Raw genomic sequence first — 144,179 nt, forward strand, 5'->3', positions numbered from 1 at the left:
TCTGAGGAGTCTTTCCCTTGGAATCCTGATCTTCACAAATCTTTGTTTGAGGGGAGCAAGGATTTTTCTTCATCGCCACCACCAGCCTCGTTTGTCTGCTGCGGTGGTCTCACTAGTCCTCTGCTATGACACATTGTTTGAGAACGTGCTTCACTTGGTCTTAAATTCCTCCCCCTCCTCCTTAAATTCCTCCCGGTTCCTCCTCCTCCTCCTTCCCTCACCCCCAACGATCTGGCCTCCTACTTCATTAACAAAATTAAATCCATCAGGTCCGACCTCCCCAAAGTCACTCCCCCCCTTTCTCCAACCCCCCGGCTCTCAACACTCTCTGCTACTCTCCCATCCTTCCCAGCAGTATCCTCAGAGGAGCTCTCCTCCCTCCTCTCAAGTGCTACTCTGGGCACCTGTGCTTCTGACTCCATTCCCTCTCATCTCATGAAATCTCTTGCTCCATCCCTTCTCCCCTCCTTAACTTCCATCGTCAACCGCTCACTCTCCACTGGTTCCTTCCCCTCTGCCTTCAAACATGCCCATGTCTCTCCCATCCTAAAAAAACCCTCTCTTGACCCCACCTCACCTTCTAGTTATCACCCCATATCCCTCCTACCATTCCTTTCCAAACTCCTTGAACGAGTTGTCTACTGCCTCGAATTCCTCAACACCAACTCTCTCCTCGACCCCCTCCAGTCTGGCTTCTGTCCCCTACATTCCACGGAAACTGCCCTCTCAAAGGTCACCAGTGACCTCCTGCTTGCCAAATCCAACGGCTTATACTCTATCCTAATCCTCTTCAACCTCTCAGCTGCCTTCGACACTGTGGACCACCCCCTTCTTCTCAACACGCTATCCGACCATGGCTTCACAGTCCCCGTCTTCTCCTGGTTCTCCTCTTATCTCTCCGGTCGTTCATTCTCAGTCTCTTTTGTAGGCTCCTCCTCCCCCTCCCATCCCCTTACTGTGGGGGTTCCCCAAGGTTCAGTGCTTGGTCCCCTTCTGTTATCGATCTACACTCACTCCCTTGGTGACCTCATTCGCTCCCACAGCTTCAACTATCATCTCTATGCTAATGACACCCAGATCTACATCTCTGCCCCTGCTCTCTCCCCCTCTCTCCAGGCTCGCATCTCCTCCTGCCTTCAGGACATCTCCATCTGGATGTCTGCCCGCCACCTAAAACTCAACATGTCCAAGACTGAACTCCTTGTCTTCCCTCCCAAACCCTGCCCTCTCCCTGACTTTCCCATCTCTGTTGACGGCACTACCATCCTTCCCGTCTCACAAGCCTGCAACCTTGGTGTCATCCTCGACTCCACTCTCTCATTCACTCCTCACATCCAAGCCGTCACCAAAACCTGCTGGTCTCAGCTCTGCAACATTGCCAAGATCCGCCCTTTCCTCTCCATCCAAACTGCTACCCTGCTCGTTCAAGCTCTCATCCTATCCTGTCTGGACTACTGTATCAGCCTTCTCTCTGATCTCCCATCCTCCTGTCTCTCCGCACTTCAATCCATACTTCATGCTGCTGCCCGGATTGTCTTTGTCCAGAAACACTCTGGGCATGTTACTCCCCTCCTCAAAAATCTCCAGTGGCTACTAATCAATCTGCGCATCAGGCAGAAACTCCTCACCCTCGGCTTCAAGGCTCTCCATCACCTCGCCCTCTCCTACCTCACCTCCCTTCTCTCCTTCTACAGCCCACCCCGCACCCTCCACTCCTCTGCCGCTAACCTCCTCACCGTGCCTCGTTCTCACCTGTCCCACCATTGACCCCCAGCCCACGTCATCCCCCGGGCCTGGAATGCCCTCCCTCTGCCCATCCGTCAAGCTAGCTCTCTTCCTCCCTTCAAGGCCCTACTGAGAGCTCACCTACTCCAGGAGGCCTTCCCAAACTGAGCCCCTTCCTTCCTCTCCCCCTCGTCCACCTCTCCATCCCCCCATCTTACCTCCTTCCCTTCCCCACAGCACCTGTATATATGTATATATGTTTGTACATATTTATTACTCTATTTATTTTACTTGTACATATCTATTCTATTTATTTTATTTTGTTAGTATGTTTGGTTTTGTTCTCTGTCTCCCCCTTTTAGACTGTGAGCCCACTGTTGGGTAGGGACTGTCTCTATATGTTGCCAACTTGTACTTCCCAAGTGCTTAGTACAGTGCTCTGCACACAGTAAGCGCTCAATAAATACGATTGATTGATTGATTGATTAAATTGCTTATTCTGCCCTCCCAGCTTGCTAGTGTTCTCTTTCAGGGCTAGGGTAACTCAGAATCTCTAGCGGCTGTGGCCCTGAGCTAAGGAGCCTCCCCCACCAGCTGCCACCCAGAGATGCATGATTTAAGCAGTTACCACTCCAGAAAACAATCGTGCTCCTTATGACCCCACCAACTAGGCCACCACTTAGGACATTACTAAGATGGCACCCGACCCAGACGTTCCCCTAGATGGTCACTGGGACTGCATAATATCAGTAGGGCAGTGGGGAGGGGCTGGAGCTGACCTGTGGTCTCCCTTGCCCAGCCTCCTCCATCCCTCTGTGCTGTGTGATCTTAGGCAATTCACTTACCTTCTCTGTTCCTCAGGTTCCTCATTTGTACCTGTTCTCCCCCCCCCCCGCACCCCCCACCCCCTTAGACTATGAGTCCCGTGTCGGGAAGGGTCTATATCCAACCTGATACTCTAGATATATTATTGTTAAACACCAGAAGGACAAGTGCTTGATTTGTTTTTGCAGTAGTAGTGATAGGTTGCATTGAGCCATCCACACTCTTTCTCCCACTCCCTTCCCCATATTTCTAATTGCAGACATTACACGTGACAGGTGGGGGTAGTGGGTACAAAGTAGGGTCAGAGAATGGAATATCTTTGTGAGTACTCTTTAGCAGCAAGCACTGTTGCCCCTTCACCTTTTTTGGTTTGTGACACTCACATTGGATGGGTGTCCTTTGCTTTTGTACTAGAACCGATGAAAAAGTATTTTTTTTTTTTGGGGGGGGGGGGTTTAAATGGGATTTTCCATGCCTTCTCCCTAGACAACTTTCCCGGGCCCTCAGCCAGAAAATGAAATAATATTTTTAAAGAAGGCCTTAGTTCCTCTCGACTCCATTCCTTGGCCAGGACATAGAACAGTCACTTTCCCATTCCCCTATGCTGGTTCTCTGCAGTCACATATCTACCGGGCTTCTAGTCAGGCAAACTGGATTTGACCTTAGCACTACCACTGATCTGTCATGTCAGTGCTTAGAACAGTGCTTGGCACATAATAAGTGCTTAACAAATACCATTACTATTATTATTATTATTATTATTATTATTATTATTATTATTATTATTATGTGATCTGGAACAAGTCACCCTCTCTGGGCCTCCATTTCCTCATTTGTCAAAGGGGAAGAGTAATGTGAACCCCTTAAATACCTACCAGGAACACGTGAGGGGGAGTGAGGCAATATTTCGGAAAAAGCATGGAGTCCCAAAGAGTTGAGGCAATGTCCATTTAGTTCAAATTGTACAGTGAATAGGGAAGCCACCCCTGCAATTAGGCACTGTTGATAGTGGACTTTTGATGGTGACTGAACCATACTACCATAAGAGGAAAACACAATGATGAGGCAGTCAAAGGAGATGAAGTGAAAGGGAAATGGGAAGCCTGCTATACGTTAGGAACTGTAGGACTGTAGTTAAAAACCAATGGACGGAGAGGGTATTATAAACTTTAGGCAAAAAAAAGAGAAAAGGGAGAGGGATTTTAAAATCTGAAGATGATTGCTGAGGGAATTTTCTGAATAATTCAAACAAAAAACCTGCTCCTGAGGGGAAAAAATGAGTAGTATTTGAGACCTAAATTGACTGTCAACAATCAATCATATTTGAGTGCTTACTGCATACAGAGCACTGTACTAAGCACTTGGAAGATTACAATGTAAGAGTTGGTAGACACATTCTCTGCCCACAGTTAGCTTACAGTCTAGGGGGAGAGACAGATATTAATATGAATAAATAATTTATAGATATGTACATAAGTGCTGTGGGGCCGAGGGTGGGGCGAATATCAAATGCCCAAAGGTCAGAGATCCAAGTGCACAGATGATGCAGAAGGGAGAGGGAGCCGGGGAAAAGAAGTCCTAATCGGGGAAGGCCTCTTGGAGGAGGTGTGACCTCAGTAAGGCTTTGAAGGGGGTCAAAGTGGTAGTCTGTGGAGGGGGAGAGAGATCCAGGCCAGAGAGAGGACATGGGAAAGGTTTTGGCAGTGAGACAGATGAGATCAGGGCATATTGAGCAAGCTGGCACTAGAGGAGTGAAGTGTACAGGCTGGCTGGGTGAGCTATAGTGAACTCTGGCCATTCAAGTACCTCTGATAACGTTTAATGATTTGCCTTTTGCTATTTATCTTTTGCTACTAAAGTGAAATGCTGACTAGAGTGCTTTGCACACCACTGATTGATTAATAAATAATTTCCTTTTTGCTACTAAAATACAAGTGCTCCTTCTTTAAATGAGACAGGAGCTCAGAGCTAGAACTGTGGTGGAACTATGGGGTCCATGCTGTGAGTTTTCTCACCTGCTTTTCAGTTCTACAAGGATTTTCCCTAGCTTTCTTTCCCAGGATGAAATTTTGTCCAGCTCTTTCCACCCTACCATTTTGCTTTTGTAAAGTCACAAAGAGGAAGGAGAAAAAATGGTAGGCCTGCAAAATCGAAAGATCGAAAGGGCCTGGGTTCTAATTCTGGCTCTGCCACTCATCTGTTGTGTGACCTTGAGAAAGTCACTTAACTTCTCTGTGCTTCAGTTATCTCATCTGTAAAATGGGGATTAAGACTGTGAGCTCCATGTGGGACATGGACTGCGTCCAACCTGATTATCTCATATCTACCCCAGCACTTAATATGGTGCCTGGCACACAGTGCCCGGATCATCTTTGTGCAGAAATGCTCTGGGCATGTTACTCCCTTCCTCAAAAATCTCCAGTGGCTACCAGTCAACCTATGCATCAAGCAAAAACTCCTCACTCTCGGCTTGAAGGCTCTCCATCACCTCGCCCCCTCCTACCTCACCTCCCTTTTCTCCTTCTACAGCCCAGCCCGCACCCTCCGCTCCTCTGCCGCTAACCTCCTCACTGTACCTTGTTCTCGCCTGTCCCGCCGTCGACTCCCGGCCCACATCCTCTCCCTGGCCTGGAATGCCCTCCCTCCGCTCATCCGCCAAGCTAGCTCTCTTCCTCCCTTCAAAGCCCTACTGAGAGCTAACCTCCTCCAGGAGGCCTTCCCTGACTGGGCCCCTTTTTTCCTCTCCTCCTCCCCATCCCCCCTGCCCTACCTCTGTCCCCTCCCCACAGCACCTGTATATATGTTTGTACAGATTTATTACTCTATTTATTTTACTTGTACATATTTACTATTCTATTTATTTTGTTAATGATGTGCGTCTAGCTTTATTTCTATTTATTCTGATGACTTGACACCTGTCCACATGTTTTATTTGGTTGTCTGTCTCCCCCTTCTAGACTGGGAGCCCGTTGTTGGGTAGGGACCGTCTCTATATGTTGCCAACTTGTACTTCCCAAGTGCTTAGTAGAGTGCTCTGCATACAGTAAGCACTCAATAAATATGATTGAATGAATGAGTGAATAGTGAGCGCTTAACAAATACCATTTAAAAAAGAGAGAGAATAGGTTGGAAAAAAACATGCTATTGTACTCAGAAGAATAATTGTGGTATTTGTTAAGAAGTGTAAACTAATTGTGTTTTTATGTTCCTACTACAGTCACCAGGTAAAAACACGTTGCCCTGCTTTTTCACACCCTATTTTTCAGCACAAGAAGCAAAGTGCAAAGCAAAAAACAGTAATGTACTTTGGATCGTTTCCTGCCCGCTCTCCTCCCTATAACTATATATGCTTTACTCTCCATTATTCCTAAATCTAAACTGTCCTTCTTTGCTATGGGCTTTGCATGATCACGTAGTGCTGCTCTAACTTTTTAACTAATAGTTGCTACTTTCTGACTTAGCTTTGACCACACAGACTGCTCTCTCACACTAGGTGGAACAATTGCCCTGTAAAGAAAGGAAACACTTACTTGGGAAATAATGCCATGAAAAGAAAGATCAATTTTCCTAACCCTAATTGTCCTAATCATCGTGACTCAGATGAGGTGTGTCTTCAGCTAAATCATGATGAGTTTGCTTGTAATGCATATACACACAGGACTGAGAACAGCAAAAGAGAGGATCATGGAAGTGATTGTCCATTACGAGGTTCTAATACAGAGGTCGGCAACCTCTGGCTTCTCTGGAAATGTGGCTCTCCACCCAGGTCTTGGGCTAGGGTGCTGTGTTGTACTTTCCAAGCACTTAGTACAGTGCTCTACACACAGTAAGTGCTCAATAAATATGATTGAATGAATTAATGAATAAGAGAAGACCCTGCCAAACATTCCACAAGCTAAAAATCACCACAGAAGTTGTGGAGCCACTGGTGATAGGAAAGGGAGGGAGCGTCAGGGAATTCATTAATTTGTTCATTCATTCATTTAATTGCATTTATTGAGCACGTATCATATGTAAAGCACTGTACTAAGCACCTGGGTGACTACAGTACAACAATAGAGAAGCAGTGTGGCTTAGTGGCAAAAGCACGGGCCTGGGAGTCAGAGGTCATGGGTTCTAATCCCAGCTCCACCACTTGTTGCTGTGTGACCTTGGTCAGGCCAGTAACTTCTCTGTGCCCCAGTGACCTCATCTGTAAAATGGGGATTAAGACTGTGAGCCCCACGTGGGACAACCCTGATTACCTTGTATCTACCCCAGTGCTTAGAACAGTGCCTGGAACATAATAAGTGCTTAACAAATACCATTATTATTATTAAACAGACACATTCCCTGTCCACAACAAGCTTACAGTCTAGAGATGTCAGCAACGAGCCACCCCCCATCAGTGCTCTCAATCAGGGGGAGCAGGTGGGTGCTGACCCCCTGAAGGCCATGGGCTCTGTCTCTTGCCACAGGGGACTCTGGAGCCCAGTGGATGGCTCCGGGTGGAGTGCTCTGGCTACCCACCCTGTGGCCATTGGGGCCATTGGGGCCATTGGCCCTGTTCTAGCAAGGGAGGGAGTTCTCACCCCATTAAGGAGGGAGATCTCCACCCCTCACATTAGTCATAAGGAGGAGGATCTTTGCCCATCCTGGATACTCCCGTGGGCTGGGCAGCTCTTTAGAAGGAGGAGAGTCCTGGCCACTGATCCAGACCTGACGAAAGCTAGGGGCTACAACCAGGGGCTGGAGTAATCTCGTTGTGGGCAGGGAATGTGTCTGTTATACTGTTATATTGTATTCTCCCAAGTGCTTAGTACAGTGTTCTACACACAGTAAGTGTTCAATAAATACAACTGATTGACTGATTGAGCAGAAGCCCTGGGAACCCACATGTCAAGAGCAGCACTGTAGAAACCTGTCACTGGCCTCAGGGCAGGGAGGGATGCTGTCCTGCTTGGAGCTGGGTAGAGGAGCCACAGGAGCCTGTCCACAGAAACCTGTCTGCAGCCCCTGTGGGGGGAGGAGAGGGGCTCCAATCCACTCCTGATAGGTCTGAGCAGTGGAGGCGGGTTGGCGGGCTGCACAGTCACTGCCCACTTAAACCCCAGGGGTGAGGGAAGGTGAGGAAAATACCTTCCCCATCTCCCCTTCTCCCAATCAATCAATGATATTTCAATCAATGGTATTTACTGAGCACTTACTGTGTGCAGAGCACTGTACTAAGCACTTGGGAGAGTACAGTATGATAGAGTTGGTAGACACAATCCCCGCCCACAAGGAGTTTACAATCTAGAGCGGGAGACAAACCTAAAAATAAATTACAGATAGGGAAAATGGCAGAGTGCAAAAGATATTCTCAAATCTACATCTCGGGCCCTGATCCCTTTCCTTCTCTGCAGTCTTGTATTTCCTCCTGCCTTCAGGACATCTCTACTTGGATGTCCCGGTGACTCGTCAAACTTAACATATTCAAAACAGAATTCTTCTTAGTTCCACCCAAACCCTTGTCCTCCCCCGGACTTTCCCTCACTGTAGACAGCACCACCATCCTCCCTGTCTCACAAGCCTGTAACCTTGCTGTTATCTTGGACTCATCTTTCTCACTCAATCCACACATTCTATCTGTTACCAAATCCTGTCATTCTACCTTTACAACATCACTAAAATCCACCCAAGCACTTATCCTAACCCACCTTGATTTCCGCATCAGTCTTCTTGCTGACCTTCCTGCCTCCTGTCTCTCCCCACTGCAGTCCGTGGCTTTTCCAGGATCTACTTCCTCGCTGTCCTCCCCTAGCCCCTACAGAATATTTATTGAAACTAGCCATCAGGGCTGGGCAGGTTCAGCAGTCATGGGCAAACTTTGGTTGTTTTCGCAAATTCTCCTATTTTTGTGTTTTCATTATTTCCAAAAGAGTCATCCAATAGGTCAGCAGATGGATTTTCTGGAACTTCTTCTGGATCTTGGGAAATCAATCAGTGGTATGTATTGAGTGCCCCGCACACAGTAAGCACGGTACTAAATGATTGAGAGACATAAATTTGGTAGACACAATCCCTAGCCTCTTAGATTATGATCCCCCACGAGGGTCAGGGACTGCGTCTAATTCCCACCTGCGTATTCTCTCCCTCAGTGGAAAGAGCACAGGCTTTGGAGTTAGAGGTCATGGGTTCGAATCCCAGCTCTGGCAACTGTCAACTGTGTGACTTTGGGCAAGTCACTTGACTTCTTTGTGCTTCAGTTCCCTCATCTGTACAATGGGGATGAAGACTCTGAGCCCTCTGTGAGACAACCTGATCGCCTTGTAACCTCCCCAGCACTTAGAACAGTGCTTTGCACATAGTAAGTGCTTAATAAATGCCATTAAAAACACTTAGTACAGTGCTCTACACATAGTAAGCGCTTAATAAATATTACTGCTACTACTACTGCTGCTATTCAAAGGAGCTCCCATTCACACAGAATGCTCAAACAGGCCTACTCTGAGATAGTCCACTTCTATCCTTGTCTAATCTTGTTTTGGTCTATTGGCACCAGCTGGATCCTCCCTCAACTGGAATTTAGCCTCTCATGGAGCCATGAACTTAGCTCCTATCAATACTCTGAGAGATTGTTTAAAACAAGAGCCCAATAAATTGCTTAAAGAGAATGTAATTAATCTGGCAGCAAGCTACATTACCACTTTTCTCTCTTCTCCTTGCTGCTACAGTTCTAGTGTGTGTGTGTGACAGGGGGTGTGGTGGGGGTCTCCAGCCCTTTGATTTAATAATCTGCAGTTTTTCCTTTCCCCCTGAGTTTGCCGATGTCTGAAATGGAATGGAGTAGATGGAATGTCCATCACTTACAGGGAGGAGTGACAATAAGTGAGAGGCCAAGACAAAGTGAGGAGTCATAGCAGTCACACTTCTCAATCAGGTGACTTAGATTTTTTGGCAACTTTGGATTTTCTAACAACTTTCCCATGTTTTCTTTCATCTTCTTTTGCCTCAGTTCTCAGTGGATCTTTCCTACTGACTCATCCTCCCTACCACTTCTCCAGTTCTCCTGTCATCATTGTAAACACCATAATCAATGGTAGTATTGAGTAGTTACTGTGTGCAAAGCGCTGTGTTCTCTGCCTCTTTCCCTTATATTCCCAAGCAGGTTAGCACTGCAAGACATGTCTCCAGCTATTCAATCATACTAGGGAACCCAAAAAGTAATTTTCAGCTCCCACAGCTGATGTGTATATATAGTTGTCCTTCATATTTGAAGAAGACACCACTGATGGTGAAATTCACCTATGAGTGTGCATGTGGCTGAAAAGGCCAATGGGGGATCCCCAGTCCTGGTCATATTTTGCACACAAAAGATTTTCCCTTGTTGTGTCCTCATGCTTCATTTTGCAGCTCCTGTTGCTGTTTTCTCTTCTGCCTCCCTGTCTCTCATTCTTTACAGAACTTGCTCCAAAAGAGCCACTGATGACAATAGCAATAAAGATTTGAATAATCTCTGTCTCCCAGGAATTCTAAGGGCTTTCATATAAATAATCCCATTCATTCCATAAAGTCCCTAAAGGGAGTATAGTAGTAGTAATAATTAAGGGCTTACTGTGTGCAGAGCACTGTATTGAGCATTGCAAGAAACTACACAGATGGGAATTAAACATGGTCCCTGTCCCTCATGAGGCTCAAAATCGAAAAAGTATAAACAAGGAGATATGTGAGGACAAGTATTACCTTGCAGAATTCAATCCAAGTGATGAATGCAGGGAGGTGAATGAGGGGGGACAACTTTGCTCCCAGAAGGGTAGTGATCATGCTGTTCTTTCCTCCAAACAGCAATAGTTAGTGCTAGTGATGGAGTATTCTAGTGCCTCAGTCAGTCAATGGTATTTATTGAGAGTTTACGGTGTGCAGAGCACTGTACAAAGCACTTGGGAGGGTACAATACAACAGAGTTGGTAGAGACATTCCCTGCTCACAAGGAGTTCACAGTCTAGAGATAGAACAGTCCTTTCTCCCCAGCTGTTACTGCACCAACATATCAAGGCCCAAGAATCCAGGGTCAGCCAGATTCTAAGGTTACACTGTCAGGTGCTCTCAGGGCTAATTTGGCTTTGGATCTGGAATTCCCACTCCAGAGGCAGTATTGGCTGGGGCCTGATAATAATAATGATGGTATTTGTTAAATGCTTACTGTGTGTCAAACACTGTTCTAAGCTCTGGGGTAGATACAAACTAATCAGGTTGGACACAGTCACTGTCCCACATGGGGCTCTTAGTCTTAATCCCCATTTTACAGATGAGGTAATGGAGGCACAGAGCAGTGAAGTGAATTGCCCAAGGTCACACAGCAGACAAGTGACAGAGTCAGGATTAGAACCCAGATCCTTCTGACTCCCAGGCCCATGCTCTATCCATTAGACCATGCTGCTTCTCACAGAGGATTGGGTAGCCACAGCAGAAACTCTGGCCCAGGCCATGGTGGTCTGTAGGGTGATACAGGCCCATTTCTAGCCCTACTGCTAAAATTGAGAGAGAGGGGCCTGGAAAGAGACCACTTCAGCCCACGCCAATGTCCTGCCAGAAAGCAGCAGTGCCTTAGGTTTATGGGGGTCCTGGGCTACTCCCATAGGCCACCCCAGCCCAGGCAAAGCTTTCTGCCTCAGCTGCCCAGTTCTGCAGGCCAAACCTGCCTCCAAGAAGGAACCCATCCTAGGCCACAGAGATCTCCAGGGTTAATGGTAGAGCAGAGAAGGTGGCAGCTCTGCTCTGGGGCCAGGGAAGGATCTGTGCTGTCACAGTCTTTTGGGGGGCTCACTTGGCGTGAGATCCAGTCTGCCTTCCTCCTCCCTGGCTCCAGCCTTGTTTGTTCCTCTTTGTTTTATCAGAGGAGTGGCCAATCTAAACACATTAATGTTTCCCTCCTAGTCTTAATCAGACAGTCCAGGTAAAGCTCTTTGGAGGAAGAGACTCAGAAACTCAAATGGATTAGTGAGGGGACAGCCTTTCAGACTCAGCACTTTCAAGGAGAGTGAAAAATGCGAGATTAACTCCCCTAGTCCCAGGAGAGCTCTCCACTGCTACCCCTAGGCACCCCTTGTGCAGCAGAGTAGGAGAGCAGGGGACCAGTGAATCAATCAATGGTATATATTAAGTGCTTACTGTGGACAGAGCATTCATTCATTCAATCGTATTTATTGAGTGCTTACTGTGTGCAGAGCACTGTACTAAGCACTTGGGAGCATGATACTAAGTGCTTAAGAGAGTACAACAGAATAGAGTTGGTAGACATGATCCCTGCCCTTAAAGAGCTTACCGTCTAGTAGGTGCAGTCAGTCAGTTGGTCCATCAGGCAATCGTATTTATTGAGCACTTACTGGGTGCAGAGCACTGTACTAAGCGTTTGGGAGAGTACAGTGTAACAATAGACACATTCCCTGCCCACAATGAGCTTACAGGGTAAAGGGGTCTATGCTCTTTCTTCTGCTCAATCAATGGTATTTATTGAGTGTTTACCGTGTGCAGAGCACTAAGACCTTGAGAGAGTTCCATACAACAGAGTTGGTGGACACGTTCCCTGCCTTGCAACCTTGCTATAGGCAAGGAACGTGTCTGCTAATTCTGTTATATCATAGTCGTCCAAGTGCTTAGTACCGTGCTCGGCACACAGTAAGCACTCAATAAATACCACTGGTTGATAAATGGTAGAAGCAGCGTGGCTCAGTGGAAAGAGCCCGGGTTTGGGAGTCAGAGGTCATGGGTTCTAATACAGGCTCCGTCACTTGTCAGCTGTGTGACTTTGGGCAAGTCACTTAACTTCTCTGTGCCTCAGTTACCTCATCTGTAAAATGGGGATTAAGACTGTGATCCCCATATGGGACAACCTGATTACCTTGTATCCCCCCAGCGCTTAGAACAGTGCTTTGTACATAGTGAGCGCTTAACAAGTGCCATTATTATTATTATTATAAATACCATTGATTGGGAGAAAAAAAAGATGGGTGTGATTTAGACCTCGGACACTAGATGGCAGTCATAGTCCTCAAATGGGACTAAAGCTTCCACCAACGTGCAGTATACACCGTTTTAGTCCTGGACCAGTGGGGCCTGTGAATTTTCATCTGTTGCCTGATTTTACGTCTGTCGTCCTTGTCAGGTGATGTCCTCCTTCAAGAAATCTGATTAACCACAGAGGAGTCACTGAGCGAACAGACTACTGCATAGATGAGGTGGGGAGAGGAGGAGAGAAGGCAAAAAAGATACAGTCTCAATCCCAGCCACCTGGAGAGAGGAAAGGATTAGTGTCTTCTCTTCAGGTTCATTTGTCTGGTTTGTTTCATTCCTTCAGTGTCATTTTATTTGATTTTCTTTCTGCTTCATGAATAAAGGTACAGATGGTATTTTGTAAATTTTAGGTAATTAATAATGAATGAACTTTATTCATGCTTGTGGTTGGCACACAGTAAGTGCTCAATAAACACCATTGATTGGCTGATGTTTTCTATTTTGGGTTTAGGGTAGGGAAGCAGGAGGCCATTTGTTCTGGAATTGTGGGGTAGGGGAATGCGGGACCTGGCCCATCCACCATCCTTTCTCTCTCTCTCCCCCACACCAGTGCTTTTCCATTCATTCATTCATTCAGTTGTATTTATTGAGCACTTACTGTGCACAGAGCACTCCACTAAGCGCTTGGGAAAGTAAAACAATAAACAGACACATTTTCTGCCCACTATCCTTGTCCTCCTTACTCCATTTGTGGAAAGAGCATGGGCTTGGGAATCAGAGGACGTGGGTTCTAATACCAGCTCTGCCACTTGTCTGCTGTGTGACCTTGGGCAAGCCACTTAACTTCTCTGTGCCTCAGTTACCTCATCTGTAAAATGGGGATTAAGACTGTGAGCCCCACGTGGGAAAACCTGATTACCATGTATCTACCCCAGCGCCTAGAACAGTGCCTGACACATAGCAGGCGCTTAACAGATACCATTATTATTATAACAGATACCATTATTATTATTATTATCATGCATCAGGCCCCAGGGTACTCACTCACCTGTTCAGTGGGCAGCAAAGAAGGAAATGGGGAGCCAGGCTTGATTCCCCAACAGCATCCTCCCTGTCCATGACAGCTGCTTTAACACACTCAATCAGGTATATCCCCTCTTCCTCCCCTCATTCCTATTCCACTATACCCTAGCTTGCCTGTTTCACTCCTCTCAAGCTAACCTACTCATTATGCTCTCTCGCTGCTGACCTCTTCCTTGCACTCTCCCTTCTTCCTGTAACTCCCTCCCCCTTCACATCTGGCAGACTACTGCTCACTACATCTTCAAAGCCCTTCTAAAATCACATCTGTAGGAGGCCTTCCAACTAATCAATCAATGGGTCAATGTTTTTTATTGAGCACTTACAGTGTGCAGAGAACTGTACTAAGCACTTGGGAAAGAAGGAATAGTGGAAAGTGGCCTAGTGGAAAGAGTGTGGCCCTGGGAGTCAGAGGACCTGAGTTCTAATTCCGGCTCTGCCACGTCTGCTGCGTGACCTTTGGCAAGTCATTTGACTTCCCTGTGCCTCAGTTACCTCATCTGTAAAATGGGAATTAAGACTGCTTGCCATGTGAGACATGGACTGTGACCAACCCGATTAGCTTTTATATACCCCAGCCCTTAATACAGTGTCTGGCATATAGTAATAATAATAATAATAATAATAATAATAATAATAATTGTGGTATTTGTTAAGTACTTACTATGTACCAGGCACTGTACTAAGCTCCCAAGTAGATAAAAGGTGATTGGGTTGGACACAGTCCCTTGTGTCCAACAATACACTCTATTGCTTCCTCCTACCTGTAATTTATTTCAGTGAGTGTCTCCCTGGCTAGGTTGTAAACCCCTCTAGGGCAGGGATCATGTCTAGAAAGTCTGTTGAAGTATTCCAAGTGTTGAGTACAGTACTCTGTACTAATATACTGTTGAATGATTGATTGATTGTACCCTATTCGGGCTGTAGGCCCAGACTGGGATTAAGCTCCACTCCCCACCTGCTGATATCCCATCCTGGACATCTCCCCAAGCCTGAAATGTTAACACCTTGAGCATGAATTAAGTTCATTCAGGATTAATTACCTGAAATTCACAAAATACAGACTGTACATATATTCATGAAGCAGGATGAAAAGAAAATCAACTAACATTGAATAAATGAAATAAATCAGACAAACCTGATAAGAGTACACCAAATCACTTCTTCTTTTCAAGATGCTGGCACTGATTCTTTGCTTTCCCTTTTTGCCTCCTCGCCCTGCACCCTTTTCCAGGTGGGAACAAAGGGATAGATTCAAAGCGGGTAGTGACTTAAAATTGTCTCTTTCTAGCAAGTTCTTGGGTAGAAAAGTAGGTGATTGCTAAGTATGGCCTTGACAGTTGACATTTGGCAGACTGCCCTTTGTTTGGAGTTGAAGCAACACCAAGTGGAATTTGCTGGGTAGTCCCAGACCTGCTGAAAATATTCCATCTAATTGACATATAGTGTACCCTGCAGAGAGAAAAGTTCACACTCATTTCCATAACAATCACAAACTCTGGTGGTTCTTAGAGGTGTAATGAATGGTTCCATCTTTCTTTCACAAGAGCCCCAAAAGAAGAGGCAAATATTTCATTTTGGCTTTGTGAGCCGCTGAGGGCCTCCTGATTGGTCCAGGAGTTACCTCAATTGACAGCTGCTGCCTGAAAATTCTGGAGGCTCTGGGTTGCTGCTCTCACCCTGCTGTCAGGCTACTTGGCTTCTGGGGATCACAAGGCTCTCCAAGTTGGCAACAAGGTAAGGGTTCTGGCATGGGGCTGAAAGAGCCCAAAAGGCTTTTTTCTATCAGGTGGATGTGCCAAAATCAGAGTATCTGAGGTGTATCTGTTTCAGAGGACTAGTGTTGGATCCTTGGTTCCTTGCTACAGAGTGCTTTCCTGAGAAAAGTTAGTTTGTCACCGAGGGTTGGATTTTTTCTCTGTGCAGAACCTAATCAAAACTGAAAATCTGTTGAAAATTTTAAAATATCTTCCCCAAATTTACTTTGCACCACTCAAACCCAGCCACTATTTATTCTGAAGTGTAAGCATTGTTTTCCTAAGCAGTAAACTTTGGGGAGATTCTTTCATGGCAAGATTTTGTTTGAAGAGAAATTGTGGCGGCTGAAAAAGTTTACTAACTCCTATAACCTAATTTCTATTATGAAACCTAGCAATCTCCTGTGGAACCCGGGTTGGAAATTATTGGCCATGTTTTCATGTGACTGCCTATCTGCAGGGGAAGTCTGACAGAGGAAATTAGGCCAGCCAAAGGAGACTTTGAAGAACATTGTGAAAGGGGCACCAAAGCTAGTAATACAAGATTCTTCAACTATATCAAAAGAAAGAAACCAGTTAGGGAATCAGTGGGGCCACTTAATGATCAAGGTGGAAAAAATGCATTGATGAATGGACAGGAAATCACCAAGAGAATAAATGAATTATTTAATTCAGTCTTCACTGACTTTTGCCTACCTTGAAACTGGTTCAAACTATATGCATGTGTAACAGTATGACAGGTTTCCTCTTCCTCATTGAAACTTTTCTTCTGCCTCTAAGACCTTCACTTATCTTTTCCCCCAATCCTTTTCCTCTGTTGCCATGTTGTTGATTAGCCTGCTAGGACCAGTCATTGGTGTGGCCTAGTGGATAAAGCATGGGCCTGGAAGCCGGAAGGACCTGGATTCTAATCTCAGTTCTGCCATTTGTCTGCTGTGTGACCTTGGGCAAGTCATTGAACTTTTCTGTGCCTCACTTACCTTATCTGTAAAATGGGGATTAAGAGTGTGAGCCCCATGTGGGACAGGGACTGTGTCTAGCCTGATTAACTTGTATCTACCCCAGTGCTTAGTACAGTGCCTGGCACATAGTAAGCACTTAACAAATACCTTAAAAAAATGAACAAAAATGGCTTACAAGCTTGTTGTGATAATCACTTCTTTTGCTACCACTGAATTTCAGTGTCACCAAATCCACTGAGCCAGTATCTTTAGGAACATTTATGAGTCTCTCCGTTTCTTCTTCGGTTCTGTTGACAAAGTGCCTTTTTCTGCTCTTGAGCGGTAGAGGAGCTTATACGTTTTCTAAAAGCTGCCTTAATTGACTCACAAAATATAGCCTTTATCCTCAACCCACCTTCCCCGGTAGGGGTTTTTCTATTGGCATTATTTTGCAGGTGAGTCTTCCCTAATTAAAGTTACCACTGTAGCTTTGCAGCCTAAATTCCATTTTCTATTACACAGTACTTCGAGTTTGTCCTGTTTAGTTTTTCACCACTAGGTGGCAGCCTTTGACTAACAAAGATTAAATTTCTGAAAAATCCTAACATTCATTCAATCGTATTTATTGAGCGCTTACTGTGTGTAGAGCACTGTACTAAGCGCTTGGAAAGTACAATTCAGCAACAGATAGAGACAATCCCTACCCAACAACGGGCTCACAGTCTAAATGAGAAAAGCACACTCTATAGCAAAAGTAAAGTAGCATACAAATACTATCGTTTTATTTATGTCTTTGGACTAACAAATATCTGAAACTGAAATAATAGCGCTTGAGTTTTTACGTGCCTTCTCCAAATCCCTGAATAAGACCAGTAAGAGAAAGCAACATGAAATTACCAAAAAAAAGCTAAAGCTTTTTTCCCATTCATTGTAAATACACAAATTCACCAAAATTAACTGGGCAAAAATCACTATCATCATTATAGCCAGTACCCTTGTACTTAGACTGAGAGCCCCCTCAGGGACAGGGACTGTGTCCAACTTGACTAATTTGTATCTACCCCAGCACTTAGAACAGCACTTGACACATAGTAAGTGCTTAACAAATACCATAAAAGATACTCTAAGTAACTAACTTCCCAAATCAATCACATGCTTGAAAATACTTTTACTTTTTAAATAATGACTGAGCATTTTGATGTCAAATGCCATGAAAGGTTAATCAGGTTGTAGCCAGCATTCTTTATTTGCATAGAGATGAGTGGTAAGCTCCTCTAGACCATAAACTCCTCGTGAGCAGAGACTGTGTCAACCAACTTTATTGTAGTGTACCCTCCAAGGTGCTTAGTACAGTACTCTGCACACAGTAAGCATTCAAAAATATCATTGATTGATTGGTTTTCAAACCCAGCTCTAGTGGAGATGAGCAGCTAGTCCCAGCTACAGAAAGTGGTGTGACTGAGCCCAGGGAATGAGGGAAAGGGTTCCCTCTCTCCGAGTCTTTCTCCGGGCCTAGCTTGAGGCATTCTGTCTCAGCCAGCCCCTAGCAGCTGATTTACAGTGGGATGAACCAGGGAACCAGAGGATTCCAACTGTATTAATTAAAAGGAGACAATTTCTGCTACTTCAACTTCTGAAAGCTTTTTTTCAGCTAGACTCTTCAACCCAATACCTTGATTGATATTAAGGAACAAGCACATCAGCAACAAATTGAAATAACTTCTGGAAAGTAAGGTTGGATCATTGCATGTTTATGATTAGTACAAAGCATTGGGTAGAGTTAAATTTCCACGATCATTTTCTTTCTCTTGGACACCTCTCCGACTGTTAGAATTTAACCATCTAGCTCTTCTCACTTGATAGTCTATCAATAATATTCATAGCATTTTGTTTTTATCAAGAATTTTCCACCTATATTTATCCTCCTGTTTCTATAGTGCTGTTGCTTTCTCTCACAGTTTATCTACCCCGGCTCTTTTCACTAGTGGATCTGTTTCTCATCAGAGAACCAAGCTATGGGACTCCGAAGAGGTGAAGAAACGCAGACCTTCTCTGTGTTGCTTCCCTCATTCAACAACTAAGGCAGTGGGACTAGTGGAAACAGCACGTGGGTTCTAATCTCAGCACTGCCACTTGCCTGTCGTGGGACCTTGGACAAGTCACTTAACTTCTCAGGGCCTCAGTTTCCTCACCTGTAAAATGGGGATTAAATACCTGCTCTCCCTCCCTCTTAGATTGTGAACCCCATATGGGACACTGATTGGGTTGGACCTGATTATCTTGTATCTACTCCAGTGCTTAGTACAGTGCTTGGTATGTAGTAAGCACTTAACAAATAGCACAATCATTATTACTATCATCAAGGTATTTACCTGGTTGGCTCACTCACTGAATCACAGGATGGACAAGGGTGTTCTGTTGGGTTTTTTTAAGGTATTTTTTAGGCACTTACTATGTGCTAGGAACTGTTCTCAGTGCTGGGGTAGACACAAGCTAATCAGGTTGAACACAGTCCCTGTCCCACATGGGGCTCACAGTCTTAACCCCCATTTTACAGATGAGGTAACTGAGGCACAGAGAATTTAAGTGGCTTACTCAAGGTCACACAGCAGACAAGTGGTAGATCTGGGATTCGAAGCTGGGTTCTTCTGATTGCCAATCAGCATAGGCAATGACTCAGCTGCAAAGCCACAGAACCCAGAACACTCCTTTACCTGGAATGACCGAAGTCCAAGATGGCTCAGGGGACTTTGGTCTGCTTAAGATGGCTGTGGGAACACCTGCCCTAGGTGGCAGATGCTCCTGAGGGTATCTGCTCTGTTGTATCTCTTACCTTGTTTCAGGGTGCCTTTTTTAATATTTAATAAGTGCTTACCATGTGTCAAGCACTGTTCTAAATGTTGGGGTAGATACAAGTAAATCCGGTCAGATACAGTCCCTGTCCCACATGAGGCTCACAGTCTAAGGTTGGGGGGTGGAGAAGAGTAGGTATTAGATCCCCATTTTACAGATAAGGCAATTGAGGCACAGAGAAGTGAAATGACTTGCCCAAGGTCACACAGCAGGTAAGCGGCAAAGCTGGGATGAGAACCCAGATCCTCCGACTCCTAGGCCCATGCTCTTTCCTCTAGGTCTCGTTGCATGTGGGAGATTGCTGGGGTGGTCCAAGCACCATGCTATAATTTCCCCTGGAGACTGAGGCAGCTCCAGAACTGGGCCCTCCTCCCTAATCGCCTCCAGTGACATATGCTCAATAAACTTGCCTGAAACCTAAGCAAACTCCAGGGACCAAGGACTTTTCAAGCCATCCCCAGATCTCAGGAAATCAAGACCTTGCTCTTTGGGGAGTTTGAAGTCACAGTCTGGCTGAGGCTGTTTGAATTACTGCCAGTCTCTCCACTCCTTGTTACTGCTGCTTCCCTCAGTACAAGTATTTCAAGAACTTAGGCAGGAAAATAAAGAGGTATTTAGGATTGGTAGAGGAGCTGAAATAAATGTGAGGTCTGTCAATTTTCTTGGCAATCCCAGTGGTTCTTCAAGTAGAAAACACAAAAAAGTGGGGATTTATTGGACACTGGCCTCAATATAGCTGTCATAGTGGAAAAAGCCAGGCCTTGGAAGTCAAAGGACCTGGATTCTAATCCTGGCTCTGCCACTTGCTTGCAGTGCGACCTTGGGCAAGTCACTTGTTTTTTTCTCAACTGTAAAATGGGGATTCCATTCCTATTCTCCCTTCTAATTAGTCTGTGAGCCCCATGTGGGTCAGGGACCGTGTCTGAGCTGATTAACTTGTCTCTACTCCAGCATTTAGAACAGTGCTTGACACACAATAATCACTCAAAAAATCCCATTAAGAAAATGGTCCAAAAAAGGTAGCGTTCCTAAGAAAAATGGAGGTCAAGAATATTGGCCCCAAAGCGCACAGGTTTGAAAAGAGATATATAAGGATTATTCCCAACACCCAAAATTGTATAAACTCATCTGAACTTAATAATAATATTTAATAATAATTATGGCCTTTGTTAAGCACTTACTATGTGCCAAGCACTGAACTAAGCACTGGGGTGGATACAAGTGTATCAGGTTAGACACAGTCCCTGTCCCAAATGGGGCTCACAGTCTCAATCGCCATTTTACAGATGGGGGAACTGGGGCTCAATCAATCAATCGTATTTATTGAGTGCTTACTGTGTGCAGAGCACTGTACTAAGCACTTGGGAAGTACAAGTTGGCAACATATAGAGATGGTCCCTACCCAACAGTGGGCTCACAGTCTAGAAGGGGGAGACAGAGAACAAAATAAAACATATTAGCAAAATAAAATAAATAGAATAGATATGTGCAAGTAAAATAAATAGAGTAATAAATACGTACAAACATATATACAGGTGCTGTGAGGAAGGGAAGGAGGTAGGGTGGGGGGGATGGAGGGGGGAGGAGAGGGAGAGGAAGGAAGGGGCTCAGTCTGGTAAGGCCACCTGGAGGAGGTGAGCTCTCAGTAGGGCCTTGAAGGGAGGAAGAGAGCTAGCTTGGCGGATGTGCGGAGGGAGGGCATTCCAGGCCAGGGGGATGACGTGGGCCGGGGGTCGATGGCGGGACAGGCGAGAACGAAGCACGGTGAGGAGATTAGCGGCAGAGGAGCGGAGGGTGCGGGCTGGGCACTGCCTCCTTCCACACAGTAAACTTGAGTCTCTGCCCTCAACTCTCTCCAATGCCACTGCTGCCCAGCACAAGGGAGTTTTGACTTGTAGCAGATTGCCTTCCACTCATTAGCCACTGACCAAGCTAGGAATGGAATGGCTATGCCTCTGCCAGAGAAGTAAAGTGACTTGCCCAAGGTCACACAGCAGACAAGTGGTGGAGCTGGGATTAGAACTCATGACCTTCTGACTCCCAGACCCGTACTCTATCCACTATGCCTCGCTCTTCCCATGAACTTATTTATGCCCATTCTTGGCACTTTTATATTTATGTTTATTCACCTTTACATTCAATGGAGATGCATTGCAGAGAGAGAGAGAGAGAGAGAGAGAGAGAAATTTATCTTGACTTCTCTATTTGTAAATATTGTGTCTGTCTCTACTGTTCGAATGTAAATTCTTTGTGGGCAGAGCACATAAAACACCTTTATTTTGTACTTCCCAAGCACATAGTCCAGAGTACTGTACTAAGTGGGTGCCCAATTCATGCTACTATTACCAATACTACTATCAATCAATCAATGGTATTTATTGAGCACTTACTTTGTGCAGAGCTCTGTACTAAGTGCTTGGGAGAGTACAATACAATAGAATTAGCAGAAATGTTCCCTGCTCAGTAGTAGTCTAGAGGACTACTACTACTACGGTAACTTTATATAAGTACCTTCAGATAGGAATACTCTATGGATAGGTGTCCATGAGGTGAACTTGATGGTAGTATGAAAAAATGAAAAACAAAGCAAATAGATGCCACCTATTGCTTAGGGGCACCAATGCCATGAAATGAAATCTCACTTTTAACCTAATGAAAGGGGCTTGACAACTGCTATTTTTGTAACAATTCAGCATGGTTCACTTTGTAAATGTTTTGATAGGCTCATAGAGAGGACATTGGAGAGTGCTTGTTGGTGGTCCTATCCTATCCCCCCTCACCTGATTTTTATTTATTTATTTGTTTATTTATTTAATTAATTTTAATATTTCCCCTGCCCCCCGACTGAAAGCTCGCTGTGGAGAAGGAATGAGTCTACCAGCTCAGTTGTATTGTACTCTCCCAAGTACGTAAGTACAGTGCTCGGTACACAATAAACATTCAGTAAATACTGATCGATTGATTGAAACAAGAAAACATCCTGCTGCCTAGAAATTGAGTTGGAGACTCTTGACTAGTTAAAGAGGGAAAATTTAATCCAAGAGTTTTGTTCCTTCTCTGCTCCCAAAGGGACATAAGAGGCATTAGAGGAGACAACTAAGCTTTTCAGAGAGGGCCTGTGAGCAAAGAGAAGCTCATGGAGACAAATTTGCTGGCTCCTCTATTTAAGAAGTTAAGATAATTGTGATCCAGTGTCAAGAAGGAGACCCCTCTTTTCCCTTGTTTCTGGGAATGCCTAAAGAAGCTCAAGGAGTTAATTACAGTATTAATCATAGGTCTGCTGTCGGTCTACGGGAAAGAGCACTGGTCTGGGAGTCAGGAAATCTGTTTTCTAGTGCTGGCTCTGGCTGCCTGGGGTTTTGCTACTAGTGGTGAAGTTTTTTGAACAAAGAACTCTGGATAAAGCAGTGTGGCCTCGTGGAAAGAGCATGGGCCTGGGAACCAGACAACTTGGGTTCTAATCCCGGCTCTTCCACTTGTCTGTTGCGTGACTTTGGACAAGTCACTTTACTGCTCTGTGCCTCAGTTTCCTCATCTGCAAAATGGAGATTCAATACCCGTTCTTCTTGGAGATTCAGTATCTGTTCCTCTCCCTGCTTAGATTGAGAGCCCCATGTGGGACCTGATTCTCTTGTATCTACCCCAGCACTTATTATAGTGGCACATAGTAAGTGCTTAGCAAATACCACGGTTATTGTAATTATTATTAACAATAATTATAATAATAGCTACTTAAGGAGTTCAATGAGGTGGGTAGACCCAGCAGGAATCCTGAAAACTAGCCGGATAACAGGAATGGCAAAACCGTGTATGGCAGCCTCTTGAAAACGTGCATGTAGTTCCCCTAAAATGGAGTTAATGGATTGGAGCCTCTGTCTTGCTGCCAGAGTTCTTGTTGTGAGAGCTGAGGAGATGTATTGCAGAAGAAGTATACTGTTGCCTCCTCGATTAACCGAGGAAAAGAACTGGTGGAGAACCATGAACTGGCTTGGTCCAAGTCAAGCAGTGCTTTGCTTCCAGGGAACTGAAGGGTGGAAGGAAAAGGAAGAAAAGTAAACGGGAACTATCCAAGTGCTGAGGTGCAACGATGGGCGATGTTCTGCGGGGGGCGGTGCCGGGGGGTTCCCCGGCATGGAGGTGGAGGTGCTCTAGGACGCCGCCCTTCCGTGTCAGGAGAGAGTGTTAGCCCTATCAGGGGGAAAAGGCGGGAGAGATCCCCGCTCCCAAGCCCACCCTGGAGTGGGGTGGAGGGGTGTGAAAAGGAGGCAAAAAAAAGAGAGCAGAGGGGGAGGGGAAGAGAACAGCTGGAGGAGATGTTCGGAGCTCGTCTGCGGCAGCTGGAAGAGGACCTCAGCCGCCGCTGTCGGCTGCCGCCGCCGCCACAGCAGAAACCCCTTCCTTGACCCTGGTTTCTCTCAGGCATCATGCCCGCTGCGCCGGGCCAGCGTTTCCTCTCCGGCTTTCTGGTGGGCGAGGGAGGGAGTCGGGGCGGGGGCAGGGTAGGGCATGGACAGGACGGGGCAGGAGGGCGCGCCAGGGCTCTGCAGAACGGGGCGAAGAGGGGCAGGACTGGAAGGGACAGAAGGGGCATCAGGGGACAGGGCGCTCCAGGGCTATGAAGAACGGGGCGAGGAGGGGCAGGACAGAATGGGGCAGGACGGCGCCGAACGGGGCCGAGCGGGAGAATATATATGTATGGACGGTGCAGGACAGAACGAGGCAGAGCAGGAGGGGCCAGGGCAAGACGGGGGCACCGAGCGAGGGGAAAAGGCGGTAGTAGGGCGAAAAAACGAGCTGCTGCTGCTGCCGGAACCCCCAAGAAGAATTAAAAGGGTCCAGGAGGGGCGGGAGCTGTTCCCAATCACTTCGCGGGGCCGTTCCGGGGTCTCGGGGGAGCAGGGGATGAGGACACGTTCCGGGGGTCGCGGGGGGCGGGAGCAAGAGAGGATAGTTTGGGGCTTTAAACCCGCTCAAGTTTCCCGCGAAGTACAGGGGCGGGGACGATAACCTTAGAGGGCTCTGGGTCTCTGTCCGGTCCTCGGCAGGCGCTGCTCGTGGCCAGCTCACGCGGGTGGCACGACCTGGACAACAGCGACTTCGACTGCTGGCCCCTGGACCGGCCGGACGAGGGCAACATGCTGGACTGCGGAGGTGAGAGCGCTCTCGGCCCCAGGACCGGTGTAATTTGCGTTATGTCGTCAAACGGCCACGCTGCCTCTAAGCGCACGCACCTGTACCGAGCAATTGCCCTGCACGACAATTAGCAGCACTGGAATGTCAACTACAACTCTCCAAATGGGATTCTTTTGAGATTTTTGCCCCCTCCCCCCGGCAGAGTTTCCAGGGACTCTACATCGGTGCCATTCCCACTGGGTTTCGACTTCGTTCCTATCCTTCGAATGAATGAAAGCCGCCCGATTCTTGCAGTCCATGGCCTCTTTATGTAGACCACATCCATACCAGTTATGTAATAATAATAATAATAATAATGGCATTTATTAAGGGCTTACTACGTGCAAAGCACTGTTCTAAGCGCTGGGGAGGTTACAAGGTGATCAGGTTGTCCCCCAGGGGGCTCACAGTCTTCATCCCCATTTTACAGATGAGGTCACTGAGGCACAGAGAAGTTAAGTGACTTGCCCAAAGTCACACAGCTGACAAGTGGCAGAGCCGGGATTTGAACCCATGACCCGTGCTCATTCCAATCAATCAATCAATCAATCGTATTTATTGAGCGCTTACTGTGTGCAGAGCACTGTACTAAGCGCTTGGGAAGTACCAGTTGGCAACATATAGAGACAGTCCCTACCCAACAGTGGGCTCACAGTCTAGAAGCCACGCTGCTTCTGTAAACATATACGCTTCGTATATACGACTCATATATGAATCACTTCAAATCATGCGCGTTTGTGATTTGAAGTGATTACCTGAATGCCGATTTAATTGCGGATTCAGTTTTGTTTCCCAAATGAAGAGATAACTCGGAAAATGTTTGGATGAGGCGTTAAACTATCGAAACCTCCCGATGATATGATGGCATCAAAACCGATCCCTCTTAATGATGTAGAGAGCGACACTGTATGTATTGTTGTTTTCCTTAAAGGGAAGAAAGGATTGATGATAAGGATTTGAATTACAATTCAAACGTGTAAATTATCAAGGTCCATTCAAAGTACTAGCTATATTTTCATAGAAAGCATATTTATTCAGCACATAGTGATGTAAAATGGTTTTAGTGAACTTAAAACGGTTTCATTTAATTTATTGTAATTCAGTTGTGTCAATAGGAAAAGCTCATCACCATAATAGCAAAGTGGTCTTGCATAATTTGCGATGCATTTTTATGGTCTTTGTTGCCTTTCACGATGTCCAAAATCAAGGATATTTACACAAAAGCTTTACATTCTTATTAGAAGGTGGGAAACGTGTATGGGAAACGTATTTTTTTCCCATTTTATTTATGCTAATTTTTTCAATCATGCTTCTGGAGACATGAAAGGATTCAATTTTTCAAGTATAATTTTTTTTTCTTGAAGGGATTATGTAAAGAACAAAATGTTTGGGATTACCATCAAACCTACGCATGGGTATAGCTACATGAAAAATAATTTACTACCTCGTTTTGCATTTCCCAGTGAATTTTGCAATCTTGAATAGGGAAACTTTTTAATAACCAAAGAATTTTAAGAGATGATCGAAACATTTCAAATTTTTATATTGTTTTTTCAGTTGTTGTCACCCTATTAGTTGCTTTCACCGGTACTCAAAGGGAAAAGTGCACTTGTCTGGCCTTCCCTGAACATCTCATTGCTCCTTGCAACAACAGAACAAGAATTGGAAAGTGAACGAAGGGCAACAGTTTACCTCGGGCAGCCAGGGGTCAGTGTCTTTCTCATTCCTCCCATATTTTAATTAATTCAGTAAGAAAAACCCAATATAGAAGAAGTCATGTACACTTATTCTCTTGGGAATGTCATATGCATTCTAATCGTAGCTCTGCCTCTTACCTGCTATGTGACCTTGGACAAGTCAGTTCACTTCTCTGTGCCTCAGTTTCTTCATCTGTAAAATGGAGATGAAGTACTTTTTCTCCCTCCCCCTTTGAAATATATTTTCTCCCTTCTCCTTATATTATGAGTCCCGTGTGAGATAGGGACCATGTCCAACCTGATTATCTTGCATCTACCCCAGAGTTCAGTACAGTGGTTGGCACATATTAAGTGCTTAACAAATCTTCTTCTTCTTTCTCCTCCTCCTCCTCCTCCTCTTCCTCATCGTCTCCCATGGCTTCAATACCACTTCTATGAAGATGACTCCCAAATTTACCTTTCTAGTCCTGACCACACTCCTCTGCAATACTGCATCTTTTATTTCCTCCAGGATATTTTTACATGGATGTTCTGCTGGCACCTCAAGCTCAATGTGTTCAAAGCTGAGCTCCTCATTTTCCCTTCCAAATCCTTTCCTTCGCCTAAATTTCCCATCCTAATTGGCAATACCACTACCCTCCCCACCTCTGAAGCCCATAACCTTGACATTTTCTTTGGCTCCTCCCTCTCTTTCAAACCCTATTTTCAGTCTGTTGCCAAATCGTATAGGTTCATCAACCACAATATTTCTAGAATCTACCCCTCCCTCTCCATCCAAACAGCACCCCACTAGTCCAGGTTCTTGACACATCCTGGCTTGACTACTGCATCAGTTTCCTCACTGGTCTCCCTGCTTCCAGTCTCTCCTTTCTCCAGTCCATACTTCACTCTGCTGTCCAGATCATTTTTCTAAAACATCACTTCCCATGCCTCAGAAATCTCCAATGGATGCCGATTTCCCTCAGCATCAAGGAGAAATTCATGACTGTTGGCTTTATCATCATCTTGTAAGCTCATTTTTTATGGTATTTGTTAAGCACTTACTATGTGTCGAGCACTGTTCTAAGTGCTGGGGTAGGTACAAGTTCATCAGGTGGGACACTTCTTGTCCCACATGGGGCTTACTTTTAAGTAGGAGGGGGAACAGGTATCAAATTCCCATTTTACAGTTGAAGAAACTGAGACATAGAGAAGTTGTGACTTACCCAAAGTCACACATCAGGCAAGTGGCAGAGCCAGGATTAGTACCCAGATCCTCTGACTCGCGGGGCCATGCTTTTACCTACTAGGCCATGCTGCATCCCTTGCAGGCAGCTCCTTGTAGGCAGGGAATGTGCCTACCGACTCAGTTACAGTGTAGGCCTCCAAGTGTTTAGCACAGTGCTCTGCACACAGTAAACCCTCAATAAGTATGATTGATTGATTGATTACCCATTCTCTTCTCCCTCTACACCGCTACTCTCACTCTTCATTTCTCTCAAGCTATACTACTCACAGTGCCTCTTTCTTGTCTCTCCCACTCCGATCTCTTGCTCATACATTCCATATTACCTGGAAATCCTCCCCTTCCATAAAGGATAGATCACTGCTCTCCCCATCTTCAAAGCACTTCTAAAATCACATCTTCTGCAGGAAGCCTTCCTGAAAGTCTCTCACACATACATCTGTAGTGCTTATGCATCTCACTTCTTCCTCCTTGCAATTTATTTAAGTGTTTGTCTCCCCAGATAGATTTTAAGCTCTGTGAGGCAGGGGTCATGTCTATTAGTTCTACTGGACTTTCCCAAGTGCTTAGGGTAGGGTAGGGGCTCACAGGGTAGGGGCTCAAAAAATCTGAGGATGGATGTCAAGGAGAGCAACTATCACATGGTTCCTCCAAGCATCTTTTGTTGCCATTTCCCAGGACAGAATATTAGGCTGGAATTGCTTTTATTGCTTATATTTTCATGCTCTTATGCTGTTTCATTAAAATTCACCTTCTAAAACCAACCATTCCTGACATGGAGCCAGAAGTTTTCACCCAATAGTTCATTTAAACCAAGAAAATAGAAGAACGTTTAACTGAAGTTCTAAACAGATATATAGTCATTCAGAACATAGTAAAATATGCCACTACAAATTGCTTTATGCAAAATATTTTAATGTATAATACTTTATGTTAAACAATAATGCAGATTTTAAGACTGTCATATTAACAATAATTGACTCAAATTGCCCAAAACGATTGCAGTTTTAAACTGCTAAACAAGGGAAATGTGTTGGGGGTAATTATCTTGCCTTTTTAAACTTGAAAACCCTGAATTGTCCAAAATGGAAGATTTTTTTGTGGGGCGGGTTTGGAGGTGAGAAGGTGAGCAATAAAGAGGTGAAGATGTGGGGAACTGGCAGTAAATTTGCAAAGCTTGAAGACCTCAGCTAAATCTGATTTAGGTTAGCAGAGTTTTCCACCCACTTTCCTGTCCTTCCCCTTGCGCTACTTCAATCCCTGTGCTAGATGTCTCCCCACCCCCACCCGTCCCAACCCCCGCTCTCCTTAGTCGCTGAAAAAGGGTGGAAGTTCTGCAAGGACTGACCTCCAATGCTGGGCATGCAGAGTATCTAAGACAGGATTTTATTTAGGAAGAGGCTGCAGCCAAGTGAATGGTTTTGGTGACTCTGATAACACCCTAAATCACCATTTTCTATTGAAAACCTCAGCTGCTATTCAATCAATCAACAAATCAATCAATTCATACTTATTGAGGGCTTACTGTGTGCAGATCACTGTACTGAGCACTTGGGAGAGTACAATAGAGTACAACATAGTAGACACATTTGCTGCTGACTATCTTCATAGCTCACAAAACTGAAATGCCTTTGTTGCCAAGGTGAAGCAGCGTGGCTCAGTGAAAAGAGTGTGGGTTTGGGAGTCAGAGGTCATGGGTTCTAATCCCGGCTCCACCACATGTCTGCTGTGTGACCTTCGGCAAGTCACTTAACTTCTCTGAGCCTCAGTTACCTCATCTGTAAAATGGGGATTAAGACTGTGAGCCCCACGTGGGACAACCTGATTACCTTGTATTCTCCCCGGCACTTAGAACAGTGCTTTGCACATAGTAAGCGCTTAACAAATGCCATCATCATTATTATTATTACCGTGGTTTCACTGTTAAAACAGGTTGAGCAGCAGTAATATTCTGTCTCATAAATGTTGTAGATTTAGCTTTAAATAATCCCTCAATTCCCCTACTTGTTCTCCCTTCCACATCATCTAGGCACTTATCCTTTAAGCCCTTAGTATTCACCCCACCCTCAGCCCCACAGCACTTATGTACATATCCATCATTTATTTATTTATATTAATGTGTGTCCCCCTCTAGACTAAGCTCCTTGTGAGCAGGGATTGGGTCTACCAACTGTTTATACTGTACTCTCCCAGGTGCTTTAGTACAATGTTCTGCCCACAGTAAGCATGCAGTAAATACCATCGATTGATTGATAACTTCAGGAATCCCAAGGGATTCCTATTTCCTATCAACATTTTGGCCTGCCTTGGACAGTAATAACAAAATTATAAACGATGCTATGGGAAAGTTTTTTTAAAGACAAGGTACAACTCAAGGGCGTTTCCCCAGGAATGCCCTAAACGTGGTCCTCCAGTTGACAGTTTCTATCCCGGTTCTGTCCTCACCTATCACAGAGGACCTGAGTTCTAATTCTGACTCCACCACTTACCTGCTGTATGACCTTGGGTCAGTCATTTAACCTCTCTGTGTCTCAGTTCCCTCATTTGCAAAATGGGGATTCAATACCTGTTCTCCCTCCTCCTTAGACTGTGAGCCCCTTGTGGGACCTGATTATTTTGAATCTACCCCAGTGTTTAGTACAGTACTTGAGTTAAAGTAAATGCTTAACAAATGTAATTAATAATCATTATTATTATTAGTATTATTATTACTACAAGTCATTCCTCTAGAATGGTTCTTCCTCCTTCCATCATTCCAAAAGTAGTTATCATTATTATTTCTATTAATAATCATATTTATTGAGCACACTGTGTGCAAAGCACTGTACTAAGCACTTGGGAGAGTACAATATAACATCAAACACATACCCTGCACAAAATGAGCTCAGAGTCTAGAAAGAGAGTTCTTCCCTTACCTATAATTATCCAATTTATAAAGTGGAGTGTTAGCAAAAAAACTGTGACCTTGGGGTTCTGGAAGAAAATGTTACATGGGTGGGGGGCAGAGAATGATACAAATCATGGCTCAGTAACATCCTCACTCTCCTCTTCACCCTCCACACTCCCTTTCCTCCAGTCTCCTATATTTTGAAACACTTGGCCTTCAGAAGATGACTTTATGTGGTCCTGCTATGTCACCCCTCACATCCAAGCCGTGACCAAAACCTGCCGGTCTCAGCTCCACCACATTGCCAAGATCCGCCCTTTCCTCTCCATCCCAACCGCTACACTGCTCATTCAAGCTCTCATCCTATCCCGTCTGGACTACTGCATCAGCCTTCTCTCTGATCTCCCATCCTCGTGTCTCTCTCTACTTCAATCCATACTTCATGCTGCTGCCCAGATTATCTTTGTCCAGAAACGCTCTGGGCATATTACTCCCCTCCTCAAAAATCTCCAGTGGCTACCAATCAATCTGCGCATCAGGCAGAAACTCCTCACCCTGGGCTTCAAGGCTCTCCATCACCTCGCCCCCTCCTACCTCACCTCCCTTCTCTCCTTCTACAGCCCTGTCCGCACCCTCTGTTCCTCCGCCGCTAATCTCCTCACCGTACCTCGCTCTCGCCTGTCCCGCCATCGACCCCCGGCCCACGTCATCCCCCGGGCCGAAATGCCCTCCCTCTGCCCATCCGCCAAGCTAGCTCTCTTCCTCCCTTCAAGGCCCTGCTGAGAGCTCACCTCCTCCAGGAGGCCTTCCCAGACTGAGCCCCTTCCTTCCTCTCCCCCTCGTCCCTCTCTCCATCCCCCCCATCTTACCTCCTTCCATTCCCCACAGCACCTGTATATATGTATATATGTTTGTACATATTTATTACTCTATTTATTTGTTTATTTTATTTGTACGTATCTATTCTATTTATTTTATTTTGTTAGTATGTTTGGTTTTGTTCTCTGTCTTCCCCTTTTAGACTGTGAGCCCACTGTTGGGTAGGGACTGTCTTTATATGTTGCCAATTTGTACTTCCCAAGCGCTTAGTACAGTGCTCTGCACATAGTAAGCGCTCAATAAATACGATTGATGATGATGATGATGATGCTATCTTGCAATCTGGCTATCCTTGGCGTAGAAGGGCAGTTAACCATTTCTTCCCATACCCTCGCATCCTCCCCATAGTGGGGTGGCATACTTTTCCAGTAGGTGTGAAATCTTCGAAGATTTGGCTGAGCGGAATTACAAATTCTACTGTGGCCAGAGGCTGCTGGGATGAAAAGTGTTGCTGTAGGTGTGGATGGGAATAGCCATCCCCATCTGGTTTCATGTATGCGTAGGAACCAATATTCATTCAACTGTATTTATTGAGCGCTTACTGTGTGCAGAGCACTGTGCTAAGAGTTTGGGAGCTATCTCTCCTCAACCCCCTCCAGTCTGGCTTCCGTCCCCTACATTCCACGGAAACTGCACTCTCAAAGGTCACCAATGACCTCCTGCTTGCCAAATCCAACGGCTCTTACTCGATCGTAATCCTCCTCAACCTCTCAGCTGCCTTCGACACTGTGGACCACCCCCTTCTCCTCAACATGCTATCCGACCTCGGCTTCAAAGACTCCGTCCTCTCCTGGTTCTCCTCTTATCTCTCTGGTCATTCATTCTCAGTCTCTTTTGCAGGCTCCTCCTCCCCCTCCCATTCCCTTACTGTAGGGGTTCCCCAAGGTTCAGTGCTTGGTCCCCTTCTGTTATCGATCTACACTCACTTCCTTGGTGACCTCATTCGCTCCCACGGCTTCAACTATCACCTCTACGCTGATGACACCCAGATCTACATCTCTGCCCCTGCTCTCTCCCCCTCTCTCCAGGCTCGCATCTCCTCCTGCCTTCAGGACATCTCCATCTGGATGTCTGCCCACCACCTAAAACTCAACTTGTCCAAGACTGAACTCCTTGTCTTCCCTCCCAAACCCTGCCCTCTCCCTGACTTTCCCATCTCTGTTGACGGCACTACCATCCTTCCCGTCTCACAAGCTCGCAACCTTGGTGTCATCCTCGACTCCGCTCTCTCATTCACCCCTCACATCCAAGCCGTCACCAAAACCTGCTGGTCTCAGCTCCGCAACATTGCCGAGATCCGCCCTTTCCTCTCCATCCAAACTGCTACCCTGCTGGTTCAAGCTCTCATCCTATCCCGTCTGGACTACTGTATCAGCCTTCTCTCTGATCTCCCATCCTCATGTCTCTCCCCACTTCAATCCATGCTTCATGCTGCTGCCCGGATTGTCTTTGTCCAGAAACGCTCTGGGCATGTTACTCCCCACCTCAAAAATCTCCAGTGGCTACCAATCAATCAGCGCATCAGGCAGAAACTCCTAACCCTCGGCTATAAGGCTCGCCATCACCTCTCCCCCTCCTACCTCACCTCCCTTCTCTCCTTCTACAGCCCACCCCACACCCTCCGCTCCTCTGCCGCTAATCTCCTCACCGTGCCTCGTTATCGCCTGTCCCAACATCGACCCCCGGCCCACGTCATCCCCCGGGCCTGGAATGCCCTCCCTCTGCCCATCCGCCAAGTTAGCTCTCTTCCTCCCTTCAAGACCCTACTGAGAGTTCACCTCCTCCAGGAGGCCTTCCCAGACTGAGCCCCTTCCTTCCTCTCCCCCTCTTCCCCCCTCCATCCCCCCGTCTTACCTCCTTCCCTTCCCCACAGCACCTGTATATATGTTTGTACATATTTATTACTCTATTTATTTATTTATTTATTTATTTATTTTACTTGTACATATCTATTCTATTTATTTTATTTTGTTAGTATGTTTGGTTTTGTTCTCTGTCTCCCCCTTTTAGACTGTGAGCCCACTGTTGGGTAGGGACTGTCTCTATATGTTGCCAACTTGTACTTCCCAAGCGCTTAGTACAGTGCTCTGCACACAGTAAGTGCTCAATAAATACGATTGATAGATTGATTGATTATATAACAATAAACAACTAAATTCCCAGCCCACAACGAGCTGAAGCTCCACTTTTGGGTGTCATATTTGGGTGTGTTGAAATCACTGTTGTGATGTGAGATGAATGAAATATTTTTCTAACTTTTGAAGACAAACTGAAATGGAAGGAAAAAGTATCACAGATTTTGTTTTTAAACTTGGGGCTCCTGCTGACGTTGCTTTGCCAGAGAAAGCAATGCAGGTCTCAGGATTTCACCTATATCTAATAAAGTTTAAATGATAATAATAATTGTTAAGTCTTTACCCTATGCTAAGCACTGTACCAGGCCATGGGAAAGATACAAGATCATCAGGTCTGACATGGTCCCTGTCCTTCATGGGCCTCACAGTTTTAAGTGAAAGGGAGACTGGATATTTAATCCCCATTCATCAGGTTAGGAAACTGACGTACAGAGAAGTGAAGCTTACTTGTCCAAGGTCACTCAGTAGGCAAGTGGTAGAACTAGAATTAGAGCCATAGTCCTCTCACTCCCAGGCCCGTGCTTTTTCCATTAGGCCACAATGTTTCTCTAAGATAGCAGCGAATTCCTTGAATTTTGCTTCTATAAAATGGACTGTTCAGGCTGGAGATAAAGGAAAAGTGAAACAAAAAACAAAAATCCCTAGTCTCATATTTAGGAAAAGACAGGGGCTTTGTTACCAACTATGTAGTTTGGCTGCCTTAAATTGATTATTTTGAAGAGATAAATGCTTGACCCTACATTTCACCGTGCTTGTGCAGGCAGAGCCTAATTTACTTCTTAGTTGGATTACAGAATTGTCTCAGAAGCATCAAATAATCTACAACTTGTATCTGTTTTAATGATCTTTCTGTGAGGTCCCTCATGTGAAGGAGAAATAGATTTCGAGAGTGATTAGGAAATGGAAGCTTAGTCAAGTGGAAAGTTCTTGGGCCCAGCAGTTAGGGGATCTGGATTTTAGTCCCAGCTCTGGGACTGACATACTGTGAGTACTTGGGCAAGTTTCTTAATCTCTATGTGCCTCAGTTTCCTCATTTGCAAAATATGAGGGTAACAATATTTCTCTCCCCCTACTTCACAGAGATTTTGTGAAGATAAAATGAGATAATTGATGTGAAAGTATTTGTAAAAAATGAAAGTGCTGTACAAATTCAAGATATTACTATTATTGTTATTGTAATTATTATTATATATTATGTTATTGTTGTTATTAAGTCAATATTGTTATGATTGTTATTGTTATGATTAACTGAATGATTCCAGCCAATTCTTCCCTCAATTTAGTGTTCTGTTTTTCACAACAGAAACTAATTTGCATAATTTTCTCTAATTGGTCTTGACCTTTTGTCTCTTTCCTTTTAGGGCTTTTGGATAATCACCTGAGGTTTTAACAAGTTATTCTAACTCTGCTTAGAAATGAGTAAGGGTTAAATAACTGGCAGAACATTTTCCCTTTTTTGGCTTATAGAAAGCCTTCCTGTTGCTAAATAGGTTTGATCCATTTGAGCAAATCCATTTCCACTCCAGGCATTTGCTTCCTGACTACCTTACTTGATTACTCATACACTATTCTTATGTTTGTTTGGATCCCTGGCTGAATAAATTGTACTTTTATATTTTTATAAAGACTTTTTTTTACAAAGCATCAAAGGCCACTCTAAATATTACCAAATTGAGTAGACTTCTGGAAAGAGGGTAATTCTCTTTGTGGAGAGAATTAACTTTGATTGATTGTAAAGAAAAAATTGCTACAATCAACAAACAGCATTTATTGAGTGGCTGCTTTGTGCAGAGAACTGTGAGGCACTGTGGGGAATAAAAAAAAAACCAAGACCCCCTTTCCTTTTTCCTTCTCCATCACAGTTGTTTACAATCTAATGGGCAAGAAAGAGCAATTTAAATAAAGAAAAATAAAGCAAAAGTGTCAGAGAAATAACATGTACACATATATTTCAACCTCTTAAAGTAGAGTTCCCCTTCGGACTAATTATTGAGCTATAGTTTATCTTTTTTTCCCACACTGTTTCCTGTAAAGCTAGGGTAAATGACAATGAAAGATAGCAGTTGCATAGAAACAAAAGACCTATCATTTAAAACAATTTCTATTTTGCCCAGTCTTAAAAATAACTTACATAATATCTTTTATTTAAGAAGGAAGGTAGAAAGTCAATACATCAGTTTTCATGGAGTTATTAGTACATGTCTCCTAGTGGCTGGGAATATCTTTTCCACCACCCTAGGGAATTTGATTCTTATATATATAATATATAAAATATATATATATATATATATATATATATACATACATATATTGAGAGAGAGAGGGTTCTCCTTAGTGCATATATATATATATATATATATATATATATGTATATATATATTTTGAGAGAGAGAGAGTTCTCCTTAGTATTTGAAGAAGTCACAGCTGCTCATGAAGTTCACCTATGAGTGCCTGTGTGGCACAAAAGCCCAATCCCAGACCCACAGTCCATACTGCATTGTGCACAAAAAGGCTGTCCCTTGTTGTGTTGTCATGTTTAATGCTTGTAGTGCCTGACACTGTTTTCTCTTTTGCCTCTTTGTCACTTGTTCTTTATGAACGAGACAGGAAGGCTGTCTTTCCTTGATGAGAGCCTCTCCTTTCTTAGTAGAAATTTGCCATGCTGCTCTATCCTCAGCAACCAACTCCCAGTTTCCAGCTGGGATGCAGCATTGTTTGAAGCTTTATTTTACCATGTACAAAAATATGTTTCCTTTGCCTTCCTTAATTTCATTGTCTCAATTTCAGCTCTCCATAGAACAGTAATGTTTGTAGTTAGGCTATACGTAGCTGGCTTCTGGAAAGAAGTGGAGAAATTATACCCAAAAATTGAAAATGGGGATTTATTTTAGATACGTGGACATCTTAAGTGGTTAATAATGCTGTCATGGCATTACAATCAGTGATGGAAATGATTTGATGGATGGTCTGGGTGGCAACCCTGGAATTTCTCAGCCTTGCTGAGATGCAAATTATTTGATAGCAGGTATAATATTTTTCTACTCTCTCCTTATTCCTTTTTCTTTATTCTGTTCCTTTAAATCCAGTCTCTTTCCTCCTTTCCCCCAAATTCATTTGTGTGTCTTTTTTCCTCTCTCCTGGAATGTACTATGCATATCCTTTGTGTTGAATACTATACCAGGTACTTGGGGAATTTTCAGAAGTCCAAGAAGTCTTAAATGAGAAACAGCATGGCCTAGCGAAAAGAACACAGGCCTGGGGCATATTGCTTAACTTCTCTGAGTCTCAGTGTTCTCATCTGTCAAATGGGAATGAAGACCTATTCCCTCCTACATGGACTGTGAGTCCCCTGTGGGATAGGGATTTTGTCCAACCTGATTAACTTGTATCTACCCCAGCACTTAGAGCAGTGCTTGACACATAGTAAGTGTTTAGCAAATGCCATAATAATAGTAATCTACCCCAGGCCTCAGTACAGTGCTTTATATGGTATTTATTAAGCACTTTCTATGTGCCAGGCACTGTACTATGCGCTGGGTTAGATATAAGCTAATCAGCTTGGAGATAGTCCCTGTCCCATGTGGGGCTCAGAGTCTTAATCCCCATTTTACTCATGAGGAACCAGAGACACAGAGAAGTTATGTGACTGGCCCCAGCTCACGCAGCAGACAAGTGGTGGAGCTGGGATTAGAATCCAGGTCCATCTGACACTCAGGCCTGTGCTCTATCCACTAAACCATGCCACTTCTCACTGCTTGGCACTGTACTAAGCATTTAACAAATAGCACTATTACTGTTATTATTATTATGGTACTTCTCCACTTAAGGAGTTTATAAACTGAATGAAAAGGACAAGTTGAGATATGTTGATGAAGCACTGTTCCCTGTCCTTCATCCCCATCTATATCTCTCTACAGTTGCAAGAGGATATCTCCTTTTCTGCCATTCTGCACAATTTAGAAATGAAGGACTCTGTCTATTTAGCTATTTCTCTTTTAGGTCTAGAGATGGCATGGGTGCAGAGGCCACCAGAAAAGGCTACCAGTGGGAAATTCTTCAATGTAACCTACACCGTCTTTGCTTCGGATCACTTTTATGACTATGCTGTAAGGAGTGGAATCCTCTCCCACAGGTATGACCTTGCCTTGGGGCATTTCCAAGTTTCGGACTGCTCAGCAGTGTCCTGTAATTCTGTTTTTTTTTTTCAGATATGTGAAACAATGACCTACTTAGAGAAATGTATTTTAATGTACAGTGGATTATTCAATTCAGTCTGATCCCACCGGGTTTCCTTGATCTGATGCATGCAGAATTCCTCTGCAGTCAGTTGGAGTTCTGTGCAACTAGGCAATATGGCACTGCTCCCTGTCCGAGGTACTACATGAGAGTTAAGTGGAATGGCCAATGTCTTGTCAGCTGACAGTTATCCATGATGGATAAGCATGGGTAACTGAAATCCATAGGTAATGCAAAAACCTCTTGTGAGCCAATTTGAGTGTCAAATATCTCTGCCTTTCTCCCTCCTCTTTCCTACCCTGATAAAATCCCCTTTATCAGAAATAAAGAGCCAGCTACAAGAGGTGAAATGCCCCAAATATAGAGGATTGGCAACGGGTCTAAGGTAATTCAAAAATAGAGGCTCCATCTTCAGGGGGTCATTGGAATTTGGACTGCAGGGATAAAGCCATTAACTTTGCCCAACAGCTTTTTTGGACTCATACTTGATTCTTCACTGTACAATGGGGGCCGGCCAAAATCCAAAGCCGTGGCAGGGCCCCAGGCTACAGCTCTTTCTCATCTTCAGCCTCTGAGCCGAATGAGCTCTCTGGCCTTTAGCTGCAAACAAGCTCCTCACCGAATGCTAATTGCTTTCTCCTTGTGTCCCCTTAGCTCCGTCCTGTGTGTTTGTGTATATGTGTGTGTCGGTGGTCATGGGACCACTTCTGTAGTCCTGGGTTTGTCCATGACTCAATTTTCCCCAGTTCCAACCCATTGGGAACCCACCCGCAGTCCACCCCTGTTTTCAAAATGAAAAGTTGGCTCCCCTGTCCACAAACTGATCAGCCTTTCAGTACGGGAGTTTTGGCTAACTCTATAAGGTCACACTAAATGGAGGGATTTGTGTAAGGTTGAGGTAATATGTTTTGATGATTTTCACAACTCTGCTTTTGGCCCATCACTTTCTAACATCATCTGAAGAACAAGCTTTTCTACTCTATTAACTTGAGGTGTTGGTAATAAAGAAAAAGTCAAAACAAACACCATTTAGAGAAAATGGGGGAAAGTCTCAAAGCTGGACTGGCTTATCAATATACTGGGAACATCCCCTGCGGGGTCAGGGGGGAGCATCAATCAACCCATGTGGATCTCTCTGAGCTGAATCTATTTATAGTAGATTCCCCAAGTATCTGCACTGTCTGTGTCTGAGACTATCGGGTGATGAGTTGGAGGCTGATGCAGCCAGCAAGGAAAGAGCCTCTTAGAGTCAGTAATGGGACCAGTGTACAGAAGTAGAGAAGCTTCCGCTCCTCAGACTTGATTGCTCTCTTCTTCTCTAACCTTCATGTCAGCAGAAGATTACCTGGTTTAAGCCTACCTGATGGTTTCCTGGTAACCTTTTTCAAGCCAGGTTTTACTGAAGAGAATAGTGACAAGGAGTAGGTCTATTTGACAGGCAGCCATCATCCAGGACATCATTTTATTCATGCTGTGAGCATGGAACGAAATTGATAGAACTACAATAACCAGCAATTAGCTAGTGTGTATTATAATGGGATTCTGTGAAATTGTTATGTGTGTCCCGGCACCACATGATCAAAAGTGCTCACAAATGTTTACTTTTTTCCACATGTACAAGAGAGATTAATGAAGTGTTCTTATTTTATTTTTCTCACTAAAAGAAAAACAGCTGCTCAGAAATATTTTCTCTTTAGGATTAGCTAGGAGGTACAGGATAGACTCTCATGCTCTAAAGTGATATAGTAACAACACATGATTAGATATACACAATACAAAAAGCTAGGAAGAGGAAGAAGCACCCAGTATAAAAAGTGGTACAGCTCAGAAAGAGACATGTAGTTTGTAATGTTATCATTTATCAGTTAACTTTGAGTCCTGGCTAGATTAGAATTTAATCGTTTCCTTGCAAAGAATTGATTCATTCATTCAATCGTATTTAAATACGATTGATTGAATGAATGAATGAATTGAGTGCTTACTGTGTGCAGAGCACTGTACTAAGTGCTTGGGAAGTACAATACAGCAAAAAAGAGAGACAATCTCTTTGGAACAGAGCTCAGTACCCAGATAGCATTTGACAGGGTAATTTTATGCTGATTACCTTTTTAATTATGAGGAGAGTACTTTAATGAGAAAAGGAGTACCACCAAATAGTCCCAAGTACTTAGTACAGTGTTCTGCACCCTGTAAGCACTTAATAAATGCCACTGATTGAAAGCAGTGTTTGGAAGAGATTTTCCTGAGATTTCAGTAAGATTCTTTGAAGTGTCCAACAGATGCAGAGAGTCAGAATCAGGTTCAGTATAAAATGTCAGAGTAGGGGTAGAAAATTAATAGCTGTGCACATTCCTTATTTCTACTCATTAGAATACTCTCACACTCTTCAATTTTTATATTTTTCCTTCTTATGTTTACACAAAATGACTTTGGCATGACTCACAGAAAGCAACACATTGTAAATAGCTGAGCAAGAGCACGGAATAGATTTCTTTTTTCATGAAGGAACCTGGGAGTTTTAAAATCTCCATGACTCTTTTTTTAAAAAATGTTTATTTCTTTAGCTGAGGCAAATTGCATGATAGAATATGGAGGAATTAAGCAAAACTGTCACTTATTCTAAGCTTTCTCAGCTTCTAAACAATCTTTCCTATGAATACATGTTATTCAAATTGCAAATAAAAGCAGCAGTTACATCAAAAAGTGATACAGAGAAATGATCTCCTAGGAGTCGTAAATGCTACGTTGTTAGAGATGCCACGTATTAAACGGATGGACCTGGAATCTGAGTTATGGTACTTAATAATAATAATAGTGATGGCATTTGTTAAGCGCTTACTATGTGCAGAGCACTGTTCTAAGTGCTGGGGGGGATACAAGGTGATCAAGTTGTCCCATTTGGGGCTCGCAGTCTTAATCCCTATTTTACAGATGAGGCAACTGAGGCTCAGAGAAGTTAAGTGACTTGCCTAAGGTCACACAGCAGACATGTGGCGGATCTGGGATTCGAACCCATGACCTCTGACTCCAAAGCCCGGGTTCTTTCCACTGAGCCACGCTGCTTCTCTACTTGTTAAGCACTTACTGTGTGCCAAGCATGCTTCTAAGTGCTGGAGTTCTGAGTTCTAAAATGAAGTTTGCCTTGGCTGATTGTCCACTTCAAATCAGGGAAACTTTCAGAGCTAAAGAAAGTAGAAGCAGCATGGCTTAGTGGAAAGAGCATGGGCTTGGAAGTCAGAAGTTGTGGGTTCTAATCCCAACTCTGCCATTCACCTGCGGTGTGACTTTGGGCAAGTCTCCTACTTGCCAATTTTGGGGATTAAAACTGTGATCCCCAGGAGGGACAACCTGATAATCTCATATCTATCCCAGCACTTAGAACAGTGCTTGGCACATAGTAAGCACTTAACAAATACCATCATTATTATTAAAGAGATTTCACATGGCTAGAAACCATTTGATTTGGCACTTAGTATTCAAACTTTTGATTTTTAGAGAAAATCCTGGATTTCCACAAATACTGTCAAAACAGAATCTCTGTACATGTTTATTAAGGGTAATCAGACAGCCAATTACTTTAGAAAGGTTCCCATTCATTAGGTGCCCTGGGGGATGCCATCACTGTTGGAGATAAGTGAAAGGTTGGGCTTCCAGATTTGAGTTCTGAGATTTAGAGGAGGTGACAGAGATTGCAGTCCAATTCTACCGGCCCACTGCTCCTAAAGACAGGCAGGATTTGTGTTACTCAAATAAGGCACAATTATGCATCGCCTCCTGTCAGACACCTTTCTAGAAAGGCGTCATGAAATGAGATAATTCCATATATGAAGGTGATGGAGTTTCCCATCAAGAATGACAGAGAAGACTTGGTCTCCAGGCTACAGGACCGTGAACTGGCACAAAGGACTCCATTACAGTGCTACTCATTGTGGGCAGGGAATGTGTCTGTTATTGCTATATCATACTCTCCCAAGCGCTTGGTACAATGCTCTGCCCACAGTATAAGCACTCAGTAAGTACCATTGATTGATTGATTGCTAGTAGGCTACTCACACTTTCTTGTCCCTGCCAGTTTTGATCTCCCCTGGGGTAAGGAGTTCAAGAAAGTGGTGGATAAGGATAAATATAAAAATTAAAATATCTTTCCGTTTGGGTTCTCCTTGGACCTCAATTTTATAGCTTCATCTTCGTTTGATTCTACCAGGACCTAGCCCACCTGGCCGTGAAAGGTTTGAAAATTACCCTGTGAGAGAGCCAAGGGATTTTAACTGGCCTCTTTACTAGCTATTCATTCATTCATTCAATTGTATTTATTGAGCACTTACTATGTGCAGAGCACTGTACTAAGCGCTTGGGAAGTACAAGTTGGCAACATATAGAGATGGTCCCTACCCAACAGCAGGCTCACAGTCTAGAAGGGGGAGACAGACAACAAAAAAACCCACATATTAACAAAATAAATAGAATAGTAAATATGTACAAGTAAAATAAATAGAGTAATAAATCTGTACAGACATATATACAGGTGCTGTGGGGAGGGGAAGGAGGTAGGGCGGGGGGATGGGGAGGGGGAAGAGGGGGAGAAGAAGGAGGCGGCTCAGTCTGGGAAGGCCTCCTGGAGGAGGTGAGCTCTCAGTAGGGCTTTGAAGGGAGGAAGAGAGCTAGCTTGGCGGATGTGCGGAGGGAGGGCATTCCAGGCCAGGGGGAGGACATGGGCCGGGGGTCGACGGTGGGACAGGTGAGAACAAGGCACAGTGAGGAGGTTAGCGGCAGAGGAGCGGAGGGTGCAGGCTGGGCTGTAGAAGGAAAGAAGGGAGGTGAGCTAGGAGGGGGCGAGGCGATGGAGAGCCTTGAAGCCGAGAGTGAGGAGTTTTTGCCTGATTCGTAGGTTGATCGGTAGCCACTGGAGACTTTTGAGGAGGGGAGTAACATGCCCAGAGCGTTTCTGCACAAAGATGATCCGGGCAGCAGTGTGAAGTATAGATTGAAGTGGGGAGAGACAGGAGGATGGGAGATCAGAGAGGAGGCTGATGCAGTAATCCAGTCGGGATAGTATGAGAGATTGAACCAGCAGGGTAGCTGTTTGGATGGAGAGGAAAGGGTGGATCTTGGCAATGTTGCGGAGGTGAGACCAGAGTTATGATACTTGCCAGGACAAAAGCACCTATATGCTACCCTTGTGCATATGTATCTATAAGTCTTATAATTCTGGGCCCTCTTTATAACAATTAGCAGTTGCAGAATACAGAGTCACTAAAGGATTTTTCCCTCAGCGTCCTCCACTCTCTTCCAGTGCGATAGTAGTATAGACACAAGGCCTGATGCAGCAGGCACTTACCTGGAATGGGCAACCATGTTAAGGGCTAGCAATCATTTCCCTGCCACAACTCTGCTGCCTTATCTTACTGTTGCCCTTTTAAGCCCCAGTCCATATTTATTTTAGCTCACCTCAACCCAGACAAAAATTGGCGGGCTAACTCAGACCTCCATGAGGCTCTTTCACCAGTGGGAGTAAGTCATAAATGCTGAAGGAAGGCCCTATATTTTGTCTGGGTCTCTAACATGTCCTCTCCTCCTCCCCATCCCTCACGCCTACCTCCTTCCCCTCCCCATAGCACCTGTATATATATTTGTACAGATTTATTACTCTATTTATTTTACTTGTACATATTTACTGTTGTATTTATTTTGTTAATGATGTGCATATAGCTTTAAGTCTATTTGTTCTGATGATTTTGACATCTTTCTACATGTTTTGCTTTGTTGTCTGTCTCCCCCTTCTAGACTGTGAGCCCGTTGTTGGGTAGGGACCGTCTCTATATGTTGCCGACTTGTACTTCCCAAGCGCTTAGTACAGTGCTCTGCACACAGTAATCTCTCAATAAATACGATTGAATGAATGAATGAATGAATGAATGAATTTCTTCTTCCAACACTGCTTTGATCTGTTGCCAGGTGAAGAGTCCCTAATTCTGCCATCGCATTCCAGCCAAAATACATAGTGGAAACATGCATTCTGGCACAAATGAGTATATTTGATGTGAATACAAAAGAGTAGGACAGTAGAGATGTATTTGCACAGGGTCAGCTGTTTAGCTTTTCCATGCAATTTAATGAGTAGAACTTCAATGCCCTCTCATTGCTCTAGCACCATACGCTGCATAATTAAGACAAAAATCCTCCTTTAAAAAAAAATATGTTTGTCTAGTAATGCTGCTGCAGCAAAGAAATTCTGTGAAGAAGCTGAGTGCCCTGCCAACTGGAAAGATGCCAATGGTGAGAACTGCTGTGTCCATCATGCCAACATTCATTCCTGCCCCCTGGCCTTCATGGTAAATACTAAAATGCCACTTTGTAATGGTCTGTCTTTATGTTGAGTTTATGATATGGTTGGTAGATGATAACTATCGTTCCCTATTTGATGAAAATTAAGTATACACATTCATTCAATCAGTTCTGGTTCAATTCAGCTGTACACCTTCACTCGCTGTCGCTGGAAAACACAATGTAAATCACCCTATCACTATTGCCTGCCACCCAAGCAAGCCACTGAAATGTATTTTCTTTTTCTTCTTCCTACCCTCTCTCCCCACCTGCCATCTCCAATACCTCTTCTTCCTCCTCCCTCTGGTCATTTTGGTCCCCCACACTCCAACACTCAGAATCCACCCCATAAGGTTTCTTTTTTAACCTGCCACACTACTCTGAACCCCCAAAGACACAAGGTGGTGGGAATGGTACCGGGGTGGGGAAGCTGGAGAAGGCAGAAGTGATACCCTTCCCAGTGGGTAATCCATCCTGAAAGACATTTTAATGCATCACCCTAATTTCGGCAAATATTGGCAGGAGCTCTGAAACACAGTTGAAAAAAATGTTCCCTTTATTCCAGAATAACCCAGTAGTGTCAAAATAGAACCCAAGCTCAAAAACAGAATTAAACAGCCTGTAGTATAAATGTATAATGCAACCTACAGAAATCTACTTTGAATTTGATGGTTGCAAGCCGGTCAATTGAGTTCATGGTGTTGATGACATCTTTAATGAATTTTTAAAGACTTTCCCAAATGCTACAAATAATTTGTCAAGTAAAAATCTCAGCTGTTTATGCAAATTTCCTGAACTAAATTGATTTGGTTGAGTTTGAAATTTGCTTATCTGAATGGTCGTTTGGTGTATACTGTGTCTTAAGCCCACCTATTTTTGTTAGTGGATTCAGTATAAAAGTATCACAATCAAGCAGGGCCTAGTGAAAAGAACCTGGGCCTGGGAGTCAAGGGACCTGAAATCTAGTACCAGCTCTGCCACTTTCCTACTTCACTTCTCTGGGCCTCAGTTTTCTACTCTGTAAAATGGGCATAAAATACCTGTTCTCCCTCTCTCTTACTATGAGACAGGGCATGTGAACTCCATGTGAGACAGGGCATGTGTCCAATGTGATTAACTTCTGTGAACCCTGGTGTGCTTGGTACAATTATTATTTTTCTTTTAAAACAGTATATGAAAGTTCTGTTACTTTGCCTACATTTACGGTACTAAATAAAACACTGGACATTTTAGTTCATTTGAAAAAATGATCCCTGATCACTTGCTGAGTGATCTTGTTTTTAAAATAATGACTTCTTAAAAGATGTTTGCTTTCATATTTATACAAAAGCCAATATTGCCTGTCAGCAACCAAAATACTGGACTGGGACTTGTATTTCTGATTGGATGTCTTCAAGGAGATTTTTCCTTTGAATTTTAACTTTTAGTGTTGTGTCACCTCATTACTTTGATGAATTGTCTTCGGGCAGCAGGATCCATCTGTTTCATTTGAAAAGTGCAGGCAGGTGTCAAAAAAACTATTTTGCGATTAGCAATGAAAAATACAATGTAAGCTTACTATTTCCAATTGCAGTTTGATAATTATGTGATTTTAATAGTCCTTGGCTAGAGATGCTAGGAAATTGCATCTTTCACTATCCAAATGAGAAATATATGAAGAGAGAGGAACCTCAATAATCAATAATGCTGACTATTTGGTGGCAGCTAGGGACAGAATGCCACGCTCAGTGTAGATCTGTAGAAACGTCTGTGGACATAATGATATTTTAGTTCTTTTATGTGAGCTCTATTAGCTTCTAGATAGAAATATAGTTTATGGCACCTCCCTGCCTCCCATCTCTCCTCTCTCCAGACCATATTTCACTCTTCTGGCTGGATTATTTTTCAAAATAAGTTCCATCCATGTCTCCCCACTCCTCAAAAACCTCCAGTGGTTGCCCATCCATCTCTGTATCAAACAGAAAGTGTCTACCACTGGCTTTAAGGCACTCAATTAGTTCTCCCCATCCTACCTTACCTCTCCGATTTTCTACTATAACCCAAATCGCATGGCTCCACTCCTCTAATGCCAACCTATTCAATGTACCCTGATCTTGCCTGTCTGGCTGTCGACCCCTTGCCCATGTTCTCCCTCCGGTCCAGCACTCCATCCCTCTTCTTATCCAACGGACCGCCACTTTCCCTGTGTTCAAAGCCCTCCTAAAATCATATCTCCTCCAAGAGGCCTCCTTTGACTAAGCCCTCAATTCCCTACCCTGGTTGCTCTCCCTTCTGCATCACTTGTGCACTTGGTTCTGTACCCTTTAAGCATTTGATATTCACCTCACTCCACCCTCAGCCCCACAGCCCTTATGCTATTTCCCCTATCTGTAATTTAGTTTAATGTCTGCCTCTCCCTCTAGACTACAAGCTCCTTGTGGGCAGGGATCATGTCTACCAACTATTGTATTGTACTCTTTGAAGTGCTTAGTGCAGTGCTCTGCACACAGTAAGTGCTCTGATCACATTAAGTGCTCAATAAATACCATTGATTGATTGATTGATTCAGCCTTCAGTTAAGACAAGCCTAAGACCTGTGGGTCTACTCCTGGAAGTGTTGAAAACTTATGGACCTTTTTGACTTAGTCTTTTCCCTTCTGCCATCTTAATTACATAAGCCAAATAATTACACTGGACAGAGTAACTGAGCCATTTAGTGGCAAAGGATAATCACCGTACTTCTGTCTAACTCAGGACTGTGCAGAACAATTTCTGATATACTTGGAGAACAAAGGACATGGGAAAGCAAAAAAGAATCCTATTCCATTGCATTAAATCAGGAAACATGCTGAGTGAAATAACAGAATCCTTCTCAGAACTCTTCAGAATCATTATAGGACATTTTGCTGACAGTTTATCTTCTATCAGGAGTTGAAGATTAAATGATTTTTGCCTGTGATAACTTTTTTCTCTCTCTCTCTCAGTGCAATCTCTTGCATTACATAACTATATCTGATCAATTTCCTTTGCCTTTTTACTTATTAAAAGAGCTTATCTCTTTGGTTAAAGGGGAAAGGAGGAATCTGTGGCCCATGGATCCCAGATGATGGACAGATATTTACTCATACCCTATCTACTGTTGGCAAAATGATACAGAGAAACTGGACTTCTAAGGTACTGTTGTTTTTGCTCCCCTGGACTTGTAATAATTATAATGATCATTGTGGTGTTTGTTGAGTGCTCAGTAGGTGTCAACCACTGTTCTAAGCACATGTATCAGAGGTGTGCTATTTAGTGAAAAACACTGACATGCAAATAAGTCTGTACCAGCCAGTCATAGACAACAGAAGCAGCATGGCCTACTGGAAAGAGCATGGGCTGGGAAACGAGAGGACCTGCTACTAGGGTACTAATCTAAGGGCAAGGGTGATGCAGAGGGAGTGGGGTAAGAGGAAATGAGAGCTTAGGTGGGGAAGTCCTCTTGGAGATGTTCTTTTAATAAGGCTTTGACTATGGGGAGAGTGCTCATCTGTTGCATATGAAGAGGGAGGGTGCTCCAGGACAGAGGCAGGACACGAGGAGTCGATGGTGAGATAGATGAGATCAAGTTACAGTGAGTAGGTTGGTCTTGGAGGAGTGAAGTTGGCCGGCTGGGTTGTAGTAGAAAGTCAGGGATCTTGTAGGGATCTAAGGTAGGAGGTGGAAAGGTGATCCTCTTCCTCCTCCAGGAGGCCTTCCCAGACTGAGCCCCCTCCTTTCTCTCCCCCTCCTCCCCCTCCCCATCCCACCCGCCTTACCTCCTTCCCCTCCCCACAGCACCTGTATATATGTATATATGTTTGTACATATTTATTACTCTATTTATTTATTTTACTTGTACATATTTATTCTATTTATTTTATTTTGTTAATATGTTTTGTTTTGTTGTCTGTCTCCCCCTTCTAGACTGTGAGCCCGTTGTTGGGTAGGGACCATCTCTATATGTTGACAACTTGTACTTCCCAAGCGCTTAGTACAGTGCTCTGCACACAATAAGTGCTCAATAAATACGATTGAATGAATGAATGAATGAATGATTGAGTGCTTTAAAACCTATGATAAGGAGTTTTTGTTTGAAGCAGAAGTGGATGGGCAATCACACTTGTACTGCACTCTCCCAAGTGCTTAACATGGTCTGCACACAGTAAGCACTCAATAAATACCATTGATTGCGTGAGTGACTGATAGAAAAGTAGACACATTTTAACGTAACATTTCCCCTTTTAACTCAGTCTTAGATTGAGGCTGTGTTCTGGGTCTTTAAAATTCAATAACTCATGCCCGAAAAGATCAAGAAGGAATAGGTTTAAGGGATAGCTGGTGAGAATTAGGTTAAACATTAGAAAGAACATCCTCACCATAAGAGCGAGGGTTATAAAACATGGGACTATATTCCTGAGGGAGGTTATGGAACTTCCATCTCTGGAGATTTTTAACTACATGTGGTCAAAAGGAATCTTGTTGAAATGCTTTAGGTAAATTCTGCATAGACGTGGTAAAATGCCTACATAACCTATCCAGTCCCCTTAACCCTATAATGCTATGATTTTTCTGATCAGACAATCATGGTGCCAATTAATCAATCAATAGATGGCTTGATCTGGGGGTAAAAATGTCATACATCCAATAGAAAATATATAGAGGGTCAAAAGTTACCAAATATTCACATAAGAAATGGTTCTTCCACCTGAAATTGTTTACCCTATACCAAAAGAATACATTGAGCGGCCTACTATTTTGTACTTGGTTCCTTTAAAGTGAAATTCTATCTGGATACTAGTAATCTTTACATCCTGTAGGTGGAGACCTGGTCATTACTTCCTGGAAAGGCAATGAGCAACATATAAATAAGAAGGGGAAACAAGGAAGAATGAAACTAAGAGTGTGGATTCATGAAATGTAGAAAATTGCCCCCAACTCTCTATTGCTTTGCTTGTTGTTTTGTAGGTTGTTTTAGTCCACGTGGGTGTAACTTCTCTCATCGCACACATCAGGGTAGGAAAGATGCAAGTAGCTCTAGAAGCTAAAACCACTGTGTTACCGGCAGTTGGTAAGTGATCAAAAAATCCTACAAAATATCCCCGAAGGGATTTTGCCAAAAGGGATATGATAATGAGAAAGAAAGGGAGTTAAAGCTGAAGTCTGCTCTCCTCTCTTCCCTCAAATTTCAGGTTACATTGTCAAAGATTCTCTCTCTATTCCATTCTCAAGAGAGAAGATCAATGGCATTTCAGTTTCTTTATTTTATCATTAGACTGAGACCAAACAGATTCAGCAGCATTGGGACTGAAAGAATATTGTAGCCAGCTTCTCTAGAGATTGGTGTGCAGAACAGGACCCAACACCCTTCCTCTTTGCCTTCTCTTTCTCTCTCTCTCTTTCCTTACTTAGCCAGTGTGATGGCAGTGAGAAGAGTAGAAGCTAGGAAGAAGCATAATCTCTGCAATGGAGAAAAGAGGAGCATATTAACCTTCCTTCGCTCTGCCATCTCTCTCCTGGCTTCTAAAGAAACTACTCTTGCTAATTCTAGACTCTTCCTTTGGTACTTCATGGCCACTCTTTTCACATGTCCTTCAAGGAAAGTTTGGCAGCAGCTGTGGTGACTTGTATTAGGCTCCCGTTGGATGTTCTATTCATTTTCTGTGGGCCCATCTCCTTTAAGGATCTTTTTCTTGTCCTGTGTCCCACCTACCCAGGGAGCCTCATTCTAACCATAGGTGTGTTTAGCCCTACTAATGCTTGTACTGGTGTGATCTACTGGATGTAGTTAGGATAGTCTGACAGTGATACCCAGGTCTGAAAGTTAATGTTGCTTCCACTGAGGTATCATTTCATAAGGCGCTGCTTCAGTGCACTTAAATGGTACACTAGCAGTCTAAATTAGTTTAGGTCTGTATCTTCCAATGGAATAACTTGAACATGGGGAAAATTTGGTTCCTGGAGGGCCAACAATGGGTGTGGGATTGTGCAGATCCATGAACCCTAACCCTAATTCCTGTTCCTTATTGAGCACCTAAATTGGGCCAACCCAGCTAAGTCCAAAGCTGATGAAAAATTCTAACTTCGGGGAGAGGCTTTGTGGAATCTCACCCTAGAATTTTGCCTGCATTCTAGATGCTTGGGGCTCTAATTAGTGGTATGACTCTTTCAGGTTCCCCCACCCCAAGCAGCAATGCAGAAAGGCAGACCCTCACATTTAGAAATAGCAACGCGCTCAGTATATTGTTACAGTTTATCATCCCACTCAGTATTTTTCATTTGGCTCACTATTTGATGATGATGAGTAGGAGCAGAGATTCTCCAGGAAGAACTTTCAGTGAGTAGCTGCCTTTGGGAACTATAAGTGGATTTCTGCAGAGTTTTCCATGGAAGTTAAACAGAGGAAAATAAGTGTGCAGTGAACGTCTAGACCTCTACCAGATGGTTCAACCTAATCTCAGTGGAGGCCAAGATCTTTGAGCAACTGTAGCTTAAAGAGTTACCTAATAAGATGCCAAGTAGATTGCTTGAGTATAAAAAGGGTGAGCAGAATTAGAAGGAACTCATGTGTCTGGAAAAGAGCTGGTTTTTACGTACAGTATTTTTAGGAACCCGTCAAAACACCTCAGGGTTCCTAGAGGCAATTAAAAAACATGCCCTCGGCAGTGTAGAAGATTGCAGAATCTTCTCTGCATGGGTTTGCATATTTCAGAGCTACAAATTCTCTCAGCCTTGGACTTGGTTGTGTCAGCCCAATTTAGATGCTCAGTAGGGAATAGGAATTAGGGTTAGGACCATGGACCTACACAATCCCCCACACACTGTGTGGGATTTGGCTCCTGCAGGAGCCAGATTCTCCCCATGTTCAAGCTACCCCATGGGAAAACACAGCCTTAAACCAATTTAGATTGCTAGGGTACAATTTGATATACTGAAGCAGTGTGTTATGAAATGATACCTAAATAGAAAAAGCATTAACTTTCAGACTTGGGTATTATTTTGTCTAAATACATTCAATACACTTATTAGATCGAGTATAAGACTTAGTGGAGTTATACACTGCCTAAGTATCTGGAAAGTATAAAGTAGCTGTGGGACCCTTCAGTAGTTTTAGGAACTTTTCAAAATGGTACCTTAGCAGAAGTGGCCATCATTCAGTAAGTTTCTGGGAATGTCTACATGGGGCAAGTGTGTCTTTTGAAGAAAAAAATCTATTTGGAGTCTAAAGGGACCTAGAATGAGCCTAGTGCTAAAAGTGCCAATGCCAAAGTCGGCAGGATGGCCCTGGCAGACAAGGTCAACATTTTGGGAGTCATGTGCTACTTAATCCATCTCCAAGTTACCATAGGGACCTTGTCAACAGCATATCAGCCTGATTCATAGGCTTTTTCCATGCTGGTCTGTGCCCCCATCCCTGTAACCTGCCACTTCAGGACAATCCCCAGAGCCTAGGTATGAGTGAGGATTATATAGGGTCCCTGGCCCTCAAGAGGCTCATGATCTAAGAATAGAGGAGGAAAGGGGACTGGCAACAGTCACATAGGGAAAAAAATAAAGCAGTAAGATCTCCTAAATAACATAAAAAGGAGAACAGGAATGCATACAAAAAATAAAGTAATGATAAAGTAGGATACTGTGGCTAGAAGAGCAGAATTTTGGGTTTCTCGCTGCTGAGCCTAGTGGTCACAGCTACCAGTGAAGGCCACAGCTGTGGTCTTCCCAATGTTCTACATTCTGTGGCGGCGGCCTGGCTGCCACTGCTGCTACCGTTCTCACTGGGATGGAGCAAAGCAGGTAAGGAAAGAGACCCTGGGATGACACGGTGGGAGTGGGGTGGGGACACAGGTTACTGGCAAAGTGACTCAGATGCCTAGTGGATTGGTAGGCACTGCTTCTGTTCTTCTGGCCTGGATGGAGTGAGGCAGATAGGAGTTGTGACCCCTTGATCTCTTTTCCTCTCTTCTAGCTCCCTTTTCACCTGTCTCTTTTATCTTCCCTCTCACCCATATTTTCCTCCCCAGTCCCTTTGATGTTCTGCTCTGCGATGCACAGCCCCAAGTTCACCCTGACACTCAAACTGAAAAGTTGGGTACCCCTGACCTTCCTTGTCTTGTCTTATGCCTTCGAGTCATCTCTGACCCATAGCAACGCCATGGAGGCATCGCTCCCAGAATGCCCCACATTCATCTGCAATTGTTCTGGTAGTGTATCCATAGAGTTTTCTTGGTAGAAATATGGAAGTGGTTTACCATTGCCTCCCTCCACGCAGTAAACCTGAGTCTCTGCCATCGACTCTCTCCCATGCCGCTGTTGCCCAGCACAGGTGAGTTTTGACTTGTAACAGATTGCCTTCCACTTGCTAAGCACTGCCCAAGCAAGGAGTGGAGTGGCTATGCCTCTTCTTGGTTCTCCTTCCCATGGTCAAGACTGGTAGAGTACTGGAAACTTTCCAAGTGTGACCCTGAGAGGGGAACTCCGGACCCTAGCCATTGTTTATTATTCTTGTGCCCCCTTTTTTTTCAGTATGTGGGGACAATCTGTGTGAAGAAGATGAGGGATGTTCAAAATGCCCAGCAGACTGTGGGGAATGCTCCCTTACTATGGATACCCGAGTAGCAATCATCTTCCCAATCTGTTTAGTTTGTGCTGCCTTTATTTTGACGATTGTGGTAGGTTTCAAATCTAATCTTATTGGTTTTCCTTAGTTATTTGTTTTCTATCTTTATTCTTTTTGAGAGGCAGAAAGAGAGCAGGGCTGGGAGTTAAATATTCCAATTCTGTCCTTGAGAATTGGGGTATCATTTAATCTCCCCTTGCCTCAATTTCCCCATCTGTTTACTGGGAATAATAACAATAATTCCTTATCTCACAAGGTAAGTGAGATTTCATATAATGATATTTTTAAAAGAAAAAAAGAGCCTGAAGTTTTTTGGGGAAATACAACACATGCTACAAATAGAAGGCATTATTGTATTATGCATATTTTTTGCATTATTTTCACAATAAATGTCACGATTTAAGTAGCACGAAGCCTAATCAAGCTGAGCAGATTGAAAAAATTTAGAGGGATATGAAACATTGGGTCTGACCACCTCTGTTCATTCATAAGACTTTTAGGTTTGTACCTGAGCAAACTCTAAGGCAGCAAAGTCAATAGATAGGAGTTAGGATGTCCCCACTTTATAGCTGACCAGGAACAAATAACCCGAGTCATCTATGCCTCAATATCTTGGCCAGTCAAGTGACATTGATGATATTTGTTTTACCTGTTTATCTCATTGGGAGAATTTAACAATTGCCAAACATTTTGAAAGAGAATCACTTTGTAGCTCAGCCTTGGTCCTTCTTGACCCTTCAAAGCCTTTCCTGATTGACCTTTTAGGCTCTGACCTAGATAAGTGAAGTAAAGAGTTGAGGCAATTATTTAGATGATTCAGGCCTCCCAAAAGCCTCCTACTGAGGAAAAAGAAGGGTTTTAAGATTGAATTTTCCAGGCTATACCAACACAGTGTCACTTTGACAGCAAAGACCCACACATCAGTTACTGAGAGTTGCAACGCAAACAGATGGTGGAGGTGGCATATCTCCCAAGGGAATAAGATTTTTTTAAAAGCTCTGATCTTCACTACCACTTCCTTACAGTCAGATACATTTATGTCTCCTCCACACCCCATTCTAAATCGGGTGGAACTTAAATTTGCTCGGTTATTGTTTTCAATTCTGCCTTTTCCTGACCCACCTTGTGAGTCATTTCATATGGACTAGAGCTAAGGCAGCAGGGTGGTAAGGGTCAGAAATTTGGAGAAACAGGATGGAAAACAGGAATTATTTAATTCAGCACCTGGTGAAGCGGGAACATACAACATAAGCCATTTGATGGTGTTGAATAGACTGCTGCTGCCTCTTCTGCCACTTCCCCAACCTTATACAGTGACTCTTTCTCCTTTTGAAGGTGTAAAGGATGATGAGAGGATATACAGGCAGACTTAAGAGGATTGTGGGTTTAGTTGCCTTTAAAGGAGTTGAGGATATAAAGTAACTGTTAGATAAGGAGAGTGTAGTAAGACCCACCCAGAGGTTACCTGATGAGATATCGCAAGCTGAGTTAAGGTCTTGCAGGATACATGGATGAATATTTCACTAATTAGACTGTTGTTTACCTAGGTCTATCTGGCAGTTTTATTTTGGAATCTTTGTTTTTCTCATTTCATTACTACCCCTAAACTGCTGAGTATGAATTTTGTTTTGTCTTATAAATGATATTTGTTAAGTACTTTACTTTGTTCAAGGCATAGTGCTAAATTCTGGGGTAGATACAAGACAATCAGGTGAGATACAGTCCCTGTCTCTCATGGGGCTCACAGTCTTAATCCCCATTTTGTAGATGAGAAGTTAAGTGACTTGCCCAAGGTCACACAGCAGACAAGTGGCAAAGCTGGGATTAGAACCCCGGTCCTCTTCTTCCCAGGCCCATGATCTTTCCACGAGGCTATGCTGCTTCTCAATAAGTTTCAGGTGTATGCCCAGGAATACTGCCTGTGTTGTTTCTAGGCATCCTTTAGTAGGATCATGCTCTATGGTCACTAGGGCAAACCATGAAGCCTCTCAGTAGTTCTTTATAGATAGCTCATGCATCCTATGAGACTCACTTAAGAAGAGACATAGGATTCATAAACTATCTATAAAGGACCACTGAAATGAACTCCCAACACTTTTTCAAATGAATGGAAAAAGTACAGCCTCGAAGTTAGGAGACCTGGGTTCTTATCCCAGCTCCACCACCTGCCTGCTATGTGATCATGGGCAAGTTAACGTCATTTTACTCCACTTCACTTCACTCTTGGTGCCCCTGTTTCCTCATCTGTTAAATGGGGATTTGATACCTGTTCTCCCTCTCCCTTAGACTGTGATCCCTGTGTAGGTCAGGGACTGTGTCTGATCTTAATGTATTGCAGTTGCCCCACCACTTAGCACAGGACTTGGCATACAGTAAGTGCTTAACAAATGCCACAATTACAATCATTATTATTATGATGGTAAACTCTCATTTCAACAAACCCTAGATTTAAATTTGTTATTCAGAAAATATGTTATAATGAAGCTTTCATTTGGAAACACGCAACTAATAACACATTTTGAAAATATTCTTTAAAATGAAAGGATTCTGATTATGGCATTAGCATGATTTTTTTTATTAGCATAGCTTTGTTGAATACTTTATAGTGAATCAACAAGAGGCTAGAAATATGTGCCACCATTTTATCATAAGGATTTTTTTCTTAGAACAGTGCTTTGCACATAGTAAGCATTTAATAAATGCCATTATTATTATTATTATTATTATTATTAAGTTTAACAATTATAAAAGCATACCTTGAGTGCCAATAATGCCCTATATGTTGATACTGACTCAATAAATTTTACAACTAAAAATGTCCAAATAATTGGTTTTAAAATCATGTCCTTTTTTAGTGGTTTCAATATCAGAAGAAAAAGATGTTTTGGGATGAAAGTTGGATTATAGACTTCACCTGCATCAAACAAGGTTCGTAATAGTTTAAGCAACTATTGGTATCATTGTATACTCAAGATCCCCCTAAAATATATATCCAAACATTGGTATATGTGCATATTATGGTAATATCATAATGTATAATTCAAATCATCTGTCATATGTGAAATACACATAGAGTGAAAACTTGTTATCTGATATCTTCAGAGTGTGGTTGATGACAGATATCAAATATGTTGGGTAGTTCAGTCAGGATTGCCTAGAATAATAACACAAAGGGTTCAAGAAAAATCGGCGGAGGATAATCAATCTATCAGTGGTATTTATTGAGCACTTATTATGTGCAGAGCACTGTACGTGGGAGAGTACAAGACAACAGAGTTAACAGACTCATTCCCTACCCGTAATGAGCTTACAGTCTAGAAGTGGAGAAAGACATCAATTATAAATAAATAAATAATTTATAATATAGAAACATAAGTGCTGTGAAGATGCCCAAAGGTCACAGATCCAAGTTCAAGATAAGAGAAGATTATTTATGGGACAAATCGAAATAATCTGTAGCTGAAGTTAACTGATCAAATGTGATGCTACTTACTGACTGTGAGTATGGATGTGGCCTCTAAGACAATACTTTCCATATCATGTGCATGTAAAGCTTGCCCTCTGTCACATTTGCTACTTGGAGGGGCTGGAGCCATTTTCTTTCTCCCACTTTGTGTTGCCCCCTTCTAGAAACCTTTCTTCAGAGTTACCCCATTTCCAAATTCGCTGTTTAGCACTCAATTGCTTCCATGAAAACACAGTGTTAAGTGAAAGAACAATGAATTAAGTATAGTTTCACCAAGGAAATAATGTAAAGTGCATTTGTGGGCTCTCAAGATCAAAAAGGTTGACCTAAACATTTTTAAACAGTGTTAAAATCACAATAAATATAGCTACATAACCAGATAACAATGTGAATATTAATATTCAATTTTTATGTGTTTATATGTAAATACTACATTTTCAAAGCATTAGCTTTCAGATTCTATTCAGTAAAAACACACCAGGTGTTAGCATACTAGAGATGTGTTATTAGACTGTAAACTTTAGATTGTAAGTGCCATGCGGGCAGAGAGCATGTCTATCAACTCCATTCATTCAATCACATTTATTGAGCACTTACTGTACTAAGCACTTGGGAGAGTACAGTACAACAATAAGCAGACACATTCCCTACCCACAATGATCTTACAGTCCAAAAGTTTAGTACAGTTCTCTGCAGGCGGTAAGTGCTCAATGAATATCATTGAGTAATTGATTTACTGCTAAATAATCACAGCTGTTGAAATGGGCTTTAATCTCTCTTAAATCTGTCAAAATACTTCAACAGTTGAGGGGGTGGAGAAGGGAAGTGCTTGAGCCAAAGTTCACTTCATGAGTGCTGCAAAACTAGGGCATTTTCTTGACATGAGAGAGCACTGAAAGAAATAAGAACAGTAAGATTTAACAAGGCTATCACAGAAGGGTGCTTAAAACAAGAGTATTAGAATGGAGTTTCCCTGTATTCCAGGCCAGTCTTGTCTTCTACTGCTATCTCTCTATTGCCCCTGGCTATAAGGCTTTGCATCTTTGTGAATTTAAAATGTTTCATGAAGCAAATGACAAAGTCACAGATAAGGGGTCTGGTATGCTGTATTTGCTTAATTTTGCATTGACGGTGTACCACACATGGTCCCTGGACAAAATGACATTAATTCAGCTTGCTGAAGGCTACAGGAGAGACAGAATAACGGAAGAGTTCTGCCTTCTATATGTAAATTCAGATGAGAAATCCAGGTGCTTACTAGAGACAAAGATGAGTGAACAATGATGTTTTGTCAGACTTCTAACTTTGAAAAAGGACCCTGCTGGAGGTTAAATCTTCAACAGGAAGAAATGGGGACAGAAAACTTGCTCTGAATGCTGATAATTGTCAAAATAGATGAGCTCGTTGGGCATCACTATAATCTTTCTGTTGTAATTTCTCAATGTTGCTTCATGAATGCTCAGTACAGTATAGCAGTGGCTCTCCAGGTCATTCCATTTTATCAAAATTTTCCTCCTGGCCATATCATTAGTAGCCCAGACCCAATGAAGCTTTGAATACCATCATTCATTAGTCCATCTCAGCATTGTACCTCAGCTTTCACTTCTAGCAAAAGGTCTTTATAAAGTGCAGCCCTCTTGACTATTATGGTTTAAGCCTTTCAGATCTAACTCCATCCATTTAAGCATCCAACACTTCTCATGGCCAAAGCCTCTCAGAGTCCGAGAACTGGGACACTACCCTCATTACAGCCCAATGGAAACCTCTCTAGAACGGACTCAGACCCAGGCCCAGTGGACTCTGGGAAACTCCATCACCCTAAGACCCCGAAGATTGCTGTTATATTCTTTCAACTTACCAGTAGCTGTTCAAAATGGCATGTTCAAAATGGCTCCTTTCAAAGCTTGGGACTCTACCCAGTGCTATTGCATACTATTAATAATTAGAAGAAAGAAACCTAGTTAACACTGAAATACTTCGACTAACCAACAACTAATTTGGAATAAAATAAATTATAGAGCAATTTAGTACCAAGGAGTAGGGGCCGCTAGAAAAAGTCAGTGAGTCTAATTCTCCCACTTGGAAAAAAAATGTAGCTCTCCTTATAGGAAGCACTTATGGTACCTCAAGAAGCACACCGTTTGACAGGTTCGTACCGTTTGAGTCCAGTTCTTCTGAGTGAGGAAAAAAATGGGAAAGGAGAATTGGGCTCCTCTCCTTCCCCTGACTCTCATTCTCGCAAATGATGCTTGCCATTTGAAGTGATAGCATCCATTCCTTGTGTTCACTCAGGGATGCACCTAGGACAGGGGAGACGGTCCCAAAGTATACTGATGGTGCAGATGGGAGAAGTCGCTTGTATCAGTCACTGTGGCTATCTGTGGGCATTTCCTCTGCATATGTGATTTTAACAGTTTTCCCATCTACAGCAGCTTGTGCTACCAAATGTAAAAATGCCTCCTGGGAGGTGAGGAAGCAGAATTCAATGACTGCTCCCTTCCCTCTGCTTCCCTCCCATGGGTGAAGAGGGTCAAAAGCCTATTTGATTCATTCATTTAATCGTATTTATTGAGTGCTTACTGTGTGCAGAGCACTGTACTAAGCTCTCGGAAAATACAATTCGGCAATAGATAGAGACAATTCCTACCCAACAACGGGCTCACAGTCCGGATCATTGAGAACCATTGTGTATTGCATTGCTTCAGTCGGGTAAATGGTACCTTAAATGCCTGAGCTATCACAGCTTCTCAAGTGTCCATCTAAGTAAGCAACTTGGGTGCCAGGAGTCTCACTGCGTGTGGCTGTCTGTGAGTGTGGGGGTAAAGAGGCATTATGTTCAAAACCTCACTTTTTTTTAACCATTTTGCCCCACTTACAAAGGAACATTGTGTCCATGAGGGAATGGATCCACCAGAGTTGCCAGATTTAAAATTTTCAATTCATATTCAATTCATATACGTTTGCATTCAAATTCCTTATAGCTACTCAAAAAACAAAATACTCCCAAATTACTGTATTTTGGCTATATGTATTATGGATGCATGTCAGGGACTCAACTTTCATCCAAATTCATGGAAAATCATGGGCCTGGCAACATTGGTCAGGTCCCTTGTCTCCTTTAATGACCTGGGGACTGATGGAGACCCACTGCCTCAATGGGTAAGAAGCCAATTCTGAGCAATCATCAAATAGAAGTTGGGATTTTACTCCTTAATTAAGAGGTTTCTTTTCTGTTCCTTGCCATAAAGCATCTCTGGGCACTAGATCCAATATTATTCAAAATGTTGGTTATGGCTTAGATTGCCCAAGGATAAATAAGTAGTTTTATTCCTTCCTGCAAAAGTTATCGCTGAGAAGGTCAAATCAAATTCTGCATAGGAAACAAGCATAAGACTTCATGCCACTAATGAAGCCCAAATGCTGTCAGGTCTTTAAGGATATATTGCATGTTCCCAAGCACTTAGTAGAATGCTCTACATACAATAGGCACTCAATAAATGCTCTTGATGTTGTTGATAATGATGATGATGATCATGACGATCATGGACTGTGATAAGATTGTCAGCCAGGCTATCAAATGACTGAAACTGATTCATTTTTTTCACTAAAAATTGCTAGGATCATTCCCTCCTCCCATTCCCCCAAACCTACAGTGGGACAAAGTGAATCTGGTAAAATAAAAGGGCTCTGAAAGTAGCACACTGGCCTCCATCTCCTTTAAGTAACGCTCTCTCAGCAAGGTAATAGAGCATCAATGTAAAGTGAGTTTGAACTTCAAAATCCAAGCTAGAGAATGTGCAGTATCTGCTGGTTTTGGTCCCACAGCATGCTGGAATTTTTTTAGAAGTCATGAAATTCTGCTTGGGGAAGGGGGGACTTCAACCTCACATTTCCAGTGCTTAGAACAGTGCTTGGCACATAGTAAGTGCTTGATAAATGCCATTATTATTATTTCCCAGTCCATCCCTCATTGTCACAGTCAGTGAAAGGGAAGAGGAAGGCATGCTCTCTTGGAATGATGTCCCGATGTTCCATTTTTCAAAAAAACAAAACAAAACCCAAAACCCTATGGCAATGAGGTCTGCCTAATTAGAACCAATGAAGAACCAATTACAGCTCAAGGCCCACTGCTTTTAAGAAGTTTTCCCTGATGAATTTAATTTATTCTCCAACTTTCCAGGCCAATCAGTGACCCATTCCTGTCATTTCAACCAGTTTTTATAATTAGTATACTCATTTCAATGCATTGATTACGTCTGTCTTGCCTGATTTATTAGATTATCTTGCTCACTGAGGAGAAGGACCATTTCCCTTCTTTAACATGACTCTTAAGAGGCTATGTCCCATAAGGGTGCTCAATAAACTCTTGCTGTTGGACTGACTGGTTCACAGGCCCTCTGCAACAACTGCAGCATGCCACTGACCTTGAGCCGCTTGTCATCTCTAGGATGGGAGCCCAGGTCTCCCTGTGCAAGCTCGGGCCTGAGTTCTAATCCCGGCTCTGCCACTTGCCTGCTGTGTGACATTGGACAAGTCTCTTAACCTCTCTGGGCTTCAGTTTCCTATCTGTCAAATGGGGTTTCAATACCTGTTCTCCCCATTAACTGTGAACCCCATATGGAGTAGGGACTGTATCTGAACCTGATTATCTTTTATCTACCCCTCAATGCTTGGCACATAGTAAGTGCTTAACAGATTATTATTAATAATAGCAATAATAATAATAAGACTAATCATAATAAATTCAAAGCCAGAAAAATGAGGAGGTCATGCACATGTTCAGAGCAGCTTCTGACTTTGGATATTGTAGGGTTGAGCACTTTCATCTAAGGTGATGCACTAGTTGCAATTTAAAACATCTGTCTACCCAATGGCCTCTAAGGGATTCACAGGTCATGATGCTCAGTAAAAACTATAAAACAAGGGAGCAGAAGAGAAGAGCACCAGGGCTAGAAGATTCATTCAAATGGGGGAAAGTTCAGTGGCTGTGTTTCCCTACATTTCCTTTGAAGTTTGCCATTATGCGACAGAGGCTCCTTGGGTTCGTCATAAAGCATCTGGTCCACCACCTTGATGTCATCTGTTCTCCTCTTGGTACCAGCCTAGTGCAGCGGAGGGGTAATCAGCTAGGCTCGGCTCAACCGTTGTGGAGTGGCTATGCTCCAAACCTAGCTCCCCCTAAGCACTCCTAATTGGAATGCACTTGGCAAGAGGCAATAGAGAATCACTGATATTTTCAAAGTGCAGCTTTGTACAGGTTGATGACTACTAAATAGCAGCTTGCAATACTGGAATTTTTTTTTACTTTGCAGGAAAGTCTACAGCAGTCAGATGAAAGATATTTGTAGTTCTAGGAGCTAAATTCTTACTCTTTCCTAATTGTAGAGTAGTTCAGCTGAGTTCTTTCTCTGCAGATCATGCAGAACTCCAGAGTAATGGCAATTTGCTCTGCTGGTATGCTTAGGCACCACAAGGACTTCCAGGAAGACTTGTAAGATAAGCAGGGGAGTATAAAGGAGAGCTTCTCCTTTTTTGCTGTTGTTTTGGTGTGAAAGTCCTCTTAAAAGATGGGCATAGCAGTTTACGCTCTCAGAGATGGGAAAGCCTTGAATCATAGATTCTATGGAAAGTAAGACAGGGAAGAAGATGCATAACCTGGGCCTATTGGCCGGACTTGCCTCTGGAGGGAGATAATTTGGATGTTAGATTCTGAATTAAGCCTTTTGCTTAACATCTTTGGACTCTAATGCAAGGGATCCCAGAACTTCTTTGATAGCATCTCTCCGATCCCCTTTTGGCCAATTTCCTCCCTTGAAGCATTTTAGTTTGCTATCGAAATTAAGTAACTCCATTGTTTTATTTCCTTTGTTTAGATACCACACTGCAGACTGCAATGGGAAGTGCCATTAGTGTGCACAGAGCAGTCAGCGCCTCCAATGCCAGCTGCATTTCCACAATCAGCTCCTGCACGGCTGCTCTCAACACTTCTAGACAACAGTACTTCACTCAGACGGGGATATAGTAGGCATTCACTAATTCATTCAATCGTATTTATTGAGCGCTTACTGTGCTTGAATAGCTGTTGAATATGTTCCCACTCTGGGAGTGGGAATGCTTTCAATTTGTGTCACATCACCAGAAGACACAGAGTAAGAGTACTTTGACTCACTTCAAACCAGAATCCACCTCAGCGTTTTCCTGGTTAGAAGTTAGTGATCTTCTCCAGGCTAGAGAAAACAAATGTGTATGGAACCCAGTGAAACATCCTTTGGCAGAAAGAGAGTCCGAGGCCCCTTGTTTCTTTAAAACAGATTTTCTTTTCAGCCTCATCTTCAGTGAGAACTTCCAAGGCTGGTTTCTGTTCTCCTGTGGACGTATCAGAGGCTCCCCGTTTATTTGAGGTCCGAAAAGTCAGCTTTTTTCCTTGGTGAGAGTGCATTTTCAGGCTTGACCTGGAGCCTGCCTGTTTGATATCCCCCACTAAGATTCTAATTCTTTCCTTTCTACTTTTACTGCTGATTTGCTTACTGATCTTACCTAATCTTATTTGCTACCAAGCTGGGGGAAGAGCAGTATTTTTTCTCTCAATTTCTCTTCCCTTTGGTGCAGTTATTTCATTCAGTTCCCTCTATTGTAGTCAGCAGTAACTGAGGCACTCTTTATAAAGGTTGTAAACAAAGGCACTTTGGAGTCCTCTGTGGAGCATTATCAATTGGATGAAGCCTTTGCTTATTTTTCCAAGTTTCCCAACGTGGCAGTGGAGGAAGAACTGGTTGGTGGAAAGGCCTGGACATTCAAACATCAGCCAGGTGGACCGGCTTTCCCTGGGAGGACTCTGAGGCAGCAGAACTAGGGTCTGTGCCTCCAAAGCCATCCACTTCCCTGACAAGAGCTATCCCTGCAGGTGTTAGTTGTTGCCTGAAGCTTGTTTCTCCCCATGCAGTTTCAATTCCAAAATGGCTATTTCCAAGAATAATACCCATTCCAAAAAAATACCTTGTGCAAATTCAACCAAAGAGATTTTTTTTCATCTTTCCTGATCAGTGCTTGGAATAGCTGATAACTGAGATATTTGTTTATTCTGAAAAGATCATTCTTGGCCAACCCCCACCTCCCCAGCAAAAAATGCTTTTGCCTTTTTCTGCCATTCCTCAAGGAAGTCTACAGTATTTAAGAGGATGGACGATGGAGTCAAATCCATTTTCTGTTAAAATTACCAGTTTGTAGTCCTCCCTTTTTCATCTGAACATGCTAGATTCCATTTTTGGAAGATAAACTTAATCCTAGGGAAATGTATCGACTTGTTTTGCTTTTATTAACTTCAAGCCATTGCATTCACTGTTCAATACTGCCAGAAAAGATGAAGGCAAGGAGTGAAAATACAGTTAACTAGGATTAGCTCCCTTCATGGTCAAATTGGTTCAGATTAGAACCATGAGGCGAATTCTCCTGGTAGGGTGCTTTACCTTAGCTTCCTTAAAATCCTGAATAAATAATCAGAAGACCTCTCTAAGGTGTTAAGGGGTGTATAACAAGGGAGAAGAGGAAGGAGAGATTGAGAGACCGGAAGGGCATCTGGTCCAGCATAAGGATTGAACCTGAAAAGAACTGGGAGCCACGGACCGAATTTCATGTTAGTGTGAATTCCCTAGTGACTCTATTTCACTCCTTGCTCCTCTTTATTCTTCTTACTGCCTTACCCCTTCTTGAATTCAGTCCTTGAGATGAATATCCCCAACTCCCCACTCCTCCTCTTCTTTTATTTGCCTCTGAAGGAGTAATCTATCAGATAGGGCTGATTTTCCAATTCTGTTACAGGGAATACAATGTAGTCACTACCTCCTGACAAGTATTTTCCTACTCAAAACTTTTCAGCTATAGGGACTGGGAGTCAGAGGACTTGTATTCCACTCCCAGCTCTGCCACATGCCTGCTGTGTGACCCTGGGCAAGTCACTTTACTTCTCTGGTCCTCATTTTCCTCATCTGTGAAATAGGAGATTCAATACCTGTTCTCCCTCTTACTTAGATTGCTAGCCCCATGTGAGACAGGGATGTGTCCAACCTGATTCATTCGTATTCACCCTAGGGCTAAGTACAGTGGTGGACACAAACTAAATGCTTAACAAATTTACCACAATTTTTACAAATGCACAGTCTGGTCTTTCCCGGAGTGGGTGGCCCAGACATCTGCTAGGTCAAACTGATTTTGTGGTTGGAGTACAGCACGTACAATCATAATCACTGAGCTTTTAGTAAAAAAAAAATGGTGCCAAATAAATACAGTTTAGATGCCTTGTAAACACATTTTAAGTGTTTTTTTTTCTTTTTGCAGTGATGGTAGAACTGTGGCCATTAAGAAAATAATGAAGAAAACATTTGCCCTCTCCAAAGGTATACGTAGTGAAGTAAAACAAGTGAGGTAGGGAAACATGCTGATAGTTTTTTTTTTGTTTGGTTTTTTTTCAAGAATTCCTTCCATTAAAAAATCTGTAATGCAGGGTAATTATATGATCTGGTTGTCAGGTGCACTTGATGTAGACTGTAGCTCCAATTTTGAAATGGATTTTCAAATTTTGATCTTTTAAAACTTTCAAAATGGAATTACTTTCAAAGGAAACAAACCGTATTTGGGAACATCTCCTTTCCAAAAGAATCCCTATTCATAAGAGCTGTTCTACATGGTTGGCAGAGGTAATGGTTACCACAGGGTTTACCTGGTCTTCGTGTGGAGGTATTTAAAATAAATGCTGGATGCCAGAGTAAGAGTGGGGGATAGAATAAGAAGTTCCATCCTAAAATAGATGGGAAGATCAATAACTTTTTGGTCTACCATCTGCCACCCATGGATCCCCTTAAAGAACTGATTTTGTCTGTGGTGGTGAGAAGGGTTAAGAGGGCAGTGGCAAAGCAATTGTATGTAAGTGGAAGAGAATTGACCCTGCAGCCCAACCTCCTCCTGCACTTTCTCTTCCATTGCCACCAACAGAAGGTGGTCACCGGTGGTTTCTTTGGATGAGAAGCAGTGGCAGCTGGGTGAGTGCTTATGGGGTATAGGTAAGTGTATTTGTCTTGCGAAGCAGCATGGCCTAGTGGCAAGAGCATAGGCTTCAGGGTCAAAGGAAGTGGGTTCTAATCCTGGCTCTGCCTCTTATCTGCTGTGTGACCTTGTGCAAGTCACTTAGGTTCTCTGTGCCTCAGTTACCTCATCTGTAAAATGGGGATTAAGATTGAGCCCCATGTGGGACAGGGACTGTATCCAACCTGATTACCTCATATCTACCCCACTGCTTAGAACAGTGCTTGGCATATAGCAAGCACTTAACAAATACCGTAATTATTACTATTGTGTGTCCATATATACGTGTGTGTGTGTATATCTGTTACCCCTGTCCCTCAGCTCTCTCACTGTCTCTTTTCTTCTCTCTGTCTTCCTCTCCTGATGTTTGGCCTGCTGCCTGTAGGTTCCATCCCCTGGAAGCCTGTCCCATTCCACTCTGAGCTCTTTATGGGACAGGAGGAGAGTTAAAAAATACAGTCCTGTTGTAGCTCATGTAGAGCTAGGCACATCTCTGGTTCATTCATTCAAAAGGGTTCCAAGAGGAGAAGCTGTAGGGTTTCTTTTCATAGCCATTCAAGTCAAGCAGATAGCTTAATGGAGTTTGGCTTCAGGGCTGCTTTAGATACTTGATCATCTTGAGATGGGAAAGAAAGGTTGCTGTCCATGATGGCTGCCCCGACTCACATGGCACTGCATGCATTAGGCCAGGCATACAGCACAATATAATGATATTTATACACAATGAGAAGCAGTGTGGCTCAGTGGAAAGGGCATGGGCTTGGGAGTCATAGGTCATGGGTTCAAATCCCAACTCTGCCGCTTGTCAGCTGTGTGACTTTGGGCAAGTCACTTAACTTCTCTGTGCCTCAGTTACCTCATCTGTAAAATGGGGATTAAGATTGTGAGCCCACATGGAACAACTTGATCACCTTGTATCCTCCCCAGTGCTTAGAACAGTGCTTTGCACATAGTAAATGCTTAAGAAATATCAAAATTATTATTATTATTATTATTACTGCAGTCCACCCAAATCTAGAGACCTTTTTTTTTTGGTGGTGGGGGTGGGTAGTAGGGGGGAACACCTGGCCCCGACCTCTGGATCCAGAGCCATTGCATTCCCCTCCCAGGTCCCTGTTACACAAACACCAGTTCTGAGTTGGGCAGAGGGAGGCTGGGAGCTTTCTATTTTCCAAGTGCAGCTGCCCCACAACCGCCCCCTCTGATGGCATGCCCTGAAGCCACTGCCTCTCTCGCTTTCCATCTGAAGCCGGCCCTGCTCTGCCTATGCCAACTCCTCCAGCTCCAGCCTAGGAAAATGGAGCTGGATTAAAAGGTGCCAGAATTGCTGTCCCACCATGCTTTAGCAGGCAATTGTCCTGGGTTTATTCCAATTAATCCTTTTCTAAAGTTTTATTTGAGTGGCATTTGGAAAGGGAGGCGTTCTATTTTTAAATATGTATTCCCAGTTCTTGAGGAGTGCTACGGGATAAAAAAAAAAGAAAAGATCAAAGTCCATATTTTTTTCATTCAGCAGAGAAGCAATCCACTGACAAATCTATTTTATTTATCCCCTTCCTGGACTCAGTCTCAAATGCCATGTTTACTTCTAGGCATTTTCAGGTTTCATTAATGACAATTGAATTTATGTATCTTCTTTGATCCAATATCATAACTACTACATTAAAAAAATCCCAAAGATTCTCACTCATCACTGGCCAGTTAACATCCCTGAGTATTGGAGATTTCACAATAAATAACCTATGTTTGTAATGCCATTAGCGGTGCTACACAAAAGCAGCTCTTCATCTTTCCTTTAAAGCCAGGGGAATTCAGAAATACCTGGCTTTTTGTGAAGATAAACAGCAACAGGGAACTGGGGGCAGTTAACTGATAAATTGATAAATCTGTCCAAGCTAGGGGACAAGAATAACCTCCAAAATTAAAGGATCCTACACTTGTTAGTAGTGAAGTCAAACATTCTCATGCTAGAAAAGAAAGCTGATCTCCAAAGAGAAATTACACAGAAAATGCCCTGGCAGAACATCAAAAGCTATTGTTATAAAACAGGACTTTAATTCTAGTTCTGTAATGCTTAAGTTTTGTTTGTTTTTTTTTTTTTGTGTGTGTGTGTGTAAAGCTTGAACTTGACACAGTTGCAGTCTAGGATAGAGAGAGACTATTCCAGAACTTCATTACCAGAAACTCTAGATCCATGTAATCTGAAAGAGAACATTTCTGGGATACATTTTGGGAAATGTAGCATTAATAAATTAGATCAGGGGCTTTGACTCAGATGGAAAAGAATGAGATGAAATTTGATGTTTTGTTAATTCAATGACAAAACCCAATTTTGATGATAAACTTGTTATTTACATGCCTTAAAATATGGTGGGTGCTGTATGAAGTACATGGAAATCTTCAGTCAAATTTAATATATGAGAGACAACTAAAAAGTGGGTGAAAACTGCATTTCCCACCACCCCCGTAGTCAGATAAAACAAAGAGAAAAAATTATCTGATATAGAACATTTTGGAAAAAAATGAGATTTATTTCACTGATGTTGAGATTTTCTTCTTTTCCACACAACCCCAGCATTGCTTTCTCTTCAGTTGTTTCTAACCTTAATAACATGAAATGCTGCTTGCATAGCAATCTCTTCACAAACTCCTAAAGACAAAAAAAAGACTTATTGCTTATCTTGCTATTTACAATGCCTGAGTATGACCAGCCCTTCAGCCACAACATTTGAATTTTAGGATGAACCAGAATAATAACCTTGGGGTGATAAGACTACTACTACTAATATTAATAACAATAACAGCTACTTTCATCGTTAACTTGTTCCAACTCACTTGTAGGCCTGAATCAACATTGCTTTGATATTGGCTGAGTATACAAGCACATTTTTACCATATCCTTTAATCTTTGTAATTACTTTCCTTTAAGTGGTCAGAAAAATTAAGGATTGTTGTTTGCTTGGGTTTTTTCTTTGTTTTTTTTTTTTAATAGAAAACTTAGAATTTGAGTAGGGCATTATTTCTATCTGCTTCTTTATGATTTTTCACAGAGAACTTGATCATCCAAACCTCTGCAAATTCATTGGAGGGTGTATCGAAGTGCCAAATATTGCCATTGTGACTGAATATTGTCCAAAGGGAAGCCTGAATGATGTTTTGCTCAATGAGGATATTCCTCTCAACTGGGGCTTTCGGTAAGAGACAAATTTTGTAAATGATCAGCCATATAGCCATCAGGCCAGATCACTGTCCTACATCCCCCTGCTCATTACCCAGTTGTGAGGCCTGGTGGAAAGAGCACAGGACCTGGGTTCAAGTTCTGGCTCCTCTGCTAGCCTGCTCTGTGACCTTGGGCAAGTCACTTCACTGCTCTGGGCTTCAAATTCCTCAGTTGTCAAAGGGGGCTAAGATTGATTGGGAGGCCTATGTGAGGCAAAGACTGTGTCTAATCTCATAACTTTATTTTGACCGCAGGGCTTAGTGCGTAGTAAGAGCTTAATGAATGCCGTTATGCTTATTATTCCAAGTAGGTTAATTAACCAGGGCTTAGTTTGTCCTAGGTTTGCCAGGACTAAGGCCCAGGACATGATGGCAAAACACCGGAACCATTTCCAGAGCTCTACACCTTGAGAAAGAATCCTGGCACTTTTTATCCCTAGTGAGTAGAGGGGAGGGCTAGAGCCTGTCAAGAACCTGAGAGCTACGTGTGAGTGATGTTGGCCAGAAGAAGCAGAACCTGCTTCCGAAACCTCTCTCCTTCTCTCCGCCCCTTCCTCCATGCCTCACTCTCAGACCTTTTATGAGAAAACGGATTAATCAGAGGAAACGATAACAGCTCCCCAGAACTTCTCATAGTACTGATTAAGCACTGGTTATGACAGAAAATGTGTGGTTTAAAATTGTCATGCAATATTTTCTCTTTGGAAAAGTAAGTCAATCATATTTATTTAGTGATTATTGTGTGCAATAGTAGCACTGTACTGTACTGCTTGGGAGAGTACAATTTAACAAACTGTCTCAGGTTCTCACAGTAGATGTGCACAGTTGTCCTGTAAAAAATGGAACTGCACAGGTCTCCTTGAGGTGCTTATTCTTCATCATCATTTCTTCCTTTGGTTTTTCAAGTTATTGCTCTGTCCAATTGCTTCCTAGGGTCAAGATCAGGGCAAAAAAGGAAAAAACAAAAAATTAAAAAGAAAAAATTTCTTCCTCAGATTAGACATAAGGAGTTTTGTTCATGCTGTTGAAGAGTACAGGATTTGGAAGTTGTCAGCTCAACATTTTATCTTGGAATCCTAATAATATTGGTCTCAAAGCCTGCCTTCAGATGTGTGTATAACACCCTGGGTCATTCTGTCTTTCAGGTTTTCTTTTGCTACAGACATTGCCCAAGGAATGGCTTATCTCCATCAGCACAAAATGTACCATGGACGGCTAAAATCTAATAACTGTGTGATAGATGATCGCTGGGTTTGTAAAATTTCAGGTAAAGGAAAAAAAAGAAGATTCTGTACCTCTTCTTTCATCTTTGAAAATAATTTTTCAGCCAAGGATCATAGAGTACCTCATCTCTCAACACTTACACACAAGGGAGGCTGATATAATTATCCTCATTCTACAGGTCAGAAGACTGGCCCGGGTTGTTGTGCGGGGTTAGCTTTGAAAAAAAAATTGTGGTAATAGTAATATGGTTTATGAGATGGATGTGGTTCTCCAAAATAAGCACGATACAGAAAATAAATAGAAGAATCTCATAATTTCATAGTGCAAACTATAGGCAAGACTACGTACATTTATGTTTATATTTCAAATCAGTCCTTCTTAACCTCCTTTCAATACTCTAAAATAACAAGACCTAAGAGAGGAACCTACATCTTCCTTATTCATAGTCCAGTGCACTTTTCATCCATTAACATTGCTTCTCTAGTAAGATACTATCTTTTGATTAGATAGGGAAGCATCAACATGGGAAATGACAACAGGGAGGTTTTTCTTGTCTCGCTTTCTCCAAATGACTCCTTTACAAATTTGAGAACAATACCATTTATTTATTTATAATAGTGTCTGTCTCCCCCTCTAGACTGTAAGCTCGTTGTGGGCAGGGAATGTGTCTACCAACTCTCCCAAGCACTTGGTAGAGTGCTCTGCACACAGTAAGCACTCAATAAATATCACTGAAAAATTTTTCTTTATCTCCAGTTTGATGCTCACAATCAGTCTCACTTATACTCAGTTATCAGGTAGAGAAGTCTTTGTTGGTTTTTGAAATGACAATGTCACCTATTCCTACACTTCATAGACACTTACTCAAATCATAAATAATACTGATTTCATTGCTAATATAATAATTGTGTTATTAATCATAACATAGTTGCCAAAGGATGTTGGTACTGAGTTCTTATTTTACTTTTTCTTTTGAATAGATTTTGGTTTGCAATCATATAGAAAAGAGGATTCATATGATGATTTTAGTTCCTATCAACAACGGTTAAGGCAAATGTATTTGGCACCAGAAGCTCACTTGATAACAAATTTAGAACCATCTGCACTGGGGGATATATACAGGTGATCCTTGTCCTTTTCTGCTTAAATATTCACTAATGACTGATTAGACATAAATCTATTTTTTATCATCACCCTCATCATCAACAAAAGCGACATCATTTACTGATCATCTATTGTGGGCAGAGAAATCAATTAGACACTTGGGAGTGTACAACAGAAGAAAAAGACACAGTCCCTGCCCATAAGCAGCTTGCATTCTAATTAGGGAGTCAAGTGGACTTAGGACTGTAAGCACCTTGGGGGCAGGGATGGTGTCTACCATTTCTGTTGTATTGTACTCTCCCAAGCACTTAGAACAGTGCTCAGCATGGAATAAGTGCTCAATAAATGCCACTAATTACCTGAAATGATCAATCATGCAGTAAGTAAAAGAATAAGAGCAGTGGTACAAGTGATAAAAGCAAAAGGAAATAATAAATGAATGGCTATGTACATGAATGCTAAGGGTGGCTGATGGGATGGCATGATTCTTTGTTTTTTTTAATGGTATTTGTGAAGCACTTACCATGTGCCAGGCAATGTACTAAGTGCTGAGATAGATGCAAGCTAATCAGGTTGGACACAGTCCATGTCCCACATGGGACTCACAGTCTATTAGGATTTGCTAGATTGTTAGCTCTTTATGGTCAGAGATCACGTCTTTTTCTTCTTCTATTGTACTCTCCCAAACATTTAGTATGGTGCACTGAACACAATAAGTGCTCTGTGCTGCATGGATCATTTTTCTAAAAAAAAAAGTTCAGTCCATGTCTTCCTACTCCTCAAGCACCTCAAAAGGTTGCCATCTGCTGCCATGTAAAGCAGAAACTCTTTACCTTTGGCTTTAAAGCACTCAATTAGTTCACCCCCCACCCCTTACCTCACTGATCTCCTACTACAGTTTAGCCCACACACTTCGCTCCTCTAGCACCATTCATTCAGTCATATTTATTGAGCGTTTACTGTGTGCAGAGCACTGTATTAAGCACTTAAACTTACTCGCTGTGCCCTGGTCTCACCTATGTCACCACCGACACCCTTCCCATGTCCTCCCTCTAGCCTAGAACTCCCTTCCCCTCCCCTTGCCCGCTGTTGGGTAGGGATTGCTTCTATTTGCTGCTGAATTGTACTTTCCAAGCACTGCGTACAGTGCCCTGCACATAGTAAGTGCTCAATTAATATGATTGAATGAATAAATGAATGAGTATATGCCAGACCACCGCTCTCCCATGTTCAAAACCTTATTAAGTTCACATCTCCTCCAGGAGGCCTTCCCTGATTAAGCCCTTTTTTTCCCAGCTCCCTCTCCGTTCTGTGTCATCGATGCACTTGGATCTATGACCTTTGAACATTTGATATTTACCCCATCCTCAACCCCACTACACTTATTTACATATATATAGATTACATATTATAAATCTTTTCTTTATATTACTGTCTGTGTCCCCCTCTAGACTGTAAATTTGTTGTGGGTAGTGAATATGTCTTCCAATTCTGCTATATTGTACTATCTCAAGCACTGAGTACAGTGTTCTGCATACAGTAGATACTCAGTGAATACCATTGATGATGAGGTAGGTGAGAATTAAATCAGGGAGTGTATCTTTGAGGAAAAGGCTATTTTGAAGAACTTTGAAGGCAATGTGCTGAGCCAGAAAATTCCAGGATGTGGCTGGGAAGTGTCCATGCCTGTGTTTACATGGTGGCTGTGGTGGCAGCAGGAGGAGGAAGAGGAGGGGGAACATGGGTTGAGGGAAGTTTGGCTACCTCTGCTCTTCTTCCCCACTTCCTGGCTACTGCCCCACCACCATCATTGCTGCAGCTGTCAGGTCTCCTGCCATCCCATTTAGGAGCAGGACCTTAATAAGTCCCACAGGAGATTTTTCATGAAGGGACAGAACCCCCAAATCCATGACCATTCTGTCCAATATGCTTCATCTGGTCACATCAAACTATGTTGAGGGGGAAATTTGCAACACTTTTGTTTTTTAATGGCATTTGTAACAGGCTTATGAGGCAGGGAGGATATTGATGTTGTCTACAATGAGAAGAAAGATGGGGGAAGACAAGATTTGGGTGAGAAGATGAAGAGTTCTGATTTGGACACATTTAAGTTTGAGGTGTCGACAGACATCCATACCAATGTAGACATAGCTAGACTTCAGTACAAATGTGTGTAATTTGCTAGATGCTGGTTAAGTTTATGCTTATTGGATTCCCACACATTTCATGACTTGGGGTGGGTGGGGGATGGGCCAATACTATATCTATGGAAAAGTAGCACAAATCAGAAACAAAGTTTTCAAAGTATTCCCCAAATGCAAGCCAAAGATGTCTACGTAGCACCAAGTGATGTGGGGATTCTTTAAAGCATCTGGAGAATCTGGATAATATAAGCACTTAGTACAGTGCTCCGCACACAGTAAGTCGTCAATAAATGCAATTGAATGAATAAAGCTAAACTGGGCAATTTAGGCCCCCTAAAATTCACTTTGGAACCTAAATGATCTTTGATTAAATTCTCCAGATGCTTTTCAAATCTCCATATTGCTTTGAGCTACCTTGATAAAGTGACCTATGAGAATCCCCAAGTTTTCTTTATAAGTCATGATGAAGATTTTCTCCTCTAAGTGGTCTGGGTGTCTTTCTGCAGCTATGCCATCATCCTTTTGGAGATTGCGACAAGAAATGACCCTGTGCCGGTAAGACTTTAATTTTATGTCCTTCAAATAAACCACTGAGGAACTATCCTCTGCATTCACTATGACCTCACACAAACGTGAGTCTCTGGCTGAGCTGAGAGCAAACTTTCTTCCTTCAGAGTCCTACTGAAGTGGTTTTTTCCAGAGAACAATACCATGTCTCTGATTTACTCCTGCAAGTTTGTAAAGCATGGACTTCTGAAACTATAAATGTTTGGATTTTAGGGGAGAAAGAGGTGAAGTAAGAACAATGTCTTATCCTGTAAGTTCCAGGTCTCCCAAGTGTTAAGGAGGCTTTTCCCCATAGAGCTCAGAATATTGAATTCAAAAAGAAAGGCACTAAAAATACTCAGGCTTAGTTCGGAACAGTCACATCCTCTGGGATTTGGTAGCTTTGACCATATTTCAACCAGAGAAGATGTAGAACCTGGACTTTTGTTCTACTAAAAATATCCATTTCAGTATATCATTGTTCATCAAATTCTTGTTGTTTGATTTGGGGAAAGAGTCCCACTCAATTTTGTAAACATTTAGGTCTTGTGTTTTACTTTTGCAAATTACATTAATGTTAAAAAATAGATCAGGAGAAAATAAAATATTTTATTTTTTGCTGATCTTTTTTCACATGGATTATTTTCGATATCTGTAGAAAGAATGGACTATTTTGGCTAAAATCTACTTCTGTGTTGGGTCTCAAAAGCAAATTGCAGAGTTTGCAAATGAAATCCAGTGTAATCTCAGTCATAAATGTTTCCTGCTGCTTCACAAAAATGCAATGTAAAGGTAATAGGAAAAGGCAACAGAATGAAAGGATGTAATCAGAAAATGTCTTAGTTCCAATTTTGTAAGAGTGATGAAGAATATGTATTATGGTAATTACCATAATATTCATGTAATTAAACCAGTCCTACCTCCTTGTCTAGCCTGATTATCTCCTTTTTATGAAAAACAAGGTATTTTATCATTATTAAATCCTACAATGGAATTTAAGCATGATTCTACAGGGTATACACCACAATTTATGTATCATTATTTGCCATGGTAACTGATTCATGCTGCTGACACCTGGTCCTTCTAGTTCCTGAAGGCATTCATTCCACTGGCTACTCATTAATGCTCCATGACACTAGTGTAGACTCCATGAGAGGAGGCCATTTTTGTACTTTCTGGAGCAGTCCTAGGCTGCTTCCTGATGGATAATCTCCTCCTCTTTCTCCTGCTCCTCCTCCTCCTGCTCCTCCTCCCCCTTCTCCTCCTTCCCCTTCTCCTCCTCCTACTTGTTCTCCTCCTCCTTCTCTTTCTCTTCCTCTTCCTCCTCCTCCTCCTCCTAATCTTTGGAACCCTGTAAGATACTGTATTCCTGCAGTATAATCCCCTCTTCATCCAAAGGCTACATTTGCTTGGCAAACCTCCTGTCCAATTTGCATCTCTCAAAAGATGCAAATAAGGGGAAAGATATCTTTTGGGCTCTCTCCCCAAAGTACTGACAGCAGCTCCCATCGGTAAAGGGAATGGACCTTTTTTTTCCCCCCATGGTATTGGTTAAGCACTTACTATATGCCAGACACTGTACTAAGCACTTGGGGTGGATACAAATTAATCAGGTTGGACACAGTCCTTGTCCCACATGGGGCTCACAGTCAATTTCCATTTTACAGATTAGGCACAGAGTCCATCAAAACCCACCATTAAGTTTAAGTGCAACATAGTGTCCAAGTGAAGTGGTAGATTTGAAAGCAGCTGCCTCAATTTGCCAATGTGGAATAACTAGAGATCAAACTGCTGCCAATGCTATTTCTGGGGGAGGCCAATAGTCTATCCAAGCAAGCAGAAGTAAGGAAGTACCTGGTGGAGCTATGCCATCAGTAGTGAAGGTTTCTGATCTCAGAACCACCTATGGTGTCTCAAGTAGTGGACACACTCAGAAGGAATCTTGAAAATAGCTAGCTAACATAGGGAGGGAAGACTACAGCAGATTCCAAAGTAGCAGTCCTGGCAACTGCATGCTGGTCTATGACATTATGGCCCAACATCAGCACTGCACTGCAGTTATTTTCACTATAAATGAGTTTTGTCTGTAAATTTCTTCCATGTACTTTGCAACATGCTACACCCTTGCCTGTCAAATCACTTCTTGAATCCACAGTCCCATCAGGAACACAACGGGCAGGGATGAGAGAGGGCGAGTGATGCTGAGCCAACCATTAATTATGTACTAGCAGCATCCCAAACTGTCCCTGTAGTAACCAATTCTGGACTACTTGTTCATGAATTAAGCCAAACCCCTCTTGAATCTACTGCTATTCTCTATCTGCACAACTCACTCTAGTAACAAATTCCATATTTACCACTCTCTGTGTAAAGAAGATAGAGCACAGGCTTGGGAGTCAGAAGGACCTGGGTGCTAATTCCGGCTCTGCCACTTGTATGCTATGTGACTTGAGATGTCACTTCACTTCTCTGTGCCTCAGTTACCTCATCTGTAAAATGGGGATTAAGACTGTGATCCTCATGTAGGACATGGACTGTGTCCAACCTGATTAACTGTATCTACCCCAGTGCTTAGTACAGTGCCTGGCACATAGTAAATGCTTAATGAATACCATAAAAAAGTGTTTCCTTTACTTTCCTTTCTTACTTTGGTATTGTCAGTTTAGCACTACATTATTGATTTCTTTTAATGTTAAAACTGCCCTGTTCTCTTGAAAAACCTCTGTTTTCCTTCTCTACTCCAGAAAGAAGAGTATCATTCAGTAGAGTATTCTTTATGTCTCCCTCTGCAAGAATTAATTACTGGGAAGTCTGAAGATTCCTGTCCGTGCCCTTCAGAGTATGCAGAGGTGAGAATGGGACAAGCTGTCTCAATGTACTATTTGGATTCATTTTTAATCAGTTGATCAATGATTGGCATTTATTGAGTACTTATTGAGTGCTATACTAATCGCTTGGGAGAGTTCAATACAACAGAGTTGGTAGATATATCTCTGTCTACAAGGAACATACAATTTAGAGGGAGAGACAGACATTAAAATAAATTATAGATAGGGGAAATTGCAGAGTATAAGGATGTCTACATGAGTTCTGGGGGCTGGGGGTGAGGTAAGTATCAAAGAATCAAGGCGTATCTGTAGCCACAGCAATGGCTCCCACAGCAACTAGCCTTCCCAAGATTATATGAGGACTCCTGCTGCAGGTGCTGTTGTCATTCCAGTGATGTAGCTCAAAATGTGTCACTCCATCTTGGAATGATCCTGGCATCCAGGCTTGTGAGCAATAATAATAATAATGATAATGATGGCATTTGTTAAGTGCTTACTATATGCAAAACACTGTTCTATGTGCTGAGTAGGATACAAGGTGATCAGGTTGTCCCACGTGGGGCTCACAGTCTTAATCCCCATTTTACAGATAAGGTAACTGAGGCACAGAGAAGCTAAGTGACTTGCTCAAGCTGACAATTGATGGAGCTGGGATTTGAACCTATGACCTCTGACTCCCAAACCCGTGCTCTTTCCACTGAGCCACACTGCTTCTCACAATAGCCTGTGAGGCCCTGAGCAGTGTGCTTTGAGAGTTGACAGGGGCTTAGAAGGATTTGGCCTACTGCAAGGTACTTTTCAAAGTAAAGCAGAAGGCTACTGTTCAACCAAAGCTGGACAAATTCTTTGCTAAAGTGGAAAAGCCACAACCAGTCAGAGAACAAGCTTCTGTTCCAGATAATTTAAGTGTCTTGCCCAGGATCATACAACAGGTAAGTGTCAGAGCTGGGATTAGAACCCAGGTCCTCTGATTCCTGAACTGGGATTAGAACCCAGGTCCTCTGATTCCCAGGACCATGCTCTTTCCACTAGACCATGCTGCTCCTTGTGGGCAGGGAACATGTCTACCAACTGTGTTATAGTGTACTCTCCTAGCACTAAGTACAGTGCTCTGCACACAATAAGTGCTCAGTAAATATGATTGATTGACTGATCAGTGAGGTATCATAGGGGATCTGTAATGACAGCCAGTCATAACGTTTTACCCCTCCTTGTAACATCTACAGTTAATCAGGAGATGCAGGAAAAATAATCCTGCCCAAAGACCTACATTTGAGCAAATCAAGAAGCTGTTACACAAGATGAATCCCAATAAAGTGAGTCCTGTGGATATGATGATGACTCTGGTAAGTGTCACCTGCCTAACTGCCCATCCTAAATTACCTTCACCAACATTCCATATCATAAATGACCATTATCAGCAGGCTGAAAGATGTTGGGTAGGGACCGTCTCTGTTGCCGATTTGTACTTCCCAAGTGCTTAGTACAGTGCTCTGCACACAGTAAGCGCTCAATAAATACGATTGAATGAATGAATGAATGAATGTACTTCAGCATTCAAGGAACAGCTCAATGAAATATGAGTCTTATTCCTCAGAGTTTCAGAGGCTTTGACTCTGTTGGATCCTAATGAAATGGTGATAACAAAGACAAGATTCCCAACTCCCGGTGGTCTTCCATTGTCTTTGGGAAGTGCAAATCGGAGAGCTTTTCAAAGATCCAGTGAATCTTAACATTGTGTAGGGACTAGTGATCCTGGGCAGTAACTTCTACCTTTGTGATGCCTAGATGGAGAAATACAGCAAACACCTGGAAGTTTTGGTAGCAGAAAGAACCCAGGACCTAATGCATGAAAAACAAAAGACTGATCGCTTGTTGTACAGTAAGTTAATGACTGTCACTGAAATGGAGAAAGAAATTCTATGTCCATGCTATCGAATACCCCAAGTGGTAGATAATCATTAGTTATATTTATTAAGCACTTACTGTTTGCAGAGCACTGTACCAAGCACTTGAATGACACATGCCATTATCCCTCTAAGGGTCCCCCCTTACAGCCCTTGTTGCTCTATGCTAAATCTCCAAGGATCTGTGACAAATTTTGGCCTCCCCACTGATACATTCATTACCAATGGGAGGCATCTTTATTTAAATCCCTAGTTTTCTGGCTCTCTCTATTTAATGTAGACTATTACCAGAACTATTCAAAGAGCTGCCACGTGAACAGCCTCCAGTATGCATTGGCATTGAACATAAGGACCAGGGAAGTTCTGTTAGTTCACTCACACAAAAGCTGGAGAATTTCTTCTTCCTTGAATTTTCTGCAAACCCATACTCAGAGTCATGAAAATATTACTTTCAATAGAATGTGTATAAACACCGTCACTTATAGAGACTATTGGTGTAAATTACAATCATGGGGTATTTAGAAAAAGGAGCAGTATTCAATCACCAATTAATTACATACTTTGGTTATACAGTATCATATTGCTGTTCATTTATAATCATTTGCTATATATCTAGGTTAGTTATGAATATGTAGATCAACCTTAGCCTTTGGAATCTAAAATTCCAAAAGGAATTAGGAAAATATCATATCACCCTATATTATCGTGCTGTAAATTTAGATTTTTTTTTATATGCAACTCAAATAAATATTCATTCTTTATCCCTCCAGGGGTCCCATGCTTCCCTCAAACCAAATGAGCACCAAAATGTGTCCACTAAATCACTATGATTTTAGTTTCTCACCTAAAGCTGGCATTGAAATCTTAGCAAATTTTGCTTACTCCACCAACCACAAGGCTTTTCATGTTATATTTCAATAGTCAGGCTTGGAGGAACAAATGAAACACTTGACAGAAAAGCACCATTTTTTGTCTTTTTTTTGTTTTGGTGACCTTTCAAATTTATGACCCAACTACACTGCAAAACGCCTTACACTGCAGGATTATTTTACCCTTGAGATGTGTTTACTCTGATTTTGTATGCATTTCCTGAATCTCTCATTAGCAAAACTTTCACTGACATTGATATTGTCATATCGATCAATCGTTATCAGTAAATTCTATTTATTGAGTGCTTAATAATAATAATGATGGTATTTGTTAAGTGCTTACTATGTGCTAATCACTTTTCTAAGCACTGGAGTAGATGCAAGGTAATCAGGTTGTCCCACGTGGGACTCACAGTCTTAATCCCCATTTTACAGATGAGGTAACTGAAGCACAAAGTTAAGTGACTTGCTCAAAGTCACACAGCTGATAAATGGTGGATCTGGGATCAGAACCCTCAACCTCTGACTCCCAAGCCCGTGGTTTTTCCACTAAGCCATGCTGCTTCTCTACTTACTGTGAGCAGGGCACTGTACTAAGCATTTGGGAGAGTACAATAAAACAAAGTTGGTAGACATGTTCCCTGACCACAGTGAGTTTACAGTCTAGTGGAGAAGCAGCATGGCTCAGTGGAAAGAGCCTGGGGTTTGGAGTCAGAGGTCATGGGTTCAAATCCCGGCTCCACCAACTGTCAGCTGTGTGACTTTGGGCAAGTCACTTAACTTCTCTGTGCCTCAGTTACCTCATCTGTAAAATGGGGATTAAGACTGTGAAACCCCCGTGGGACAACCTGATCACCTTGTAACCTCCCCAGCGCTTAGAACAGTGCTTTGAACATAGTAAGCACTTAATAAATGTCATTATTATTATTATTAGTGGGGGAGACAGATATTAATATAAATAAATTGTGGATAGGTACATAAGTGTTGAAGAGCTGAGGGAGGGGTGAATAAAGGGTGCGAATCCAATGTCAGGGGTGCCACAGAAGGGAGAGGGAGTAGGGGGAATGAGAGGTTTAGTCAAGGAAGGCCTCTTGGTGGAGCTATGCCTTCAGTAAGGCTTTGAAGGTGGGGAGAATAGTCATCTGTAGGATATGAAGAGGGAGGGCATAACAGGCCAAAGGCGGAATGTTGGGGGAGAGGTCATCAGTGAGTAGACAAGATCTAGGCACAGTGAGTAGGAGTGAAGCATGTGGGGTGGGCATGGAAACCAGCAAGGTAAGACTGGAGGGGGCAAGTTCACTGCGTGCTTTAAAGCCAATGGTAAGGAGTTTCTGTTTGGTGCGAGGTGAATGGGCAACCACCGGAGGTTCTTGAAAAGAAGGGAGACATGGACTGAACGTTTCTGTAGAAAACTGATCCCTCCCAAGCACTTAGTACAGTTCTCTGCACACAGTATACACTCAATAAATACAATTGACTGACTGATTGAATGAAGTCTGGATTGCAGTGAGGAGAGACAGGAAGCAGGCAGGTCAGCAAGGAGGCTGGCACAGTAATCAAGGCAGGATAGAATAAGTGCTTGGATTAACATAGTAGCAGTTTGGATGGAGAGGAAAGGCCAGAGTTTAGCAATTTTATGAAGGTTGAATCGACAGGATTTAATGACAGATTGAATATGTGGGTTGAATAATAGTAATAATAATAATAACGGTATTTGTTAAGTGTTTACTGTATGCCAAGCATTATTCTAAGTACTGTCCCTGTCCCACATGGGGCTCACAGTCTTCATCCCCATTTTGAAGATGAGGTAACTGAGGCACAGAGACGTGAAGTGACTTGCCCAAGGTCACACAGCAGATAAGTGGCAGAGCTGGGATTAGAACTCATGTCCTCTGACTCCCAAGCCCATGCTGCTACTCAGAATAAGAGAGATGAGCCAAGGATAACACAAATGTTACAGGCTAGTGAGACAGGAAGGATGGTTGTGCTGTCTACAGTGTTGGGAAAGTCATGGGAGGACAGGGTTTGGGTGGGAAGACAAGGACTTCTGTTTTGGATATGTTAAGTTTGAGGTGTCAGCAAGACATCAAAGTAGAAGAAACGAGACTGCAGAGGAGAGAGATCAGGGTTGGAGATAAAGATTTGGGAATCATTTGCATAGAGATGGTAGTTGAAGCCATGGGAGTGAATGAGTTCTCCAAGAGAGTGTGTGTAGATGGAGAATAGAAGGATACCCAGAACTGAACCTTGAGGGACACCCACACTCACGTACACACACTGTTAGGGGGTGGCAGGCTGAAAAGCCCACGAAAGAGACTGAGACTGAGCATCTGGAGAGATAGGAGGAGAACCAGGAGAGGACAGTGTCAGTGAAGTCAAGGTTGAATGGAGTCAAAGGCAGTTGAGTGGTCAAGGAGGATTAGGATAGAATAGAGCCCATTGGATTTGGCAAGAAGGAGATCATTTGTGACCTTTGACAGGGCAGTTTCTGTGGAGTCAGGGGGCGGAAGCCAGTTTGGAGTGGGTCAAGGGGAGAATTGGAGGAGAGGAACTGGAAACAGCAGGTGTAGGCAACTCGCTCAAGGAGTTTGGAGAGGAATGGTAGGAGGGAGATAGGGCAATAACTGGAGGGAGTCATGGGGTCAAGGGAGGGTTTTTTTTAGGACAGGGGAGACATGAGCATGTTTGAAAACAGTGGGGAAAAAGTCACTGGAGAGCAAGTAGTTGAAGACGATGGTCATGGAGGAAGGAAGGGAGGGAGGAAATGCTTTGATAAGGTGTGAAGGAATGGGGTTGGATATGCAGATTGAGGGAGTGGATTTTGAGAGAAGGCAGGAGATTTCTTCTTGAGGTACTGCTGGGAAAGATGGGAGAGTTGAAGAAGGTAGCAGTAAGGATGGACTGGAGAGGTGCAGGGGAGGTTTTAGGGAGATCACCCCTGATGGTTTCAATTTTCTCAATAGAGTAGGTGGCCAAGTCATTAGGGGCAAGAGATCAGGGAAGCAGAGGGACCTGGGGTTTGAGGAGGGAGTTAAACATCTGGAACAACCAGTGAGGGCAATGGGCATGGAAGTCGATTAAAGATGGAGAAATGACTTTACCAGGCAGAGGAGAGGGCAGAGTTAAAGCACGCAGGGATGAACTTGCATAGGCATCTTGAGGACAGGTGTCATATGTATTTAACTTGTTTGGGCCAGCAGAAGCACAGGATAAGTGTTGTGGAAGCACAGTGGTCTGTGCCTTACATGAGTCCCTGCTCATCCAACCATGCCCTCTGAGCTGTTTTGTTTCTAGGCCTGTCTGATTGTTTCCTAACCACTATGTTTAAATGAACAAGAGTAACTCTAGTGACTAGAGCCTCTAGGAGTGTTGTAATACCAAGAGATGGAATGTGATGGGCCTTTAGGCCTGGACTTGGTTTTTTCTGGCCAAGCTGCCATTTAATGGAAGCAGGCACATCCCATATCTTCTTCTCTCCTTTGTTTCAATTTATCTGTCTTATCAGGAAATTTGGTTTGTCAAGGTCTTGAGACAGGAAGACACCAGGATTCCTAACCTGCTTATCAATAGTGTTTGCCCATCAGATCCTTATAATGGAAAGAACCAGGCAGGGCCTAATAATTGCCTCAAGTAGAATTTACTGCTATTTGTATTAGGGTACATTCAATGATTTGTGCTCTTCCAACACCCTGTGAAGCTAGGATGCTGTACCAACTGTGTATAAAGAAACTCTGTATTGCTTGAAGTTGAGCTGGCCTTGACTAGTAGAAGAAACTCTGCCCGTGAACCACCACTCCCTACAAGTGCTAAAAGAAGCACTAGTGGTAATAAATTTGTCTCTGACATATCTTTTTGAACACAACGCAGAATCCGTGAAGTTTTCTTCCACAGTATCTAGCAATGTTACTTTTTGTTGTGGTAGTAATGATGATGACAATGATGATTGTGATGAAGAATTGCACATGGAAGAAAGCTTGTAATATGAGGGCTACATTCGGTGAGGACCACCCCCTTCCACACTGTGGACCACCCCCTTCTCCTCAACACGTTATCTGACCTTGGCTTCACAGACTCCGTCCTCTCCTGGTTCTCCTCTTATCTCTCCGGTCGTTCTTTCTCAGTCTCTTTTGCAGGCTCCTCCTCCCCCTCCCATCCTCTTACTGTGGGGGTTCCCCAAGGTTCAGTGCTTGGTCCCCTTCTGTTCTCAATATAAACCCACTCCCTTGGTGACCTCATTCGCTCCCACGGCTTCAACTATCATCTCTACGCTGATGACACCCAGATCTACATCTCTGCCCCTGCTCTCTCCCCCTCCCTCCAGGCTCGCATCTCCTCCTGCCTTCAGGACATCTCCATCTGGATGTCCGCCCGCCACCTAAAGCTCAACATGTCGAAGACTGAGCTCCTTGTCTTCCCTCCCAAACCTTGTCCTCTCCCTGACTTTCCCATCTCTGTTGACGGCACTACCATCCTTCCCATCTCACAAGCCCGCAACCTTGGTGTCATCCTCGACTCCGCTCTCTCATTCATCCCTCACATCCAAGCCGTCACCAAAACCTGCCGATCTCAGCTCCGCAACATTGCCAAGATCCGCCCTTTCCTCTCCATCCAAACTGCTACCCTGCTAATTCAAGCTCTCATCCTATCCCGTCTGGACTACTGCACTAGCCTTCTCTCTGATCTCCCATCCTCGTGTCTCTCTCCACTTCAATCCATACTTCATGCTGCTGCCCGGATTATCTTTGTCCAGAAACGCTCTGGACATATTACTCCCCTCCTCAAAAACCTCCAATGGCTACCGATCAATCTGCGCATCAGGCAGAAACTCCTCACCCTGGGCTTCAAGGCTCTCCATCACCTCGCCCCCTCAATCGATCAATCAATCAATCGTATTTATTGAGCGCTTACTATGTGCAGAGCACTGTACTAAGCGCTTGGGAAGTACAAATTGGCATCACATAGAGACAGTCCCTACCCAACAGTGGGCACCTCCCTTCTCTCCTTCTACTGCCCAGCCCGCACCCTCCGCTCCTCCACCACTAATCTCCTCACCGTACCTCGCTCTCGCCTGTCCCACCTTCGACCCCCGGCCCATGTCATCCCCCGGGCCTGGAATGCCCTCCCTCTGCCCATCCGCCAAGCTAGCTCTCTTCCTCCCTTCAAGGCCCTGCTGAGAGCTCACCTTCTCCAGGAGGCCTTCCCAGACTGAGCCCCTTCTTTCCTCTCCCCCTCGTCCCCCTCTCAATCCCCCCGTCTTACCTCCTTCCCTTCCCCACAGCACCTGTATATATGTATATATGGTTGTACATATTTATTACTCTATTTATTTATTTATTTATTTATTTTACTTGTACATTTCTATCCTACTTATTTTATTTTCTTGGTATGTTTGGTTCTGTTCTCTGTCTCCCCCTTTTAGACTGTGAGCCCACTGTTGGGTAGGGACTGTCTCTATGTGATGCCAATTTGTACTTCCCAAGCGCTTAGTACAGTGCTCTGCACATAGTAAGTGCTCAATAAATACGATTGATTGATTGATTGATTGAGTACTGAAGCAGCGTGGCTCAGTGGAAAGAGCATGGGCTTTGGAGTCAGAGGTCATGGGTTCAACTGTGTGACTTCGGGCAAATCACTTAACTTCTCTGTGCCTCAGTTGCCTCATCTGTAAAATGGGGATGAAGACTGTGATTCCCCGTGGGACAACCTGATCACCTTGTAACTTCTCCAGCGCTTAGAACAGTGCTTTGCATTTAGTAAGCACTTAATAAATGCCATTATTATTATTATTTATTATTATTACTGTTTCTTTGAGAATGACGATTGTCAATCTTCCTTAATTTGAAAACAGGTATGTTACCCAAGCAAGTTGCAGATGATCTAAGACAAGGTAAACCTGCCCAAGCCCAAAGTTACATTAGCGCAACAATCTTTTTCAGGTAAGTTAATATGAATAGGTTTAGGACTATAACCCTAAATGCATATAGAGAACAAGTGATTCTCCTTGAATTGCTATTGTGTAGGTCAGAAAAACGTTTAGAAATGATAAAGAAAATTTAGTTGTTTGAGTAAAGTGGCAACATGGGCTTACAAATTGCCTCATGCTGTGCCATTAATGAAATAGGCTTTATGTAATTTTGTTAAATTCTTTTTGAGCTAAAAGGCATACACATTTTAGCAAAGCCAGCAGGAAATTACTTTAGAAAGGTACACTTACGCATCTCAGGGAATATGTGTTTTTAAATTTGAAGTAAATAGGTCATTCATTTCCTCACTCCCATAACAACGTGAACTGGGGAAATATCAGCTTTGAGGCTGAATTGAGGTCATTTTATTTGAAGCCAATTTGTGAATTTCAAATAAATCCATAAAATTTCAGCCGCACATATTGAAGCTGAAAAATATTAAAACTTTGCAGAGAGTACATACACACACGCACACCCAAGCATTTTATTAGAGGAGCTCAGATAGCTTATTATTAAACAGACAGGGAACATGTCTACTAACTCTGTTATATTGTACTCTCCCAAGCACTTAATAATAATAATAATAATAATAGCATTTGTTAAGCACTTACTATGTGCAAAGCACTGTTCTAAGTGCTGGGGGGATACAAGGTGATCAGGTTGTCCCACGTGGGGCTCACAGTCTTAATCCCCATTTTACAGATGAGGTAACCGAGGCTCAGAGAAGTTAAGTGACTTGCCTGCAGTGCTCTGCACACAGTAAGCACTCAATAGATATGATTAATTGTTTGATTGAGCAGATACTTTGTCTCAGTTCTATAGAAGATGAAGTGAAAGTTGGGGGAGGAACTAATGACTTAAGTAAGGTCACTCTGAGTCGCTGGTTGGAATTCTTCTCAGAGACAAAATCTGGGGAAATAGAAGGTTTTCACCTAACTCTAAGGATACTACAATCCAAATTCAGTTCGGTTCAATTGTATTTATTGAGCGCTTACTGTGTGCAAAGTACTGTACTAAGCACTTGGGAGAGTACAATATAACAATAAACAGACACATCCCCTGCCCACAACAAGCAAATGTTAACATAGTACAATAAAAATGATTGATTATGAAAAATAAAATGGATGCACCATATATAAAATTAACTCATTCCATTGTTTCTCTAAATCTTAATATAACTCGTTCTGTGGTTTTCCACTATAACATATATACATATATATAAAATATATACTTAAAGCTAAAATACTCCATAAGTTTAGTTATGACTTTCTCTTAAGCAGCCTTCCATAGGCATGACTTTAAATTTATAGTACCGCATCACAGTTGTGACTCCACTAGAGGTGAAACCTACTTAAAAGAGACTCATTTCCTGTCACTTGGACAGATTTTAGAAAAAAAAAAAAGGATTTCCAGTCTTCAATCCCACTCTCTCCTCCCTCCGTCTCCCCTGTCCCTGTCTTTGGTGTTAAAATGTTTCACTATTCCAAGAATGCTGCTGCTACTTGTCTGCTGTTTGACCTTAAGCAAGTCATTTAACTTTTCTGTGCCTTGGTTTCCCCATCTGTAAAATGGGGATTAAGACTGTGAGCCCTATGTAAGAGAGGTACTGTGTCCAACCCGATTATCTTGTATCTACCCCATTGTTTAGTACAGTGCCTGGCACATAGTAAGCACTTAACAAAAACCACAATTACTATTATTATTATTACATGTAGTGCCCCCTTCTGTTCATCATGTCTTTTGAACTTGATCGATCCAAGTATTGCCGCAGTGAAGTGCTGCTGAATTTGTGAACACAATCTTAAAGAAAAGAACATTTTTCAAAAGCAATTAACTGGCCAGTCAACTCCTCTGACTCACATTTCTGGTAGCTCAGGAAAACTGCTGAACAAGAAGGTGCCATTGTACTGCTGCTTAGTCAGAACTTGACAAATAACTTTCCTGCTTTAATTATCTTCTTTCTCATTGCATCTTTTCAGTGACATTGTTGGCTTCACCCAGCTGTCTAGTACTAGCACACCATACCAAGTTGTAGACTTTCTAAACAAGCTGTACACTACCTTCGATGAAATCATAGATAACTATGATGTCTACAAAGTGGAGACAATAGGAGATGCATGTGAGTTGGTACAAATGATTGGGGTGGGGGCGGTAGTTGGGGAGGGGGAATGCCCCAGTCACTTGAGATAAAGTGTAAAGGGAAAAAAATTTGAAGTAAAGGTGAGTCAAGAATGAGACTAGGTGAAAATAATTTTCTCTAGCCAGAACCAGCATCATTAAAACCAATAAGGAAAGCCCTGTCTTATGCTGTTATGTAAACATATTTTCTAATTTTAGTTTTATGACTAAGTAACAGACTTTTGATCACTCAGTAGAATCCGGGCTCCCATGTGTTCCTATCCAGGATTGAAAGGTTGAATACTGATAGTGGAAACCTATCACCACACACTGAATATAATTTGTGCACTTTACACAAAAATGTTCTACATATACCTTCCTGCCTATGCAGTTCTAAGTCAGATTGTTGGGACAGAATCAGCACTGGACAGCCTCTGAAAAATTGACCATGAAATCCTTAGCAAGGAGATTTGAAAATGGAGGTAGATGAAAATTTTAAAAAATTCCTGAAATGTCATGAAACTTTCAAAAACCAACAATCCTGTTCTCTGACTTGTTCTCCATGGTCTGGATGTGACCCAGACTAGCCCACAATGACCAGATCATTTTCTCAGTGTCCTGCTTGGTTTATCTGGCTCTAGGTGGAATCCACTCTCTGGCAGTGATGGTTGTAATATTCCTAGTTGGTTCTGCCACCACCAGCGCTGTCATTTTGAAGCAAGTGGATTCAAGGTGGATTAAAAACTACCTTAATGCATTTTGCCAGCGAATAAATTTTGTAAATTATCAAGAGAAGGTATTTAGTCCATGTTGGGCTGACCTCTTTTGAGAGTCATCCACCCAATCTGTCCTACTTTGCCCAATATGTGAGTGGATTAGAATAATGTTGAGGCAGATTCTTTTAAAGTCAATTCTTCTCCCTGAATGTGAGCCACTACTGGAAACTAAATGAACTCTATCTGACCACGAGGGCATTAAGTAAATTAGCTGCTCCAGAGAAGAATTTAGTTACTGAGGCAATCTGGCCCAGTGGATTCATTCATTCATTCAATCGTATTTATTGAGCACTTACTGTGTGCAGAGCACTGTACTAAGCGCTTGGGAAGTACAAGTTGGCAACATATAGAAATGGTCCCTACTCAACAACAGGCTCACAGTCTACAAGGGGGAGACAGACAACAAAACAAAACATTTGGTCAGGTGTCAAGTCATCAGAATAAATAGAAGTAAAGCTAGATGCACATCACTGAAAAAATAAATAGAATAGTAAATATGTACCAGTAAAATAAATAGAGTAATAAATCTGTACAAACATACCTGCAGGTGCTGTGGGGAGGGGAGGGAGGTAGGGCTGGGGGGATGGGGGGGAGGAAAAAGGGGGCTCAGTCTGGGAAGGCCTCCTGGAGGAGGTGAGTTCTCAGTAGGGCTTTGAAGAGAGGAAGAGAGCTAGCTTGGCGGATGTGCAGAGGGAGGGTATTCCAGGCCAGGGGGAGGACGTGGGCCGGGGGTCAACGGCAGGACAGACGAGAATGAGGCATAGTGAAAAGGTTAGTGGCAGAGGAGCAGAGGGTGCGGGCTGGATATTTTCCTCAATCCAATCCACTTCTCCCCAAAACTATATGTATTGCTCCTACCTCCATGTCTCAAGTCCAACACTCCTCCTGAACCACTGCTGGTGTCTGCTTCTTTCTTAGTTTATGCACTGAACTGCCCAGCTGACCAGGCTTGTTGTTTGCAGCTCCCTAAAGAGCCTTCATTTGGGATCAAGTTAGATGGAATCTTTAGGGATTTCACACAGCTGGGAAGAAACCTTCTCATTCAGAAAAATCCTAACAGAATCTGATTGAACTGTTAAGTTGGTGAGTTGGGGGAGAAAGGTGCAGGAAGCAGTCATCAAACAGCAGTCTAAGGAAAATGTTGGGGGCAGGGGTTGGGTTTAAGGCAAGGTGCACAAGTTTCCAGCAAAGTCTAGCCTTGATATCTCATCAATTTTCCCCCATTTTTTTTTTTTACCTGATCTTCATGTTTGATTCTGGCTTCAATTTAAGCATCCCATTAGTCAGGATCATGAGAGGCCAGGTAGTAACCCTGCATTTTTCATTTTGTGAAAAATAGCTCTTGGTTTTCTGAATTGTTCTTGTTGAAACAACTTGTTGGTCTCAGCTAATGGTACATATAGTCTCATGTATAGCCTAAACTCCTTACCATTGGCTTTAGAGCACTCAGTAGCTCTCCCCTTCCTACCTAACCTGGCTGATTTCCTACTACATTCTAGCCTGCAACCTAATGCCAACCTACTCATTGTACCTTGATCTGGTCTCTCTCACTGCTGATCCCTTGCCTTTGTCCTCCCTCTGACCTGGAACTTGCCCCCTTCATATTAAACAGACCACCACTCTTCCCACCTTCAAAACCCTATTAAAATCAAATCTCCTGCAAGAAGACTTCCTCATCTAAGCCTGCATTTCCCTCTTCTTTCTGCATCCCCTATTCACTTCGATCTGTACCCTCTAAAGACTTTATATTCACCCTATGGCCAGCTCCACAGCACTTATGTACAAATCCAAAATTTATTTTAATGTCTGTTTCCCTCTCCAGACTGTAATTTCCTTGTAGGCAGGGAACCTGCCTAACAACTCTGTTGTATCATATTCTCCCAAGCATTTAGTAAAGTGTTCTGCACACAAAAGTGCTTGATAAATATCATAGGTTAATTGATTGATTAATGGCTGCTTGGTAGACAACATCTCTTGAGACAACTAATCTCTGATTGCTCAAAATGTGGTTGTGACTTCATTTATTGGGGGAAAAAGTCATGTATTTAAATGATGGCAGTGGAAATATTCTGCATATTCTTCGAAGGGCTCCATTCTCAGTGGCTAAAGGGGTGTTAAGGGAGCTCATTGAAGTGTTTTGCTATTTTAAAAAGCATATTCCCCCCTTGTGCATGAGGGACCGTGATAGAGAAGCAGCATGGCTCAGTGGAAAGAGCACGGGCTTTGGAGTCAGAGGTCATGGGTTCAAATCCCACCTCCACCATTTGTTAGCTGTGTGACTTTGGGCAAGTCACTTAACTTCTCTGTGCCTCAGTTACCTCATCTGGAGAATGGGGATTAAGACTGTGAGCCCCCCATGGGACAACCTGGTCACCTTGTAACCTCTCCAGTGCTTAGAACAGTGCTTTGCACATAGTAAGTGCTTAATAAATGTCATTATTATTATTATTATTATAGGTGACCCCACATTCTCAAAAGTGATCACTATGCCAGGCTAATTGACATTTCACTGATTTATAGACAGCTTTACAAAGCAATTTTTCCCCCTTTCAACTCCACTTTGGGTCAATTTTGACCCATCTAGCGGTCAGGGGTGAGGCTGGGCAGGGTGGAGAGGAGGCTGGGTGGGAAGAGGATCCTGCCCTCTCTGCCCTGATGCCATTTTCCCCTCCTTGCCACTTATCCCCAAGTCTCTGGAGTTGGATGTATGGGCCCCAAACCCATTCTGTACCTTCCTCCACCCTTCCCCCCAAGCAAGGAAAAAAGCTGAAGCCATCAGGTAAGTGGAGAAAATGTGGGAATGTTTCCCAGTCCCCTTCCCTCTGGAGGAGACTTCTTAGAAGCCCCAGCAAAGAAGGAAGCCTCCCTGGATTATTTAAACCACTCTTGTCCCTCCTTCCACACACACCCCTGAAGGACCCAGGAGCTAGCCAAGTCTAGGTTGGATATGGGGAGGGCTTGAGGGCTCTTGATGAAGAAGCAGGGGAGTGTAGGGGAGCCCCAGACTATACTGAGTGGGGCTTGTGTGGGTGTCTTCCTGACATCTTGCTATCCTCCTCTGTCTGTCTGTCTTCCTTGTGGGATGGAGAGCGATTACAGAGTGGAGCTGGAGAGTCAGCCTTCCAATAGAGAGAAGAGGGGGGTTCTGGGCACAAAGCAGTCCCAGCGTGTGAGGCAGAAGCAGCACCTGTGCCCCTCTCCTTGTTTCTCTCCCAGCCCCTTCCCCCGACAGCAGATTTGTCCACAGTCAGATCTGACCTGGGGGAAACAATCAGAGGAGAGGGCAGGGAAGCGTGGTCTTGGATAGGTAGGTTTTCCCACAAATCAGCGTACAGCCTGGGGGAAACCAATCAGAGGTGGGTCCAGTGCTATTTGACAGTCAAATGTATTGATTGAGTGCTGACTGTGCAGAGCACTCTACTAAGTGCTTGAGAGAATACAATAAACAGATACTTTCCCTGCCCACAATGAGCTTACAGTTAAGGTTGGGGAGACAGACATTAATATAAATAATGTCATATAAATAATGACATTATTTAAGTATTAGTGTTTTGTTCCAGAGAAATCTGGCTAAAAGTGGCCAAAAGTCTTTTATTTTCAAGGGAGTTGCAGCTTGGCAAACTACAACAAGCTGCAACAAGCTGCAACTCTGTCACGAACCTGTAGAGCTATCTTTCCATTGGAAGACTGTGAGATCATATCCATGAGTGTGCCAGTGGGAGAAAATCTCTTGCACCCTTGCACACTGGGCCCATAAAAATCCAGTAGTGAACTTTTTCCATCCCCTTGGAGCTTGGGGGAGCACTGCTCAGACATCAATAATTAAGAGTAGGAAATGTATTACTGCAAGCAAGCAGAAAATGTGTTTAAATTGTTTGCACTAAACTGTCCTCACTCTCTTGCCCAATCCCTCTCTGTCCAGTGGCAGAGGGACTAAAACCCATGTCTCCCAATTCCCAGAGCAGTGCCCTAACCATTCCAGCAACAGCAAGACTGAAAATAAGGATTTCATATTTAATCATATTTATTGAGTGCTTACTGTGTGCAGAGCACTGTACTAAGCGCTTGGAAAGCACAATTCAGCAACAGAGACAATCCCTGCCTGCAACAGGCTCAGGGTCTAGAAGAGGGGAGACAGACATCAAAAAAATATGGAATGCTTCAGGCAGACTTTGAAGAAATGTCTTTTTCGCCATAATCAGATTTGGGATTTAAGTCACATTAGATATTTCATGATCTAGAAAAATGATCTCTGCCAACTGAAACCAGTTTCAGTGATGTATCTTTGGCATAATTATTGGACCCCATTAGAAAGTGTTCTGAGGCTACCTCCCCAACACTCTGGCATTTGTACCTAAGGCGGAGAGTTTTAAAGGTGCCACAATTTTTGTAAAATGTCTAAATTACCATTCTAAATGCTCATTTCAATCCTCCAAATCTCTGGTATCACAAGTGTTATGGTCTTGCAAAACCCCGTATTAGGGAAAGTTCACACTGTAGTACTCACCATGTCTGACATCACAAATATGTGCACAACTGTTTATTCCAACACCAAATTGCATTATATCCAGACAGCCATGCATTGTCAGAAGAAAATTCTTACTGTGTTTTAGGCAAAACACATAGTGAAAACATATATTATGACAGAATTATAAGATCCTTGGGGGCAGGGATCATGCCTACTTATTCTACTGTACTCTCCCAAGTGATTAGTACAGTGCTTGGCACACAGTAAAACCTGGGTTCTAATCCCAATTCCACCTCTTGTCTGCTGCGTGACCTTGGGCAAGTCTTAATTTCACTGTTCCTCAGTCACCTCATCTGTAAAATGGGGATTAAGATTGTGAGCCCCATGTGGGACATGGACCAGTCCCAACCCAACTAGCTTGTATCTACCCAAGTGCTTAATACAGTGCCTGGCACATAGTAAGTGCTTAACAAATACCACAAGAATAAAGTAAGCACTCAATAAATAACACTAATTCATCATCATCATCAATCGTATTTATTGAGCGCTTACTATGTGCAGAACACTGTACTAAGCGCTTGGGAAGTACAAATTGGCAACATATAGAGACAGTCCCTACCCAACAGTGGGCTCACAGTCTAAAAGGAGGAGACAGAGAACAAAACCAAACATACTAACAAAATAAAATAAATAGAATAGATATGTACAAATAAAATAAATAAATAAATAAATAGAGTAATAAATATGTACAAACATATATACATATATACAGGTGCTGTGGGGAAGGGAAGGAGGTAAGATGGGGGGGATGGAGAGGGGGATGAGGGGGAGAGGAAGGAAGGGGCTCAGTCTGGGAAGGCCTCCTGGAGGAGGTGAGCTCTCAGCAGGGCCTTGAAGGGAGGAAGAGAGCTAGCTTGGCGGAGGGGCAGAGGGAGGGCATTCCAGGCCCGGGGGAGAACGTGGGCCGGGGGTCGATGGCGGGACAGGCGAGAGCGAGGTACGGCGAGGAGATTAGCAGCGGAGGAGCGGAGGGTGCGGGCTGGGCTGTAGAAGGAGAGAAGGGAGGTGAGGTAGGAGGGGGCGAGGTGATGGAGAGCCTTGAAGCCCAGGGTGAGGAATTTCTGCCTGATGCGCAGATTGATTGGTAGCCACTGGAGATTTTTGAGGAGGGGAGTAATATGCCCAGAGCGTTTCTGGACAAAGATAATCCGGGCAGCAGCATGATGTATGGATTGAAGTGGAGAGAGACACGAGGATGGGAGATCAGAGAGATTGATTGACTAATTGATTGATTGATTAAGTAAGTGTATATGTGCAGAGCTGAGGAGAAAAGTTGTACATGGGAAAGCCATATAGCAACCTTTTTATTTTAAAGTCTGCCATTCCTTTTTTGATTTCTAGATATGGTGGTATCAGGAATCCCCAAAGAGAATGGTATCCTTCATGCTGGAGAAATAGCCAGCATGGCTCTGGACCTGGTTTCGGTGTGCAAGAATTTTAGGATACCACACAAGCCCAATGCCCAACTACGAATCCGTGCAGGAATCCACTCAGGTAAGGGAGGATGGTTTGAAAAATGCCGTGAAGGAGAGAAATGTTTTCTGGCAAAACCTCCCTTGGAAACAGAGTATGACTTTGCCTTCTGAGGAAAAGGGAAATGGAAAATTGAGCAATTAACCAATGAATTTAACAAATGTATGCAGTTGGATCCCTGCCGCCACCCCTCCGCCCCCACCCCCGCCCCCGACCAGAACCCCAAACTACTCTTTTCACTTGAATTTTTCCCTGAATAACTTGGCAATTGCCTCAATTCTCCATTTTACTTTGAATGCTAATGCAACTGAAAACATACTTTGTCTACTCAGGCAGTGTTTCCTCTTCCTCTCTCTCACTTCAACACATTTGATATTTTTCCACCACTACAAACTATCCTGCTTGTGTACCTAATATTCCAGTTTCATAAATCTCCTAAAATTAATGATCTATTTTTTAAAAAGGCAGACCTTTGAAAGTTTGTTTACAGAGCATCTTGAATGTCAAAGGAAACCCTTGCACATCATTGTGGTGATATGGTTTCAGCTGGCCTGTCTTTGAAAGCCAGCCAGGTGTGCTGTTGAGAGAAGGCAGCATAATCCTCATGTCTTCCTCTAGAGGATAGGTTTCTGTAGTAGATATATAGATGTTTCATTCCAGATTAGTTTAGATTCAAGCCAAGAATATTGTAAACTGATACATGTATTTCAGTCCCCTGTTACTCTAAAGGTAATTTACACTTATCCACTCTCTTCTCCCACATATCCCATTTTGCATTCTTTGTTCCTCCTGAGCTCACCTTTTCAACGTGCCTAGTTATCAATTGTTCCATCTCTTATCTCCTGTTCACCTCTTTCCATCTGCCTGAAACATGCTCCCACTTCGAACTGCCAGGCCACAGCATCTTCAAAATCCTACTGAAATTCCCAATTCTGGGATACTTCTCTCAAGACTCAGTTCTAGGTCCCCTTTTATTCTCCATCTACTCCCACTCCTTTGGAGAATTCATACCAGTTGGAAGATTATGACCTGAGAAGAACAAAATTTGATTTTGGGAAATCAATCAATAAATCAATGGTATTTATTGATTGCTCTGCACTTAGTAACCAATCAATAAATACCACTGATCAATTGATTTTCCTAAGTCAATTTTTGTTCTTCTCAGGTCATAATCTCCCATCTGGAGAAGCAGAATGACCTAGTGGATAGGGCATGGGCCTGGGAGTCAGAACGACCTGAGTTCTCATCCCTGCTCATGCCACTTATCTGCTGTGTGACCTTGGGCAAATCAGTTAACTTCTCTGTGCCTCAGTTCCATCATTGGCATAATGGAGATTCAATATCTGTTCTCCCTCATACTCAGACTGTGAGCCTCATGTGGGGTCTGATTATCTTATACCAACCACAGCACTTGACACAAAGTATAGTTCTTGACACAAAGTAAGCACTTAACAAATACCATAATGATTTTTATTGTCATTATTATTACATTCAGTTATTCATTATCATCACTCTCATTGTAAATATTTCTATGTTTGTCTTCCCCATAAGAATATGAGCTTCTTGTGGACAAGAAACCCGAGAATCAGTGAGTCTTAGTAGAAAGAGCATGGACCTGGGAGTCAGAGCACCTGGCCTCTAATCCCAGTTCTGCAACTTGCCTACTGTGTGACCTTAAGCAAGTCACTCAAGTAACCTGTGTCTCAGTTTCTCCACCTGTAAAATGAGGATTCAATAACTGTTCTCCCTCCTACTTGAGGGACTACTATGGGACTGTGAGCCCCATGTGGGACAGAGACAGTGTCTGATTATCTCCTATCTACCCCAGCACTTTGTATAGTGCTTGACACATATTAAGTGCTTAACAAATATCACTATTATTATAACATTTATTTATTCTGTATTTCCCAAGTGCCTATACAGTGCTCAGCACCAAGTAGGAGCTCAATATTTATTTCATCAATCATATTTATTGAGCGCTTACTATGTGCAGAGCACTGTACTAAGCACTTGGGAAGTACAAATTGGCAACATATAGAGACAGTCCCTACCCAACAGTGGGCTCACAGTCTAAAAGGGGGAGACAGAGAACAAAACCAAACATACTAACAAAATAAATAACTCAATAAATGCTACTACTACTACTACTACTAATGTTGGTATTTGTTAAGCGCTTACTGTGTGCAAAGCACTGTTCTAAGCACTGGGGAGGATACAAGGTGATCAGGTTGTCCCATGTGGGACACAGTCTAAATCCCCATTTTACAGATGAGGTAACTCAGGCACAGAGAAGTTAAGTGGCTTGCCCAAGATCACACAGCTGACAAGTGGTTGAGTGGGGATTTGAACCCCTGACCTCTGACTCCCAAGCTTGCGCTCTTTATATTGAGCCATGCTGCTTCTCTTACAACAACAACAATTTAAGATTAAATCTGGGCTATTAAAGAGAATTACTGAATTAGTAATGGGCTTTGCCATCCTTAGTTTCCCTCCCAAACCCTGCCCTCTCCCTGACTTTCCCATCACTGTAGATGGCACTACCATCCAACTACCATCTCACAAGCCCGCAACCTTGGTGTCATCCTCGACTCCGCTCTCTCGTTCACCCCTCACATCCAATCCATCACCAAAACCTGCCGGTCTCACCTCCACGACATTGCCAAGATCTGCCCATTCCTCTCCATCCAAACCAATACCTTGCTAGTTCAGTCTCTCATCCTATCCTGACTGGATTACTGCATCAGCCTCCACTCTGATCTCCCATCTTCCTGTCTCTCCCCGCTTCAGTCTATACTTCATGCTGCTGCCTAGATCATCTCTGTGCAGAAATGCTCTGGGTATGTTACTCCCTTCCTCAAAAATCTCCAGTGGCTACCAGTCAACCTAGGCATCAAGCAAAAACTCCTCACTCTCGGCTTCAAGGCTCTCCATCACCTCGCCCCCTCCTACCTCACCTCCCTTCTCTCCTTCTACAGCCCAGCCTGCACCCTCCACTCCTCTGCCACTAACCTCCTCACTGTACCTCATTCTCACCTGTCCCACTGTCGACCCCCGGCCCACATCCTCCCCTTGTCCTGGAGTGCCCTCCCTCGGCACATCCGCCAAGCTAGCTCTCTTCCTCCCTTCAAAGCCCTACTGAGAGCTCACCTCCTCCAGGGGGCCTTCCCAGACTGAGCCCCCTTTTTCCTCTCCTCCTCCCCATCCCCCCACCCTACCTCCTTCCCCTCCCCACAGCACCTGTATATATGTTTGTACAGATTTATTACTCTATTTATTTTACTTGTACATATTTACTATTCTATTTGTTTTGTTAATGATGTGCATCTAGCTTTACTTCTGTTTATTCTGATGACTTGACACCTGTCCACATGTTTTGTTTTGTTGTCTGTCTCCCCCTTCTAGACTGTGAGCCCATTGTTGGGTAGGGACCATCTCTATATGTTGCCAACTTGTACTTCCCAAGCGCTTAGTACAGTGCTCTACACACAGTAAGCGCTCAATAAATACGATTGAATGAATGAATATCAAGCACTTTAACTCATCCCAGGAGCCTAAGAAACTCAAAATAATAAACTTTCTCAAAGGTTCTTGATTTTTTTTTGCAACTAGCCCCAGTAGCCAGCCTGATATTACTCACCTAAGCAGTCCAGATTCTCAGAACAGGACTAGGACTAGTTTAGTCCTGCAGTGCATAATAATTCCTAGGACAGAGAGCATATTTAATCTATTCATTCATTCTTATTTTGCATCTTAGCCCAAGACAAGAGTAGTGTATGAAATTGATCAGATCTTCCTGATGGATGCAGTGTCATCCCGAAATTCCAGAAGATAAATTTAAAAATGTATCATTCTTATGTTTTCCCTTCTCCCTAAAGTAGGCAAGATAGAAGGCTTCATTGTGACAAACTCTTCTCCTGCACAGAGGATATATTTTTTTTCCTGAAAATTGTGCCTAAGGGTGCTCTGCAAGCCAGATGACCTCCCACCACATAGCACCCAGGTAGCAGAGGGATCACCACTGCTTTGTCCCTCAACCTTCAAACACTACCTTATTCTTGGGCATTGATCTTGGAAAACATAATATTCAGAATGAATAGTCTTGATTTTGAAGTCAGGGTCCCAAATAACAGAGACAGCCGAACTGTGGCTGTCAAATTGCAGAGGATTTTTTAAATGGATATTTTTTCATGACTTGTTCACTGAAAGAAATATACCCCACTCGAGAGAAGTACAATCTGACTTCATCCCATCACTGGTCAAACTTCAGGACATTCCATGCAGCTTGTAGGAATTTGTTCAGTTATTCTCACACATGCCTCCTGAGGCGCTTTGGTTCATCAGACGGAACATATTACTCATAGGCAGCCAGAACACTTCCTATACAGAAAAGTCAAATGATGCATGGCAGATGTAGCTATGCCTAAATTTGCCTCAGTATGAGTTCAGAGAGGAGCCCTCAGAGTGGAACTAAGATCAAGGCAGGAAAGGATCACAGAGCCAAATGGTCTACACTCATACAGAGAAACAAAATGGTCCAAACCTTGTTCCAGCTTCCAGTTGACCTAAAAACTGAAAGTTACTTTGCTTCATGGACTAGCAGCATTATAAAACACCATTCCTCCCATTTTCCAAGAAATGCCGCATTTTGGCTAATGACATGTGACCTATTAAAGAATAGGAAATAATGGAAAGGGGTAGGGAGGTATGAAAAAAGGGTGTATAGCCTTATGCAACGAAGGTAACATTTTAAATTAAGGCAATCATTTCCATTTCTTAATAAATAATAGAAACTGCATTTAAAGATAAATTATAATTAAGGTGGTTTTTCACATGCTGGGACTACAAAGATAAATAATTCACAACTCCCTTGGAATTTGGTAGCAAATACATAACTAATGCTATTTTGTGGGTTCAAAAACAGAGGCAAAAACAGCTCCATAGGAAATTCTGGGACAATCTTTCTTAAACTATTAAGCCAGTCATGCAAATGAGCAAGTGCCCTCATACTTGAGTCAAATTCCACTTCTGAAAGATGACCAGATTGACCCCAATCCAAGGCAGGATGGAGCCAGGGCCTTCAGGGAGAAAGGACAGAAAGAGGAGGAACCAAAAAGAGAGGGGCAGAGAGAGGAGAGAGACAGCAGTAGAGAAGAATAGAGGGAGAGAGGGAAGGGAAGGAGGATAAATGGCAAAGTGAGAGGGAGAAGGGTGGAAAGGGAAAAGGAAGAGAAGAAAGTGGGCAAATAAGAGCAGATAGGAAAAGGATAGAAAAAGAAACAGGAGGGAGTGAAAAAGAGAGGAAGAGAGAGAGAGAGAGAGAGAGAGAGAGAGAGAGAGAGAGAGAGAGGAGAAGAGATAGTAGGGGCACTTTCCTTCTCTTTCTCTGCTGCTGCACTCCTCCACCATTCCTCACTGTCATTGGCCACCAGTCCAGTTGTCCCCAGAGCCTGGTGGTGACAGCAGTGGAGAGCAGCAGTAGCATCCACAGTTACTTAGCAACATCAGAACTGACCCTCCTAGGCCACTGAAGGGAATGTCCACATGGTCAGATGGTGTTTCCAACCATGCCTGGAGTTCCCATCAATGGCTTGGAAAGCCCAGTTCAGCTGTGGTGGCAGCTGCTGACACCTCCATCACTACCACAGCTGAGGGGTTGTTTCCTTCCACCCCAAATGAAATCAACATCCTACTGAGTCCCACCTTAGTCCTTTCAGGTAGCAGTACAGAGCCCCAATTACCTTAGCCATTCCACCCATTTTGAGATACCTGATAACCCTACATTTGTGTTTTTGACTCTAGGCAGTGTATTCACCATTTGTGGGGACTTGAATTACTTCTCCTGATTTTGTGGGGAGGAGCAGAATTCTCAAAGTTTCAATTCCATGCTTCTTACTCCTTACTCTTCCCTGCCACTGTCCCCTAGGGCTGGGGCAGTCCTAGGATGAGCTGGGAACCATTGTTTTGATGACCAGCAATCTCCACACAGATAAATGGAAATGATTCGTTTGTGGGTGGTGGGAGGATCTGTGTGTGTTTAGCCTAAAATGGACTGGGATACGTTTGGGGTTTGTCCTGTCCTAATTTTAAAAGGTCAGGTTCCTTGGGTTTTACAGCCTGAACAGCGTGAAGAGAAGCAGCATGTCTTAGTGAGAAGCAGTGTGGCTTAGTGGCATGAGCACGGGCCTGGGAGTCAGAGGCTGTGGGTTCTAATCCCTCTCCTCCACTTGCCTGCTGTGTGACCTTGGGCAAGCCACTTAACTTCTCTGTGCCTCAGTTACCTCATCTGGAAAATGGGAATTAAGACTGTGAGCCCCACCTGGGACAACCTGATTACCTTGTAACTACCCCAGCACTTACAACAGTGCTTGGCACATAGTAAGTGCTTAACAAATATCAGCATCATTATTATTATTGTTAACAGAGCCCATGTAGGGATTTACCTGCTGGGCCCTCTGTTAGTTGGGCAGGGCTAAGACTCCAGCTTTGAAGTCTTCGTTAGCTTGTATGTCCACTGTAGCAAATGTTAAGATTGAAGAATCCATGGTTAATTATCATGCATGATAACGCTTCTGCACTGTATCTTAATAATGTGGTGCTGTTTAAATACAGTTATATCTAGTACCATAAAGATTAGTCTCTTGAAGGAGTAAGATCTCACAGAAAATAATGATTCACTGAAGAATCTATTTTCATTATTAGGACAAAGATGAATTCCCCTTTTTTAGTTTGTCAACCAATCATCCCATTTTAATAGGATGTAGACACATCATCCCCTCTCAGGATCTCACCTGGAGAGTTTCCAGTACTCTACCAGTCTCGGCTATGGGAGGTAGAGTCAAGTAGAGGCATACCCATTCCATGCCTAGCTTGGGCAATGGCTATTGAATGGAAGGCAATCTGCTACAAGTCAAAACTCACCTGTGCTGGGCAGCAGTGGCATGGGAGAGAGTCGAGGGTGGAGACTCAAGTTTACTGTGCAGAAGAAGGCAATGGTAAATCACTTCCATATTTTTACCAAGAAAACTCTCTGGATACACTACCAAAAATTGTAGTTGGAGGTGGGGCGTTCTGGGAGAGATGTGTCCATGGAGTCACTATGGGTCAGAGACAACTCAACAGCATGAGACAAAGACAAGACACATCCTAAGAATTCTAAGAATGTGAAACAGTGTTGGAAGAAATGATTCTGTACTTGCACGTAGTGTCAGAATAGAGGCTACTGCAACATCAATTTTCCTTAACATGTGGTCCTGCAAAAAAGCCACCCCAACATTTTAGGAAGGCTAGCTGTACATATACACACACACATGCACATCTATACATACGTTATCACCCAAATTAGTCTGCAAAAATTCAGGACTGTCTTGGCTAAGTTGGTATGTAGAGTTAGATTAGTAGTTTGTATTGAATGCATACCATGTGCCAAGCACTGTACTGAGTCCAGTTGAGTGAGAGACAAGGTCCTGGCCCTCCAGAAGTTTACAATCTAATAGGAGTGCCTGTCAGGAACAAATCATTTTCAAATAGTTGGAGGAGCAGGAAACAATGCTACAACTGCTGATCGCAGGAGTATGGAAAGATGAACAAATAAATAGAAATGGTAAATGAATGCAATTTATTGAGCACTCATGGTGTGCAAAGCACTGTACTAAGCTCTTGGGAGAGTATAATACAAGTGTGTTGGTAGACACATTCCCTATCCATAATGAGCTCATAGTGTACAGTATAAAGTATACCTGAATCTGAATGAATAAATAACCTCATTTAATTGGGAAGCTGCATGGCCTAGTGGAAAGAGCACAGGCTTGAGAGTCAGAGGACCTGGGTTCTAATCCCAAATCCTCCACTTGCCTGCTATGTGACCTCTATGCCTCAAGTTTTCTCACCTGAAAAAATGGGGATTAAATATCTGTTCTCCTCCCTACTTAGATTGTGAGTCCCATGTGCCAACCTGCTTAGTTTGTATCTCCTCTAGTACTTGGTACAGTGTGTAGCACATTGTAAGTGCTTAGCAACTACCATAGCCATTATTAATTATTGTTATTTAATAGGGTCGGTGGTGGCTGGAGTTGTTGGAACCAAAATGCCTCGGTACTGCTTATTTGGAGACACTGTGAACACAGCTTCGAGAATGGAATCAACAAGTGAAGGTAAAAAGCAAACACACAGTTAAGGTGTCCAACCCATTAATTTAAGGGTATGGCTGGTTTTTCCCCCCCTCATAAGTAATGTGATTAGTCCTCTAATCCTGGTGTTTACATTGCACTTTTGAGTCTTAATGAGCCCTTTGAAGTATTTTTCAATCTTCATTTTTAGTCAAGGTGCTCTGGCTACTAGTTAGAGTCTATAAACATCTAAAGTAAGAGGGTCACCTCACCACCACCACCATTTTTGGTATTTGATTAGGAATCTCAATTATTTAGAAATTATTTTCCATATTTCTCCTCCTCCCTTCTGTCTACCTGCCTTGTAGCCACTTCCAATGCTGAGAATCTCCACTGAGATTTTAAGAGATAAAATGAAGCCTATCCATTTGGACAGTTGTTAACATTTTGGACAAGGACTATCAATCAATCATATTTATTGAGTGCTTACTGTGTGCAGAGCACTGTACTAAGCGCTTGGGAAGTACAAGTTGGCAACAAGGACTAGTAGAGGAGGGTGAAATGAAAGATCTAAAATTAAGTTTTTGAATTATCTGTGGATTTAATTTATCTTAGCTTTCCCTGTCCACATCACCACAAACTATTGAAAGTTGCCTGCTCAAGAGTGAAAAAGGCAGGTTCTCTTGTTCAAATGTCCAATACAACCAGCTTCAAACGTCTTCCTTGTGACATGTAAGATTTACATGTCAGCAACTCCAGGCAAGCAGCTAGTAAAAGCTACAAATGATATCAGATGCAGAATGCAATGTGAAATATTTGATGACCACTGGCTTGAAGGTGTCCTGAGGTGCCTCTGCAGTGTATGATGGACAGAAAATATCAAACCGTTGGTCATTTTTCAAAATTGCTTGAGTTTTAGATCTAGTGGAGAGTGTTAAAGTTGAGCAGGGTTAATTTTTTTTCCTCTATTTTTGTCCTCTAGCTCTTAAAATCCAGTGCAGTTCCAGTGCATATCAACTACTGGAGCAAATTGGCAACTACAGACTGGTGTGTCGCGGGAATTTACAAGTCAAGGTAAATAACAAGTACTGGTTTTTGCGATGGCCCCAACAGGCAGAGAAAAGTAACAACATTGCTATAGAACATATAGTTCCAATAAAGCCCAGTGGATCATAGCTCTCTGGACACTTACATATAGCATTTGCAAAGCAACACAACACAATATCATTGTCACCTGCATTATTGAGACAAAAAAGGTAAAAATTAACTTAGAAGTAGCTAAGAAGTAAAGAAGGAAAATTCAAGGGCTCCGAGCTTTAACTTTGGATCTTTCACAAATGTCTAACCAGAGAATTGGCCCATAAAGCAAGTACCATCAGTTTTTCCAAAGCGTGTTTTGGATAGAATGTTGTTAGGAAATTTGAGACAACATATTTGGGTACAAGGCAATGCAGTGTGAGGTGTCATTCAAGGAGGGAGATCCCATCATTCCTACGGTCCCATTTTTTTTCCAATTCCACCCCACTTCTGCTGTAATTTGGGACATCTCTCTGTACCTTGATTTCCAATCAGGAACACTGGTGTAGTAATAGTGCACAACCTTAAGGGACTGGAAGGAATAATCAATATATTATTATAAATCAGAGGTAAGTGTGAAGACCTATGAAATCATTTTTAAAATGTGAATGTTTTCACATTTTTGTAGACATCTCCTGACATTTACAGTGGAATTTATGAGGGGCCTTTAGGAGAGACCTATTCAAACCACTTTAACTTGGACTTGCATTTCTCTGTTGTTTTAAGGGGTTTGTATTTCTAAACGTGCAATTCTGGAAGTGAGTGGGTACTAAGATAACCCCCAAAGTGCATTCCCATGTCTCTCAATTTTCCCCAAGCCACCCAATTCTGAAGTGTAGTAGCTCGGCAAAGTCTATGGTGAAAACCCGTATTGGACCACACTGAACTGAATTGTGATTAATTTGGACTTGGGATCAGATCACCAAGCAGAGGTAGACAGTTATTTCTAATGCAGACTGCATTAAATTGATGTGGGTTGATAGAGGAAAGGGGGTCTGATGTGTTGGCTTGTGAAGGTCGACAGGCTGTCATATAGGACCTAACGTGGCAACGTATGAAATGGCAAGTATTTCCAGTTCAGTGATTGTGGCCTGCCAGCAACTGGCCTGTAGAGTTTACAAGTCCCAATAGCCAGACTAATAAGTAGGGTTCCTTTTAGCTCAGGTGGAAGATCCCTGTTTCTGCTGAGCCAAAAGTCATGCATTCCCTTCCTTGCGGTGTCCCACAAATGTAATTAACTGAATACCACAGCATGTGTGTGCAAATCTTTACAACCTTGGCTCATTAGAAGGTGACTCTAGCTTATTGCACACTGAAATAGTCCCTGCCCTGACTGCACTAAGCTATTCTTCACTGCCCTCACAGAAAGCACAATCGGCAAGGAGCTTGAAAGTCAATTAAACAAAAAGAAGTTCCCACTGGGGAATGCCCATCCGCCTGTCATGGCAGATTGCCCTGGGAATCACTAGAAGATATGTAGTTTTGTGTCCTATAAGTTTTTAAGTGCACCATTTCTGCTACCCAACTTCTCAGCAGAGTAGCTATTACTTCCCTAATTAAAATATCTTCTTGTTTTCCCTAGGGAAAAGGAGAAATGGTAACGTATTGGCTAGAAGGAAAGTTGTTTACTGCAATCCCAAAAGGAACTGATACCACCTATGAAAACTTTCAAGACTCAGAAAGAAACTTTTTTCACTTGATTCCAGGAGTCTTGACCAATGAACCTCTCTCCAGCACAGCTTAAATAATATTTATTTCAATTCCAGTTTTTCTCTTTTTTTAGCCTTTTAGATTAACTTGTCACACTCATCTTTTGAGATCCATAGGGGTCTGAAGGTACTAAAGCTTCTATTGTAATGGAACCTTTGGAAAAAAAAAAAGATAGCTTTTCTTCCCCTTGGACTACAGAAGTTCATTAATCATAGTTCCCTCATTATTTCTCTTTTTCTCACTCTTCTCACTCCTAGCAGGAATATAACTCACTGGCAGTGACAAACACGTGGACACAAGATAAATGACATTCTACTTTATGATTAGGAATGAGGATTTCCAGTTTTAAGCAGTTCTGCAAAGATGCTTCTTTGATTTCGTTGGCAACCTCAGTGTAAATAGGGCACATTCAGGTCCCTTGTCAGATTTGGCACAGGCAAGCTATCATGGAGAGGCCAATGTATTGTATTAACTTTTCTAGGCTGATCAAAAGGATCTTTAATGCATATATCCTGAAGCTGGGGAATCTGTCTGCTGAACAATAAAGGAATACGGGTGTGAATCATCATCATCATCAATCGTATTTATTGAGCGCTTACTGTGTGCAGAGCACTGTACTAAGTGCTTGGGAAGTACAAATTGGCAACATATAGAGACAGTCCCTACCCAACAGTGGGCTCACAGTCTAAAAGGGGGAGACAGAGAACAAAACCAAACATATTAACAAAATAAAATAAATAGAATAGATATGTACAAATAAAATAAATAAATAAATAGAGTAATAAATATGTACAAACATATATACATATATACAGGTGCTGTGGGGAAGGGAAGGAGGTAAGATGGGGGGATGGAGAGGGGGACGAGGGGGAGAGGAAGGAAGGGGTTCAATCTGGGAAGGCCTCCTGGAGGAGGTGAGCTCTCAGTAGGGCCTTGAAGGGAGGAAGAGAGCTAGATTGGCGGATGGGCAGAGGGAGGGCATTCCAGGCCCGGGGGATGACGTGGGCCGGGGGTTGATGGCGGGACAGGCGAGAACGAGGTACGGTGAGGAGATTAGCGGCGGAGGAGCGGAGGGTGCGGGCTGGGCTGTAGAAGGAGAGAAGGGAGGTGAGGTAGGAGGGGGTGAGGTGATGGAGAGCCTTGAAGCCCAGGGTGAGGAGTTTCTGCCTGATGCACAGATTGATTGGTAGCCACTGGAGATTATTGAGGAGGGGAGTAATATGTCCCGAGCGTTTCTGGACAAAGATATTGCAATGTCTAATCTTGTAAAGGGACAGCCTGAAATCTCTTCGAATTGCTAGAACTCAGGGGCTGTTGGAGTTTTGAGAAAGTGGAAAGGATGCATTACAGTCTTGATGGGAATATTTAACTGAGCAAAGGGAGCTGAAGGGATACCAGGGGTCGCCCACTTAGGTCTCAACCTATGCTGAAGTGCTAGCAAATGTGAGTCACTGCAAAATTATGGGCCAATAATGTTACTGTGAAGAAAGTTTTGAGTCATAATGTTATGTAGATACTGATTTCCTAGGATCGTTTAAGAGGTTATCCTGATGTTGGTTTCATAGGCATCTTGTAATTAGAAAAATTGTTCCATGTGAATGATATATATGTTATCACATTTCTGTACAATGTTTAGGAGACCTGGGCTCTAATCCCAGCTCCGCCACTTGTCTGCCGTTTAACCTAGGGCAAGTCACTTAACTTCTCTGTGCCTCAGTTACTCCATCTGTAAAATGGGGATTAAGACTGTGAGCCCCATGTGGGACAACCTGATACCTTGTATTTACTCCAGTGCATAGAACAGGAAATGAAAATGCACAATGTATGTTCATGTAGAGTGCTTTCAATTTTTCTTTCCATGCTAAAATTCAGACTAGGTGGTTAAAGCCAAATTTAGGGGGGATGAAATGATCTATTGATTCATAGTTTTTTAACCATGCCCACATACATACATGTTTACTCTTAATAATTACTGCTTACTGAGTTTGTTTTTATCATCTTTCAGTGTGGGTAAATTCAGGATGAGGGATAAAGCTATTGTAAGATAGAACTTAAAAGTGTTTGCATCTGTTTGGGACATCTTTGCCTACCAAAATCCCATTGGATTCATCCTTCAAAAAAGGGGAAAATCAAGGTCATGGTTGATTCAATGTCAACTGGGTACCTTGCACAATATAGTGAGCAGAAAATCAACATTGTACCTCATTATTAGAACCCAGAAGTACAAAGAAGAGAATCCTCTTCAGTAATTTTCAAGAAGTATTTGAAAGAGAAGGGAGGGGTAGTAGTAGTAGCGGGAATGGTAAAGAAGAAAAACTCACAGATAGTGGGCAACAGTGAAAAGGGGCATAGATAGCAATTGAGAAAATGGGCTAGAACTAGAAAAAAACCCTAAGTATTCATATTCATTTAATTGGTCTTTTGGAAAATTCTGTGGGCTAAAAAAATCAGGCTCAAAGCAACAGCAATTGCTTGTGAAGATGCAATCAAAATTTAGAAGGTATATGGCTTTTGCTTTCTTGGAAACGTAGTCTCCTTAGGGCAGTATTCCCTAATTCTTGTTCCTAGTCTCCTCAGTCCCTTTGCTCTGCCTCCAAATGAGATCTGAGTGTGGTTGTTTACAAACACAACCCAATACATGCCATTTATTTGGGCTTTAGAAGATGGTGGTTTCAATTTCTTTTAACATACACACACACATATGTAACAGCCAAGTAAGAAATAACTATTCTAAAGCCAGGCAGATAAGCTTGAAACTGATCCCCAAAAGAAATCAGAGTGGACCATAAAGAAAGCAGAAAGTGGAGCTTACAAGGAATTGAATGTACTTTGCCCCTTCTTTCTAGGCTGTGGTTTTCATATAATGTAATCTTCCATTGTTTGTGATGATTGAGCCTTGGTTCCCTCACGAAGACTTGGGACCAAGAAGTTGATTCTAATGCTAGTGGTTTGTGCAGCTCCACTTACGCTCGCTTTCCCATGCCAGTCTTGTTCCCACTGGGGCTGGGGCTTTTTTTGAGGGGAACTACAAAATCCAGAGAGGTGTATGTTCTTTCAGGATGGTGTTAGCAAGCAGTCAGAAGATGAGATTATGATTAAGTAGGGGGTAAATGTATATGAGACCAATGCAAATTTTGTGGGTGAATCACAATTTTTTCAGGCCTAATGATTTTTGAAAATCATTTGTTATGCTGCATTTATCTCCATATAGTTAAATGTGTCCATCAGCGGAGCTTGAACCAAGCTAAAATTAGCTGGGCCCACCTCATTTATTTGATCAAGTTCCATGGTTCTATTTCTCATTTTTCAGTCACAGCCTTACAATTTCTAAAAACTTTTCTTTAGGAAAACCTTTCCTCATTTGGCCTCTTAGCTGATGATGTGTGTATTATTTTGAATTTATGCTTTAAGAAAAATAACAAACAGAGTCAAATTGGTAAAAGACAGTTTCTATAATGTAGAAATGTGATAAATGACAATAGTGTTCTTTTTCATGAAAAGACTTGGGCAGATGTTAATTGTTTCGTGCAAAGATCCAAATGAAAAGAAGCAGCTGAATCTGCACAGTTGAAGGATAGATGATATTGTCACTTTCATCTTCGGGTGGAACACAATCAGATTTCACTATTAAATGCAGAAAGGATCTTGAAAGAAATAGTTGACGAAGAGCTGAAGTTTCCCTAGCTTCAGAGAGTTGATGAGTCACTAGCAGATGCTCCGGTCTGTAGGACTATGGGGTAAAACAGATTATTTTTTCCCCCAGAAGATCATCATGTGTAGGTGTAAAATGATCTCGGCCACTGGTTTTGGATGTCTTCCATCCATGCCAGGGGCTCCAAATGCTGAAACTTCTGAGAGAAAGACAGAGACAATCAATCAATAGTATTTACTGAGCAGTTACTGTGTGCGGAGCACTGTATTAAGTGCTTGGGAGAGGACAATACAGTGGAGTAGATCGATACGATCCTTGCCTACCAGGAGCTTGCATGCAGAGTAGAAGACAGACAGTTACCGTCCTCCACTTCAAAGCCTTCTCAAAGGCACAACTCCTCCCAGAGGCCTTCCCTGACTAAGCCCTCCTTTCCTCTCCTCTTACAATGACTGTAAGCTCGTTGTGGGCAGGGAATGTGTCTGTTCATTGTGGTACTCTCCCAAGCTCTATGTACAGTGGAAGCAGCATGGCTTAGTGGAAAGAGCATGGGCTTAGGAGTCAGAGATCGTGGGTTCTAATACCAGCTCCGCCACTTGTCAGCTGTGTGACTTTGGGGAAGTTATGTTTTCTGTGTCTCAGTAATCTCCTCTGTAAAATGGGGATTAAGACTGTGAGCCCCACGTGGGACAACCTGATTACCTTGTATGTACCCCAGCACTTAGAAGAGTGCTTGGCACATAGGAAGCGATTAACAAATACCATCATTATTATTAGCATTACAGTGCTCCGCACAAAGTAAGCACTCAATAAATATGATTGAATGAATGAATGAAAGCCACTTTCCTGCTGTTACCAGTTGCAAACTGCTGAATTGAGGCTTCAGAGATGATGAAAGTGCCAGGGCTTAGAGGAGACTGCCAGTGATTAGCCAAAAGGCAACTCTAATATGATGGAATGGATTGGCAGGGGGTCCAGTCCACAAGAGATCCAGGTCAATATTATCTCAGAGCCCTTTCCTCTGAGGAGGGATTTTAGTCTCTCATGTTCATCATAGGTTTGAGCTCAGCATAGCCAGATGACTGTTGCTGACATGGATAGGACTAGCAAATTAATTTCCTTCCTAGTTTAAAAAGCAAGAAACCATCGAACCATTTCTCATCTACCCCCAGACATCACATTTGCCCCTGGGGGCCTCTCACAACTTAGATGACAGGGGATATTTATGTAGAAGAGAATCAGACCATAAAATTGAATCCATATTTGCAGTCTTTCTGGCAAAGGGGAGTATACAATTGAACTCCTTTTAACTTTGTTCTTTCAGCTTACGCATGGGAAATAAAATTCTTACATTCCAAGCAGAGATAAGTATATCTGTGACAGTGTTAATAATAATAGTGGCAATGTCATAATAGTGCCAATGTCTGTTGTCCCCTATTCCCTGCCTAAATGTAATCTTTTAGTTTGTTTTTAAAACTTTCTGTGGAAGTGCTGGTGAAGATGTTATCATTTGGTGTCACTTTGTCCTAGACTGCAGACATTTCTGGAATGGAAGCTTCTCTTGATAATAAATTAAACCTCTATATTTAGCCTTCCTGTGAATTAATATGGGCTTATTCTCTGTTGAATATAATCGGCATTAAATCTGTGTGTGGGGAGGAGGGTTAATTTTGTTGCGCTAAGCTACGATCACCCTGCCATTCCACTTCAACCATCTCATAGCACTTTAAAGGAAGTACAGCCTCAGCATGAATGTGCAATTTTTTTCTTCTCCAACTTCAGTTACGGTTACCACCTTGTACGAATTCTTATTTGATATCAAAGCCAAAAGAGTTGATTTTTTTTGGGCCCACAAAAGGCATTAAGGGGCCAGAAAGTGGCCTCCCAACTGATAACAAGAACCAACTACCATGATCACTCTAGTGAGGAACTTGCCCTTCCCACATTCACTGATGGCTCCTTTTCAGATTTGGTTTGAGATTCAGGTACTCATCTTCAAAATCTTTAATTTTTGGAAATAAGTGTGACGGCTGTCAAGGCATGAGGCTGCTAAGCTTCCCAGCCTCCGCTTCAGGCTAATTGTACTTGACCATTACGTACTTTGTCCCATTTTTTAGGGCCAACAATTCAGAAGAACTCATCTGGCATGGGACCCCTCTGAAGTTAGAGTTCCCCAGCACAGTAAGGGGGAAAAGGAGGAAAGAGATTTTAGGCAGGAAACTACTTTAGCTGCAAATAGTTCTGCTCTTCAAATTCCCCTCTGTCAGAATGAATCAATCCATCAGTGGTATTTATTGAGCCTCTACTGAGTGCAAAGTGCCAGTCCAGTCATGGAAGAGGAACTACAAACCTGAGTGATCCTCTCAGGGCTTCGAAATACCTCCAACCAGCCTGGTTTGTGGCTGTTGAGCCCTAGTATTTGACTCTCTCTTGCTAGCATGCCTAGTCAGTATCAAGTTGCTGATTGGTTGCTGCTGCTTCTGCTTACCTCCACAATCAAGAACTGCCATTCGGTGAATGGTTTAGATGGCCCATCTTCCCCAAGCCCAGAACAATAAGCCACCGTTATCTTCTTCTATACAAAATGGGGGAATTGAGCCCATTACTTCACTGATATTAATGGAAATCTTCCATTTTATAGCTGGGGAACTGGGGCACTGGCAGTGTGTGACTTGTCAAGGCCAACAGCCAGCCAGTGGGAGAATCCAGATCTTCCTACTCCTTTAACAGCATTCCAGCCACTAAACCATGCTGTCTATTGACTATTCGGACACTTTTGCAATAACTATATATGCCTCAATTTCCTCATCTGTAAAATGGGGATTAAATTCCTGTTCTCTATCCCCCTTAGACTGAGCTCCACATGGGACAAGGACTATGTCTGACCAGATTGTATTATATCTATCCCAGCTCTTAGTCCAATATGCTGCATACCCAGCGTGGCTTAGTGGAAAGAGCACGGGCTTGGGAGTTCAGAGGACACTGGTTTTAATCTCGGCTCCACCACTTGTCTGCTGTGTGATCTTGGGCAAGCCACTTAACATCCCTGTGCCTTAGTTACTGCATCTGTAAAAAATTGGGATTAAGACTGTGAGCCCCACGTGGGACAGTTTGATTACCTTGTATCTACCCCAGTGCTTAGAAGAGTGCTTGGCACATAGTAAGTGCTTAACAAATACCATAAGCATTATTATTATTATTATTACAATGCTTGGCACATAGCCCCATATGGAACAAGGACTGTGTCTGATCAGATTGCAATTTATCTACCCCAGCTCTTAGTACAATACTTGGCATATATTAAGTGCTTAACAAATGCCACAATTGTTATGATTGTTATTATCATTATTACACATTTCTTATTGAATTGTTTTTAGCCTTCATGTGCCTCTGCTGTATGCTACATCTTGACTTATGGGCAGGAAACCCTGCCACTGCGTAGTCAGAAGACAATTTCAGAAGCAAGTTATTTTAATAATTAAATGTGGCCTTGTCTTAGACGGACAAAAATATTTTTCTTTCATTCAAGTCACAATTCAATATGCATTACAAAATCGCCGTAAAAAATAAAAGGTGACATTACAAAACTATCAACTGTTTTAATATTATAGGATTATATTTTCAATAAGCAATACATGTGAATGTTATCACTTTATATTCTAATTGTATAGCAAGATTCTCTAAATATGAACATATTTATTTCTATGCAAGCACTCACATGTACTACATTTAAAACATTTCATCTGGCATGCTACATCATGGGTTCTAGATATACTAGAGTGAAGAAGCAATAGTTATCAAAAGCAAGGCTGATGTTCTGGAGTCAGAAAATATCTCAGTGAATATCCACTTGTCTTCATTGTGATTGCATAAGTGTACAGTATGTCGGTTTGAACTTGCATAATTCTCTTTTGTCCATCCAGCATCAGGGAGGCAACTGCATGAAAAGTTCAGATCCTCACTTAATTTCTTTCCATGAGAACCTAGACAGGGCCAACAAGGCAGTCCCGAGGAAGGACAAGCTCACTGTTTTAGGCTTCTTTAATGCCAGAGTTGGTTGTGATTTTGAGTTCTGGCCCATTGTTTTAGGCAGACATGGTATAGGTAAAGCAAACACAAACAGCACCCTCCTTCTGAAAAACTGGGCGAGCAACCAGCTGGTCATCTTAAGCACAGCTGGAAGCAAAACACAAAACTGCATGGATGGACCCACAGTCCCATCACTGGCATCTAATAGATTATAGTATTGGGTAATTTTAAGGCAGAGTAGTAGACAGGATGTCATGGTCACACATTCTGTGAGAAATATCTGTGCCATTTGACCATCATTTTGTGATTAGCAGAATGCAAATTAAGCTGACACCTTCATGGCTCCACCATGGCAAGTCACCTACTAAGAAGCTCATTCTGTGAGCTTTGGTTCTGGCTATGCTACACTGCAAGCTATCCAACAGGATGGATCCAATTCTTGACTCAATCTCATATTTCAACAGTTCAGATCAGGAGGCTGCATGGTTACTTTTCAAGAATGCCATTTACAGCACATCTGCAGATGTTCTTGGCTTGGTATTGAGAAATCACTAAGATTGTTTTGATGAAAATGAGAGCGATGGAAAGCAGATGCAAGAGCCCACTCCTAAGCAACATCAAACATTGATCAACCACAGGAGCTCTGCTGCAAAAAAGGTTTTATCAGCGTTTGAAGGAGCTGGCGCACCAAATGAAGAGAAAGTGGTGGATGGTAAAAGCTGAGGAGAAGCTGTAGGCTGCAGTTGATCATAAGGACAACAAGAAGCTTTTTACAGAACTTCCTGAAGTCTGTGAACCAAAGTCCGGTAGCTCTGATCCCATCCTAAATGCGGATAAGTCACAATCATGGACCGATTGTGCTGCAGTCCTAGACAGGTGGGCTGAATGCTCCAACAAAGTTCTTAGTTGCCTGTCATCAGTCTTGGTTATCACTAAAAGCAATCTGGAGCCGTTTCTTAACAATAGCCATCTTAATAATAATAATAATGATGGCATTTGTTAAGCACTTACTATGTGCAGAGCACTGTTCTAAGTGCTGGGGGGGATTCAAGGTGATCAAGTTGTCCCACGTGGGGCTCACAGTCTTAATCCCCATTTTACAGTTGAGGTAACTGAGGCTCAGAGAAGTTAAGTGACTTGCCCAAGGTCACACAGCAGACATGTGGCGGAGTCGGGATTCGAACCCATGACCTCTGACTCCAAAGCCCATGCTCTTTCCACTGAGAAATGCTGCTTCTTGCATTCCTACCAACCATCAAGCTTCAGATGCTCCAGGTGGCTGGCCAGAAAGTTTACTCCTCTTCTGGGCATAGTCTGGGAATGGGAAGAAGTAAGTACCAAGAAGTTCAGAGGGGTCCACCTTGTCCATCTGTTTCAGAAAAAGGACAACTGTGCTTCGTGAGATCATCATTGTGGATCACTCTCCATACCACACCTGGAAAGGTCCTTGGCAGAGTAATGCCGATCCACCTAACTGAACAGCTGGCTCAAAAAATGCTTCCTGAAAGCCAACATGGCTTCCCATTAGAATGCAGGACTACTGATACGATCTACGTCGCTATAGTTTTCATCGACTTCTCAAGGCTTTTGCCTGAGTAAATTGTAATGGCCTGTAGGGTTTTCTTCACATGTTTGGTTGTACAGAAAAGTTTGCTAGCTTTGTTTTTCAGCAAGTTTGCTCCATGCTGGAATGGATTAAGGCTGCTTGTCGACCCCCTTTCCAGTCACAAATGGCATCAAGCAAGGCTTTACACTTGCACCGACAGTTTTCACCATAATGTCCACAGCCTTGCTAACTGATGCATTCAGAGACATGGGCTGTGCAGTCTACATGCAGTAACTCCAAGATGGGGAATTCTTGACTCTTCTTGAATTCTTGAATTCTTGAATTCTTGACTCTGTGCCAAGAGAAAGATGCCAAAGACTTTCCTTTACAACCTGCTATTTGCAGATTATTGTTCACTAGTGGCCTACAGTGACATAAAATCACTTATTGGTTGTTTGGCAGAGTTAATGAATGCTTTGAGTTGACAATCAGTCTGAAAAAGACCCAAGTCTCTCTCCAACCATGACCAAACAGTGGTGCAGTGTTATCCATCAAAGTTGTGCAGCTTCAAGCCATTGAAAAATTATGTTACATGGTCACCAGGCTCTCACTAACTGTTGTTACTGATGCTGATGTCACAAGACATATCGGCTTAATCAGCACAGTGTTTGGGAAGAGGAGTCGTCCTGAAGAGAAAGATCGACGTCTACCACGCCGATGTCATCACAACACTGTTATACGACTGTGACGTAGAAGAGGCATCATACCAATGATATATCAAACAACTTGACCAGGTCCATCTGCACTGCCTGGGGTGGAGAGCTGGCATAAGATGGCCAGATATCATACTGTACACAGATGCAAAACTATGGCTTTGAGGCAGTGACGATCAGAGCTCAACTGTGGTGCTGTGGCCTTCTAATACTAATGGAGGCTAAAACGAATTCCTAAATGACCTTTCGTGAAGAGCTCAGCGTAAGAGCTTACTTCAGAGGCAGCTTCAGTTCAAAGGTGTACTGAAGGCCAACGTCAAAATGTGTTCCACCGATACTATTTTTGGGAACTCGTGAGCCAAAACTGGTCTTCTTGGCATCAGATCTGCCATTTAGCTTTGCAGTTTTTTGACGATGAATACATTGCTGCTGCAAGGGAGACATGCACTACACTAAAGGCAGCTTTAGGTGCAGCAAAAGAACCAGCACTAACCTTCACAAGCACGGACTGCAGTTGGCCCTGAGCCTCACGCCTTGGCCTCTATGTGTACCTTGTAATGCATGGGAAGTGAGAGGTCTGAGGCTTGTCTTTGGTTTTCTACAGTAGACTCCATCATCAGTTTTTTTTTTCAAATCTTGATTGAGGCCAGGGAGAGCTAGTAGACTCAGAAGAGAGAACTAAAGCAACAAGTACAGGAGCATAGTAACATTCAACAGTTCAACAATCACTTCACAACAGAGAAACCCATTAGTTACCTGGAGCAAATAGTTTAGCCTAAGGCTCTCTTAGTACACTGGTTTATCTCAGGGGCTTAGACAGAGCACCACCAGGTGAGCTGAGAAATTCCAGTAGTGCGCTGGTTTAAAAGCAGCATGCTTGGATCCCAAATAGAGATAATTATTCTCTTTGGTCTCTAGAACCTTATTCAGGTTTAGATAGATTTCAAAAGGAGCAGAAGCTAGTCATCTGTGGGCAAAGCCGGCATTATACTAACATAATCATCTCTCATCACAAGCAGGGTGAAATAAAGAGTTGAGCAATTTTAATGAATATGATCATTGGAGACAAGAATCTAGATAACGCAAACTACCAAAGTCCCTCAGTGGGACGGTTATGTTGCCTCAACTTTCAACTTCATTTTACCTTTGCAGGATCAACATGTATCTTCCTTTTATGTAGACGTCATGGGGTTAAAGAAAACTCTGGGTACCCAGAGGAAATGCAGGAGATAGAGGAATTTAGAGAAATCCAGATGGATTTCACAGATGGAAAAAGAGTTTCTTAGCTGTTCTCCTTACCAACATCCCCAATTTATTTTAAATAACCCGAACATCTTATTAACCATTTTAAAGTACTTTAATGGTCTTCATTATATCTGATTTTTGAATGCCATTAAAATTGTAGTAAAAAGCGAAACTTGCAAGAGTCACTCAGTATTTACCAGCAACTACAACAGCCTTATCATCTTGGATGGGTTGGCATGTCAGAAACCAAAAGCAGTTTTATTAGAAGAGGTTCTACCAATGCAGAATTGGAACTAGGAAGAAGTGGAGGGATACATTTAATAGAGCAAATTTCCAGATAAAAAGCCTACTTCAAATGCCAAATGAAAATGTTTAATAGTTTCTTTAAAATAAACTGTACTATTGGACACCTAACTTTTACCAATAAAACCTATTACATCGCTGTAATAAGGAGATCAATCATTTCTCACTATCTCTGCTTAAAAACATCAACTCAAACTATTAATGGGGGAAAAAGTAATCTGCTTCCATTTAAATCAATTCCCATGCTCCTCCCTCCTTTTTTTTTAACCTGGATGGCAAATATCATTTCACGCTGAAGAGATCATATAAGTAATCTTCAAAATGCTGTCCTGAATATTTTGGTTTTGTGCCCTGGGTAAGGCTTCCACAGTTTAGTAGCGCAAAGAAAATCTTCCTTTCTCTTTTGGGCATGCGCACGCGCATGTGCACACACATAAACACGCATGCATACACATACACAAACACACACCAGATCTTTTATATTTTTAAGAAACCTAAATTATACTTTATAAACTAACATTTACTAACCTATTTTAGTACAGTAAAGACATTCCAATCATGTGTTTCCTTTATTGCCTCAAAATATGTACAAAGGAAAATAATTGAATGGGTCTATCACCTAGAAATGTGACATTATAGTTTGTATCCCTAAACTAGCAGTTCAAGTTTACTTGAAGGAGGGAATTTGAGGATAATGAAGATTGAATTACTTGGTACCATCCAATTCTGAACAGATTGATAACCACATCACCCCAATTTACCATTCTTCTTGGCATTAATTAGACCTCCTTGTTAGCTGACTCAGCAGAGATTTAATAAGTCCCGGTGAATAACTACCCTTCATTGCCTTACTACCTCCTCACTTCCAAAGGTTGTGCCCCTCGGCTTCAGGAATAAGGCAAACTACAATAAGCAGTAGTCCCCAGGAGTAAACAATTACCTTCTGTCTCCAGGGAGACAACATCACTCACTGAGAAAAATCATTTTCTTGGAACTGGAAAAATGGAAACTGGAAAACTGGAAAAAAAAGCCTAGATAATTTACAGAAAGGTTTCTTCTGCTCTTAAATGTACTTTTTCATAATTAGCACTAGCCCAGGTAATATATCACTGTGAGCTCTCACTACTTTTCAAATGCTTTCTTCTAAAAGATAGTCTTCTAGTGTCTGATTTTTTCAAAAATGGGTAACTTTTGGTGCATTATTATCATGGGTACATCAGATTGGCTTTCTCACTTAATACAAAATTACCCTCAGGACTAACAGAGTACAGTCCATGACTCACAAGGATTTACCTAAATTTAATATCTTGGGCATAAATATTGTTGCTATAACTCATTTCCTTGCAATATGCAAAGTGTCTTTGATGAAGGATATTTAAAACCCAACCAAAAAAATCAGCATCTTTCTCTTGGTTTGAAGAAAGCACTTTGTAAAGGCATGAGCTGAATGAATCCTGTTCTTCCTTGTTAAGCAAGGACTACAGGATGGGGCCAACAACACCAAAGGAGGTACATTTTGCCAGAAATAAGCCTCTTCTGATTTCTCCTTTTTCCCACGTATGGGATTTGGATGCAAGTGGCTGGAACCATCCGAGAGAAGTTTCTAACTGGTCGTACTCTTTTAAATGTGAGATGAGTAGTTGAACCATTACATTTACGTTCTGTGGAAACCGCCCAACTATTTCTATATATTAATCCAAGATTTATTTTAGGCAGGGGTGGATTTTCACTTAGGCTTATTGTCCATCTGTTGCAACTGGTCTCAGACTAAGTGAAATAGGAAATAGTGTTGGATTTCTTAATATAAAGATTAATTTGTTAAATGAAATTAACCTTTGTCATAAAGTACGAATTCGACATCATTTGTAAAAGTTGTGTTTTAAAGAATATCTTTTCCTAGGTAAAGTTTTGAAATTATGTTGCTGTAATTTCAAAATGTGTGTTTTTGTGTGTGTGTGTGTGTGTGTGGTGTTCACGCATGCAGATACTAAGCTCCCAAAGGGTAAACCAGCGTTTCATGGTAATTAAACATATAATTTATGGCTCCAGTCATTAAATATGCTTTGTAAAATGTTATTTTAAAAATGCATCTGAAAATAGTAATTGCCAGAAAATCTAAGTAATTCCAGAGGTACTGCACTTGGATGTTCAGATTTGACAGCAAAAAAATTTATAATCTCTGCTATTATTTGATAAGTAGCATTTTGTATTTTATCAGAAAATAGTTACAGGTTAAAAACACTTTACATTAACAGATTAAATGTGATACAACATGCTAAAAACATACATTCTCACACTGCTGCTGACACAATTTTATCTAGCACATGCAATTCTCTGAATTGTGATTGTTAAAAGATCATGTCATGGAACCAATATGTAATTTGAATTGCTCTAAGTTTTCCAACCCCAAAGAGCAAAGCAACTTAAATAGGGTGCTGCTATCCTATTTTGACTATTATGTTCTAGGAAGGGATAAATGTGGAAAGCATTTCAACAACTTAACACCAAGCAATCATCTACTATAACTGAGTGTGAAACTATTCCTTCAATTTCTACTGAAATAAATGGTCTATTCACTCCCACATCATTTAATTTATTCTACAAAGCTGGTTCTGGATTTTTTATCTGGATTTTATCTGACTCTGGACAAGAAAGACTTTTTTTCTTTACAAAACATTCACTATTAATGTACATAATTTAAAAAATCAGATTCGTCTTCCCCTGCCCTCTCCCCACATCTCTGACTCCCCTACTCCCCATCCCACAGTGAATACCCAACCTTGAAAAACTTATAACCACGGTTTCAGGCACCCGAGGCTTGAAGATCCATTCACATGTCAATTTCAAACACAATGTCTGTTCATGCGGTGCAGTTTCTTTTCCATTAATAGCTGGAAGGTATTAGGTTTCTCTAAATGCAAATACGCATAAATGCCCAGTTTAAACTATTGTCTCATGGTCCCAGCCGACTTGACTTGGATTTATGTAGCAGCAGTACCTGTCATATGGACTGTTCTCCTTGTAGGAACAAACAATAATACTGTCTTGCGGTACAAAGAATATGTGGTCCTCGGGCTCTGGGCAATCAGATCTATCCCAGGTAGAGCACTTTGGATCTAAGGCACTGTAGGTGGGGGTACTCCCTGCAGCTGGGCATGCACCTGAAGGTTGGCTTCCTTCCAGGTATCTCAACATTTCATCCTGTTCTACCTTTTGGTTCAGACTTTTGCACTCCCCTGCCCCAGTAGCCGTGGCAGACCCGGACACGGACACAACCCCCTTAGGGGACAGCTTGCCTCTGAGGAAGGTCTTTTTCATCAGCTCATCAGAGCTCCTTTTGCCTGATTCTAGGTCCGAGGGGGTCCTCAGCAGTTCGGTCACTTCCTTGTCCTTTGCCTTTTTGAAGCAGGGGAGTTTTCTGCACCAGAGCAGTTCATTCTCGGGCCATTTCGTACAGCCCTCAGTTTTCCTGGCCAGGGCAATGGCAGCTATGCCAGGCAAGCAAATGGCCGGTCCGATGGCAAGGAGAGGGATGTTCCCCAGGGTCTCCCCTTTCATCCCAGACACAGTAAACATAAAGCCAAAGACAAGGAAGACGCTGACCAAGGCCACCACCAGTCCAGTCCTCGGGTTAATGTCATCTGGTCTCATCTTTTATTCCATCCAGTTCATGGATTGCTTCCGTGAGAGGTGGAGCAGTGCTAAAATTTATTCTGTCAGAGCTGAAACCACAGTTAGTTAAATCCAAGAAAAGTTCTCCCTCTCTCACTTACACACGTATTCACACCTCCCACCCATTCCCCCCACTTCACCCTCCCCACACACACGCACACACAAACACACAAACACACACAGAGAGAGCTCTTGAAGGTACCTGAGACTTCTCTTTCAATCTCCCAAAGGATTCCCCAGGAGAAGGGAAGTAAATCCAGTCAGTCTCAACAGAGAAATCCCCAGCAGCTGTCCCTTAGCTAGTTTCCAGGTTTCTTTGAGGCAGGACTGTCGGCTTTTCCCACTGACTGCACCAGGCTGAAAAGGGGGGTACCTTTGCCCAGCTGTCCCAGGGGTTTCTGAAGCTCTTCCTTAGTATTCCAGGTCAGAGCTGCCGGAACCATGCAGAGTGCTGAGGTGTCCCCCCGGCCACACCTTCTTCTCTCCCCCCACCCCCCCCCCCCCGCCACCCCGCGCTTCTGCCTTCAAGACAAGGAGCTTATGTGTGTGGATGAGTGCAAGTGGCAGTGGCGGAGTGGGGAAGTCTTGGAAAGAAAGACTTGAGTCTACAATTACATCACATTTCGGAGCGAGCTCAGAAAAAGAGATTGTGGGGTGTGTGTGTGTGTGTGTATGTGTGTGTGTTGGGGAGGAAGAAGGGAGGGATCAAGAACTGGAAATCAGCAACACCCACTTCCACTGGACTGAAAGGGTTTGATACCAGGGAAGAGATAAAGCATTCGTGTTTAACCTGAAGAGGTGCTTATGCGATGAGATGCCCGACGTATTTTTTGGTCCGCATTCTCCATCCGGAGTCCGAAAGTGAGAGCATGAAGCTAGGGCTCCCATCGACACCATGACAACACACTTAAAAGGTGCAGCGCTCCTTTCAAATCTTTGAGTTGCCACTCTGCACTACTGCTCTTACGTGTGACTTCCTGATCCCGGCTGGAGCCAGCGACCCTGCTCAGGGTGACACTTTTAAGAAAGTTGGCACTGGCAAGCTGACAGGAAAATTACTTGGCTGTGGCATTCTGCTTGTTTGGCACTGTTGTCTGATTTGTTTTGCTGGCTAATAATTCAGGGATTTTTCTTTGCTCTCGTTCCCATAAGGCAGGCTGAAGTTTGGATTACTTTCCAAGTTGATTCCCTTGGGGTGGTTGGGGGTGGGGGTGCTGGAGCCTACTTCACCATTTGTTTAGCTTTTTTTCTCCCTTTGCAAGCAAAGAGCTGGTTCTGGGACCTAGCTGGGCACCAGCTTCTTTTGACAGCCCCTTTGATGGCTACTACCCCGTTCGCCCCGATTTGGGGCAAGAGGCTAGAAGAGCTGCCCTACTGGCGGGTAGGGGACAAGAGGTGTGTGACGATGTGGGTGTGGGTGTGAGAGTGTGGTGTGGCCATACGCACACTCAAACAGAAATCTCACGGTCAACGATGTCTTCAAAAAGGAAGGGCAGCTATTTGTATAGATTTGGAAGTTTAGGGTGAGAATGGATTTCAGGGTCCGACTCTAAATTGGGAGAGGAGTTTCATTTTCCTTGAGGGGTGTGCGCGAGAGCGCGGAGGGGGGCGGAGGGGAGAGTTACCCCACATCAAGAGGGGAAAGTGTACGGAGCAATGTGTGGGGGCAACTGATGGGAGGAAGAGTTGAATATGCGGGGGAGAATTATACTCTCTGTTAATGAAGACAACAAAAAGCACTCAGCTCAAAAACTAAAATGCTCCATAGGATAACAACCCCCCAGATAGATAATAATAATAGTATTTGTTAAGTGCTTACTATGTTCCAAGCACTGTTCTAAGAGCTGGGGTAATAATAATAATAATGGCATTTATTAAGGGCTCACTATGTGCAAAACACTGTTCTAAGCGCTGGGGAGGTTACAAGGCGATCAGGTTGTCCCACTTGGGGCTCACAGTCTTAATCCCATTTTACAGATGAGGTAACTGAGGCACGGAGAAGTTAAATGACTTTCCCAAAGTCACACAGCTGACAAGTGGCGGAGCCGGGATTTGAACCCGTGACCTCTGACTCCAAAGCCCGTGTTCTTTCCACTGAGCCACGTTGCATCTCTAAGTACAAGGTCATCAGGTTGTCCCACGTGGGGCTCACAGTGTTAATCCCATTTTACAGATGAGGTAACTAGGCCCAGAGAATTGAAGTGACTTGCCCAAAGTGACACAGCTGACAAGCAGTGTCGCCGGAATTAGAACCCACGACCTCTGACTCCGAAGCCCGCGCTCTTTCCACTAAGCCACGCTGCTTCGAAAGATGATGATGTCGAGGCTCTGGCAGGCCAGTCTGGCCGTCTCAGTCCCCCTTGCTGGTCCAGGTTCCCCCCTCTTAGACCTGGAGTGACTCCCACCTGAGTCCAGATCTTCCACCTCCTACGCGGTCCACTTCCTTCCACCCTTTCCTCTTCTTTAAAAAGTCTGTAGCCTATAACCTATGGCTGGAAGGGGGCGGGACGGGGCGGAACAGAGGAGGCGGTTGCAGGTTCCCTAGCTACCCGTCTTGTTGCCGCTGCTGTCCCTCTCCGACGTAACTGTCCTGTAGAGGGTGGGCATGTGAGTGGCGGCTGCAGACCGGGGGTTCTCGGTGCTGCGAAGCGGGATGAGCTGTAGCATCCGTGTCCCACCCCGGTACCTCATCCCTCCCTTCTTCGCTCGCTCCCTCCCTCCATCCCACCTCCCCTTCCCTCCCTCTCTCTGTCTCTCCCTCCCTCCATCTCTCCCTCCCTTCGTCCCTCTCCCGTCCCTCTCTCCATCCCTCCTTCCGTCCCTTTCTTCTTCCTTTCGTCCTTCCCTCCCTCCTTTCCTTGCCGCTCCCTCTCTCCGCTTCTTTCTCTGGACGGAGGACTCGTCTTCGACTCGTCTCGGCTAATGCCCTTTTCTCTCTGCTCTCCCGGAGACCCCTCAGTCCGGTTTGCCACTGCAAAAAACGGGGAAGGAAGGGGGCGCCTTTGGTTTCATGCATTCATTCATTCATTCATTCATTCATTCATTCATTCATTCAATCGTATTTATTGAGCACTTACTGTGTGCACAGCCCTGTACTAAGCGCTTGGGAAGTACAAGTTAGCAACATATAGAGACGGTCCCTACCCAACAGCGGGCTCACAGTCTAGAAGGGGGAGACAGACAACAAAACAAAACATATTACCAAAATAAAATAAATAGAATAGTAAATATGTACAAGTAAAATAGAGTAATAAATCTGTACAAACATATATATAGGTGCTGTGGGGAGGGAAAGGAGTTAGGGCGGGGGGGATGGGGAGGGAGAAGAGGGGGAGAGGAAGGAGGGGGCTCAGTCTGGGAAGGCCTCCTGGAGGAGGTGAGCTCTCAGTAGGGCTTTGAAGGGAGGAAGACAGCTAGATTGGTGGATGTGCGGAGGGAAGGCATTCTAGGCCAGGGGTTCGACGGCGGGACAGGAGAGAACGAGCCCGCTATTGGGTAGCGACCGTCTCTATATGTTACCAACTTGTACTTCCCAAGCGCTTAGTACAGTGCTCTGCACACAGTAAGCGCTCAATAAATACGATTGAATGAATGAATGAATGAATGAATGAATGAACGAGGCACAGTGAAGAGGTTAGTGGCAGAGGAGCGGAGGGTGCGGGCTGGGCTGTAGAAGGAAAGAAGGGAGGTGAGGTATGAGGGGGCGAGGTGATGGAAAGCCCTGAAGCCGAGAATGAGGAGTTTCTGCCTGATGCGTAGGTTGATTGGTAGCCACTGGAGATTTTTGAGGAGGGGAGTAACATGCCCAGAGCGCTTCTGCACAACGATGATCCGGGCAGCAGCGTGAAGTATAGATTGAAGTGGGGAGAGACAGGAGGATGGGAGATCAGAGAGGAGGCTGATGCAGTAATCCAGTCGGGATAGGATGGAAGATTGAACCAGCAGGGTAACGGTTTGGATGGAGAGGAAAGGGCGGATCTTGGCGATGTTGCAGAGGTGAGACGGGCAGGTTTTGGTGACGCCCCCGGGAATTAAGAATATAAAAGCCCCGGTTTCTCCTATAGAGAAACTATTTGGAAAGGCCACCTTTCACAACCATCACACAGCCTCTTTTGAAAAGGAATGAATCCCATTCTACAGACGAGGAAACCGAGGCACAAATTAAGTGAAATTCATTCATTCAATCGTATTTATTGAGCGCTTACTATGTGCAGAGCACTGTACTAAGCGCTTGGGAAGTACAGGTCGGCAACATAGAGAATGGCCCCTACCCAACAAAGGTCTCACAGTCTAGAAGGGGAGAGACAGTCAACAAAACAAAACAAGTAGACAGGTGTCAAAACCGTCAGAATAAATAGAATTATAGCTATATGCACATCATTAATAAAATTAATATGACTTGCCCAAGGTCACACATCAGACAACCTGCAGAGCCAGAACTAGAATCCAAGTCCTCTTTTAAAAAGGAAGAGTGGGGGTAGTGTTCCAACGATTAAGTCGATAAAACAGCCTGGTATAACGTTGCTTTCGACACAGATTCAGGCAAGAAAATGATGCTGTAACTATTGCGGATGAGAGTATACTTCAAGCGTTCATGGTTCAATTGATAACAATAATGACAATTATCGATATTTAAATTCTGCAAATGAATGAATTTAAAACGGGTATACCCAACTCTCTCGCCTTATCCCACATAATCAATTGGCTAAGCTTATCTGCCTTCCACTCAGCAAGTCAAGCCCTCTTTCCTATCAACATCTTTCTATCTGTTTCTTTCTGCCTTTGTCTGTGTATCTATTTAGGGGTTTGCCAGGACAGAGCCAGACCTAGTCTGGTTCAGGAAAGCCAAACCTTAACTAAAGACAGCCTTTAAATGCTTATTTAACTTCTCAAGTGAGTGGTGGTCTGCTTTTGATGTTATTGGTATTCATTGGAGCACTTACTGAGTATGATGTGTATCTGTGAAAGTACAACAGAAGTAGAAGCAGTGGAAAAGGCATGGGCCTGGGACTCAGGGGACTTGGATACTAGTTCTGCCTCTACCAGATGCCTGCTGTGTGACATTGGGCAAGTCATTTTACTTATCTGTGCCTTGGTTTCCTCATCTATAAAATGGAATTCATTACCTGTTCTCCATCCTCCTTAGACTGTGAGCCCCACGTGGGACCTGATTATTTTATATCTACCCCAGTGCCTAAAACAGTGCCCGGTACATAGTAAGCACTTAAAACGTACCATTAAAAAACTATTATTATTTAGCAGAAGACACTGTGAGGCCCCAGCTGGGACTTCAGACAGTCTTGGCCAATTTAAGGAGGTTGGATGCTTTCCTTTAAAGTACATCATTGACAAGATTCTAAAACTTCTGGAATTTAGGCAAGCCAGATCCCCAATAATTCTATGTCTGTGGCCTTAAAATCCAAACTGTGCACAGCATGTGCTAACTATACATCTCTATTTGTGTGTCTCTGTCTATGGGATCACAACTTTGCAAGCCACAAAACTGTGGTGTTCTTTCTTTTTGTAACTCTTCTTCTTCTCCCATTTGTATTTGTCCCAGGCCTTCTGCTTCAGCCTCTCTTCTTTCTCTTTTTCTGTCTTACTGTCTCTATCCCTCTGTGTGGATGTCTCTCTTCCTGCCTGTGGGTCTCTGTTTCCCCTTCTCTGTCTCTCTATTATTATTTTTCTGTCTGCCTCTCTGTGTGTCTTTATCTCATTTTTGTTTGTGATCTTTTCCCTCTTTCTCGGTCTTTTTCTGTTTTTGTTGTGTTTGTCCCTAATTCTGCCTCTGTACTTCCCTCAGCCTGTCTCTTTCTCACTTTCATTTTGCCTCTGCTTTTGTCTCTATGACTTTGTGTCTCTTTTTTTAGTCTCTATGACTTTGTGTCTCTTTTTTTAGTCTCTATTTCAGTCTTTATATCTGTCTCTGGGACTCTCTGAATCTGTCTCTGGTCTCTCTGAATCTGTTTCAGTCCCTGTCTCTCTGCTGCCTTTCTCTAACCCTCTGTCTCAGACTATATCTCTATTCTCTCTGCCTTTATCTATTTAACTCTCTCAACATGTCTTTCTGCCTCCATTTCCCCATGTTTTTCTGTTTTTCTCTCTCTGTTTATCTTTCTATTTCTGTTTTATGATATTTCCACCTGTCATTCTTTTCCTTCTGTGACTCTCTGTATCTTTGTTCGGGCATCCTCTGAACAAAGGATTTTATTTTTTTCCTTCATCTCCTCCAAGATATGAGTTCCTCCTTAAAAGGGTCCTCCTTAATAGCAGCTCCTCACTGACAGCAACTGGGGTCTGTGGGGGAAAGCAGCCTGGGACCTGCACCTCCTCATTGCTCTCGCTATTTCTCTATGGCCTGGGAAAACTGTTCTTTTTTATCATTTTAAGTGGGTTTACTTGACACCACTGCTGTTTGTTCTTTCTGTTTGCCCTTTTCAGCTAAAATTGGGGGTCCTTAGTGTGTTGGTTTTACATATGCCTAGTCACTGGAAATTTTCTGACTAGGGAGACTTAGGGAAATTACATATAGGATACTAAATGTCCTTCAAACATGTCTAAACATTCTTGCTTTCCCAATCCAAATCTAAACATTTCAAAATCCTCAGACCTGACCTATTTTCCAATCCAGCTACATAAAGTATTACCATGCAGAACTGCGATACAATATATAACAGCAGTGTCCTCAGTCTGCAAAGTCCTGCAGTGGGTGAGGCTTGCACTTTTCTGGGAGAGAGTAAAAAATAAGCTGAACCCAGGAAAGGATCCACTCAAGGACAGGTCTCTATTTTTAATAATGTTAAGATTTGCAATTCCAAGCTTCTGATGAATCACTCCCAAATTAACAAGGAGACTGCTAAGTTGAGAAGAACCAGAACCACAGTAGGTATGTAGGTACGTTTGAGCCTAGAGTAAGTAGCAGGCATTGTTACAAACATGCTTTATATATATATATATATATATATATATATATATATATATATATATATATGTATATATATATATATGTATATGTTATATATATATATATATACATTAAATATAATTCTAATTATAAGAGTACACTGGGGGAGGAGCTATCTATATTGTTTAAGGCAAACTGGATAAACTTTCTAAGAGGTGGTGGCCCTCAAGTTGTGATTTAGAGGAAGGGAGGGATGTGATTTACTATACAGGAGGAGGTAAATTTTTTTCCAAGCATTGGAGGCTGTTTAGGCAAAGACTCAGAAGTAATAGAGCAACAGTCGAGGACAAGGGAGTTACAAGACATAGCTGCATGGAGAATGTAGGCTGGAGATGAGAGTGGACTGGTTGAATAGATCAGTGGGCACCTAGAAATGTGATGGTCAGATGTTTCGGTCAATGGGACCGCAGTGATTGGAAAACATAAAAATGGAAAATAATTTTCACTGCAGATTGTAAAACGTTTTGGAGCTTGTCTACATATTCTTTCATCTGTCCTGTGTTATATAAAGTGTCATGGAATATATTTCAGTTTCAAACTAGCTGTGGTTCCAGCAATGATTCTCCCATTTAAGACAGTGACCTTAAGGCAGTAGGGACTGAGACCAGGTGTCTTTTTCCATCTCCACTGTTGGCTGCCTGTTTGGCTTTTGGCAAATCACTAAGCCTCCCTGGGCCTGAGTTTCTCCATTGGTAAAATAGCCTCTGTTTATGCAAAACTAAAGGGAAAATAGAGCAGTGTTTTGATGCTCATGTGCTTCCTAGGCTGTCTCTACAACGATGGTTGGCATTTCTGCACAGAAAAGTCTGCATCAGGGTTGGGCCTGGAGCTAGAAGGCAATCATAGTCCTGGAGGGCTCAGAATGGCCAATATGTCAGCCCCTTCTCCCAGGATAAACACCCAAACCCTTTCTCATTTTTGAATCAGATTAGATCCATATATAAAACCAGCATGATGTTTCAATTACTCTTTAATTATAAACCTCTTTGAGCAGTATCTTCTGACTAACCCCGGAGGATTCATTACAAATAGTCTTATGAGTGGAAGGTACTCGCCAAAATCAGCAACACTCAGAGACAGAAATGACTCATTTAATCATTATTTTCAACTCCTGTCTCCTCAGAATGGTCACCCATAATGGCAAATCTTGAACAGTGCTTCCCGTGTCCTAGAATATTCACTGTTGTCTGGGCATTTACTGCATACACAAGTGTGGTATCAAAGCTGGAAAGATGGCAGAGAAGTTTGTGTGTCTGTTGTGTGTGTGTGAGAGAGGGAGAGAGAGAGCACATTAGAGAGAAAGAGATACATTTCCTGCAATGCCCTGTAGTTTTATTTCCATTTCACTCAAAAAAACAAAAAGCTAACCAATGTGGATTTATAAAATAAAATTTTGCACTATTAGAAAGCATAGACCTCCCTACAATTTTGACATTTTGAAAGGAAATATATTTAAAGAAAGCAGAAGGGGATATTTAGGGGCATGATTCTATGCTTTATGTCTCAGGTGTTTTAGATGAAGCCCTATCTGGAAGTGCCGGCTACTCCTCTAGTTCTCTGATGCTATGAAACCATTAGCATCCTTATATTTTCTCTTTTTATTTGCAATGGCATTAGTCTTTTGATATACAGGAAAGGGTCTTTATTTTTCTTCTGAACATTCCCACTCTGACTTCTGAAGTTTTCACTACCACAATAATTGCACTTTTCATCCTATTCTCCCAGAGGTTTTGTGGGAAAATCAACAGCCTTGAACAACAACAACAACAACAAAAAACCAAGGCTTCATCCCCACCTCTGACTTCCTTGATTTCAATTTAAGTCTCCAGAGATGTGGAAGCAAGGGCATTTGTTTTTCCACTGCTGAATTAACAGAATTTTAAAATTCTTTCAGCTCATTAGGGCTCATTAGATTCTGCAGTATCTCAAATAAAGTCTGAAGTTTTCTATTTTTTTTTACTTTAATATAAAGTTGATGCAAAGAAAAGGTGCTTCGATCAATAGTCCTAAAGGCTAATTAATTCTACAAATAATCACAGGGAAAAATTAATGTAATATGGAAGTCAGCAGTGTAATCGTCACTACTGCCATGCCATCTAAGGCTCAACTTACAAGGATTTCATAGCATCTTAGATCTGGTAATTTGCATTTTGATACAGGACCTTTTCTTGGTGGCAAGGGGAGATAGGATAGGGAAATATATACTCATGCTATTTAAAGGTTAGCCCTGTCTAGCCCTTACTTAAAGGGAGTACATCCTGGAGGCAGTTCTGTTACCCTGTCTACCAATCCTTGTTTTTCCAAATTGCATCTAGAATGCACAGACTTATTCTCTAGGGACATGACAGAGAGCACTTATTTCCCTGAGCACGCTAAACAGCCATTCGATGGGCTCTTTGGTGGCATTTCATTATGTCCTTAGATCCTGTTAAGAACCCTGGAAACTTTACAACATTAGTAGTATGACTCAGACCTGTAACAGGTCTGTGGCAGAAGCAGAAAGATGCCCTTCAGAAGTAATTATCAAAATATCGATTTTTTATTCTGTGAAAGTTCGATTTCACCAATCAGAGTCCTGAAAGAAATGAACACCCCCCACCCCCTGCCAAGAAGGAATATGATGACTAAGATCTTCTCGAATACAGCTGGAAAACATGACCTATATCACAAGCAATTAATTTCTTCAGGCTTGCAGTACCACTGCCATCAGATGCTTCATGGACATGCTACTAGGAAGGAGAAAAGGGGCTTTCAAATTTTCACAGGCTACACTTACCTGCAAAACTGGTTTGATTCCTTGTAAAGAAAATAGAAGAGAGGGAGAGACAGAGTCACTGTGCCCTGAGAAGCAGATTAGGATTTAGAGGGCTAGAGGTCCAAATTTTGTTATTGCTGCCATCTCAATTGCCTCAACTGTACAGTGGAGATTAAATTTTAACCTAGGGAATTGAGTGGAAGAAACTAATCACTGGGTAGGGCTGGAAAAGCTCTTACATATATAAAATACAAGTGCAAACACTTAATAATATTGGAAACTGTCCAATATGAATCTCCCAAACTAGGGTGCCAGGAAGATGTAGTGGAAACAGGGGAAGAGAATCAACTGACTACTAACATTCCTGCCTTGTAGCACTATTCAAAAGCCAGATTTTTTAATGGTATTTGTTAAGCCCTTACTATGTGCTAGGCAGGCACTGCACTAAGCGCTGGGGTAGATATAAGCTAATCAGGTTGGACACCGTCCAGATTTATCACTAGGATCCTGTGGTGCATGCCCCATGTCCCAATCTAGAGAGGCTTCTGATTGCAAAATCTAAATTATTCTTTTTCTCACCCTTCCAAAGCCTTATTAAAAACACACCACCTCTAAGAGGCCTTCCCTCACTCCCTTTCCTTTACTCCTTCTCCCTTCTGTGTCGCTCTTGCACTTGGATCTATCTGTACCCTTTAAGCACTTGATATTCATCCGTCCACAGCCGGCAGCCCTTATATCCATAGGCATATTTTTTTTATTTCCATTAATATCTGTCTCCCCCTCTATACTGTAAGCTCCATGTGAGTAGAGAATGTGACTACCAACTCTCTTGTCTTGTGCTCAATAAATACCATTGATTGATTGATATTAAATGGTAAGGAGGAAAAGCCAGCCTATCCAACCTGAACTCCAGTCTTACCACAAGGTTACTTGAACAAAGGGCTGTTTAGGGTGTAATCAAAGGTGACTTCTGCAGTACAAAAAGCACTTCTGAGAATGTCAGAATACATAGTGTACAGAAACTCCAAATTTTAAAGGACAGGGCTATTGAGATGGAAACAAGAACACCCATCCTGGCGGACAAGAATGCTGTTTACAGCAAAATGTTCACAGAATATGTCACAGTTGAGTGTAGAACTGAGCAGACTATTTTTAGTTTTAGTGAGTAGATCAAGCAGAAAAAACAACATAAAGCTCCCAAGCTACCCAGTGTGGAAAGAGAAGCGAAAACTAAAAGTCAGAAAAGGCTGACTGAATGAGTAGGATTGCACTTTGGGTTTTCACATCTGGATAATAACAGCTGGTGGTTGCTTTGCAACATAGGTCCCAGCGTCCCAGCAACACACTTAGTACAGTGCTCTGCACACAGTAAGCGCTCAATAAATATGATTGAATGATTATCCCTCTTTCAGGTGGAGTGGGAGAGGCTGTCACCAGGACTGAGTCCAGACAATTCTGCACCTGTTGCACAAGCCTACCTTAAATGCAAATGGAGAAAGGGTGTTGACCAGAATCCTCTCTTAGACTTATGCTCATGTTCTCTTCCCTCCCAGACCCTACCTCAGTTCCCAGCTGAGCCGTGATGATGATGAGGGAGGGAGAGCCATGGCAGTGAGGAAAGTTTCCCCCATCCTCCCCTCACAGAGGCTTAGTTGGGATGGCATAATTGTGGCACCCAATGACGGGTACAACAATGACAGTACTCAGCTTGGCTCTGGTGGTCTTGGTCCTTTGTGTGAGGAGGTACTTCTATAGAGAATGCTTATGGGGCTTGTTCTCAACTCACAGCCTCAAACTGAAGCTTGGTGGGAACATTTTTATGAGGAGAATGGCATATTTCTCTCTCTCCCTCTGTGTGTGTATATATATCTATGCATATATATATATATAGATATATACACAGATATACACAGCAGATATATATATATATATACATATGTATATACAGATATATACAGAGAGAGCAAGGGAGAAAGAGCGATATAGATATATACAGCAATTCTGTTCCTGGAAGAGCAGCTGCTGGTGCTCCCCAGGAAGTTTTATTATATCACTTGGAAGCTAATGCAATGAATGTCTTCTACTCAATCAGAATGGCTGCAAGCTGCTTCATGGGTATTCCCTGGGCACAAATCAGCAGGAATATAGAAAGGGAGGGGGGCAGTGGAACTCTCTTTTCCCCTTTGTGCTCAGAAGAGGGCATAGCTACTGATCCCAAGGTTGAGTTAAGATCTTTGCTTTTTTTCCTCTGTGGTTTTCTATTTGGAAATATCAGGGAGCATCAGAAAGGACAAGAAAGGATCTAAGTAGAACCAAAGGGTGGTGCTTGATTCACTACTAGCACTTGGTTAAAAATCAGCCTAGCATCCATCCAATCATTATTTTCCACTTCTCAGAATACAGAAATAAAGCATTCATACAGAGAAAACCTCCTCTGCCTCTGCTCCACTAATCAAGGCTGAAAGATTATAAACTGGAGACTGGAGAAATTTGGGGATTCAGGTTTATTTTAATTTTCAACATCAGATTCCTCCTCCCTTTATTTGCCAGAGTGGTGACGTGAAGTTAGACAGCCATCAATCATCGACAGTATTTGTTCAGTTTCTCCTTGAGAGTCTTCTGTGTACAGAGCACTTTGATGATATTCAATATAAGAGACCCTGTGCTCCAAGAGTTCACAATCCACTGAGCTTACAATTTAATAGGACTTCTTTTCTGCTAATCCTAAATGCCCCAGTCTCTAAGGCCTCTCATATCCATATGTCCTCTGACTAGGACTGGATTAAGGCATGGACTCAGTGGGTGAGCTGCAACCCATCACCTTCAAAGAGCCCCACTGATGGTTGTGGGGGGCCGTGAACAGCTAACAGGGGGTCCATTAGGACTACTATGACAATGACCCCAGCCTCTTAATAATAATTAATGATTATGGTGTTTGTTTAGCACTTACTATGAGTCAAATGCTGTTCTAAGCACTGGGGTAGATAGAAATTAATCAGGTTGGACACATTCCCTGTCCCACATGGAGCTCTCAGTCTAAGAAAGAGGAAGAACAGGTTTAGAAATCCCATTTTACAGGTGAGGAAACTGAGGCATGGAGAAGTTCAGTGCCCAAGATCACAGCAGGAGGAAAATAGCAGAGGTGGGATTAGAACCCAGTTCCTCTGATTCCCAGGCCCATGCTTTTTCCACTAGTCTATTCTAATCCTTTTACCACAGCTAATATTCTGGACTAGAAACAGCCCATGCCAGTGCTGAGGAGATGTAGAGGGATTGGTGAAGAGATATGGGCACATGTCATTTGGGAGGAGTAAGGGGAAACAAACTTTGGCTTGAGGGGCTTTCTGCCCAGGGTCCACTAGAACCTTAAATAAACCTGGTGATCTATTTTAATTTCTAGCCAAAGGTTCATCTTTACCTTGATTCTTATTTGCCCCTGGCTGTGGTTGAAGAGTAACAAAATGTGCTTTTATTGTCTCCTCTGATGGACCTTTGAGAAGATTAGAGACATCTTTTACCAAAGTATGATGACTAGTTTCCACTGTGCTTCAGCAAATAATGAAGGAAAGCAACAGGGTTTTTCTGGGTGACAGGAAGTAAATCAACAAGCACCAAAATGAAATTGTAAACTGCAAAGTGAAAGGGCTGCATCTTAGGGTAGTAGCAGAGACTTGCCACTGTTCCCTGCTGTTATTAAAATTAACTTTAACGATCAACCACACACCTTTTCATGTGATGCCTCATCTTGAAATAGCATCAACTATCCTTATTGGGTCCAAACCATGCAGTTTAATAAATTATTTTGTTGTAAAGGACATCCACAGTTCATATATCTGAGTGTTTCCAGCCACCCTTTTGGGAGATTGACAAGAGTTCCTAAAATGCCAGTGTATTTATTTGTTTATTAATTTTTAATTTATTTTATTCCTATATCTATTATCTATAGCTACGATCTGGCATATTAGTCATCTTGTTCTTATTCTCTTTCCTCTCACCATTTAGTTGTAAGCTTCTCTAGAGCAGGGATCAGGGGCACCTATTATGCATGGAGTGCTCTACTGGGCGCCTACCTTGTACATAGTGCCACTCTGGGCACTAACTGTATGTGGAGTGCTGCCAATCACCTTTCATCCCCGACACCTGCAATCCCTCTGTCCCTCCTTCCCCGCCCGGTGAGCTCCTTTCTTCCCCAGGTGCTCCAAATGAAAAGATGAGCACTACCTCTTTAAAGCCCCCGAAGCTTCTGGAAGCTTTCTTGCCCTGTGTATGACTCTGAGAGAGGGTCTGCTCTGGATTAGTTTGCCATGGGAAGGAGACAGAGCATGGTCTCCTGGGGCCTGGTGAGACTGGGTTGTGGCTGCTCATGTTGGCCCTCCCATTTTTTGTTACTTTTCTGTGGTCGATATGATTCACGCCTATTGTATTGATGATGAAAATGATGACAATTGGGGAAGTTGTTGACAATTCAGAAATGATGTAGGTATGATTAATGACTTGTGCATAACTTGGGCTGGATGGGAGAGGGCTGATTCTGATGTCCATGCTTTTTGATTGAATTCTCTTGTGGGTATGTGGGGGACTGGGGAGGGGATGCAGTGGGGGTTTACTGTGCTGCTAATGACAGTGCTGTTCTATTTATGAAATGGGTGGTCTTGGGTGGGGGAGGAGGGTTGGAAAGGGTGGCTGAGGCTGTTGGAATTGGATGATTTTAAATGTGAGGAGGGTTAATCTTGACAATGCTAATTGCTAGACCAAGAGGCTAGGGTGGGAAAGACAAGAAGCATAGTAATCAATAGTACAAGAGTGTATGGGGCATGTGGTCTTGGGGATGGGGTTGGAGGGGTTGTTTCATATTTAAAGCTTCAGACAACACTAAATCCCAGAAATAAGCAGAACATCAACTGCCAAAGAAAAGCCACCCTACCATACTGCGATCAGGAAAAGAAGATGTCTTCTCAGTTAGGGTTCCTTGTACCCATGTACACAAGAAACATGGTGTGTGGTTCTACTGTGGGTGTTGGGGCAGACAGTCCTTTTCCCCCCCACCCCCCTTTCTAGACTGTGAGCCCACTGTGGGCAGGGATTGTCTCTCTTTGTTGCTGAATTTATACTTTCCAAGTTAAAAAATGTTTTGTTTCTTTCCTGTATTCTCCAAGTCCCTAGGTTAGCTCTCTGCACACACTAGGTGCTCACCAAATACACTTGATATTGTCAACACAAATACAATAATTTGCCCTTCTTCTACAAACACTGGGGAATGGTATAAACTGGATTGACCACGTGGGGATGCTGAGTGACAAATTTCCCCCTTTCTCAATGTTCCCTGTTATTTAAAATGATGTCCACAAGTCCTGTATTCCCAAGGATTTTCACATTCTGGGGAAAGCTGAGAGGTTCAATATGCCAGGAGACACACAAAATAAGCTGCTTCTTGTCCTCCCACTTTTCCAGCTCAAGCCTAAAATCTCATTTTCACCTTGTCTTGAGCCTGCCAGCACCTTACATATTTCTTCCAGAGATGACACTGTGTAGGCTAACTGGAGGTCTCCTCAACTTTAGCATAAAACCCTAACAAGTGTAATAGGTACATTTGCTTTTAGAGTAGACTCCCTAAGAGCAGTTTCTTTATTAGTGACTTCAATGTCTTGATAGATATCCTAGTTGCCAAAATTGAAAGCTCCTTTATTAAATTTTCAGACCATTCTGGATTGAGCAGGATTCCTAACTTTGAGAGACAGGGACAGAAGGTATGTGGCAACTAAGGCAGTACTACAGGTGGCTTCACTTAAAAGGTACAATCAATTCTCCCATAATAGAGAAGTTGTGTTCTTCAAGACCCTCACACTATGGAAAATTCATGTTACAGTACTCTGCCTTTACTGACACCATGAACATGTCTGCAGCTGTTAGTACTACTATGACTTCTACTACTACTACACTATTTCATTCAATCATATTTATTGAGCACTTACTGTGTTCAGAGCACTGTACTAAGCACTTGGGAAGTTCAAGTCGGCAACATATAGAGACAGTCCCTACCCAACAAGAAGGTCTAGAAGGTCTAGACTGACACCTGTATATATGTTTTGTTGTCTAAATCGTCAGAATAAATAGAATTATAGCTATATGCACATCATTAACAAAATAAATAGAATAGTAAATATGTACAAGTAAAATAGAGTAATAAATCTGTACAAACATATATACAGGTGCTCTGGGGAGGGGAAGGAGGTAGGGCAGTGGGGGATTATGGGGAGGGGGGAGGAGAGGAAAAAGGGGGAATCAGTCTGGGAAGGCCCCCTGGAGGAGGTGAGCTCTCAGTAGGGCTTTGAAGGGAGGAAGAGAGCTAGTTTGGTGGATAATAATAATAATAATAATAATAATAATGGCATTTATTAAGCACTTACTATGTGCAAAGCACTGTTCTAAGTGCTGGGGAGGTTACAAGGTGATCAGGTTGTCCCTCGTGGGGGCTCACAGTCTTAATCCCCAAAGATGTGTGGAGGAAGAGCATTACAGGCCAGGGGAAGGACGTGGGCCGGGAGTTAATGGCAGGACAGGTGAGAATGAGGTACAGTGAGGAGGTGAGCGGCGGCAGAGGAGTGGAGGGTGTGGGCTGGGCTGTAGAAGGAGAGAAGGGAGGTGAGGTAGGAGGGGGCGAGGTGATGGACAGCCTTGAAGCTGAGAGTGAGGAGTTTTTGCTTGATACGTAGGTTGATGGGCAACCACTGGAGATTTTTGAGGAGGGGAGTGGCATGCCCAGAGCATTTATGTACATTTCTTTCTGCACTATTTCTTCCTACACTGTATCTACTTGCCGATTATGTCTTATCCAGATAGGTGAACGTGGTGGGAAGAATATTCCCTCATTCTCCAAAAATATTCAGTCCAAATTACATAATTAAAACACATAGCAGAACAGATTGCACTGATGATGGGTGACGATGACAGTGATGATGACGATGATGGTAATGGAGTCGCCATCATAAATGACGGACAAGCCGTGGTCCAGTGAAAAAGACTTAAGGACTGAGAATCTGCATGAAGGAATTGATTATAATGTTAGTGGTTTGCACAGCATCACCCACCCGGTTCCTGGTTTCCAGGCTGTCTCTTGGTATCCCAATTTTCATGAAGCCTTTGCTCAAGGAGAGCAATTCCTCTCCTGATTGTTGCCACCCACTCTGGTCTGTCTGCTGTTATGTCACATGTCTAGTGGATAGAGCATAGGCCTGGGAGTCAAAAGGACCTAGGTTCTAATCCTGGCTCTACCACCTTTTTATGGTATTTGTTAAGCGCTCACTGTGTACCAGGCACTGTACTAAGCGCTGGGGTGACTACAAGCAAATCGGGTTGGACATAGTCCCTTGTTGCAGAGGACTCACAGTCTCAATCCCCGTTTTACAGATGAGGTAACTGAGGCACATAGAAGTCAAGTGACTTGCCCAAGGCCACTCAGCAGAGAAGCGGTGGAGCCAGAATTGACATGTTTGCTGTGTGACCTTGGAGAAGTCGCTTAACTTCTCTGGGCCTCAGTTACCTCATCTGTAAAATGGGGATGAAGACTGTGAACCCCATGTGGGGCATGGACTGTGTCCAACATGATTATCTTGTATCTTTCCAGCATTTAGAACAATGCTTCACACATTAAGCGCTTAACAAATACCAACATTATTATTATTATTATTTTCAGACTATTCATCACTGTCTTTGAATCACAGTATTTATTTTATTCTGATGTTCTTTATTTTGTTTTCCCTTTTCGTGTTTTTGTAAGAACAAAGAAAAGATCCCCCCGACTTTCAATAGGCCACAGTCTCATACTCACAGATGACTTACCAATTGGAGGAGGGCACAGTGGTGATGCTGCCAGTGAAATCTCAGAGATATTCTACTCTGTGACCCCAGACCACATCTGTTCTCCCTACCAATTACATCATTATGTCCTTGGGCATAAAGAGAGATAAGTGGATTGAGTGGGGGAGCATGGATGCAAGCCATCACCACTAGTTCAAAAATGATTGCAGCACATATCTTGCTGCCAATAGAACATTCCTTTCCTCTTTTTTAACCATTGCAATTTGAAGAGTGCTCATCCTGAATTGCATAAGACCAGAAAGTAATGGGCACAGTATGCAAGTGTACAACAGACTCCTCAGTGCAACAGTCACACTCATGGACGTGAGCTGATTGTGTTCCAGGACCTCATTAATAAACTTGCCCTGCTCTGTGGCATTGGTGATGAAACTGTTCAGGAAGCTGGATTTGCCTCCTGTTGTAAGTCTAGGTCTCACAGCTGTATAAAAGTCATCACCCCACAACAGCCTTATAGAGTGGTCTTGAGCTGTATGTCTTGTGGTCTCCATGATCTATCTGGGAATCTTCCGAAGGTGATTCTGGCCTTTTTTTAAAAATTATTATTCTTTTTTCAACTTCTTTTCTATCCATGGACCATTGATCAGTGTACTGCTAGGATAGCAGATTTCAACTTCTGCTTTTAGTCCTGTGTTGCCAATTACAATCTTTGGTTATGTATAGAGTTTCCTGGATGGGATGGGATATAACTTCATGATAATAATAATAATGGTATTTGTTGAGTGTTTATTGTGTGCACTGAACTAAGCACTAGGGTAGAAGCAAGATACTCAGGTCCCACATGGGGCTCACAGTTTAAGTAGGGGGAAGAAAAAGTATTGAATCTCCATTTTGCAGATGAGGGAACTGAGGCACAGAGAAGTTAAGTGACTTGCCCAAAGTCACATGACAGGACAAGTGGCAGAGTTGGGATTAGAACCCAGGTCCTCCGACTCCCAGGCCCATGCTCTTTCTACAAGGCTATGTTGCTTCTCAGTTTTCTTCAGATTTATTTTCAGCTCATAGTTTTGTGCTGAATCTCCAAAGTGATCTGTTATCATTTAGCCTTGATAATGCTCATCAAAGATGAGGCTGAAGCAAACAATGCCTTCACAAAACTACTTAAAACCATTAAATTTCAGGAAGAATCTTGTAAGAGAAGGTTTTATATCTCAGCATCCTGGACTTTTGCCTGTTTCTGTAATTATGACTGACTTGCTCAGTTCCCTAGCAGTCTTCACTAGAATCTCTGGAGACTTCTATTTTCTATCCCAAATTGTTGTAGTCTGTTGTCTGTGGCTATAAAATTTTGGCTGAGTGGTTTCACCTGAGAAGCAGATAGAAGGAGATTCATCTGTCCCTTACCTAGCGATTTTTTTTTTTTCAGATCTGCAAGGCTTAATTAACTCTGGTTTGTAAGGTAGGTTTGAGATTCTGGAAACCAAACAGCATTGTAGATTGTGAACCTAACTCTCCCGTTGGATATACTCCCAAGTTTGCATTAAGGAAGGGAGATAAAGGCAAGCTTCCTTCACCTCTTTCCTTGAACTGTTTCAGCTAGAGAATCTCTGCTTGGGCATAGCTGCAAGGGCTTGTCCACTTGCTCGAATTGTCACCTTCCTGCCTGGCTCTTTAAACTTCCTTAGGAGCTGTCTCATAGTGAGGCAGCGGTGACTCTGTCCACAGCAAAATCACCAACAGTGTATGTACTAATAATAATAAATTGTGGTATTTGTGACTGGCACTGTTCTGAGCACTGGAGCAGATACAAGCTAATCAGATTGGATACAGCCCTGGTACCACATAGGGCTCACATTTTTCAGATGAGGGAACTGAAGCACAGAGAAGTGAAGTGGCTTACCCAAGATCACACAGCAAACAAGTGGCAGGGCTGGGATTAGAACCCAGGTCCTTCTGACTCCCAGGCCCGTGCTCTATCCATTAGGCCACACTGCTTCTCTAGCATTTGGTTAAAATAGGATTGCCAGATATGTTGTATATGTAATATCTCTTTGTCATTGCTCTTTGCCATTTCCCCAAAGGTTCTACAGGAGGGGTTGCAAAATTATCCCATATTTGAGTGACACAAACTCTTTTCACAGAAACAGAGGGCAAGTGAAACTGGACTGCAGTTTGTGTCCCATGGTCTCCCAACTTTAATCTGGCAAAGAAACCTCCTTTAAATTGGGCTGTGCATCTTTTGGTGTCACACTCTCCACTGGAGGTGTTGTACCATCTTTGTGTGGTGCTCAGGGGACAGGGAAGAGGAATCTCCTCTAAATCCACGTAGACATTCCTATTTCAATTTTGGGCTCAGCACTCAATAAATATGGTTGAATGAAGTAGGAAAACTGAGATCCAGAGAGGCAGATTGCAAGATCCTTGCTGTACAATCCCGAGCACTTAGTTCAGAACCCTGCATACAGTAGGTGCTCAAGAAATATGATTAACTGATTAAATGTCTTGCTTAAGGTCACACGGCAGGACAGAGCTGGAACTAAAACCCAGGTCTCCTGACTCACACTAGGCAGTACTACTTTCTGTCTCTATTCCAACTGACTAGCCACTTGAGATTTCCTCCTTGCCTGTAAATCAGTTTATATTGTTGTGTCTAGAAATAATCAACACAAGCATTTCACCTTAGAAGGCCTTACAGATTGTTTTTTGCACCTAAATTTATTGGAAGTACATCACTCTGCCAATATTTCATTGAGAACTAGCAGGAGGAGCTGAGCACTATACAGGCATAACCCATGACACAACCAGGGGATACAGCCATCATTGTTTGACACCTCAACAATCTAATACATCACTAAAAGATTCCAAAGCATATGAGGGTGCTGTGATCTGTCCATCACCAGCTAAAATTTGGGGATTAAGAAATCTTGAATCAATTTTTAGTGAACATATAAAAAATGATTTAAGAAGACCCTGGTAGAGAGAGAAGTTCAAAGGTGTGAAGAGATGTTAGGCAGGAGTTGACCAGCTACAAGGTACTTTATGAAGACAAGAAGAAGGCTGTGTTCAATCTAAATTGGACACATTTTTCATTAAAGTCAAAAACCATAACTCAGCAGAACAAGTACATACTTTCACAGTTTCCTTACAAGCTTCATAATCATACTACAACTCCTCCTGGGACTCCACACAGATTCTGTGATTGTGCTCAACACCAAGCTGCAAAGACAAGGGTGAGAAATACATCTCTCCCCTGTCAGTCTCTGCATGTGCATTTTCACTCCTCTGCTCCCCTCTATGGCAGGGTAATATAATGCCCTGTAAAAACAAGTAACTGGGAGTCAGAAGATCAGGCTTCTAATGCCGGTTCTGCCACTTGTCTGCTGTGTGACCTTGGGCAAGTCACTTAACTTCTCTGTGTCTCGGTTACCTCATCTGTAAAATGGGTATTCAACACCTCCTTTTCTCCCTCCTATTTAGATTTATGAGCCCCAGGTAGGTCAAGGACTGTGTCTAACCTGATTTTCTTGTATCTATCCCAGAACTTAGCACAGTGTTTGACATGTAGTAAGTGCTTAACAAATACTGCAGTTGTTATATCTCTAAAGATGGTGGGTATGGATGGCTTTAGGTCACATGATTCCAAAATCCCAACACCTTTAAGGGAAAAAAATTAGCTGGGCATGGAAGGTTTATGATTTACAAATCAACTGTACTTTCCCAAGTGCTTAGTACAGCACTAAGTACAGTGCTCTGCACACAATAAGTGTTCAAGAAATAACAATTGATTGAATACTGATGTGAGAATTCTGATGATAGACATTCTGTTAGTGGGGAAAGTTATCCTTTGGGAGGTAAGTACCCTAGAACAGGTTTTCAGAATCAGGGTGGCAGCAGGGCAGAGGGCTCTACAGTAAATGGATGAGGAGCCCGGGCTTCTGAAGCTGGCAAATGGATCCCTAAGTGTGGAGTTGAGTGTTTGTTTGCCATGGGTCTGTTTCAGTGGGAGCTTGGGCTGCTCCCAGAAGACGTGTATAGGGAAGGGTGTCCCAGATGTGAGGGGTTGTTCTGGGAGGCCCGGAAAGTGATACCAGAGTGATTGAGAGATTGTCCCTGGGCAAATGATTTGTGTATCTGCTCATCTGTCAGTTTCGCATTATCACAGGCTTCTGGTGAGTTCAGTTCTTCTCAAAGGGGCATGGCCATTGCCCTATACTGGTGGCATCTGTGAAAGCTTCCAGGTGTGGCCCTGGGACTGACAGGCATTCTGAGCAAATCCACTTTTCATACAACCTTAAACAAGATGGACAGAAGAAATCTTCCTGCCCATGTGTTTGTAAAGCATGAGATAATGATTGCACATGACAGATTTTGTCACCTGCTGTGAAGTTTTTGATTTTAACATGTTGGGATAAAAGTATTCATCAGCATGGCCAAGCTAAAAGCTACAGAACTCCCAAGATGCCCCAGAAGGCTCTTGCTCAGGGGCATTTCTTCACTGGGGTGGATTCTCATGCAGAAAGTGCCCTCACTTTTTCTTGAAGCCATATATGCCTTACCTATGTCTTGTTTGGGGGGCTTGTGAGGGGAGTTGGGGGGGTTGATGGTATTTAAGTACCTACTGTATGCCAAGCACTGTAGTAAGTGCTGAGGTTGATATAATCAGGCTGGACACAGCCCATGTCCCACATGGGGCTCACAATCTTAATCCCCATTTTACAGATGAGGTAATTGAGGCACAGACAAGTTAAGTGACTTGTCCAAGGTCATACAGCAGACAAGTGGTGGAGCTGGAATTAGTGATTTTTTTGTTATGGTTAAACCAGCGGTGAGTTTGTAATTTTCAGGCCTCCTTCTGCTAAGATCCCAGAATGAAAAGTCTATGTTTATTGAAATATCTTACCAGACAGTGATAGTATTTCATAAGTGCCTACTGTTGGTAAAGCACCGCACTAAGAACTGGGAAAAAAAATCACATGAGGATTAGACATGTCCCCTGTCCCCTAAGGGAATCTCAGTCTATGAAACTGATGGAACTGGAATAGTGTATTGTATCCAAAGCCTTTCCATTACTTTTTTTAAAGGATTTTAATCATTGAAACTAATTCTTTCCCAATCAATCAGTGGTATTTACTGAGTGCTTACTGTGTGTAGAGCACAGTACTAAGTGCTTGGAAGAGTACAACATAATATTCACATAATATTCCCTGCCCACAAGGAGCTTACAGTAGCTGAATAGAATGGAGTTGGTCTGCAAAGCCCTGCACGACATAGTTCACACATGATGACACAGAGTGGGGAAAGAGAAGAAGCATTCTTCCTGCTTATGCATGGGTATTGGGGATCCACATGGAGTTGCTTTACTTGCGGGTTACAACTGCCGAATACAACTGCCAAAAAAGGGTAAAAGAGGAGGAGGCAGGAGAGGAGCAAGATTGGAATCAGTGAGTAGGCACCTCTGGAACCATCTTGTCAGCTACATCATGCTCCCCAGAGTTCGTTCAATCAATCAATGGTATTCACTGTGCACAGAGCACTTTACTAAGCGCTTGGGAGAGTACAATACAGCAGAGTTGGTAGACATGATCCATGCCTAGAGTTGAGGGGAGGGGGGTGTTTTCCAGTCCAGTCAAGTGGAAACTGGAGCTTTCTCCAGTTCAAGTGTACAGTTGTCAGGAGGTTAAAAAACATGGAATGGAAGCTCCCCTGACCTTTACATCCAAAAAGACAAGTCACTAGAGAAGAATCAAGCTTATTACTCCATCTGCACATCTATCCCAGGAAGTTGCAGGTGAATAAAACTCAAGGACAAAATAGAAAAATGATGTGCTCAAGTCACTAGTGATTATGAACTGTGACATGTTTCTTAGCATTACTGATTCTGCAGGAGCAATTGCTTTAAGAGAACAGGAGACAAGCCTCAGTGAAACAGAAGTCAACTGAGAATGTGTGGCCAGTTTAGTAGTTTTAACTCTGTCTACCTTAAAGAATTATACCTCCTTCAAGGGGCTTGTAAAGTGATCTGAAAAATATCTGTTTGCTTCACAGGTTGGATTCATTTCTGGACTCTTTTTATCAATTTTCTTTATTTGGATTTTCCTATATCTTATCTCATAGCTACTGGAAGTTAGTTTTTAGAACATAGAGCATCCCAGAAATTTCACAGTAACACGCTGATAAAACGAAATTGCAACTGTTTGAAGTATTTCTCAGGTATATATAGTATTGCTGAGTTCTCTATTTGGTGTTCAAATGGAAACTGTCAGTCAGGAAACAGGAGAAGGAAAAAAGTGGTAAATGGAGGTGTCTTTCAGTATCCCTTTGGTGTGTCACAAGATAGTCTGAGGCAAAGCAGCCTTTTGGGGACAGGGGGAGGGTCATATACGAAGTTCCTTTTTCTCTGATCCTAATATATAATTAGAAGAGATTCACCATGAGTTCTGACATTAACTGGAAGTTAAACAGAAATCCTGTCTACCAGGCTTTCTACTAAAGGTGAGTTGGCCAAAGGGCAACAGGACAGAAAAGTCGGGAACTCTGGGCTTTAGTCCAGGGACCGCTATTCGGCTACCTCTACCACTTCCCCTTAGGATTGTGCATCCTGGGGAAAATGCACTGATGTTTTGTCCATGCAAAGGAGAGGCCATGCCAGCAGTAGAGAGAAACAGGATTCTTATCTCCTAGTAATAGAGGAACTCCATCTTTAAAGTGGCAACAATAATGTAAATATTTCCCAGAAATACTGAGCCCAATTCTTGGGGACATTAGCTACTTCCTTGGCCTGCAAAAATGACTGCAGCTTCCCAAGGAGCTTCTTCATTTCTGGGAAGGAGTGGGGTTGGGGTAGCTTTAATTTAGAGAGGCACCATGGCCAAGTGGATAGGGCACGGGCTTGGGAGTCAGAAGGATCAGGGTTCTAAACTTGGCTCCACCACTCTTCTGCTGTGTGACCTTAGGCAAGTCACTTAATTGTTCTTTGCCTCAGTTACCTCATCTGTAAAATGGGGATTGACTGTGATCTCCATGTGGGA

General features: G+C 42.8%; 2 protein-coding genes and 1 non-coding gene across 3 annotated transcripts; 2 read left to right on the forward strand and 1 right to left on the reverse strand.

Annotated features, from left to right (window-relative positions):
* The first annotated feature begins 23,662 nt into the window (after positions 1-23,662).
* On the forward strand, positions 23,663-104,494 carry LOC119947870 (atrial natriuretic peptide receptor 1-like). Its single transcript, XM_038769523.1, has 24 exons — positions 23,663-24,106; positions 24,202-24,307; positions 37,151-37,283; positions 37,723-37,731; positions 43,596-43,719; positions 46,760-46,864; positions 48,677-48,779; positions 52,232-52,377; positions 55,181-55,253; positions 61,665-61,812; positions 64,126-64,212; positions 67,920-68,063; positions 69,234-69,355; positions 70,293-70,434; positions 73,067-73,115; positions 75,851-75,955; positions 77,161-77,280; positions 77,723-77,816; positions 84,559-84,646; positions 86,653-86,792; positions 93,437-93,589; positions 101,620-101,718; positions 102,656-102,747; positions 104,333-104,494. Exons 1-24 carry the CDS (start codon positions 23,663-23,665, stop codon positions 104,492-104,494), a joined length of 2,988 nt encoding a protein of 995 aa, XP_038625451.1.
* LOC119948421 lies at positions 100,339-100,476 on the forward strand. Its single transcript, XR_005456817.1, has one exon. It is a non-coding gene; the product is annotated as a small nucleolar RNA SNORA7 (small nucleolar RNA).
* A 14,311-nt stretch (positions 104,495-118,805) lies between the features above and the next one.
* On the reverse strand, positions 118,806-119,596 carry TMEM215 (transmembrane protein 215). Its single transcript, XM_038770101.1, has one exon. It carries the CDS (start codon positions 119,594-119,596, stop codon positions 118,886-118,888), a length of 711 nt encoding a protein of 236 aa, XP_038626029.1. The 3' UTR covers positions 118,806-118,885.
* Positions 119,597-144,179: the final 24,583 nt, after the last annotated feature.

Source organism: Tachyglossus aculeatus, chromosome X4, assembly GCF_015852505.1.
Source record: "Tachyglossus aculeatus isolate mTacAcu1 chromosome X4, mTacAcu1.pri, whole genome shotgun sequence".
Taxonomy (NCBI): Eukaryota; Metazoa; Chordata; class Mammalia; order Monotremata; family Tachyglossidae; genus Tachyglossus; species Tachyglossus aculeatus.

Coding starts and splice junctions, on each gene's coding strand:
- LOC119947870 (XM_038769523.1), top strand. CDS start 23,663: ATGGACAGGACGGGGCAGGAGGGCGCGCCAGGGCTCTGCAGAACGGGG. Junction 70,435..73,066: donor GCACTGGGGGATATATACAG/GTGATCCTTGTC, acceptor GTCTTTCTGCAG/CTATGCCATCATCCTTTTGG. Junction 84,647..86,652: donor AGCGCAACAATCTTTTTCAG/GTAAGTTAATAT, acceptor GCATCTTTTCAG/TGACATTGTTGGCTTCACCC.
- TMEM215 (XM_038770101.1), bottom strand. CDS start 119,596: ATGAGACCAGATGACATTAACCCGAGGACTGGACTGGTGGTGGCCTTG.